At 38.8% G+C, this 106887-nt stretch overlaps 1 protein-coding gene across 4 annotated transcripts; it reads left to right on the forward strand.

Annotated features, from left to right (window-relative positions):
* Positions 1-2413: 2413 nt before the first annotated feature.
* On the forward strand, positions 2414-100956 carry PIP5K1B (phosphatidylinositol-4-phosphate 5-kinase type 1 beta). Of its 4 annotated transcripts, XM_067315350.1 has the most exons (15): positions 2414-2483; positions 26145-26226; positions 28323-28391; positions 41499-41629; positions 51822-51939; positions 55588-55740; positions 57784-58083; positions 70279-70490; positions 73200-73283; positions 73392-73440; positions 73978-74062; positions 79102-79257; positions 80009-80153; positions 94568-94685; positions 100297-100956. In XM_067315350.1, the coding sequence occupies exons 2-15, from the start codon at positions 26224-26226 to the stop codon at positions 100297-100299; spliced, it is 1626 nt and encodes a 541-aa protein (XP_067171451.1). In that variant the 5' UTR covers positions 2414-2483; positions 26145-26223; the 3' UTR covers positions 100300-100956. The 4 variants fall into 4 exon arrangements, with proteins under 4 accessions (XP_067171451.1, XP_067171453.1, XP_067171454.1 ...); XM_067315352.1 differs by lacking the exon at positions 41499-41629 and having other exon boundaries at positions 28310-28391; XM_067315353.1 differs by lacking the exon at positions 41499-41629.
* Positions 100957-106887: the final 5931 nt, after the last annotated feature.

Raw genomic sequence — 106887 nt, forward strand, 5'->3', positions numbered from 1 at the left:
CTTCTGCCCTGAGGTGGATTACCAAAACACCCAAGTGCTTTATTTCTGAAATATGCACTGCAGCAATTATGATAAAAATCACTTTAAAACTTTTTTTAATGTACAACATTATGTCAGCTGTTACTCCAGTTGATTCTTACCTATGTACAGCTGCATCCCTATGTGCTTAATGCCAGACTAACTTTATGATCAGAAAGTCCTTAGAGGTCAGTGGAAGACTGTAAGGTCAGGCAATTCATTAGCCTTTGCAAAAAGGGGGACATTCCTCTCTTTTTGGTGGGGAGGGGCTTGAGGAAGAGTTCAAATCTAAAATCAGAGTGTTTAATCTGACATTATCTAGTTTATTCATACACTGTACATACAGATATTACAGAACTTTAATTTAAAATTAATTTATGTAGCTAACATATACAATCTGAAATTCCCTCTATTTTCTACACTTACTTGCCTGTGCAGGCTTGTTTTCTTTAATGTCCACTCTTTGTTCCTGTCAGGATAGCATCATCAGCTCTAGCAAATGTTAAAGCATACTTGTAGATTGCCACTGGCATTTTAGCCTCCTTATTTTGTACAGACAATTTCAGCTGCCTTCAACTGAAGTTAGGTGTGTAATAACAGACTGTGGTATGAAGTCATTTATAAGTAAAAACTATTTTTGTCGCAGCATGACATTAGTAGAACAAGAAGTGAGAATTTTGATCTAATGACAGGGACAATTACTTAAGTTTCTTTCAGGATTGAACTTGTTTGTTGAAGTGCAAACATTTTTCTCAGTTTGCCACATTATAATAGTGTGCTAAAGCACCACATGTGATATGAAACCTGTTAGAAACATGAATGTTTTCATGAAGTAAGTGTGAAGAGAGGATAAGTAAGTACAAACAGTGAAAAATATGAGACTTCAAAAATAAGACATTTGCAATGATAACTACAGGCATTAGTGATGGAAGGGAGACCCTCTGATGAGAATTTACTGACTGCTTGGGTTAAAATTTTGTTGCAGTAGCAATCACACTAAATATTTCAATGTTTGTCCAGAGTGCTTATTTAGTATTGTTTATCTTATGTTCTTGTGCAGAAGCTAGTTGAAATGGTGGGGACTATTACTGTCATTAGAGGCAGCAAAGCTGAGGCCTGAAAGAGTTGGGAGCTGACAACTGTAGACTTTGATTTGGTGTTTTGAACTTCTGCTAATTGAAACAAGTAGCAGTTGTTGACTTAAGTAGATGGAGGGATCAGTCTGTCTTTGGGACCTCAGAAATATTTATTGTGTGTGTATGTGTATATATATATTTTTTTTCATTCTGTGAATTTGTTGCTTCCATCTTCCAACTGGAGATGATGTTTACTATGTGTTTCCTAAACTCTAAGAAATATGGTAGTATCTGCAAAGTGGGAATGGTAGTATGGTGATAATATATTGGAGGTGGGATTTGCAGGAATGTCCCCAAATTTGGAAGGGAGAGTAATCTAATCCTTCGATGCTTTTCTCATAACTTCTTTCAGATTTGCTGGTTATTGTCTTGCCTATCACCATTAAATATAAAGTTACAAACACAAACATTATAAAGTAGAATTGATGCAACTTTGCACTTTACTCGATGGATCCTAACAATGTATTTCATGCCATATATTCTATTAGATGATGTTTTATTCATGCCTGTAAAGGAGGGGAATATATTTTATTCTGTCCTATCTGTTCTGTTGACTCATAGGATTATGTGAATGTCACTGAGAGTAGGACTCAGCCTTCACTGAATAGTTAGCATACCCAGCAGTGATGTCAGGAAGTTATAAGGTCATTCTCGCTCCTTCCATCTGTTCATTTATGTTGTATTCAAAAGTATAGAGCTTTTTGCAGTAGAAGTAGACATTGCAGTGAACTAAACCCTCAGAGTGAACTATCATTTCAGATGTGCGCAATGGCTATTAAATATAGAGGGAGAAAAATAATTCTATTTGTTTAGCTGATGGCAAATAATAAAGTGGGGTCACAACAGTAGCAAAAGCATGCTTGCAGGTGTTATCTGGACTCTGAAAAGAGATTTAAAATGCAAATCCTTCCTCTCGTTTTAAGTATTGCATTTATAGATACCAACTCCTTTTGCAGTAAGAGAGTCAGATAGGTAAGCCAGTTAATAAGCTGCTGACTGCATGAACAAGGATACTGGTTAACTTGTGCTTATTCTCTGCTTAGACATTCCTGATGTTGCAAGTACTGCCACCAGGTTTCCAGCTTCTCCTGTCGCAGCTGCTTCAGGGTCCTCCCCTGCTGATGATTTAGGATGAGAAAGTAACCAATGGCAATCTTGTCCTGTTCTCCTCTGCTAGGTGTCTCACCAGAGACAGCATAGAAAGTGATGTTGCCCTGTCCAAGGTCCTTCTCATTTGAATGTGGGATAAAGTAGCCAAAACACTTGAACCCCGTCTTGGAAGACCCTCCTCTTCCCTGTTCTTTCTGACCTTGACTAGTCACTGCTGAGGTTAGTGATCCTTCTTTAATGTGCTTTATGTCATTAGAATTTCCTCTAATGGATTTTAGGGGGGATCATTTGTGCTTCCTGACAGTTTTTGAGGTTGGCCACTGGAGGCCCTCTGTACCAGTTCTGCTCAGTGTTCACCATAACATCTTCAAGCCCCATAGCTGTTGCAGTGGTAACTATAGTGTTACATATATGACACATGGTGTTTTGCTCCTCTAAATTGCTTTAAGTCTAAGCATTCAAACCTTTTCATAGGAATATATATGCATGGGATACTATACAGGTGGTACCATTTTTTGCTTCACTTTCATGTTATGTATGAGATTAAATACCCTCCACCATGTTGCATTCCACTAAGTTGATGCAAAAGATTATTAATGAGGTCTTCTGTATAAACCTGTGTACAGAGGCAAACTGTATTTCCAGAAATCTGGGTTTCACTGGACAGAGAAATTCCCAGTTCTGCTCAGCCAAAATAGAATTGATTTGGACATGCTCTGTGAATGTGATTAGCACAGCATCTCCCATACCTCTTTTTGACAAGATCTTCATTTCCTGGAGGAAGTGACCCCTATCTAGAGAACGAAACTTTCCTACCACGCACAAAGGAGGCGTGATAATTCTACCATGGGCAAGACCCTCTGCATTCTTGCAAAGATAGAACAGAAAATTTTCCTTTTGTACAGGAATACAGTGTAAGAATGCCAGTCATCAATACCAAGTTCAGGTAAACAATGCATTATACAAATGCAGCACAAAGTCACTTGTCTCTTTAGTTGCTATGCTAAAGATTTGGAGGTTTGAAAAGACAGAGGTAATTTAGTTTTAGTACTGTGTTGCAGTGCCACACAATAAAATTATAGATGAATTAAAATATAGCGTAAAACTAAGTTTATACCAGTTCCTTCTTACAAAAAGCCACAGAATTCCAATATCAGTTATGATGTTGGAGAGACAACCTTGTTATTCACTAATTTATGATTCATATTATATAACATGATTTTTACAAATGCAATCAGTTTCTTTGTTCTTTGTTTTTCAAAGATTGTAAGAATGTGTTCTTGTATTTTTTACGTAACAAAACAATGATAGTTTCCTGATGTATGAAGAGCATGCTAATATTTAAACAATAACTTTTCAATAAAAGAATCAATCTCCTTAGTATGAAGGAGTTATATGGGAAGAAATTATTTTCTGATGTTATGTTCTGTTGAGGATGTTTTGTAATTTCTCATTTTAATATTAGTGTTTGTATTGTATAACCCTGCATGTGTGTGTGCATCTGTGTATATATATATACATATTATACAAACATAAATATACACACAAGTATATTTGTACATATTTATATTTCCATATACACAGCATATTGAAGTATACATATATATAAATATGTATGTGTAACTTATTTATGCATGTATAAAAAAAAATTTTTCAGCTTACTTCTGAAAGGCCTTTCTGGGGTCAGGTAGGGTTTATGCTTTGTGTGTTTCCTTTCAGGCTAATATGCCTACATATCGTTTAACTGTGTACTTTTACTAAGATAAAAAGCATGTACTGTTTTCCTGTGTTTTCAAAAGTCTGCTCTAAATAGCATCATCCTTAGAGGAATCACAGTCAAGAGTTTTTCTAGTGAAATGGAAGTGATGACGGTAAGTTTGTGAATGCTTTTGGTATATTTTTTTCTGTCTTGAACTGTGTACTGGTGAAGAAAGAAGGGCTGTTGAAGAAGTCACTTCAAGTGATATTTTCTTTTGAAACGAGAGGATGGTTAAGCTGGATGGTATTCTTTCCAACCTTATTCTGACCATGTAAACATTTGAATGAGTTTTACATGATTTAGTAGTTTTGCATGTGGAAACTTTACAGGTTGCTTAGGTCTTAGCTATAGGCGTCGTTCACAGGGGTCACCGTCTCTTGCTACTTGTCCCACTACTAGAAGGAAATCTGGAGGATATTTGGTATGGTGTGTAGGATCTTGAAGCTAAAACAGAAGCGAGAGCTTGCTGTGAGCAGCTAGTTAGTTGGAGCTCTTGCGTATTCCTTGTGCAACCAAGGTACTGGAATCAAAAATGCTGTCTCAAGTCCAACTGTTGAACCACTAAGCAGAGCTTTGCTGTGCTACCAGGAAACTAATATGTATTCTCTTGTGGTGTGTTCTCAGCTATCAAGTAATCTAGGCAAAAGTGTACCCTAGGCACTTGCAAACATTGGCGTTTAAGCCAAAAGAGTTAGTGCTGGGGCAGAAAGAGTTAAGATGGGAAATATTTCCCTGCTGTCTTTCTAGTCAAGTGTAAACCATGGAGAAAAAGTAGTATACCCCCTTATAACATTTGCACACATGCATAACTGTGCTACCTATTTGTGCTACCTATTCATACTACCTTTGGTAGGTGACCAGGAGAAGGGCTAGAAGCTGCTGCACTCCTGTTTGCGAAAACCTAGAGCAACATGTTTCCTGCTGACATGTGATGAAGATTTCTTTTTCATATAAGTTTAGAAAGCAGAAGGTGACTCCCTGTCAGGGAGTCTAATCTTGGGTCTTCTCTTTGGGTGGTGAAAATTTACCAGACGTTCATATTCTACATCAAGTCCATGTTGCTTTACCAGCCACAACTTTTCTGAAGTGGGATACTTCTAGTTCCTGAATTGATGTATGGATACGTGGGTGGTTTTTCTGTGTTCTTATAAAGTCTGCCTGCCCCCTCCCTCCTACCAGCAAAGGAGTTGAAGCAATAAGCTTGTTTGTTGCTCTGATCTGAAAATGGTATTGCCCAGTATGCTGGAGAAGACTGGCAGTTTCTCTTTGCCTTACCTGCAAAGTTAGGCAGTGTATCAGTTTAAGGAAAAGCTGAAGCAAACTGTAAGGCTGAGGAGAACTGTTACCTAGAATGACAAGATGCTTTATTTTCAGTAAAGCTTGCTTTCATCCCACTCCTCTCTAACCCTCCCCCTCTTCATCCAGCCCCCAACGCAGACAGACTGCAAATAGATATTTATCTGGTATGCGTAGGATTCTGTCAGTGAGCAGTGATATATGAAATCGGGGGGAAAAAAAGATCCTTGTTCCTTGATACTGTTGCAGGCAGCGTATTTAACTCCTGAAATCATTAGAATAAGTGTAGTTAAAACTGTCAAAATACACTGTTTTCTTACAAGATTGTAAGAAATAGAGCTTCTTTTGTCAGTTTAATTTTCTTATACACTTACTGCTGGCCCTCTCTTGTAAAAAGTGGTACAGGTTAGTCCTGTCTGGACCTACAGTGTATTACAGATGCAGTCTACAGGGCTATGTTTTGGGTTGGTTTTGTTTTGTTTTTCCCGGTAAATAAGCTGTTCCAAACAGTTTGCTCACTCATGCAAATGGTCTGATAATAATGAGTTTTAGCACTGGGACATCTTTGTGGAGGAGAGAGAGTATCTGATTAAAATGGGTGGAAAAAAGAGATTCCATTTTTCCGATCCCTTTTCGGGACCCCGTGTGGTTTCCATGACTCTTCTGCTCTGTAGGAGGTTGCGTCCGCGAGGCCCCTGCCTGCTCTATATCTACCTCCCTGAGCACCTAGAACAATGGACCTCCTTCTCTTGTCTTGTGTATTCCTTCAAGTTTTCCTTATTTTCTTGAGACTTGCATAATATACTTGTGTGGCGTGACATTTTACAGAGTCCTTGGTGATCTGGCTCCTGTACTAGGCTTGAATTGTCAGGGAAAAAGGTTAATTATACAAGGAAGTATATTTTTAATGTATATGTAATCATATAAAAGTAACTTTTTAGTGGCATCATGAAGTCTGAATTTTGTCAGTCAGACTATAAAACATTGATTTGGTGGTATTTAACTATGTTCATAATTATTAGTGAAAGAAATTAAACAGAGATGTATCTATGTATGTACCAGCAAAATGATATATGGAGAGAAGAAATAACAGAAGCCTGTGGAAAGTTCACAATGTCAAACTTTGCATCTTTCTTTTTAATGGGCATCTTGATGAAACGCAAGTATTCTTACTGTTGTTCAAGGCAGTCTATAGTTAGCTACAAAATGGTATTGTAACATTACTTTTTATTGTAAAGGAAACTTGAGAACTATTTTCTCCCCATATTTACAATTTAGGCCTGATTCTAATTGCCAGGTTGTTAGTGTTGTTCCCCCCCACACACACACACACACACACTATTTTTTGTGAATTTAAGCATTTTTTTATGCCATAAACTATAACCTTTCTTCTTTCCTGAAATGGATTTTTTAGGTGAATATTTTTATTACAGCTCATTCTAAGATCTAAATGAGTCTTAAATCTGAATGAATTTTAAAATCACACTTACAACTAAAGGTTAAAAGTCCTGTTCCACATGAGATGCAGTTTCTTTGCTGTCACTAGGGTCAAGTAAAATCAAATTAAAAGTACATGTTTAGCAAAATTTATTCTGAAAAACATTCAAAGTGGCTTGATCTCTCTGGAGGGTGAAGGTATTTACAAGCATCTCCTTAAACTTTGGTTGCTGAGGCTCATGCCCAGTCAAAATTATGTTAGAAATAAGGAGATAATTTGAACATTGTAGGACTCTTCAATTACTTGTCTCACTCTTTTGAGTTGACTTCAAGTTCAGGCCTATTGCAGAACTCCTTAAAATGGGAAACTAGATGAATTGTATCCTGTATTTAATGCATGCTTTTTTTCACTTAGAAGAAAGCAATGCATTTAATATGCATTTGATCCTTTATGCATATACAAAATAAATAAAGCTTCTCTTCTGTAGCACTCACCTTTTAAACTCCATAACTTGAAAGTCAGCGTGCTGCTCTCCATCTACATCTGCTGTGGCCTACTGCATGAGGAGCGGCGCTAACCCAGCTGAACCTCACATCCTAAGAATTGATAGGGCAGAAGGGGATATCTGAAAACTCAGAACAGGCAGGGGGGAGGGGATGACTAATAAGGCATTTATTCTCAAGCTTACCAGCAGAGTTGACAAACATACAGTAGGGGGAAAAAATGGTTTCTGGTATTATTTTTGAATCCATGCCATATTACACAATTGTTCACAGGAGTCTGCAAGGAGTGAAATCACAGCTCTGCCAAAGTCCAGTCCAGAACAAGGTGGCTACATCTGCTGCCCTGTGAGTGAATTCAGTGACTTCAAACTGTTTGCAATGCACTCAAATTTTGGCAGTGTGGCACTACTCCCAAAGCAAAATCAGAATAGGCAATAGCAGTAATAATGTTATTTTAAAATCTTTAAAATAACAGCTCATCCTTGCAGCTCTGTGGCTAGGACATAATTTCCTTTTCTGAGGTGAGGAAAAAGAAAAGTGGCAAAAGCACTGGCATGCTAAAGTCTGCAACAGAAATATGGTTTTGGACAATCTGTGCTTTCATGGTCGGAGTTATCTGTTTGTCCTGTGTGTTCTGGTTATTGGTTCTCTCTGACTAAAATACAGAATTTTTTCCCATAAGAGATGAACCTGCTTCTTATCTGAAGATTTGAGTGTTGATGGCAGCATAACATTTGAGAATTTCTCAGTAAATGGAGGTTTCATATGTAAGCCAGTCTTTACCCTTACAACTAATGAAAGTATGCATGTTTCCTTTTAGACAGCTTTGAACTGTGGGTTTCTTTTTTGTTTTTTCCTTGTTAAGTCTTGCTGTTCCTATTCTATGAGGATGCTTCTGCAACTGCTGTGGTAAAGATGACATCTTTGTTCACTTTATGACTTTTTAAAAAAATACATTTTTTTAACACAGTGCCTGAATCTGCAAACGGTTAAGCATAGGAATAATTTTACTCTCATAGTCTTATGAGTAAAATGTGGATAAAATTGCTGGCTCCCTTACCTTTGTTTGTCTCATTTTGTGATTTCTCACATGCAAACAATGTGTCTAGGTGAAGTAATCCAAACTAAGGCTAATGCAGGAAGTGAGGGGAGACACATTTCTTCAGAAATGACTTGAAAGATTGCACACCTTATTTTTGAGCCACCTCTTGTGATACTTAACCTTGTTCCTACGTGTTTTCTAAACTTTGTCCAGAAAAACATCTCAAGGGAATGGGCACTGGCTGTTCATTCACCTCGGTCAGTCTTGGTGTTATCATTGCATTTTTGCAAATATTACAGGCCCATGGAAATAATGTGGTACAGTGCCAAGAGATAGGAGGAAGCTATATTTGGACAAGTACACAGCAACAAAGTTGGAGTGTAAGAATGTAGTGGTGAAACTTGCTGATAGAAGATCATGCATACTGCAGCATCCAAGCCAATCAACATGGCATTGATTTAATGAGCTGCAAAGGCAGTTCTTGGTCTCATATCTCACATCTGACATTGATAAAATGGTGCCTTCTACAAAAAGCTTAGTCGGAATGAATTTATGAACTATCTTGAAGTTCAGAAATGTTAAAGAATTTCATTTGGCCCACAGTGTTGGAGGGGGCAGGGACAAAGTTGTGTTCTATCTTTTTTTCCATAATTATCAAATACAGGTTTGTCTGGTAAGAATCATAAGTTAGCTGCAAAAGGGGCAGGGGGGAACTAAAATGAATGTGTTTCAAACTAAACCAGAGCATTAATACAGTCTAGTGGTGGAATTTTGAGACTATTGCCTTAAACGTGGGTCATCAGTCATCTTCAAGTTAGAAATTGTCTAGTAGGAGTGGGGCTCAGCTGAAATGGTAAGTTAGTCTGAATCTTTTTTGAATAGGAAAGAGCACTCTGAAATATCACCTTTTAACAATATCCATGGGCTTATGAAGGAACAAGCCTGATGAATGATATACTTATCGCTAGAAGTTATGCGATCATATCCAGGATGAAACACTGTGAGAGAAATTCAGGCTTCTACATGGCATCCTTTCCTGTGGGATGGAGGAACACAGGCTTCAAGCACGTCATGTTGAATGTGGTGATTCACAGCTGGGGCCTTGCAGCAGAGCAGAGTGTAAGTGAGGTCTCTGCAAAAATGCAAGAGGTGCGCTCCTGCAGCAGCAATAAACTGGTATAATAAAATTTGCACAAGAAAGCATTTCTTAAAATGAAGAAGGAAAATGTGGCCATGCGATGTAAATGTAGGTATATTGCAATAGTGATATCATGTATTTCTATCTGTAGTTAAACTTCTATGTGAGTTAGAAAAATACTATGCATACAACCCTTCTGTTCTCTGTTCTCTTTAATCTGTGATCGGATTTGCATAGCATAGTGTTAGAGGAAAAGGAGTGTGTGACATGCCTAGATGTCTATGATAAAAATTTTATGTTATCAAAAGCACATTGCAGAGGTAACTTCAATTTTTTTGAGTCTTTTTCTGGTTTATTGTGGTTGTGCTTCTCATCTTTGTGAGGCTAGTTTTGGCCTGTCCTAACAGAGATAGGAAAGGGGCTGAAACACTTGTCTTTTTTTTCATAAGTGTGGTGTAACACAGGATTTTGCAAAACAAATACTGGTTCAAGCAGGTCAGTTTCTCATCTCACTCCTTTGACAGCTTCCTTTAGCTCAAAGGTTCCTTTTGAACCAAATTATCACTCTCAGAGAACGTGCAAGCTCTTTCCTGCATGCAAATGTTATTTTCCGCTACAGAATAGCATGCACTTAGACTTTCATTTCTCTCTGTTTTACCTGTTAAGGCAGCATTTGGAAGACCATCACAAATGTGAACAGTAATACAACTTTAGTTGTTTGACAGGCTTTTAAAACATGATTTACCAACCTCTCTAGTTCAAGACCCATATATTTGCAATAACAATGAAGGATGATGTTTCCAAATGTTGACACAATACGTTGAGTACGTATTGCAAAACAGAGCAATAATATTAAGAGACAGGAACAGTTTTAAAATCCTAACATACTGCTGTTTGAATAATGTAGAAGGTAAGCTCCTTAAAACCATTGCAATACTTTGTTTAATGGCTTTAGAAGAAGTACCTAAAATCTTGCTGAATTCTTCAATATAATTGTTTGCTTTTTGCAAGTTACATCTGTTTATTAATCTATAGAACTGTTCTTTCCTTCTACTCTGTTTTCCTGGTATCAGAATTCTTTGTATGATTGCTTATGGCTTAGCCAAAATTATTCGTGCAGGTAATAGCTTAGATTGATCTATCTGCAAATATTCCTCTACTTGATGTGTTCCTCAGTGAGATGCTTTGATCTTTGCAGTGACTCACAGATTTTTATTTATTTTTTTTAAAGAAGTGGCAGTAAGAAGGGATAAAGTGGTTATCTTCAAGCCAGTGGTACTCAAGTGCCTATTGAAAGAAGATCAGGCCTTGAAAAGGTCGTGAGTTAATAGAGTCATAACTTTTCAAGAGGCTTGTAGGATCTTGATTTTTCTGTTTTGGCTGTTTAGAATTGCAACCATTTTCAAAACTGCAACCATTTTTCATAATGGTACTGTGCCCATTATGAGATGTATGTAAAAATCCTATTTAAGAGTTTGGCAGCACAAAGTTGTGTACCAGTGTGCACTGTTAAGGCTCATAAACATCATGTCTCACACAGGTATTTCACTGAATGTGAAAGCTAAATTTCTCTGTGTAATTCATAGTGCACCTAACAATAGCTAGTCACAAATCCCTGAATGCAATGCAGCCAAGGAGGGCCGGTCCTTTTTTCCTGCAGTAGCTGGATGCACGCAGAAGTGATTCGGTATTGTGTGCTGCTGGGGTCTGCTGACCCACAACGGGCCTCTGCAGGAGCCGGTTCTGACTTTCTGCGCAGGCCTCTCCAGTGGTCCTCTGCAGATAATGCTTCTCACAGCCTTTCTGCAGCTCAGGAGCAAGTCAGAGAGGTTGCCCCTGCGGCTAAAATCTGCTGAGCATTGGGGTTGGTTGGTTTGTCTTATTCCACCTCCTTAATCCTGGCAAAGACATTAAGTCATTTTATACAGGTAGTAATCACCTGACAACAGTCAAATGAGGTAGGATTGAGTATCTGAAGCCTTTTTTGTGACATACATATGTATACATATCTGTGCTTTACTGTGGACTGACCTTTCTGCTTATTGGCACAAAAATACTTGCGTCATCCTGGGGATAAAAATCAGATTTTGTTTTCATTGCACTCTTCCCTACAACAAAACTGTATGCTGTCAGACATATAGCAACTTTGAGTATCATTATTTCCTATTAAAAGTTAATGGCACAGCATGTCTTTTTTCTAATAGATCAAAGGAGGGAGCATTTCCCATCCGTATTTTTCTCTTCACTGCCACATGTTTTCCTTCTCCTTTGGCCCCCTTCTCCTTCATCCATCTCTTTCCTTCCCATTCTTCCTTTCCTTGAAGTTCAGCAGGCCACAGTCTCTTGCCAAGTCTGCCCCTGCCCTGCTTTCCTGGTTTTCTTTTTCCTTGTCCCAGGTTGCTCTCTGGCTTCACTTGCTTCAGTGTTCACACCCCTTCCTGTCTCTTCTGTGCTTGGAGGACTTCAAAGTGAAACCAAGTCCGCTCCTCAGCTAGTTTTACTTTGCATCCTGCTGTGAGCGCATAAACACAGCAAAGGAAATGAGCAAGTGAAGGCTAACACAGAGGGCAGGGTTTCCATAGGCGTGGTTGCTTTCCGAGCACAGAAGGGTGGACGCCCTCCCGGTGTAAGGTAGCTGTCACGCACTTTTACAACCCCTTGAAGGATTCCTCCTCCATCAGCTCTCAGAAGCTGTGTTTGTGACATGGAGTACCTGTGCCACTGCAAACGCAGCGGTTCGGAGGGAACTCCTTCCCAAACTGTGCTTCACCCCTGAGGGTACCAGTGGTTGCCATCAGCTGCTGGGTTAAGGCTCTGTGTCTTTGTCCTGTATAGCCTCCCTTAGCATGGACACAGCAACTCCTTCTTCAACTGAGGTGCAACCTTGGTGCTACGTTTCTAAACCGGTGCTTTCTGCTGAAAGCCATTTGCTATGAGGGGATATGGGACTAGTGTCCCCATTTTCCTGGCTTTTGTGCAGGACCAGTGCCAGTCATTGCTGATGAGCAGCAGCTGGTTTTGCATGGTGCAGCACCTTCAGTCTGGCCTTGTGAGGCATCCTACAACATCTCGCTCTCTCCCTCTCCCTGTCTTCCACTCCCCAGCACACGCACTGGGCAGAGCACTTCAGCCAAAGTCTTGGCCAATCATTTCCTTAACCTAGTTGCCTTTTCTTACACACATTGAGATAATTCTGTGCTCTGCAAGAGAACTGTCCCCACCACCACCACAATTTTTATACCTTCTACCGCCCCTGCTTCTGCAATGAGGAGACCATAGGGGCCATTTCTGCCTTTTTGGGGGTCCATACTTGTTGCTAAAGTGGTGAGAAAGGGTAATAAAATAGGGTAGTTGGTTCATTCTTATTTTTTCTGGTCTTTAGGAACTAGTTCAGGGCTGCAGTACTATTCAATAATGCTCTTATAATGGGATCATACTACAAGCAAACTCAAGTCCATTTTTTTTATTTGCTGTAAAGTAAAGCATAGCTAGCCAGTCCAAAATATTAATGAGTATTCCTTTTCACTTACATAACTAATCATCAGGCTTCTTCCTGGTAGAGGACACAAAAATGAGGGGTTTATAAGATAATAAGAGCACACTGCTAACTGCAACTATTGAAAGGCAATCTTATATAAATACATTTAATGCACGCATGCTGTTCATCATGCATATTTATATCTTCTTGGACTAAAAAAATGACGAACAATTCAATAGCCAGTTCAATACTGTGCTGAAAAAGATATGGTTATGTAATTAGACATTGTTGCTGATCCATGTAGGGTAAGGCCTATCAGAAAGTGGAGTATCATGTACTTTAAATCTTAAGAGCCCTCTGTTCCTATGAAGAACCTCTACACTTAATTCATCTTTTTTTTAACATTGGTTTATGGAAACTATAAATGAGTCAATTCATAGCCAGTGTCTATATTTTACCTTGTTGGGGTGGTGTTCTCTTTTTAGCTAATGATTCATGAAAAGGGAGTGCATTAAGCAGAAATGGACTGAGTTCTGTTAGTGTGATGAACAAATTTTCTCTTCCTAAATGCTGAAAATTGTATTTTTACCTTTGAAAACTGTGGTGGGGATCACTAACTGAGTTACAGATAATGCTGCATGCCCTTTCTAACCTAGTCATAAAGATGCATTGAGAGATGCAGATAGTCTTTCAGAGGGCTTCTGTGTAGAGTGAACAGATTCTCATCCAGACCTCTTAAGCAGCTGGGGACCTCTTTTGTTTGCAGGAAAACTCGCAGTCATTTTCCTTTGGAAAAGCTGACAGGTTCTGATCTGTCCTGCTGAAGATCCAGCAGTGCCAGGCGGCATGTCCTCCTGCAGAGTGCTCACCCACTGCTTGCACTTGTGGCTGCAGGAGAAGTCACCTTTTTGTGATAAGTCCCACTCATTATGTTCACTCATTATGTTCACTATCTTCCATGTAATACTTAAAAGTGATTTATGTGCAGATGTATCCTTTGATAGCAGTGACAACCTATGGTTTTGAATCTTCCAGTAGCATTTCCTGGTAGGCTGCAAAGAATGGCCAGCTAGCCACTTGCAAAGATCTTTGGGGGGGAGAAGAAAGTGGTGGTATTTTTTACATATTGTTTATGAATTTGAGTTATCTGCATACAGGAATGTTAGTACTGGTGCAATGCTACAGAGTATGAGCTGCATCTGAAAATCAGTGGGGAGGTTGGGAATTGGCAAAAATATTTAATAATAACTTCATTTTACTTTTTTCCTGCCACAAATGTTCAGGGACAGGTTTTTTAATTTGGTTTGGCAAGTGAAAGCCTGTTGGAAAGCAATTCCAGTATATCAAGTGGTTTTAAAAGACTTAAAAGTTATTTTCAAATAAACATTTTTTTATCACCATTAAAAATTCTGTGTCTAGGTTTCTGTACCTTAAAATAGCTGCTTACATATTTTTTCCCAGTGTATACCTCATGTTTCTTAATGTCAGTAGGATGCATATGTACCCTGATGCATAACTGCTTCTTAAAGTACATTACAAGTTTATTTGTAATTTCAGACAAGAATTAAACTCAGTGCATTGTCTAACTGCCACCAGGGAAAAAAAGTAGTCAGTTGCTTGTTCTGATCTGCCCACGTAAGTCTGACTCAGAGAGAACCAAAGTGTACAGTTCCTGCTAAATACAGTAGTATCCTTTACATTTAAAGCAGCTACATAGAGAATGGCATAAATTTTTAAAATATTAGCAGTCATTCTGGTGTAGTTCATGCTGTAGTTTGACTCCAGTAGCTGAAAATTTGCTGCCTTTGTTCTATGGTAACTAGACAGCAGCCATGAAAAATAGCAGCTATTTCCTTACATGCTGAGCAGATCTTTCCTTAACTGTTCTTGTTTTTAAATCATTCTTGTCTGATGCAGATTCTGAAATCATTTTTCCCTCCTTGAAGTTTTCTCTGTAGTTTAAAAAGAAACATTTTAGAGGAGTCATTTGAACAAGGAGGACTGTAGCTTTTTTACTTTATGAACCATTTCATAAAATTGGATAAGCCTCTCCCTTTCTATGACTTTATATGTGCGTGTATTAGGAAAGGTCTTTGAGCAGCTTTGCTCTATGGGAAACCAAGACTTGCTAATCTAGTCAAAGGATTTTATTGATGTAGGATTTGTTCTCTGCTGAGAATGGCGCAAGAGTTTGTTACTATTTTCCAAGAATAAAGCCAACTTTCTGTTAAATTCTGACTGAAGTGGTGGGATCAAGGAAAGCTTCTACTAATTGCAGTCTTAACTTTCCTGAGGAAAAATATCTCTTTTTAAAAAAAATTAGTCATAATAACTTTTATTCAATATACTACCCTCATTAAAGAGTCTCTCACCTGAATTTAGACATGACTTTCAAATTTGGTGCTTACATCAGTCTTCTATATCCATTCCTGAGTGACCTGATTTTTCAGGTAGGCTAAGCACCTGAAAGACAAGTCACTGCTTAAATATACGTTTGGGAGCCTAACCTTCAACATCTGTTTCTAAAGATCTTTTCCCTAAATTTAATTTTGAGCTTACTTCTGGTGCTCTTGCCCAGCCTATTTGGGAGTGAGAGTAATTCTTGTGTGTGTGTGTTTCTCAGTATTCCTCCCCAGTTTGGTCACAAGTGCACTCACAACTATGAGGTTGTAGGAGAGATGTAAGGGATTGAAACAACTGAGACAAAGGATCTCTTGTTCAGTATGGACCAAAGTTCTGACATGTTGCATCACCTTCTTCATCCTCTTCCATATTTCTGCTTGATGTCAGGGTAGTCCATAAAGAAACTATGGTTGCATTTATAAGCAGTTCCATTATGATTAATTTTTGGTAGGTTATTTTTTTTATTCCAATTTAATTGCTTGGATGAGTTCTTCTGGAGTCAGAGAAGTGTTAGTGCTGGAACAAAAGAGGAGGCAAATGCGTGTCTGGAAGGCAGGATCACAACAGCACCAACTTAGATCAACCGAAATTGTCACAGTCTACAGCAAAAGCTGTATGTGGTGATACTATGAAAGATAGGAGGGATCATGACAGGGTATCCAGACTTGTCCCTTCCTTCAAAACAGGGCCAACTACATTTGAAACATTTGTCTAATCTGTCCTAAAAATCTACAGTATTAGGGTTCACAATTCTTCAAAACAGTCTGTCCCAGCATTCAAGTATCTTTTACACCTGTATGGTAAGGCCCTCTAATGAAGACAAAAGTGGGATTTCAAAGACTCAAATTTCTTAGGTAAAGGCTACATCACAACTGGCTGCTGAAAAGCTAAGCTTAACTAGCGTTCAGTGGAGGCTGTATGTATAAAAGTTATAGGATCCAGGGGGGGAAAAAGGCATAGATGACTTGAAGATCATGCTAATCCACTCTAGCTTTGAGGCTGTTGTTTTGGCAACATGATTTTCTTCTACAGACTTTAATATGATTGATTATAGGCTCATGCCGTAACGGGCTGAATACTTCCCAGTTGATTGTGACTTAGAAATTGCCAGTAACATATGGACAACGGGTAAACAAATTGTGCTATATGCTTTGGTGCATATTAATTTTTTTGACTGCAGCTGTTCTATGTCTCATGTGTCTAAAAAGTCTTTTTTGGGAATGTTCTTGCTAGTTCAGCAAATTATATCATCTTTCTTCATTATGCACTTTTGCTGTAAAGTTTGCCCAGACATTTTGAGTTGGTTAGAAGAAAAATATAGTATAGTTGTGCTTCTGTTGAAATAGAAAAAGATGGGTGAGTAGAGAAGACTAAGTTGTCAAAACAGAGTATTACAACTATTTTGAAGTTCTTAATGTTTCATACAAGTTTCCCATCCTAGTAATTGTTTTGCTGGTTGTGAGTGCAAGATTGTTCCTTCCTTCATTTTATGAATTTGAGGATAATCACTTTATCTCTCTTCAGTCTTTTTTCTTTGTAATTTAGACTGAATTCCAGTCCGCTGAATTCCAGCGGTTGTTACCGCTTGATGATCACAAGCTTGTCCCTGTATTTCCTGAAGTACTAGATTCAAAACTGGACACAAGTGCTCCAGCTGAGGCCTTGCTTAATGCTTCAGAGCAGCTTCACCTTGACCGTCTTTTCCAGCTAGTTTTTGAGTGCTATGTGAGATGTTGCTGAAAGCTTTACTGAGGCCTCGTTACTACCTCCAGTGCAGATCCCCTAGCCATTCCACATGCTGACTGGCTAGATGAAGAAAAACAGCTTTGTTGGACTGGACTTGCTCTCATCTAATCCATGTGTTTCTTACCTATCAACTTATCTTCTATCTGTCAATAGCAAGAATACGTACAAGCTGTAGCCCACAACTTGTAAACTGAAGTTAGGTTGAATTGTCACAGTTTTCTAGGTTGTTCTCGTCCATATTAAAGGTGGGCATGGTGCTTGTCCTTCTCTTTCTTCTGAGACGTTATATTCTGGAAGATCCTAAGTGAGCCCTTGGGGGCAATTTCTAATGTCTCAGGGTGCTTCAGCTTCTGCTTTGAAATTCCCATGGTGTCACTAGCCTGAGTACTTGTCTTATTACAGCTGCTGATCATTTGAAGCAACTCCAGTCCCTTATTGTGAACTTTGGAGCAAAGGTGTACTGTGTGTTTGAAATCCAGACATTACTGCTGGCTGACTCTCCATATCTGTACTATGGAGTACCTTTTCCTTTGTCTAAAAGAATATTTTCTTGCTAATTGTTTTCACATGTGGCTCTCTGCATCTTATTCTGTGCTTTTTTTCTCTTGTTCCTATATGTTCACTCTATGCTTTTTATACTTATCCTAAGCTATTTGACCTATTTCCCATTTTTTGTATGATTCTTTCTGGAGCTTTAGGTCACTAAGATCCTGGTTTAATCAAATTCCTTTCTCCAAGCACGTTGAGTTTGATTGCACCTCTCTCTTTCCTTTAGAAAGCAACACTTACCTTAAGCTCCTTTTCCTCCTATGTGAGACTTCATTCCCATTGGATCTTACCTACCAATTATCTAAGTGCTTCTGCTTGCCTGGCTTTCCCTCCAAAAATCATGATTGCTGTCTGTCATGTGATCCTTGTCATTCAGTTTTCCATGTACTGTCAGAGTCAAATGTAGAAAAAATTTCCCTCTGTTTTTCTCACTTGCCTAACCAACAATTTTTCCTAACACGCTGCAGCAATTTGTTGGACATTATGCATTGCGTGGTAATGTTATCTTGAAGTCCTATGTCTGGTATGTGTTAGCAGCATTAGGACCACTGTCAGGTCATGTGGAACTGAGCTGTACTTCTGGATATGAGATGTCTTCTACTCTTGCCCTTCCTTATAATGCCACAGCAACTTCTGTTTTCTTCTATTGTATAGTTTCATACAGCATGCAGGCATTTCCGTCTCTCATTTCTTTCAAAGAAGATCACAACCCCATCTTACACTTTTTATTCATTTGTTAACTCCTGTAGGCTTTACAGAAAGACTGCTGGTCTCTTAAAAGCTACTCTTGTTGACACATGAAATCGCAATTTTGAAACTAAAAGAATGAGCTAGAAATTCTCCTTTGGCCTTGTACAAATGTGGCTTTCTACTTTGTGTGCTTTTCAGTCTCTTACCAAAAAAAAAAAAAAAAAAGAAATTAATGAGGCCTTTTCATTTTATAAAAGGAGGTCCTGTTAGCAATTTCCACAAAGTACACAGTGTGACGTCAGTAATGTTGGGGATCAAATGTTTGTTCTTACTGGTTGCCAGTCTAGGACCAGTGATCTGGAAAAGTCCCATAGTTGTTAGGAGGACTGGTGTGCATGTATGCTTCCTACAGGACTTTCAAGTTATCTGTAAAACGCAGAATTTCAAAAATACACAAATTACAAATGGAAAGGGATGTATTTTGCCAGAGGAGCACAGTGTGCTGTGTTTCCATGAATTTGTAAACTTTGCTTCCTCTAATGAAAAAGCAGCTTTATTTCCATTGTAGAAAGCAAGTATCTGTCTGAAAAAAATCACAGCTGTTATTTTCAAAACAAAGTATGTGATTGTTGTGTACATACAGAAAATAATATGTAGCTGTAACTTGTGATACTTCTGTGGCTGTTTCTGTGACTTGCATATTATAGTTGTAGGTTAGTCTGTTTCACATCAGAGAGCAGCCTAAAGCACTAATGGCAATTCCTCAAACGGGACAGAACTTTTGTAAGTATTTCTAAACTTGGATGGAGGTGATATTTGCTGATGTTCTTTTATCTTTTATGTGCTTTTCCTTTCTGAAGGCTAAAAAAGAAAAATAGATGATCTGATACTTCTTGCTGTAAATCAAAGCATTAAAATGTAAACATGTATAGTTTTGAAGTATACATTACTCCCTCTGATAAATTAATTCTCAAATTCAGTTTGCAAACTAAGAAAAGACTGTTCCCCCTATTACTGCCTTTTTTAGTTTCATTCGTTTAGTTTCGATTCAAATGCTGTACTGTCTCCCTGAGAGCAGGGATCTTTGAAGGAATCAAACAGCATCCGAATTGTAGCACTGTACTTAGTTTAGTTACTGAGAACCTAAAAGATCTGGCAAGACACAGAAACCAGTATGAGTTTTTAAGCTAAGCAAGTGAAGGCGATATGAATGGCTGAAATGGTTTAAAGGAGGTGAACAGTCTGGCAGCTTCATGATGCCTGTGCTTGTGCTTTCATTTGTATAGTTCAGAATTAGCCTTTGTGCTTTCCTATCATTACTATGAAGACAGAACTATCAGGAAAAAAAAGCTCTTTTTCATTTTGTTTCAGACTTGAATTTCATTACTATTAGTATACTATTTGCAATTTGCGTGTCCCTCTAACTTCTGAAGCAAAATAGAAAAAGTAATTAGAAAGATTAGCAGGCTAGTAGGACCTTGAAACTGGCCAAAATGAGCTGGGCTGTAGGGATGTCTTAGGAATAATTCATTTTTTGCTGGGCGCAACAAGCTATACAATTTCTCATCTGTACTTTTTTTAACTCAGTGAAGCTGTTATGTTTGAAATTGTATCCTAATATTAGTTATTGAAAACTGGAAAAGGTTGGTCTTGCTGATAGAAGAACCTTCACAATTCTCTCATGAATTCCACCCAGCGGGTTTGACTTTCAGTCACACTTTCAACCTCCATAATCAGCTTGGGAAAAAGAAAAAAAAAGAGGAGGTGGGGGGAGCTTGCCAAGATAACAGGCCTAACCGCTCTTTACAATTCATACAACGCTTTTGCTGCCAGATTTTTAGCAGGATAGATCAGTGGTGCCTCCTATGCAGTAAAAAGCTTCTACTGTTGGTGTTTGGAAAGAGGCAGTGCTTCCAGAGGGATTCCTCCAGCGCTTCTGGAAGCGTCATATGGCAGTATACCTTAGAGGTGTAGTGGACTAACCGTTGTGGAGGAATCTCAACAAACCAACCATTGCTGAGGAAGTTGTTGAGTTTTAAGATTCTCAGACTGAAGCTCTGAAACTGAAAATTCATGAAGGGGGGTAAAAAAAATTGTTTTTCCAGAACTTCTAATGGTTGTCCTGTCCATTGCAATACATAAGCATTTACTTCGTTCTCAGAATATGCTGGCCTGAAATGTTTAGGTTTTACTGCTTGAGTATATCAGGTATGTGGACATATGGGTGACCTTAGATGGCTACATGGTTTCTGCTGTCAAAAATTGAATCCATTTCACAAACTAGTGTCTGGGATACTTACAAAAAAAACCAAAAAACCTGAACTGTATATTTATTTTCATATAATTAAGTGGTCAAATAAATTACTTCAGTTTTTACTTAAGGTCTATATGACTATCCTGATATGAGATTTTTAGAGCAGGGATTAATTTGTGATGATGGAGAAAGCTGTAGGATGTTTCTTGTATTGCCTTCTTTTTTGCTCTGTGCACTACACCAAATTATACCTCCTTTTGCTTGTTTACATCTGCTTATGGTGCACTGCCTAGCATCGCTCACAGGTTCTTGTGTGCTCTGAATCTGCTCAGCCACCTCACAATGGAGTCAATTAAATCTTTCAGATCATAGCCAACAGCGTTAAAGCATAGTGAAATACTCTGTAAAGAAGCTAAAATGTAATTTCTGTCTGGGAATATTATTAGTTTTGAAAAGTTCTAACAATTTAGGTCAGACTCTTTCCTTTATGTTAGAAATTCAGCTACCTTCTGAGTTTTCTTTAATTAATGCAAAAAAACCCTCTGAGGGCCCTTCTTCAGTTCCTGTTCCCAGAGACACCCAGAAGTATGCTGATATTTTTAACTTGGATTTCCTATGGAAACAAGATGTATGCAGGCAAGTTTTGTGTGTGTTAGAGGATGTTTTTTGTGTCCTGAGTCTCTTCCGTTGCAAATCTTCTAAATAGTCCTACTATTCAAATTTTCCTGGAGAGGGAAAAGGAAATCCATTGACCAGTGTCAGCGAAATTTGACAGTAGCCTGGGATTCCGGCAAATTTAATGGAAAAAATAGGCAATTAAAGATGACCTCTAATTGGGAAAACTGTTACTGATGGTAATTCCATATTAGGTGGCAGAAAATCCACACGAGAGGGAGATTATAAATAAATCGTATGTGAGAAAAGTTTGTTCAGTGCCTAAGAAGAAGTGAGCTCTAGTCTTGACCTCCCTAAAACCCAAATAGGCAGGAAAGCTAGCTTCAATAGTGCCTTTGCTCTTGGAACTGCTCTTCTATACTTTGTGGCATGAGAATATGGTCATCCTATTAGTCATTTCTTTGAAAATCCTTTTGTCCAGGAACCGTTATCTCTTTAATCTTCCATGTTGTGACAATGATTCTTAGTGGATGTCTATCACTGTAGCAGAGAGGTAATAAATTAAAAAGCTGATGGAATTTGCATCTCCAAAGCATGTTGTCTGATTGATGAACCTTACCTTGGGAGAGTTTGGTAAAGGAGGAGAAATTAAGGGTAAAAAAAGGTTTTGAAAGGAGGAAATGTGATATGAGGAAGCAGGAGTGTAATGTGATGCTGTTTACCCTGTTTGCTTGGGGAGGTGAGAAGAACAATAGAATCCAACGAATGCTTTCAGGGTGGGAGTGATTATTTGAGATAAGGATTTAGAAAAAAAAGTATTTTTTTCATTATTGAATAAGTGTTGTTGGATTTCTTCCATTGTGGAGCATTTTTGGTTTGGAAGTTTCTTGCCTTTCTACATCACAGCATAATAATGATTTCCAGCTTTACATTGGAGCTGAAGTCTGGCAGTTTGACTCTGTCCCTCAAGAGGCGTGGTGGAAGTGTATCACCAGATGGATCTTTTTAGTCTTTTTAGTGAATTGAGGAACTGGCTCTCTACAACTACTACCACAAGAAAAAGCATGACTGAGCAAATTTTACTAGTAAAAGTGAGTTTTGCAACAAGTGATTTTCATTGTGATTTGCAACAAGTGATTTTCATAAAAGATGCTGCTTTAAAGTCACAGTAACAGAGGAAATGACAAAGGCTACCAAAGACTACCAAAGAGTTTAATTGTGACAATGATGACTCTTTATTGGAAGACATTACAAATTGTGCTTTGTAATTAGAAGTGCTGTTTGTGACATTTTTGCAAGTAGTTCTGACAAGCTATCTTTGTCAAGAATTCAATCTTTGGTTGAAAACTTCCAGTTGTTTAGGGCAGATACTAGTATGATCATCTCCATTTGTGGCTGGTGCTAACTTAGTAAGTTTGATATGAATTTAATATGAAATTATATATGCTTTTCCAGGGACTCAGCTGCTCCATTTCTGGTATTTTATATCTTCCTAGAGAAAGAGAGCTTTATGAGTGGCTGTCTTTAATAAATATCTTGCCTAAAATGCACAGAAGTGTGAGAACCAGATTTCAGGATTAATTCCAGAATTTTATGTGCCATCCTAATGCATTCATTAGAAAAATTAGAAAAAAGCATGCAAAATCTGTCTGCACCAGTCTATGGGTATTTATATCTTACCAGACACAAAGAAGCATAATTGTTTCTTGTATTCTCCTTTACCTCTCCCTGTGCTCACCAGGAAATTTAAAGGGTCATTTTGTTTTGCTACTTGTTTATTTTTTACTCCTCATATTTAAAATGATAGATGAAAAGACGGGAATACCTTTTCACTCAAATGAGGTTTCCCTTTCTGAGTGTACTAGTGCAGAAAACTGCTAGCAGTACACCTGAGATGATGTGTCTCACAAAAGCTAGGAGAAAAATGTACGTCGTAACTATTAGCCAGGACGTGGTAGCAACTGCAGTGAGAAACTACCTTTGGAAAATTTGGAATGTGATTCCTAAGCAGTGTATTTTGTGTGTGTGTTTGGAGAAAAAAAAAAAAAAACTTTAAAAATGATCAGAAGATACTGAGAAGTGTGTTCTTCAAACAGAAAAATGTTTTCTTGATAGCAGAAAGAAAGCAGAACTAAATTTCGGTTGGCTGAATTTCCAGATGAGGCCCATAAGAATGTACTGTAGTGTTTGTCATAGATGTCTGCTTTTGTTGAAGTTGGTGGGAATTCTGATGTTCACAGGAAATTGAGCTCAAAGACCATTAAAGTAATAGTAGTAGTTCCTGTTCCTGTAAGTTGTAATTCAGAAATTAAGGTTATGTAAAAATAGGTAATTACTTATAAGTTGGCAATATGAATGCCTTCTGCTTTCAGTAGAAGATGAATTTCTAAAGTGTAACAAATATGAAATTACAAATTCAAGGAAAAGAGAGTAGCTGGACAGGAAGCTCACATTTGCTTGCTGTCATGGTAAATGTCATACTCATTTTGCTCTCAAGAGTCCAGCTGTATGGTGGGTGAAGCAGACCTGCAGCTTGAGTGAAGCTGGAAGTGTAGATTCAACACTTCAGTGAGCAACTAAATCATAATACATATATTCTCATTTAAAGTAGTTGTAGTTTTGTTTTGTTTTAATCTGCGCTTAAGACAACGTATACTGACACTTGGAATTCAAGGCTTTAGACTTGTGCCTTAGGAACTAAACATGTCACACTAGCTTTGGCTGCAGATTAGACCCAAGACCAGGTCGCTGATTCTGCAAGAGGATTCTGGAAAAATGTTCTTTAGAGTTTTACAGCACTTTGATGTTTCTCTTTATTATCACCAGCTGGGATCTGTCCCTGAGAAGCTAAACAAGAGGTCTTTTTAGCCCAGTCTTTCATTGAATGCCTATAGTGTTTTGAAGATGTTTTCCTCCCCCAGGTCCCAATCTTACTTTGTCGGGAGCCTGTCCTTTGTCAGACATATGCAGACATCCAACGCTGTAGCTAAGGTGGTTTCCCTGCACTGTAATAAAATAAATAGTCATAGCTTACCCTGGAAATAGGTTCCAAGTCTCTAAGTTCTGACTTACCTCTGCACTATAAACCTTTACAGAACTGAAACGGTAGCCCTTAATACGCATGCTATAAAGCACATGAGGAGGCACGCTGTACCATTTCGGTAGCTGCAGAGTAGAGGGAGAATACAAGAAATTATCTGCACGGAATATGGGAAGGTTGTCAAAGTGAAGGTCTTGAAAGATGTTTAACACAGCTGCGGTTAAATCAGTGCTGTGTATGCTGTTTCTCAAAAGGCTATGAACTGAAATTTTGCTATTCCTAGATGCCTCTAGGAAATAGTGAAATAAACTGGCTTGTATAGGAGAAGTTTACCTTCTTCATGGTGTGTTAATTTGTGTATTCAGTAGTTACTGCAGTTGGGATCTAACCGTCTTCCTCATGTTGGCAACATTGCAGGGGCCTATTTTCACATGAATGAGGTGTTCTTGAATAATTTATCTATATAGGGATAAACAGGCTTTTATTCCACATCTGGCATTGATGTTTCTTCAGCTAACATATTACTGAAAGGAAGTTTCTATGCTGCCTTCATATTTGGCCTTTGCTGAGTATAACCATATCTTAGGAGATTTGGGGAGTAGCAGAAAATATTACTGTATCTAGGTTCATTTGGGGTAGGGCAAGGGGAGGAAGGGAATAATTTGGGTTATCTTGGAAGAGCTTTCCCAAGGGGTCAGTCTAATTAAGCAGTCTTTGTACTACTGGTGATTAAATTGAAATATAGATCCTTTTTTCTAAGAAAGTGGTCTTAACCAGAGTGCCTGATGGCTGTGTTCTTGTACTGATAGTTACAAACCTGGGTTAGTGTTAACTAGTGATATAAAATGTGTGAATATAGACGGGTTAGATAAGTTGTACTCAATTTAAAAATTTTTTTAAACAGACTCATTGTCTTTAGTAGAAGTTTGAAGTGCAGGATGATGGAAATACATATTCAAGTAATGGAATTATTAATTAAGATATATTAATTGCTTGAAGGCTACAATGAAGAATATAGCTAGCTGAAGTAGGGGAAATACTGTTTTGAAATCTATAAAAAGACTTTTGAGTGGTGTTATGGATACTTTTCTGATTACTGGAAAGTTAAACTAAGTGAAGGAAGCATTTTTTTTGTTTTTTGGGTTTTTTATCAATTTTTAGTTAGGTACAAGATGCCATCTTTACTGATTAAAAGACAGATGAGATCTGTTTTCTTCCAGTGTAGCTGAGAAATGAAATGGAAGACTGACTGTATCGATATAGCTTAAAGATGATGTGGAAGATGGGGGGAAGAGCTGATTCCAAAGAGCTATAAAATAATATCTGAATATTTAATATTGTCATGTGTGTAGTCAACCCATTTTAACTAGTTAATACCTCACCTTAAGAAGATCACTCGCAAAAATTATACTGTGTAGAAACTACTGTTACAGAAGACTTCCAAAATGAGTTTGTTATCTAAAACTAATCAGTGCTCAGTCCTCCAGATGCTCACTTCTGTTGCTCATCTCTCTTACTTAGATGGAATTAGAAATATGGGCTGTTCCCAGTGAGTGGGGATTATAAGTTTTAGTATTTTTTAACTCTTCATAGAAGAGCTTGTGTAATTACATGATGCTGCAGGGCATGTATGTCTATTGCTCCATATAAATGTTGTATAGTAGGGTTGTTAGTGCTGCAGTAGTGAAATATCTAGCGTAAAGGCAAATTAGATTGAGCTGATTTTATCCTGTGTAACACTGCTCGTTTCTAAGTATGTTAAATGACCTGCTAGTAACCAAGATATTTGAGAATGCTCTTGAACAGCATCACTTCTAGCTGGATTGTTGCCTGCCTGGGCCAAGAAATAGTATTAAAAGGAATTCTAAAGCTATTCTGTGAGATATAAATCTATGATGGTATAATGATAACAGACTTTTTTTTTATTAGGTCCTGGAAAATATTAACAGCACCAGTGAATGGATTGACCATAGCTCTCAGCTCCAGATGACTTGCCCTGTAGTTCAGAATGGTATGTACACTTCCATTATGAAACTGTTGGCAAAATCTAGCATGATTTTTAGAACACATCTGACCCCAGTGATCTCTAATTTAGTTATTTATTCTTGATCTATTGTTGCTTCACAGCAATGGTAAGATGTAATGTCAAATACCTCCTTGCAACTTTGAGGATACAGTGCATTAAGGGAGCAAAAGGCTTTGTGCCATTGAGACATGCTGCTGAAAATCTGGCTTACAAACACAAGCCTTATGCTTCTGCCCATCACTGCAGCTTCTAGCTCATCTTACAGGATCTACAGGGGAGCAGGTTTTCACTGCTGTGTGTAAGTCTGCCTGCATAGCTACAAACTGGTGCGGGAAGAAGCAGAGGATCATGTTGAGGCGATACTGTCCTTTAGTCTGCTTGGAAAATCCCTTCCAAACGCATCCTTATGAGTGCTGGTGTTGCGGACATGTAAGGTGCTGGTACAGTGGTTCAGTAGAGGAGGACAGAGGATAATTTGCATCTCTTAGGTATTTGCTTTTTTTTAAAAAGGTGTTTGAAGAAATGCTGTCTTGGAAAAGTGGAATTTCAAAGACTGCATGACTATGATCAACTTAATATTTTCATGGAAACTGTAAAGTGACCAAACAATATGAACGAAAAAGGAAAACACATATTTTCTTTGTAGGAGGACTGTATTGTTGACATAACTTAAAAGAATAAGAGGACATAGAAAATAAAATTTCACTGAGTTCCAGTAAATGTTGCATCTAATCAGTTTACCAAACTTTACCTTTCTTGGATAGCAGTGTGTCTAGGAGCTCCTGTTTTTGCTTGCCACTGTACAGCATCTAATAAAAAGACATTGCGCTTCCCTAAAGAGTTTGCAGGTCAAGTAATTTAGAAGCTAAGAAAAGTTCTTTAAAATATGGTTTAAATATGGACAGTGACAGAGGTGGTTTGAAAGTCGATGAAGTAGCCATAAAGAAAATGTGGTGAGAAATGTTAACTTGACCTTTACCTTGTTACTGACAATCTTTGCAGTAGTTTTCCTTTAATAATCCACAAGTGTGTTGGCAGAACAGTAATCGAATTCACTAACGGAGCTAACAGGGCAGATATTGCATGCGCTGCAAAGAGCCCGGCACAGTGACTGCCGGTCGGTGGGAGAGGAACGTGCTGATGGCAGCAATAGTGGCCACTCCTGACCCTGCCTCCGCGAAGGAGGTGGGGAGACACCGGCAGACCTAGTGCTTGGGCTGCTGCTCCTGGTAGCTGATAACCCGCTGATGGGGGAAGCAGCAGCTGCTGCATCTTGGGGTAGGTCTAGGTGGTGATGGCAGCAGGGCTGGGAGAGGTCAGATGAGACAGGAGCGCACACGGCTGGATGGTGAGGAGGTACCTTAGGGCATCAGCTTCTGGGGAAGTGAGGGTTTGCATTGGGGGAGGGCTGTACAGCAGATGTCAGGTGTAGGATCAGTGCTCATAGCAAAAATCTTTACCTTTCTGGTAAAGAAGAGGTGAAACTGGAGGTGTGGTTCCTTCTGAATGTGTTGGTGGCCTGCACAGGGCTGGGATATTGGTGCTGATGACATAAGCCAACAAAGTCTGGGGCCCCAAACTAGAGTTGAGATGTTATACAGAAGTGGATAAAGGTAGTAGAGCAGGAATTATCAGGAACAAAGAATGTGTATGTGCTTGAAAATATGTTGCTTGCTCAAAGAAATAAATGTGTAAAATATTCTAAAATACATAATGGCTGAATTAACAATGAGTTCAGTGAGTCAGATAAGTGAATTTCGGATACAGTAGAATAGGACATGTCAGTGCAGTTGTAAATTGCCCCGACAAAGAGGGGAACAGCTTACTTTAATAATAATGATAATAATAAAAATACTATCTTCAGCTGCTCTTGACATTGTTTTAATTAAGTGACCTAAAAAAGAAGAAAACTAAGGATAACTTCATTGGAAGAGTATCACCATGAAGTGTGACTGATCTTGGTGACTTGCTGTTCTCTGAAGTATCTGAATTTAGCAAAAAATGTTTAATAAATTGTATATGCTGAACACTTACTTTTCTAAAGTAAATACTTTGTTTGTAACCTAAGCTTGTGTTGTTAGATGTCGTCTGTTATTGAAAATGGAGATGCTTCTGCCAGAAAGCCAAATGAAGAGAAAACATATAAAAAGGTAAGTAAAACCTGTAAACTTTTTTCTACATCTTTTTCCCTTCACATTGGATGATTGAAACATACTGTAAGTGAAAGGTACTTCAGAACTGACTAAATACAAAAATGAACAAAAGATATGCCATGATTCAACTGAAAGTATTTTATTCCTCCTGTGAAATCATAAGACATTTCTGCAGGGCTGACTAATTGAAAGCTAGTTCAATACAACTTCTTTATAATATGCACTCTTGCTACGTTGTGGAAAATGCTTCGCTCCTAGCAACAGAGATATCTCTGGGCATAAACTCATCAGTGTCATTCTGACACAGTTGTCAGAAATCCAGTACAGTAAGTTCTCAGATGCTTTGCATGTTTATACCATGTTTCTGGACTACAAAATTACCCTATACCCTCCTCAGTACTTTGTCAGAGATGCACGGTGTGTGCGTGCTTTTTTAGTTTGTTTTTTCTTTAAGAAATATTGTTTAGTAGATAACATTAAATGTAGTAACAGATTTTCCAGGAGCAACATTATTTAGGTCCACCTAGCAGTGGAGATACCACCAGGGAGATACACGCATGCATATACACGAGCACACACCATCTCACAGAAGAGGTGATTTTTTTCTGTAATAATACAAGATGCTCCCACAGTATATAATAGGTTAAGGTTTTTCGTTTCTGAGTGTTGTCTACAGCACTGCTGGTGAAGTCAAGGAGAATAATAAACTACTTCTTTTCCCACCCCTTTTGTTGACCGCCATGTTGTCAGCATCTGGGTTGCCTTAAAGTTACAGCTGCTTTTCTCAGAAATGACTTTAAAATATTGAAGTCAAAATTGTTCTTGAAATATGGTACCAGAAAGGAACAAAGCTCAGTGTCTGGGGTAGACACACATATGGTTTTATATTGCTAGGCTAGATGAGACAAATCCGGGTAGTCCCTCCCCAGGTGAGCTTCCATTCCCCTGGTCACCCTACGTGCCCTTCTCTGTTCCTGTCCTACTCTTAAATTCACAATATTCCAAAGGAAGCCTTGTAAAGATGTCTTACTGTGGCACCAAATCTTTTGTATCTTTGCTAGGCTTTGTCAGAGACGTATTTCCAGTAATCGCAGCCACATCAGGCTGGGAGTTCAGTCAGCTTGTGATCACCTCCAGATTCTGTGCTTTCCCCTGAGCTTCCAGTTTTCTCTGCTTGTACTAGCCTAGTGATTTTAATTCCTTTTCATATACTCACATCCCCAGGTGTTCTCTGTTTGAGATTCTGTATAGGAGATGCCCCATAGCATAGTGTTAACAGCAAATTTTGTCATTAAGCTCCTGCTTTTTCTGCCAATATTGTTAATTAAAAAGAAAATTCATCAAGTTTGGCTCCATGATTTATCCATGAAGAACTTTACTGGCGGCATGCATTTGCCTGATGCTTTCCATTTTAACAAGGTATCTCCTCTGAAGCCAAGCACCTTACATACCTTGCAGTTTCTGTTAATTCACACCTTCTCTAGATTTCCCAGGTAACATTGTTTCACATTTTTTTACTGAAGTCCAGACAAGCCAGCTGCATTTGTCTAGAAAGTTGGTTATGAGGTGAACTTGGCATGACCTGTGTTTAACAGAGGCATTTTGTAGCATTTCCCATTTAATTCTAGGTCTTGGTAATTTTCTCTAGAAGATCTTTCTTACTTAGTCTTGTTCACACTTAAGATCAGACCCATGTATCTATCTCTTGTTGCTTACGATCACTTTTCTTCCCTGTTTGACGCAGGTATTGCAGTTACATTTCTCCAGTCATGTATTATTGCACTTTGGTGTTTTGGCTGGAAAATACTTGCAGCTCTGTCCTGTGACTTCCTGTGTCACTTCCTTGAGAAGCCTGGGATGGGGAAGAGCTTGTTTCCTCAGCTGATGCTTGTTCAGCTCCTGGGGCAGTTCCTGTTCCCATCCCACCATGCCCTTGATCCCAGTGGAAACACTTAGGCAAGATACTCGGGTAGTTCAGGAGCCAGTCTGTACTTGCTAACCCACCCTCATTGCTCAGAGGGCTCACTTCCCCTTTTTTGTCTTTATTTATACATAATAGAAATGAAGAAGCTTGTGCTATTCATCCTATAACAGGCAAAGGACAGTATCTTACCTTGACGTGTGCCAGTTCTGGCTTTATTTCTGCTGTGACCTCTGATGTGTAGCTCAAGGGCAGTGACATACCAGTTGCTTGTTAAGGTGGAACAGAGTGAGCTCGCAGAGGAGTGTGTGACATGGCACCTGTGACAGCAGTATATATCTTGGTGACCTGCAGTATTTCTGCCAGTCCTGTGTGGCTCTGAAGAGGTGCGCTGGCTGCTCTGGTAGCCAAAGAAATTGTGTCCCGAGGTACGAGCATGGGAGGGTTCAACAGAGCAGTGCTGTAACTGGGGGCAGAACGAGCAATTGACATGTTCTTCAGAAACATACACATTAGAAATGTTTTGTAACTTCATATTTTATGTGGATAATGCAAGGGATGTCTCGTGTTAATATGAGGAGATAATCTTCCTGAAATACCCTGACAGTTTCAGTCTCTCTTCTAAAGCAGAGAGCTTAGCAAAGGCAGAGTGAACGCCATCCTCCCATCTCCTGTTGTGGGATCTGCTGGTGCTGTGGTGGGACTCGGTAACAGTAACCCTGTCTTGAGCAAGGTTGTAACTCAATGTTAAGGGTGGCACCCCTAGGCTGTGTGGTTTGGTCTTAACTTTAAAATCCTTTTTTGGGGCTCTTTCTCATCTCTCAGAGCAGATGCACCGAAGTGCCTCTTCAGCCTCTTTGTCTCAGCAACTGCAAAGGGGCTTGCCGATTAGGAATCCGAAGTAGCTTTGTAACAAAAATTACATGATATTCAGATGCATGCTGGAATGTCTATAATGCCAAAACTAAAATTAAATTTCTGGGGTGAGTAATGCACTGGTACTGTCCTGCTGAAGGGTTAAATTTTCCTCATGCCTGAGGAAAAAATACCAAAGCATTCCTCAAACTCTGATTTAAAAAACAAAATAATAGCTTGTGTCTCAAATAATTTTGCATTTTGCTTAATTATATGTTGTGTCCAGTCATCTCCCATAATAACATGTAGAGGTTATGTTTGTGCAGTGTTAGTCATATGTATAAAGTACATACAAAAGGGGAAAGTGATGCATGGGAAATACATCTGTTTGTGTTGTCAAATCCAACGACCCATAAGACAAAACGAAGAGATATAAATGTCTTGGCTTCAGAAACATTTTCCATGTGCCAGGTCTGGTGAGAAATAAGCCTACTAATCTGTATATATTAAATAATATACTGTAAGTTGCTTGATCTGAAAATATAAATATCTCTTAATAAGAACTGTGAACAGTAAGGGAAACCTGGAGGAAAATTAGAGAAAATAATTGCAAATACTTGATACTTTTGTTTAGATCTATTTTATGTAAATATGAAAAATTAATATTTTATCCTGGAGATAAAAGTGGTTTTATGGAGTATAAACAAAACTGCTTGCCTTAGTGCAATACAGTCTGTCCCATTGATACAGAAATGAATGATGGCTTACTAAAACCCATTTTCATCAAAGAACAAATGATTTCTAACGGCTAGGTGAGGAAAAACATTCTTCTGCTGGGCCATGCAGAAAAACTTCACTTTCTTTTTCTCTTGGATCACTCGCCCTTCTCATTTCTAAAGACTGTGGAGCAGATGCTGTCGGTATAGCTCTGAGCAGCAGCTGAACTGACATGGTTGAGGTGGAAGGGAGTAGGCTATGCAGCTGCAGTTGCAGCAATTGAGTGCCATGTTGCTAGATGCAGCAGCTGGGGGATGAGGGGGAGACAAAGACCCCTTAATCCACTCCCTTTTCTGTTGTTTCCTTCTCATTTTGTAATTTCGTACTTTGCATTCTGTTTGCACTGCCAGGGTGTGCACTACTGAGGGTGTTGTTCTCATTTAGTGCACCTCGTCTCTGAGGACTGCTTAGTGGGGATAAATTAGTTTGTAGCTCTCTGTCAAGAGGAGGCACTTGAATTGTTCACTGCTGAAAATGGGTGCTCCTCAAAATGTGGTTTCCTTCAAAATGTCCTTTCTGTGTGTATGCATCGGTGTACTTTGGCCTGCTGTAATTCTTTACGTCGTCGTTTGGCCTTGACAGAGCTCGCAGAGGGATCACTTGCCCATGCATCCTGCAGGAAAAAGAATTTTGTTTATAATGGAAAAGTTTTGTTTCAGACCTATGGTATCTTTGCTGTGCATTACCAGTACATTCCAAACAAGCACTGAATTTATGTAGATAAGTAGTTAGAAAGGAGATTTTCTCCCCGAGATTCTCAGACTTCATCCAGGGTAAGGCTTCCTGGAATAATAAGTATTCTGTAGGCCTATCAGTTATATTCCTGGGACTCTTAAATTCTTCAGATATTTTCTTTATGGTTTTGTTCAGCTCTGCTAAAACAGAGGTTGGTAATGTCTTAGTTCATTGAATCAGTTTTTCTTCAATTTTTTACGATATTCATATTTTGGTGCACTTTCATGGCAGAGGAAAACCAGACTTGCCAGCTGCATGAATATGAATGTTTGGGAGCTCCAAGAAAATGTCTTGGGTTGCTAGAAGCTTGTGAGAGGCCTTATGCAAGGACTACTAGAACATCCTCAGATGCTGTACACTTTCTGAAATGCATAACTAAGCCAAGGCAGTGGCACAATTTCTGTATTGAATCATTTTTATCGATTGACCTGTAATATTTTTGATTTTTCCTGCCACTGCAATCTTACACAAACGTTCTGCTAGCTTTTAATTGTATGATATTACTTAGTCAAGGTGTCCTTGAGAGATGATGGAACACAACTTTCTGTGACATTTTTGCTTTAGAAAACCACAGCTTTTCCTTGAATATCTTCACTCTAAAATGGTGTTATTTAAAGTCGGTCTATAGGGCTCTTCAATGTGGTCCTTCACTACAAGTATTTTAATCTCTAAGACCCCTGCTGTTTTTTTCTCAGTACCTGTAAATTTCATGAAGTTTCTGAGCTTCCAAAGAGTGTAGATACCATTTGAAAAATTTCAATCACTCTAATCAAAGAATTTGGCTAATGGAACAAAAGCTTCATAGATATATGTGCAATGCAGCTTTTAAGGTACAGGACTCAAATAACTTTTGAGATCAAAGAGATTTGAAATTTTGCAAAATGTGGCCAGCTCTTTGAGTCGTGTCATTCCCTTCCCCCCCCCCACCCCCCCAAGAGAGAAATTGAGGGGAAAAAGAGAAGCTCTGGATACTTCCTCCATTTGATGCTTGAAATTCTAAGCGAAGGACCTTGACAACACAATGCAGTCACCAGACTATAACTCCTCTTGAATATCCGTCACAGTCTGGTCACTCAAATATGGAGGATACAATAGCCACTTCTTTTAATTTCCTCCTAATATTTTGCAACCTTTGTTTGTGAGAATCATTATAGTTGCACCTGACTCTGATTAGCACATGCAGCTTTTGCATTGTGATGTCCTCAGACCACATGGTAGCCCCTAATTCTGCTTCCTGGTAAACCAGACTTCGGTAGGATCCTGGCAATTAATACTGCGATGGTGGCAAGACTGAGGCATAGATAGGTCTGTTGGACCACTTTAAGCATATAGAAGAAAGTCGCACCAGAACGCAAAGCAAATAGACATAGTGGTTGTGTTGTGGAAATCTGCTGCTAGATTATCAAAATCTTTGCTTGTAGATTAAAGTCTGCCACGTACGTATACAATTAGACTGTGTCTCATTGTTACATAGCCTGCGGTGGTTCTGCTTAGCATACTACAAGCGCTTTACATAAGCTACTCAAAATTGCATATTGTAAGTGTGAGTCACTTTGCCGAGGAGCAAATGGAACTTACCTGAATAAGGGAAATCAGCTACCTGCTGCTAAACTTAAACGTGCATGAGCAGTACTGCTACATCACTGTTTGCATTGGCTTATGCCCTGTGTCTGATGTCTGCAGATAGGGTGCTTACTCTCACAGACTCTGAAATTTCCCTGATGGAGTTTGTGCTCCACTGAGACCTGCTTTCAGTGGCAGACTTTGCTTTTATTTCTGCAAAGACATTGAAATGAGTGGCTTTTATGGCTTTGCTTGGAGCAATGGCTACTGCCAAACTTACAGGGATCAAGTTATTTTTCAGAGAGAGATAGAGCCAAAAACCAAAGCATACCAAAGCCAGAAAAGCATACAATCTAGTCTTTATGTTCTAATAGAAGTGCTATTGATATGTGTAATAGCACAGCCAACGCTGTAGAGCAGCATGCATGACTCTAGGATGCAGTGAAAAGGAATAGCCCAAGAACATGGCATAGACCTGTATAATGAATACCTTTCTGCAAGAGGAGACATACCTTGGATATTTCTGCTGACCTTTAACCTCTGCTGCTGCCTCTCCACCTTTGCTGCTGACCCTTACTTTTCTCAATCTATGGCACTTCCCCTAATTACAATACCCTGTGAAAATAGATACATGTCTTTCTGCTGCTTTTGAGTAATAGTTTGCCTTATTATAACACAAATGTTGGGATAGCCTTTTCATCTGGAGGTCACAGCTGCTGCCTGTGAAGCAGACTAGCAGCACCAAGTAACTTTGTTTTGTGGGAAGGAGGAGCAACTTAGAAATAGCCGTTCACTCCTGAGCGTCGGGATCCAGAGGCGAGAGTGGTGGGCGGAGGTTGAGCCCCACAAAGCGTGGCCTGCAGCAGCAGGGTGAGCGACCGGCAGGGAGAGGCACTGTGAAGTGCAGGAGTAGTGAAGGAGTACTGTGGCTGGAGTGACCCATAGATACCAGTTGTAGAGAAACAGTAAGACTGGTTCAGCCACTGGGGGTATCTAGTGGCTCTGTTTTTATCTCCTTGTCTGTATTTGGTATGAAAGGAAACTAATTGCTCAAACGGGTCAGCTGCAGAGAGCATGCTGAGGTGGGGAAGCCACCTCCAGAAGTTTCAGTTAAAGCAACTGCAAGAAGTGTTTGCTCAATGGGACTGTTAGCACCACACAGAGCTCTAGAGGAAAAAAAAAAAAAAAAAAAAAAAAAAAAAAAAAAACTAGGCAAGAACTGCACATGCATCACGCATCTAATTGGAACCGCTTACTGTTCAGAAAGAGCTCCCTTTAAATGTAGCTTGAAGAGGAAATACTGTTTTTCGGCAGGCACTCTCCTCAGGTGGTTTGGCTTAAGGGTTTACAAAATTTATAGAGGCTTAGTTTCTTTTCAGGAGTCTGGAAAAGATAAACTGTGTTTGCATGGGAGTGGTAGTGTGTGTGGATTCCTGGTACTTACGATAACCTGTATAACTGAAGAACAAATGCTTGCTTGTAGTAGAAAATTCTTAGGACAAGAATGTGACTCAAATCAATCCAAACCCATGTTACTTGAATCATTTTTGATTAAATGAACCCCTGTGGATTTCATTTTTTTTAAATTCAGTGAGAATTCTGCCTGTAGGAAGGCTGCTATATACAAGATACTTACACTGGTTCCTTTCTCAAGTATCATTGTGTAGTGGTTATGCCGATGACCTCAAAAAGCATGTGTATTGAAATTTTTAAAGTGTGTACCATGTGTCTTAATTTAAATCATGAGTAAAGGAAAATCTTTCTTCAGGAATTCTTCCCATGCTGCCAACCTCAGGTTGGGGTAATACAGTTTAGCAGAAGCTCTTTACACTACTCGCTTTGGTTTCAGGTTATCTTAACAGATTTACAGTCATCTTTGTGCAAGTGTATTTATATAGATAATGTTAAAGAATCATAGTTTGTTCAAGCTCTAGGATCCGAACGATGAAGAGGGGAGTGATCACTTCTATCAGCTAAACTTTCCCACCGACTGAGGAAGATGAGTATTACCTGGCATTTTGTCAGGTAGGAGAGCTGTGAAGCAGATAACCAGTTCATTGATTAAGTGTGACCAAGCAGCGGCACGGGCTGGTGAGTGAAGTAAGAGCAGTCCTCTCCACAGGCAGCAGTAGAGACAAATGAACTAACCGCAGCTGTTTTGCAGTAAGCATGGCTGCCGGTCAGCATACATCAGGGATGGTTTCTCCTCAGATGCCATCTGCTCCCCATCTCTTACACAGAGCTGTGATAATAAGTGATCCCCACCATTTCATTAGGCTGATTTCAAACCTGGACTGTTTTACTGATGTTGTTTGTGTGACAGTAGTTCAGAGGGTGGAAGAAAGCAAATATTACCTGGACTTCACAGACTGATAATGAAGTGGAGTTTCTGAGGCAAAGAAGGTTTTTTGTTTTTTGTTTTTTTTTCTTCATTGCTTTATAGCACATGCAATAAGCCAGGTGTCTGCTGGAAGAGTTACTGTCTTTGCCCCAGAAAGTTTATAAGCTAAGTTTCAGTTGCAATAAAATGAGTGATAAACAGGGAGGAGAGATAAACAAGGGCAAGGTTTACACCCATGCAGTCATGCAGCGAGTTTCAGCCTTGTGTTCTCTAGGTTGGCCACCTTTAAAGAAGGCAAGAATGTAGAGCTGAATTTTGCAGGAGTTGCCTGTGGGCATTACATAAAGCCTTAGCGAAGAGTAGTTGTGAGATAAAAGAAGAGTGGGAAAATAACTTTGTGAATGAGAATACTTCTGTAGAATATATAAATAAAACTAAATGAAGCCTATGTCCAACACTGTTCCTCTTAGTTTATGGTTTGTTTGTTTGTTCTAAAGGAATCGTTTTCTATCAGTCCCATAAAATTATGGGAAACATGCAAGAAAACTTGTTTAAAACAATAAACCTATTTGCCATATCTCAAGTATTTGTGTACTGTGTGCCCAGAACCAATCCCTTACCATCAAATCAATGCTTAGTTAGGTTTGCCAGCCATTTACATGAGAGCAGCAATGACCTTCACACTCTAATGGAAATAATTATTTGGCAATGTAATGTACTTTCTGGTAACTATAGTAACTACATTTTGTCATCCCTGTTTTTTTCCGCTTTTGTTAAGGACAGTCCTTTTGATAACCCTTTTGTTAAGTTCCAATCCTTTCCATAACCCTGTAGCTAACTTTCACGGTTGTTAAATAGCTTCATCTCAATTGGATTTGTTAGCTGGATGCAAACTGCCTTCACGTATGTTATGTGTCTGCTTAACACCTTTCTCATATAAATATATGAAAATAAAAAAATTGAATTTTACAGAACGAGCCTGAAATAGGATGCCTGCAGGCAACATAATGTTAAAATCTTACTTATTACATTCATGGGATCATGTGCAAACTTAAATCCTTTCAAATTGGATATTAAGTTCTCATTTATTTTATTACTGTGACATAGGTTGCAAGTCAGCTAGTTACAGGATTTCAGCTTGGAGTGAGATAGAGAAAACAGAATCATCTGCAGAGAACAGGACAGCAAGACGGACTTCTGACTGGAATCAAAAATGTGGGCACACTAGAAGTGTAGTTACTTAAAAGTAATGGATTACAGTGAAGGAATTTTATAGTTTGAGAGGAAAATAACAAAGGGATCCCAGTATATCCTACTATTGTCACTGTTTTTACAACTTGCTAGTCTGTTTGCTGGAGCACTGGAACACATTCCCAGCACACGTCTTCATGAAACGAGCACACGTCTTCATGAAACGCAGCTCTTGTCCCTATACTGATCTGTTCCCATTAAATGGGCCACTAGTTGTAGGTGGAAGTGTCCCTACCTGCTTTGAAATATTGACACCCCAGGAAAATGCATGGAGGAAGGATGTTAGGACAGAATTATGGGAAATGGGCAGTGCCTCAGTGCTTGTGGCTGCAAGAACTGTAATTTACATTATAGTTACTGATATGGTTACAGATTCATGCTTTCCTTCTCAGTATCTACCTAAGGTACAGTTTAACCTGGTTTGGGGGATAGGTGAGAGTCTTACTTTTCTCTTCTGAAATAACTTCTGTTGAAAACCAGAGCGCGGAGAAACTGTACCTGATTCTGGTTGTGGCTTGGAGGGTAAATCCAGGGGTCCCTCTGTCAAATCAAGAATGTATGTGGCCGTATGACACAAAGCACTGACCTGGCATAAATTCATTGTCCGTTGAGCTATGTTCAGAAGATGACTACACATGAGGTTAGAATAGGTAGGCTTTTCACCAGTTCAGATTTCTCTTGTCTTCCTGCAGCCAGTAAAAGGACAACCATAAACCGAACAAAGTTTGTTTTTATGCTGTGAGGATGCAGTTTTTGCAGTCAGTTGGTATGCAGGTATTACTGCTCTTGTGTGTTAGGGAATTAACCCAGCTGAGAACTCTCAGCTGTATCTACTCTGGAAGCTGCAGGACAGCAGGAAGAGTGGTGGCGCATGGCTGATCCTGGGCTGATGCACTTGGATCCACAGTATTAGAGCCACTGAAAGATGAAGTCTAGTCTGAAAGCAGACTGGCAACAGTTTTATGGGTTTCTGTCTTCATTAGCTGTACAAAACCCACCAGTGCATCTGTGCAGTAAATTGTAATACCCTAATCAGGAAAAGGAAGACAGAGCTTTTTTCTTTGTTGTGCCGTTCTCTGTAGCAAACACAGCTGTTGTCACAACATACACCATTTGTTAAAAATCCAATTACGTCCATGGTGTAAAATGCATGAATTGAAGTTGTTAATTCTGCTGCTTATCCTTTCATTTCTTAGAGCTTCAGAAGGTGTTGATACTAGGTTAGTTGATCCTAGAGTCACTGTGCGGTTATGGTTGATAGATGGGCCCAGGGCCTTTTTCTGAACCTCTGCATGAGACTAACATGAAGAAAAATTGATTTCTGTCTCTGAAAGGGAGAAATCTTGGCACAAAAGATTGCTGAATTTTATTGCTTGCTCTACAGCAGTAGCGTATTGAAGTGGAATTGAAAGATATAATGGGCTTAGGTTTGAAACTAGACTTTGCTGCCTGGGCATGCAGTAAGAGGTGTCTGAGTAAGGAAAAATACATGGAGGGAGTGGAATTTTTCCACTAACATTTGGAAATGCTGACTTCCAAGAAATATATTTTTGTAGTAATAAAAAGAATGAGTCAAGAACATCATTTCCCCTAAGGCTTGAGGGGCAGCTGTTTTATCTTCTTGGATTCTGTTCCCAATCACAAAATAAAATAAAATAAAAAATAAACCTAGAAAGTGTTTGCACTGAGAGATTCCAAGGTTTGTTTTGTTTTCATTTTAAGGCTTGTGAAAATAAAAGCTTGTCATTTGCTAAAGGAATATTGGGTAACTACCCTTTGTGGGGAATGTTAACTCAGAACAATGATTCACGAACAGTGGGCTTTGGGTCAGCAATTGCCTGCAGCATGCTGTATCTGCTATCGGCTTTTTTTTAAAAAGACTCACAATATCCTGACTGGTTTCATAACATTGCTTTTCTGTTAAAGCCATTGCTGTGATTGCTACAGAAATGATGAGTGATTACTAATGGCAATTTGCTTGTGTGCTCCTGAATGGGAGTGGAAATTAACAAAATCTTCTAGGTAAGATCTGTACCGTACTGCTAGAAAGCCTTACCTTCTGCCCTCCAAAGGCTGTATGTATTCTTTTGAATTTGCAGAAATCCTACAGAAATTATGTACCTGAAAAGTGATCCAGAGTTGTTCTCTTGAAATCACATTACCAGTTTACCTGCTGTTTTCTTGCATGGCTTGTCATCTCTCATTAATAAAAGGCAAATACTGTGTTATCTGCTGCTTTTTCAGCCCTTACCCTCTCTCTAGCAGTGAACAAGATGGGTGTCCAGCTATGAACCAGAAGCTCTGTTTGTATGTGTATTGGTTTGATCAAAGTTGCATAATTATTGTTTTTGCTGGGCATTAATCATTCATGAATAGAGGCCTTTCAAGGAAAGGAAAATGTGAATCTTCTTACCACACAAGCCAGATCTTTTTAATAATCAAAGTAGCGCTCTAAGAATTGCTGCGTTGTTTGTTCCCACCAAATCGCCTCTTCTGAACTGTTATGCAAGTGCTGCTGGTTTTGCAGCCTTAATTATTTAAGAATCACACATCTCTCTTTTCTCTTCTAAAAATAAGCAGTCACTATAGCATATGCTGTTCTGAGAACTAAAATAAGAGTAATTTTGTACACTCGAACCCTTGCTTATGTAATTCCCAGTCACTTCTGAAAATGTTTTTTGTTCAAGTGCTCCAGTAGCTCTGACTATGGAGCTTTTCGTGCTCTTCGCGGAGGTAATCTCTTGTTTGTTTGGTAGGTGAGAAGTAAAATCTGAAAATAGACACCAAAATTGTATCTTCAAAGTAGTGATAACCTGCCTTATTAAGGGAATGTGTTCCTTTCCTGTTAGTCTTCTTTCTCCTTCCCAATGGTCTGTTTTATTCACCGGTTCCGTCTTTTCTTAAGAATTCCTTTCCTGAGTAATTTCTTATTTTGACCTAGTCCTACCATTGTTATCCAACAAGCAGGATTGTCTATTCAGCATGAGAGTTTCAGAGTTGGGCTCAATTTATGTACCAACAGCACCAGTCACAACCCTTCTTTCCCCTCCAAGTGCTGTTCTTTACATTGAACTGGCTTAAGTTCTTCACTCTATCTACACAGGTCTCTTTTCTTCCGTCATCACTTTTGTTTCTTTCTGGGCTCTTCCCAGTAGATGCACCTGTTGCTTGAAAGCAGAATTTAGCAAATATATTTGTATCCAAGTATCTTTTAAATATGTGCTTAAAAGATAGTCAATATTGCAATCAGTTATACCTCTGCATGCATATATAATCCTCTAGAATTTCAGTGCTTTTGCCATAAGATAATGCATGCTGTTTCAAAACTACTCAAGGGGTTTGAATGCCTAGTTAAAATGGAAGTGTCCAAGTTAGAATCTGATGTCTAAATTCTTTGGGTAATTTGAAAATTCTCAGTCTATACAATCAGAAATTTGATTTTTATAGCTTTTGCTACATCATAGTATTTCTTCAAATCATTCAGCTGTAAAGCAGTCATCTTTGTTTAAAAGTTCTCTTCTGCTCTCCAAGTCTAGGAGATAAAAGATAGCTAGGAATTGTTCTTATGAAAATGATTAGGAGTTTAGTATAAAATGTTACTGATAAAGAACAGAAATCTGTTTGTAGCAAACTGATGCTTGAATTCTTATTTTCTATGCAGACTGCATCCTCAGCTATTAAAGGTGCTATCCAGCTGGGAATAGGATACACTGTAGGAAACCTTACATCAAAACCAGACAGAGATGTCCTTATGCAAGACTTCTATGTAGTGGAAAGTGTCTTTCTACCCAGGTAAGGACAAGCCCATTCAATTTATTTTCTAGAAGAATTTCTTAATGAAAGTCTAAGTGGATATTTTACATAAGGATTTTTCTTCCCATTCTGACAAAATCAGATTAGAGTAAGCTTGTTTTAGGAGAACCTGAAAATTATCCTGTCTTCGTATTGTCTTTGAAAATGAAGATAGCGAATTTGAGGCTTACTACAACTAGAGAAGGAAAATAATTGTGATGTTTTCATTTACCTGAGCAGTTACTACAATTGAAAGGAATTCATGGATCTATATGCAAACAAGAATTGTCTACAACATTCACATGCATGATTTTATCTCTAAAAAATTAGAATACTTACCATTTTGTTGAGGTGTTATCAAAATTCATGAAAACTCAAGTCCTGCAGCGTGAAGAGTAATATAAGAACTTATGTTTAGGCATAAAATCTTAGTCAAGATTTCAGCCTGTGAGAGGGTCAACTCTCAGGAGCTGAATACAGTTTTTGCACTGTTACTGCCTTGCATTTGGCCACCTCAGTTTGTAGCATTGCCAAGTTGATGGGATAGAATTTGTAATATAGTTCTCTTGATCTGAGAAATCAAGGTCATACTCCTATTTTGGGTTCAAAACCTGATGTACAATGCCATGTAACTTTTCCAAGTTGTGCCACATGGCAGGAATGGACAAAGAAGGTAGGGGGAAAATATATTTTTAAAACAGGATTACTTATTCTGTTCAGTATTGACTGGGTTCTTGGAAGTTCTGAGTACCAGTAGTACCCATCATTTTCTTAAGGGCATGCTATGTATGTGGCATTCCTGAATGTGGGTATGCTTTCTGTCAATATTTTGAAAGTTTGGTCCATGTGCAGCTTGAATGTTACTTCATAAAGCCCTTTCTAATAATTTACAATCCTTAGAAATTACTGATACCACTAAAGCAAGAAGTTAAACTGACAATGTACAAAATGCTTGAACGTCATCAGGAGAGATCAACTTTGAAGTAAATTTGCTCAATTCAGCTCCTGATTTCCTCTGATCTGAGACAGTCTTTAAAGAGAAGAAAATATATTTCTTACATGAAATTTAGCTTTTACATGACATTCTGTAATGGAATTCATAGTAATGGAGGATATTGGTATCTTATGTTCTGGTGTTAAATATAGGTTTATACCCAATTTCTGTAGTCTTTCTGTTGGGTATTAGCAACCCTGTTGGGGATTTAAATATAAAATTATTAATCAAGCGCATATGTTTTCTTACATTGTAATCTCAGTGTTTGGTTTAAAAAATCGAAATTGCAAATGAGAAATTACAACATTTACATATCCTGTTACTAAGCTGTAATTGTTCTGAAAAATGGGGGGAGACACCATATTTGGAGAAGTGTGTAACTGACTGATAGCTGTGCCTGCTTCTGTAGTCCTTTGGCTGGGCTACCAGCTTCTGTTGTTCTTGAAACGAAATGAAATGTACATACTACAACTGTATTAATTAGTAGCATGGTTTTGGGAAAAAATCTAATCTCTATCTTTTTTAAACATATTTTTAAAGGAACAAGTAAAATAAGAGTTTGTAGTGCATAGCATCACATGCCATCTCTCCTATGAAACTTATGTGCATGTTCACTTAGAAATAAAATTTCCCTGTTTGGTGTTGCTGTTAAGGGTGAACTGAGAGAGATCCCTTCTGGCTTAGAAAGGGAACAAGGGCAGAAGGAATCTCCTGTTTATATTAACATGTAATTTATTATAAAAGCTTTAGTAGGACCTTTCTGAACAGTTTCCCAAAGCAAAGCATGAGGAAAATGATACAAATTAAAGTAATGGCCAGGGCAGCAAATGATCTGACTTCATTTCTTGTATAGCTATCTAGTAAGCAAGAGTACATAATAAAGAGAGTCATCTTGACTGCAACAAAGAGTCTCTCTATAAAGAGCACTTGCTGATAACATTCTCTGTACAACTCAAGATTGGCCATCCATCTCAGTCTCTTAAAAAAACAACCACAGCACTTCCATTTCTTACACTGATGTACAGAAATTTCAAAGCCCTACTCTTGTCTTGATGTAAATGCATGTTCATCTGACTAAAATGATATCAATCCAAGATGGAATAATTAGCATAAATGGTAATAATTTAGGATTGCGCATAGTGATATAGGCTTTTTTACTGCTGACTGATGGTGTTGGGATGTTGAGTCTTTCACAACAGTGTTATGATGGGACACTCCTGAGTTATATCTGCAGGTAGCTTCATTACCTTAGGTGGAGGTAAAAAGAAAAAGTCAAGGTTGCTTGTCCTTTCAGGATGCAGCTGAGCTTTAAAGCTGTAATCCAGTTTAGGGAAAACGAGATGAACCTCTTCTAGCTGCTCTTTTCTTCTTCTTCTTCTTCTTCTTTTTTCTGTTTTTTCTTTCTCCATTTGACTGCTCTGGTTGAAAGAAATTAGTTGAACAGTTACCCCAGCAGATTCAGGGGCTGACCTCCAGCTGGGAGGTGATGAGCACCCAGGAGCAAGTGGTGGTGAGTAATCTTTTCACCCAATAGCTGCAGCTGGAAGGGAACCTGGCACTGCAACCAGTGTGGTGGTGAAAGTACTCACTTAACAAGCAAGAAACTACATTTTTCCATAAGCTTTCAGTACACACAATTTAGCTGCAGCCCCAAGCTGGGTATTAACTGAACCTCCGCTTGCTGTGGCCAGTTCAGAGCAGTCTTGACTCTTTGCAAGCTGCCCTGCTCTGCTCCCATGTTTTCCCTGCTGCCCCCTTGACACATCCAGGTCTAACGGGTGTGATAAGGGCAGTGAGATGAGAAGACAGTTGTTTTGCAGAGTCATAAGCATGTCTGCTGTTTTGACAGCAACATGAGCACTGCTTTAGTGGCACTTATAAAATAGACCTGAGCTACTAGAAATGCAGCGAAACAGCAGCTTGCATTCCAGCAAGGAACATAATATATCTGTGTCCTTTTACTTCTAGGGGGAAAAAAAAAAGAAATAGGGTTTTGCAAATTTAATCAGGAACCAAAAAGAAATAGCCTCTGCCTATCTCTCAAACCCTGAAGTAAACTTAGTCCCATCTGTACCTCAGCTTTGGTAACCATAGCAAAATACTTTCAGCAGCGTTCAAAATTCATGAAGGAGGGAGACGTTGGCAGTGGAAAAGATAGTTTAAAGCTGAACATAATTGGCCTGCTTATGGTGGGTTACTGTTGCAATTCAGGAATAACTCTATGGATTGCAAAGTTAAGTATAGCCAGAGTTAGTTTGTAACAGGCTTAAACTGGATAAGAGTTTAGCCCAGATTAGATGTTTGCTTTAGAAAGTGACTTTCAATAAAATACAGATATCTTTCCACAGCGAGTGGACTTGAATTGCAGAGCTGCTTGCTTCCACTTGTACATTCTGGCAGTGAAAGGGGTGGAAACGTGCCTTTGTTATTTTCTATTTCACGCTGCAGCATTCCCTTCTTTCCTTTCTCTTAGGACTGCCCAGAAGGAGTTTATAACAATTTGCCTTTGGGAACTAACTGGGCTGTTATGAGGGGTTGCTATAAAAGAATTCATTTAGAACTAGAGTCCAGATAGAGTTTAAGTGGCAGCATGCAAATGTGCCCTTGTACAGGGGAGGAAAAAAAAAAGAAAAAGAAAAATGCGGTCTGCACTGACCCAGTTGATTTTGATGATATCAGGCACAAAGTGCCAGCCTAACATCTTGAACAGTGTGAAACTGCTTGGGAAACTGCTACAAATAGCCTCTCTTCTGGCTATTAAACACTGCTTTGAAAATCCAACAAAGGAGCTGCTTATCTGGTGCTGGTACTTTGCAGCAATAGTGATGGCGAAGGCCGCAGGGCCGGGCGGGAAAGCTCTTGTGCAGCCTGCCCACGCCGCCTCTCCTGACCTGCACCTCGGGGCGGTGCAGGTTGCTCCTCTTCCTGCACCACTCAGCACCCTGGCTTCCTTGGACCTGTTTCTTGAGGGTCACATATTGTCCCCAAATTGCTTGTTTTTGCAGTGTGGGTACGGTAGTAGTTTGACAGCTGTCTAGTCCAGGTTTGGAGCTAGCGCCAGGTAACGTGGCCGTGGCTGAGCAGGCTGGATGCGGAGCCGATGCACCTGGGTTGGGCTCGTGTTGGTCGCGCTGGCTTGCGCGGGCTGGCAGGAGTCGGGAGCACGGGTGGTATGCTCAGCTCTCCTCTCAGACACGTAGGTGCATTTTTTACGGTGATGCCTCACAGGCCGAATGGGAGCTATTCCCTTCTGCCTGGGCTGACCTGGGCTAGTCAGCAGCACGTAGCTTCAGAAATAGGGAGCATTTGGGGCAAGGCAGTGCATTTCCAGCTCCCTCCGTTTGCGCTTTCTCAGGCAGGGGCTTCTGCCCAGCACTGCTGCGAGCTTGACCTTTCTGCAGCCAGCTGTTAATCGGTCTCGTGCATTTCCCCTGCTAATATGCTTCATGTTCAGGATCTCGACCCTGAATGTTGAGAACGTTTGCTGAGGTCTCTAATTAAACTGGTAAGTTTGTTAGAAGCTGTTTACCTGTAGGCACCCTGCAGCTACAATCATCTGTAAAATGGACCAGTCAAGTACAAATTGCTTTCTTCTGAAGTCCTGCTAAGGAAAGATTATTCAGTGCTTTCTGCTGCTTAATGTCAACAGCCTAATATTGTCTTAAGATAGCATTTGGGTGAAAGCCCAAATGAGTAGGCAAAACTACTGAGAAAATTATAAGCTTGGACATATTTTAAGGAATCTGGGCCTTAGCCTACGTTTAAGACTGAAATGTACTGTTTTCTGATACATTTCTGAGGAATGATTTAGAAAAACAGGAAAACTGACATTTGCCCTTGGAAATGTCTTTGCACCAAACCTGTGCTATAGGTTACTAGCGTCCCTGTAATTAAAAAATATATATATACAGTACTCAATGGTGTGTGTGAACAATGCTCAAATGTTCATGCTAAAACTTACTTATGCTGTACTTTGTATCACAGTGTTTGTTTCCAGTTGCACAGTTTTGCAAGACAGCTAAGAAAGTGGCCTGAAGCCTTAGATAAAGCGCTGCTCTGTTTTGGAGCTTCATTTCCAGAGATGTGCAAGATGACTCAAGTTCATGGCACACTTTTTAGGGCTTGTGAGTAGAGTGACAGCTCAACTAGGACAAAGTCATTTCTGTTTGCTAAACAAACAGTATTTGGAAGGGAAATATTTGTGGCAACAAAAGCAAAGACATGCTTGTTATGGACTATTGATCTTAGCCACTTTACTTAGTATCAAATTCTTGGTAAACCTGGGAAACCTGGATACTTGTGTGGATATTTAGACATACTTATCTGTTTTTAAAATGTTCTGAGATCCCTGCGTTAATGGTATCTCCAGTTGTTTGTTAAATAGTCATATTTAACAAGACCACAAGAAAATATGTCTGTGTATTCAGCTGTTACACTGTGACTGTCTTGATTTGTTTTGAAGATATTTACTAACACAATTGTATTCTAAAGCTGCCTTTACATGGGACTTCTTAGCGTAGCATACAGTAATCAAAAGTGCAGAAGAACATACAGTGAAAAATAAGGATATTACCGCTGGATTTTATCCCACAAACTAAAATAGCAGCTATTTGTACAGATAGCCATGATACCTACTTCCATTATGTGGAAAACAATTGCTTTACTGAAATAATATGTAGGAGATGAATATGCAAATGCAGAACCTGAACTACATCAGCACTGGTCTGTTTATGTTTTTAATGCATATGATTTGTGGAGTTTAAACACATTTTAATGCATTGTAGATTAGTAGCTTTTTCCAAGAATAATGAAACTGAGGCTGAATACCATTTGTTAGTTTTTAAAATTGAGAGCATTTAATTTTGGATGTTTTATTTTGATTTTCAGAAGACTAAAAAGAGAGTAGGTTCCACATGAGAGAACTGAGGTATTCCCTTCTTTTTTTCTCCCTCCCTCTTCACTCTTTTTATCTTGCGTATGAGGGGAGGTAATATTTGGTCCCAAGAGTGCAGTATGACCGTTTATTTTGTCAAAAGTAGGTTTCACCAGAGCCTGTTAACATTGCCCTGTGAGGCAGGCTTGCTCCCCAAGAGATGCAGCCAGCCTTTCCTGCCCATTCAGATAGGCAGGCTATCTCCCCAGCACTCCCACAGCGTGAGGCCACAGAAAAGCAAGGCTGCCAAGAAGCATATTGTGGTGCCCTGTTTAGCAATACTTTCGCAAGCCATGGGCTTAACCTTTAAAAATATATTTATGTTGGTTCGTTTTTAGTTTGATATTGCACCACTTACACTCTAAATCATTCCTCAGCATTTACTGGAGGACAGTGCTAAGATGCAGATACTGTCATTTTAGGTGCTTTTGGTTTTAAAAAAAATTTTTTAAGTATTAAATGCAAACTCACATGATAAGATTAATCTTTCTTTTCTGTACTACCTGTCTTTTGCTTTTGTGTAGTCTTACAGCTAAGATTATTAAAACACCTTGTAAATTATGTTTCCTTCGTAATCTTTCCAAAGCCTAAATTATTTTTCATACCTCATATACAGAGATGTGGTTTACTGAAGGTCACAGGAGTCAAAGCTAACAGTAAAAGTCAGTTGTTTTTGTGCTAGACTTGTGCTCTAAACTGAGAGAAAATTTATGAGATTGCCTCCTTTCTTTGTAGAGTGCACTTCTCTCTTATATGTCCAAAGCTCAGTTGTGCAGATTAAGCTTTTCTTCAACAAATGGCAGGTATTTTTCTTGATCAACTGCAAAGACTTAATCCTTCTCAGAAAACTCCCTTGCCTGGTTAGAAGTTGTTATCCAGAGTGCTTTGCACATGTACTTTAATCCAGCCAGAATGAAATGCACTTGTAAAATGCACCAAAAAAGAGTGAGGAGAAAGCAGAAAATCAATCCTCTTGGAAGCTGACAGTGTGTGGGTGGAGAACTATATGTTTTATTTTTTGAGAGAAGTTATATGAATTTTCTTATCTTAGAATTACAATCCTTAAGTAGTGCTAATGTGTCTACCTCTAGGCCACTTTTGCCAGAACACTGTGTGTGGCATCCTCAGCTACTGAAAGTGATTTTGGGGTAGCTCCAGGACACACAGTAAGTAACTTCATGTCTAAGCAAGATACAGGTGTACACCAGGGTTCAGTACGGTGGAAGCTGCTCTTTCTAGGTGAGAGCAAGGACATGCCCAGCCATGAGGAATTTGAAGGGGTTCCTTTACTGTAGGAAACTACTTATACCTGGGTGCTTTTCCTGTTAAAAATAACAACAGCAAAACACTTGGTGACTTTTTTCCAGAAAGGTAACCAGGGAATCTTGAATTTGCGTCAAGCTTGGTTCTGGCATCACAGAAGAACTTACTATTTTGATCCTATAAGCTATTCTATTAGGCAACAAAGCTGAAACTAATCAATATAATTAATAGAAACAACAGGATATGATAAAAAGCTCTGCAGACCCTTGATAAAAAGGGACTTTTGAAAACCATATTACAGAGAGTAAGGGAGCTTGTCTGTACAGTGAAATTGACTATCATAGCTGTAACAAAGTAAGTTCATCTGCTCTAAGTGCATGGAATTGCTTTCCCTGTAGACATCATCCTAAAATTACTGTTTTGCCATTATTCTCTGATAAATTTCCCTTCATTATGGATTAATGTCCACCTGCAGAGCTAGTCAGAACAATTTATTTCACTGTTGATCAATTTCCTCCCCACACATTTCAGAAATGGCTTGGGCCCTTGATATTATCATAGAAAGGCTCCTGTCTTCGTTTCAACTCTAGGGAAGTTTCCACAATGGTACATGTTCTGGTGTACTTGGGACATGTAATGTATTCACTATCACACTTTCACAAAAGAAGCTGTTGAGTTATGACTGGAAGAGGCAGATTTATAAAGCTATGTAGGAACCAAAAGGAGGCTGTGTGGGTTTTTGTGTGGTTGGTTTTAATAAAGTTTAGGTGATTAGTCTTCCCTGACAATGATGCCGTGCTTCAGCAGAAAATACTCTGTTCTGTTCTTCTCTGCATCTTATAATGATTAAATGTGTTTACAGTTACGGCCCAAGTTCCTGGTATAGATATATATACATTATCCTGGCTATTGAGTTGTTTGAAGAATGCAACCTAGAGATATTATGCAATCCTTGTACTGCCCAAAAATTCAGTGAGTACCATATCCAACTGTATAAAATTTAATGTCAAACAAGATGGGCAACATTCTGAACAACTGAAAAGAAGACTGTATAAGAAAAAACAACAGACAATCTTAACTGGAAGGGAAAGCTGCCATGTTCAACCTGGTAGCCTACTGATTTCCTTTTTTTATTAAAAGATGGAATGACAGAATACATGTGGATTTGATTTTAATACCTTAGAGTTGTGATAGTTTGTGCTATAAAGCATGCAGAAGAGTTCATTAGAACTAGGCAGGCTCCGTTAGCTGTTAACCGTATGGATTAGCACTCAGGAAAACAGTGTTTGGCCAGCCAAAAGTGTCTTTTGGTTTATGATTTCTAGCCAAATATGAGGTCACTTTTTTCCTCCTTTGATTTACTCTTCAGGAGTCTTAAGTGTGTGTGTTCTGGAACCTCAGAAATCTTGTTCTCCAGCTCCCGCTGTCTGATTAGCAGCAGTTCAGCTCTGTTGGGTTTTGGTGGGGTGAATGCTGTGGTAGCTTGGTGGATGGGATGAAATTCGTCCATCAGATTGTTACCGACCTTCACCTTCCACTGGTAAGACAAGCATTAATTGCTCAGGATTGAAGCTCTTGAATATATTCATAGACTTAATTTAGTCTTTGTAGGAATGTTGCTTAGGGTTCATTGCTTCTGTATTTGTATGATTTTTTTCTAGCTTTTTTTCTTTTTTATATTCTGTGGATGTTCCCACTGCCAAGCATAGAAGTACATATTGAATGACTGAAGAATTTAAATAGGGTAAGGTAGTATTGGAAGAGCTGCCTTTGGCCACTGTGTCCAGTCCTCTGCATTTTATACTCAACTCTATCACTGCATTCACAGACTGGGCAAACTTAGTCTTTCTGCTGTTCTTGCTTGCGTTGAAATCAGAGCCTAGAACTTTATTTCTATGCTTAGAGGCCTTCTTTTAATTTCCAGCATAAATATATCCACAGGCAGTTTTTATGTATTTGTTCTTCTGCCAGCATTTTCCTACCAGCATTTTCCTTTGGCAGTCATTTCAACACTTGTTTTACAACTGCAGCCTAGAAACACAGCGAAAGAGGATAAATATAAAATAAGGAGAAGAACTAAACAGGCTACATTCTTCTAGTCTCCTCCTTTAAGATGGGCTGTCTTCTAGACTGGTCACCCAGTTTCAGTCTGTTTCTTGAGCATACCTGCTCTCGCTTTTCCAAATTCCCAGCAAAGTCTATAACCTGTGTTTCTATTTAACCAGCTGAGCATGTAAGCTAGTGCTGGTTTGAACTGTGGTGGAGTAAAACATGTGATGTGACAGGCAAACAAGCAGAAATCTACAGTTAGGGTCAGCAAAGCCAAAGCGACTTTCCAATTCTGGCCTGTACTCACAACGAGGAGCGAGATACCGTAAGTGTAATTAGCCTGCTAAGGAGAATAATGCTCAGGGTGCAGTTTCGTAGGAAAGGCGAAGCCAGTCGAAGCTTGCTGGTGCTAAAAAAAAAAATGTGGTCCTGATTACTTTCCCCTGCTCTGGTCACTCAGCACAACAAGGGGGGCAGAACTACCTCCAGTATCTGACAGACTCCCCTGCAAACCCATTCAAGTCACCAAACTAGTGTAAAACTGTATTTTGCTGGATTAACTTCCTAACTCTTTGCAGGAGCTCACATGAAATAGGGGAGTGACCCTTTCCATGTCGGTAAGCTATTGGACTGGCTTACGTTCAAGGGATGTCAATAGTTGTAGCATTAGTTTAAACATAACCTTTATGCAAGTGGATATGAGTGGTGAAAACAGTCATATATTTTATCCTTTCCTTAAAGGAGGGAGAAGGGAACTTGCTGGAAGTGTTCTGTCTCCCACAGCCATTTCTGTTACATTGATTAATGGTGATGCCAAGGTTTGTCTGAATTTCTGACCCTTGTCTCAAGGGGCTGGTGGTTGAGTTAGACATCTTTAAAGTAAACTAACTGCAAGAAGGCAGCTGCTGAAAATTGCTCAGTAATAACTGGGTTTGATTTATTTTTGTTTTCAGTGAAGGGAGCAGTCTCACCCCTGCTCATCATTACCCTGACTTCAGATTTAAGACGTATGCACCTCTTGCCTTCCGCTATTTCAGAGAACTTTTTGGTATCAAGCCTGATGATTACTTGGTAAGAACTTGCATTTTTCCTTTGAGTTACAAATAATTGTAATGGAAATAATAGTTTCATAGCAACAGAGGAAGATGCTTTAATGATGCTCGAGGAGATAGTAAATTTTATGTGGAGAGGTTTATAACTAGTGAATATTTTTAGCATTTGACAAAAATTTGTAATTCTTCAGCTTTGAGATGATTCCTGTAAAAATGTGGCATATAAATTGACTAGAGGAACTTGAGTGTTACTGCTTATTCAGGCCATTGTTTCTACAGAAGTTATAACTAGTTTTAAGTACCTGTGTGAATTTTACTGATTCAGTTCTAACAGAGTGCTTTTTTGTTATTTGCTTTATTTACTCCCTCCATTAAAAAGAGATTTGCCTGCAAACATTCCCCCCTGCAGTCTTGAGAAGAGTTGGGGGACCTAGGAAAGAAGCATTTTACAAATTATCTTGTTTGTTCTCCTTACTCAAGTATTGGTTCTTCTCAACATACAAGTGCTTACTTGAGAGAAAGGTGATGAATTTGCCCTTGGCACAAGAGTAGGCTTTACTTGGTGGAACCGCTTTGTGCACTGCCAGAGAAAAGGATCCACCATTTTACGTCTCCTGTAGTTCTGCTTTTGGAAGGAAGCGTGGAAGTTAAGAGCTGGATTGTTTTCTGGATGACTGGTTCATCTCATGCCAGTCCACCCCACAAATCAGAGTCCCAGTACAATTTAGCTATTTGGTGCTTCAAAAGCTTATTGATAACTTCCTTCAATGTGTTTTTAGATATTTCTGTGTTATTAATGATAACTGAGCTTCTTCAAAGACTGAAGAATTTGTATGAGTATGAAGTAAAAACAGATTTAAACTGAAATATAACTTAATTGACTTCTGGTTTTTTTGAGTGCATTATAAACTTCTTTCCTTCTTGGACAATGAGCCTAAAAACAAAACTTAGCTGGTTTTGCCTTTGTTGAACATTGATGTCTAACTTCTATTCTGTGGTTACTATGTATGGATATTGTATTACTAGCACTCAGGGCAAAATTTTTATTTCGAAACAAATGGTTCCTTTGAATTATAGATGTTAGTTGCAATGAAATGCTCTTGGGTTGGTGTTTTGTAAAGGTGTCCTTATGTAATATGTTGTTTTTTGTATTTCCTTTTATGGACCTGTGGAGAGAGATAGAATTTGGGATATGTTGTCAGCCGCTGAAAAATGCGTACTTCCTAAAGTAAAGCAATTGAGACATGCAACTTCTCTTCCATCGTAAGACGCATTTGCAGCAGTGTAAAAAAAAGATTATATACAGACTTTGTTTGCTATTGTTAGAGATTGGTGTCATTCAGCTCAAATACAAGATGACTAATCCCTGACAAAAATTCCCAGTAAAGGTAACTTGTTGCAGATTCTTCTTCCCCTCTCCCCAGCTAAACCCACTAGCATAGCAATGCCTTTCCAATGAAAGGGAGCTGCTCTGTCAGAAGAGCTAAAAGTGGAGCAAGTATATGTTTCGGTGGACAAAAGCTGAATGAATCTAGGGGCGTACTTTTTATTTCCAACTTGGCACGCATTTAGGGCAGCTGTTGAGAAACTGCAGGAAGTATTTTTCATTATTGGTGAGACAATAGAATGGAGCTTTCTCTAAATTATTGTGGGGACAGAGTGTCTGGAGCAACGTGTCTGGGACACTTCTTCCCCGGTTGCAGCAGCTTCCTCTTCCCCTAGGTTAAAGGGAGGCTGGGTGCAGTACTCTTTCCAGAGTTAAGAGTTGAGCAACTTTAAGACTGAGCTCAACAACTTTTCCTGTATATACGAAAGTGGATTTCCTTCAATGGATAGGTAGCTTTGTGAAATAAAGTTGGAATTTCAGTGGGGTTTTTTGTTGTTGTTGTAATTGATACGTTCCTTCGTTAGGGTTATACTTAATCTGCAAGGAAGTTAAGAACCTATTTCTGTTGTTTCTGACTCTAAATGGGCATCATGTTATAAGCAGAGCAGGTCACAACTGGCCACTTGTGGTCCAGAGGGAGATGTGACCAGAGGGATCTGGTGATCAAAAAGTAAAACTAGTTTTAGTTTGGAACCTTCTTTTCCTATTGGTTATGACCAAAATACCTAATTAAAATTATGCTTCCAATATCACATGAAGGGAGTCTGGCTGAATAGTCCCTCTTGTTTATATAGAATCTGGATCTGCCACTGTCTGTCATGCAGTGGTCATAATTATAGTTCAATATCCAGAACAATGCCCTTCTGTGTAACAATATGCCAACTGATTATCCAGCTATCCAGACTGAAGAGAAAGGGAAGGGAAGGAAAGGAAAGGAAAGGGAGGAAAAATTGCAGCAAGCAAGCGCAGTTTTACCCTGTTTGCGATGACTGAGCCCACGTACAGCCTCACCTTTTCCAAGAAGGCTGAGCAGTAGTACACTGTAGGATTGATCAGGATGACAAAAGTAAATGCATTTGAACATCTTATAGAATTACATAGTCACTGAAGACCTTACAGAGTGCTAGCATTTTGCACAGAAAGTTCTTGATCATAAAGTAATTAATTGTTTGGGATTTGGATTTTTTATTTTTTTTACTTTTCTGTTTTGTTTTTTAAAAAATCTCCAGCCAAAATTAAGCAGGCTGCTGTTTAGCAGCACTTTGTGGTAGGCTTTATTTTACAGAAATGAACATATTCATTCTGTTTTCTTATATCAATTTTCTTTGCTATCACCACCTTCTGAAATCACTGGCGAGACTCCAGTTAAAGTTAATAAAAGCCACTTTCAGCAAATAAAAGCATTTTTCTTGTGGAATTGCTCAATTCAGTCTCAGGCACTGACCCAATAATCCAGATATTTGTTGCTGAAACAGTTATTCCTTCTGTTGCAAGAACACCAGAAGACATACTGCTCTGCTAAGAATAATTCCCTGGTCCTTATGCTATTCATAGGTCAGGTCTTGTGTAGTTTTGTTTCTTTCAAAGACTCAGTTTTCAGTGTGTGGGACTGTACACTAGATTTGCAATTGTGGAAAAGATGTTAATATTAAACAGAGGAAAAGAGGTTGTGAACAGGAGTTTTATATTAGTATGTTTTAATCAAGCTCTTGAGTTTAATAGAAACACTTTTCCATGTTGTTGGATTTAATGTATCTCCTCTGTTTAGTTTGAATGGAGCACGAAGTGTGAATTAATGAAGGCTTAATAAATGTGTATAAGTGTACATAAGTGTATGAGACCAGTGTGTCCTACCAGTAAAGAGTACTAACTGTTATCTTTTTCCTCCTAAACATGATGGTAGATATTGTTGCCTGCCTGTGGAAGAGGGAACCTGTCTAAGCATGTAAAATAATGGTCTTCCAAAACCCATTTTTTTCTATTTACTGATACTTGTTTTTCTGTTTTAAGCCAACAAGTTATTAGAAAACTACTTTAGAATTATACCAAGGTTATTACTGTAAAGGTTTCAATCCCAATTGCACAGAAGAGGACTTGTACGCTTGTGTATAGTTAGAAATCTGTACTCCCAGTTCATTTGTCTAACATGTTCCTCCAGTACTTGTTTCATAAACGGCTGTGAAATTTGTGCCCACCTCCACCTGCAATTCTTTGTGTTAAACCTCTGATTCCAATAACATTTGCATTGGCCGTGAATTCCCCTTTTTCTCTCTCTTCCAGTATTCAATCTGCAGTGAGCCTTTAATTGAATTATCCAATCCAGGTGCCAGTGGGTCCCTCTTTTTTGTAACTAGTGATGACGAATTCATCATCAAAACAGTTCAACACAAAGAGGCTGAGTTTCTTCAGAAGCTGTTACCAGGTTATTATATGGTAAGTAACTGAAGTTTTTTTTTCAGCTTCATAAATTATAACCTGTATTTTTCCTGTTTCACATTTCACTTTTGAACATTTGGCTTCACTTGTTGTATTCTAGTCTTTCAGTGACTTCATCCATATTTTTCATAATATTTTTGACAGTTTTTACCATTTGTGCAACTTTGTACCCCCACATCCATCAAAATGAATATAGATCAAGCATAAAATTTTAGATAACCGTTATTCTTTTAGCATTCAAGATGAAGCTGAATATCATCTTCTGACTTGATACCAATCTTTATTTCTAATAAGTTAGTAATAAAAAAATTCAAATTTCTAATTCAACTTTTTTCTCCATTTTGTGTTTGTCTATCCTTTTGCATTTCACTCAGAGTGGACAAAGAAACTAGACCGGTCAGTTTCACTTTGTTTCTGGACTACTTCTAATCTCCATTTCTCATGTATTAAATCAAAGATATATTAAAAATACTTTTATCCTTTTGACTTGTTCAAAAGTTATTTTTAAGTAGAGCTTTTTGAGGACTAATGCTGAGTTGGTTGTATTGCTTTAATGTGTGTCAGTCATCAGAAAGGGGGGGAAAGACCATTGATCCAAAGTAAATAGAACTAAATTTTCTTTTTTAACAAAAGCCACATAACAAAAGCCATTTGAACAGAGACTTGTCTATGTGGTATACAGGACTTTGGAGTATTAGACCTGTTAGGCCTGATTTCCTGCTGTGCTCTCTTAAGTAAACATTAGAAAAGTTGCTTGTATTAAAAATGAGGAGTATTGCCAGTATTACACTAATGTAACTTGGATTCAATGCTTGTTTTAAAAAATTTCATGCACTGACAGCATCAAAAAGAATAACAGGGGCAGGTACTGTTTTTTATTGTTCTTTGTTATTGTGATAATCAGCTCAGAGTAGGTTTGAGTTGACTGTTATTCCAAGTAAACATAAGGCCAATTTGCCTTCAACGTTATTCTCATTGTTACTATATGCAAAGGTTTACAAAATGTAAAGTATAATCACTCTGTTTCTTATGAAAGTACTTTCTTCCATAGTTGTATGTTGTGACTTAGTAATCATGTAAGACTTAAAATAAGTTTTCCACTTCTTGCTTTTCTGTGACAAAAACAGAATGGCTGTGTTCAAAAGGAGGATTTTTGCTGTCACCTCTCTATCCTGTCCTAGTTATTTCTTTTTTTTTGCCTGTTGTGGAATTTGGAATATTTCACACCTTTCCATTCTGATGGTCAGTGTGATTCTGTTATGACCTCAGACTCGTGCGGAGACAACCTGGTCATTTGGCACTAACCCTTGTAGTGAAAAGCCTCATGGAGACAGGGGGTCTGTTTTTCAGAAGCCGAGCCAAGGTAATGAGAATTACATTTGACCTAAGCTGCTTCCAGCAGGTGAAATGAGAAGGGTGTTTGAATCAAAATAAGCAAACTAATTCTTCAGGAAGTTTCTAGACTTGGTCCAGTCTGCTCTTTCATGGGACACAGAAAAGAGAAACCTGGTAAAGATGCAGTTACTGCTCTGCTGTTGGCCTATATAAGTCCCCCACAAAAAGACAGTGCAAACCTTTGGTGTACAAGAACCAGATATTCAATAGCATTTGTCAGAACTATGCATGGCGAGGAGTATGATCATGGCAGGAGCTTAAAGTACATGTAGAATGACACTCCATGCCTAAAAGCAATATATGATGGTAGCAGCAACCTATTGCTTTTCCTGCTGGACCTGTATTTACCCTTCATGCTGGAAAGACAGCCTGAGTTTTGTGACCCTCTGAGCTTCACGCTTGGTTTGCTCCATGGCAGTTTTTTCACTTCCTCAGTTTCTCTTCAGTATAGTCTCTTCCCTATGGTTGTGCCAGCTTTCTGGAATACAGATCCCCAAAGAAAAGCAATTGGTCAAAGAAGCTATGTAGAATAGGAGAACATGAGCTGTATTCTTGCTGTTAATTCCCTTTGGCCTACAAATCATTTTCTTAAGCATGAAAGTTTATTTAAAATAAGCATATTTAATAATATCTGTTTTGTTCTAGAATCTGAACCAGAATCCAAGGACTCTCCTACCCAAATTTTATGGGCTGTACTGCGTTCAGTCAGGAGGCATTAATATTAGAATTGTTGTAATGAACAATGTTTTGCCACGAGTCTTGAGAATGCATTTCACGTATGACTTGAAAGGCTCCACATACAAACGGAGGGCATCAAGAAAAGAGAGGGAGAAGTCCAACCCTACATTCAAAGACTTGGATTTCTTGCAAGACATGCATGAAGCGTTGTATTTTGACTCTGAAACTCACAGCGCACTAATGAAAACACTACAGCGGGATTGTCGAGTGAGTAAAATTTAATGGCTGTTTAGACTTTTGTATTCACACTTGTTCTAGATTTACTTCAGCAAAACAGGGAGCAGGACATGGCTCTGTATATTGCTTAACCTCTGAATCCTTTTCATGCAATTTAATTTGGAAAAACTACAGATGTCAAAGCACTGGTGAAGTGTACTTTAGTTAAGCTGTTGAGATCTCAGTTCCATTTGTGGAAATAAAGATTCACCTAGGTAAGTAGTTTAGTACAGGGGTGTTTTTTATTCTTGTTTTCTCTTAATTTTGAAGACTTTCATCAAATTTTTCTGAAGCATAGCAAACAGGCCTGTTGTACTGTTGTTATGCATGATAAAGTGTCTGTACATCTGCAGGCTTAGTATTGCTTTGGTAAGTCCAACTCTTCGTAAATTAACAGGAGCTGGCAAGCTGTATGGGAGGGGGTCCTGTGGCAGCAGGCACAAGTTTAGTTCTGAAGTAAAGTCATTTCTTCCTAATCTGAAAGATAAAGTACTTGATTTGCGCATAAACTTTTCAAGGGAAGAGAGAATGGCTGCCATTGTTCTTTGAGAGGACCTTGGATGAAATCAGTGCCTCATTGCAGGCAGGCAGAACTGTGAAATAGATTTTTTTCTTCTTCCCTGTAACAGAAGTAAGAGAATATAAAGAAGGGAAAAAAGGAGAATTATCCAGGTCTCTGAGAGGTTCACAAGATCCGCAGAGGGTGCAGAAAGAAAAGACTGGATTTGTCTGAGGGAATCCTAAGGGTTTGATAATAAAACAGCAGAACGGGTAGGGTGAGCTCATCACATAAAGGGGCATCCTGGACATCAGAGTGCGTTGTCCGCCGCCACCTGTGGCGCAAGATGGAAAGCCTTGTTATATTGCGCATGAATGGTACTTTTTGTTTAATTGGCACAGAAGTCCGCAACGCCTGGCGCTCGGTTCACGAAGCCGAGTGATCTAACGTTCAGCTGCGTATGCGGCGCGGGAGGCTCATCTGACGCCCGGCATTGTTCTCTCTGCCGCCTCGTCTCTCGCAGCAGCGTTTCCTGAGCTCCGGCCGCGTGTGATAAGCAGCGGGCATCAGCCCGTCGCATCTGGGGGTCCGAGTGCCCTTCTGTGCCTCCCCGCCGCTTCTCAAAGGTTGCTGGCCCAGGCAAAGCTCGGAGGGATCCATTGTACAGAAAATGGTAAACAGAATCAAAAAGAGGGAGCCGGGCTGAAAAGCAGACAGCACAAGAGTCAATCATTTAATTGTTATGCATTAAAGGGATTCTTGCTGGTTCTTTGTTTGAAAGCTTGGGTAAGCCCTTGGCATATGTTATTTGAGTGCTTTTTCAATGTTTTTACTGTTTAATCTTAAATTAACAACTCTAAAGTTAGTCTGGGGTTCTTAGAGGCACAGCTAAATTTTACTGTTGTTAAAGGAAAAGAAGAAAATTACCTTTAAATTTTCAGCTTATAATTTTTTTAAAGTATATGTAAAATGTAAAACTACCATTTATCTTCTATTTGAGTAAGCCTTATCCTCAATAGTAGAACAAAGGTAGCAGACACTGTTATCTTTCACGTGTTTGAATGTGTTCAAAAAAATCAGATTGGGTCTGAGTATGTCTTTCACAAGTTTACAAATGCTGACAAGATCAGTGTCCTGCCCTTATAGGAAAAGGACACAAGTTTTGCTACTGCTTTTTTCTGGCCATGTGCTGTTCGGATCACTGCTTGACATGAGTAATAACTGGCTTAACTTAGACTTTAGTTTTAAAATTTATCTGTCCTTTTCGTTATGCTTTGAAGTGAGAAAGTTACTGTACATGCTGGAACTAAAAATTCATTAAAGAGAAGAAATTATTAATCCTGCCAATATTTTGGGACAAAGTCATTCTGAGCTGCATCACTTAAATTTGGGTTATATTTTCATTTATAATTTTTACAGTCAGGATCAGTAAGCAATGCTTTTTTTTTCCTGTTTTGTTTTTGTTTTTGTTTTTTTATGTAAACAGATTCTAGGAAACCACTGACTGTTCTTCTGTGTCTGTTCCCATGTGGACATACCCACGCTTCATGAAACCTTGGCCTAATCTCTTGAAATAAGTGCAGCACCTCTCTTTCAGTAATGTATACATTAGTGCAGAAAGGTTATAAAATATCTACAACTTTTTGTTGTACTTGTTGTAGACAGAAACCTCAGTTTTGTCAACCAAATGCTTATCTGAGAATGAGAGCTGCATTTTAATAATAAGAGCTGGGTAGGCTAAGCGCAGAGGTGTGGCAGACCTTGCTGGTGATAGCAGAGAAGGCAGTGAGGACCTCAGCTTCATCTGTGACCACTGCTACTAAATCACCTGCCCCATCCAGCAGTGGGCTCACATTTTCCTTGTTCAGTCTTTTACTGCTAATGTAGCCATGGAAGGTGGTCTTGCTGCCCTTGACATCCTTTGCAAGTCTCAGCTCCAGCTGAGTTTTGCCTTTCCGGGTACCACGCCGACATGTCCAGGCAGTGTTTCTAATTTCCTCCTTTGTAGCCTGTCCTTCCTTCCCCCTCCTGTCTGCTGCCTTTTTGCATTAGGGCTGTGCCGTGACTTGCCTGCTTCATCAAGCTGACCTCCTGATGCATCTCCTGAATTTGCTGAGTATTGAGATGGACTGTTTTTGTGCTTGAGAAGCTCTCCTTAAAGGCTACCGGCTTTCCTGAGCTCCTCTGCTCTCTGAAGCTGTCTCTCATGGGATCCCATCTACTGGGTCCCTGATAAGCCGAAATCTGCTCTCCTACAGTCTGTGGTCTGAGCTCTGCTACTCTCCTGCCTCCCTCTCTCCCCTCAGGATCCTGACCTCCATTATTTCATGGTTGCTAATGTCAACATATGTCCACACTGAGAAATGACTGCAGAGCCAAGCGGTATTAAGGATGAGGTCAAGCATCATATTTTCATTACAGCTTAAATAGTCAAAAGGGAGGAAAGAGTGCTGACTCCTCAGCAATGTAAACCTGAAGCAGTATATGTAGCCAGCAGGACTCTTGTTGGGATTGTGTAGAAACTGTTTTCCCTACAAGAGAGTTCTTCAGTATATTCGCAAATAAAAGACTTGTCTTTTTTTTTGCTTTTTGCTTTTGGAGTAAACTGAAGCAAACTTCATTGTAGTTTATATTCTAAAGAAAATAGTTTTTATTTTAAAAATTATTTTCTAACATAATTTCTGAAAAATCTCAAAAAGAATGAAGTTAAAAGTGTAGCATTTAAAAGTTATGTGTTACTGAGCTAAAAATAAGGAAAATGTGCTGCAGATTGTGACCATTGTGCTCTGCTCAGTGCTTGTCTGGCACAATATTTCAGTTTCATCAGTATTTCATGCTCAACTATTTCATGCCATTCAGTACCATATTCCAACCCCTCTATGTACTAGTGGTGCCTAAGTCCCTTATAATCATGCTATTTCCATTCCTTATGTTGAGATCACTTGGTATGTCCGAAGTACTCTATAGCTAAAATGTAAAAGAACAAGGATATTATTTCAGAATAGAAAAACTAATTCCTTTACAGTTAAAAACTGTTTCTTCCCTATCCTTTTTGTCCAGTGTCACCCCTTTCCCTTTCTCGGGGAAAGGTTGCCTGGCTCCTGCCTGGTAGCGCAGCTCCAGCCGCGGTGGGCCCTCCTGGAGCATCCATTCTCGTATACCGTCCTCTCCCTGCAGCTCCAGTGGGGAATTAATCGCCTATAGTTAGGTGGATGGAGCTGAGGGGCTCGTGGTTGTCTGTTGCAGGGTGGTCCCTTCAGTAGCTGCTCTGAGTCCTCCATTTTGGTGCACACAACTGAAAACTGAACTGGCTTTCAAATTCCAAAATATCACTGAAACGTGTCACAGGTATCCTTTTGCTCCCAGTGTGCGCTATCGTAGTTGCTTGAGGGAAAAGACAAGTAAATAGTACTAATATGAAAATTTTCATCTGAATGTAGTTCCTACAAATCTTTGTTCTGAAGCCTTTCTCACTTCAGGATGCTCTAATTTGTAAAGCCATTGTGGTTTTATTGCATATAATGGTAAATGCTGAGAGCATTGGAAGGTGCAGTTTCAATAACTCTGATTTAAACATCTAAATTTCATTGTTAATAATCATGCTGTTAACTACTGTGATCGTATACAGTTACAAATTATTAAAGAACAGAGCAGATTTTCCGATTTCAAAAAAAAAATTACACTTCTATGAATATTAACAAACTGGTTTTTTTTGTCTAGGAGACCAAGATTTTAAAAGCTTTGTATCACTTAAGCACATGCTGAGTAAACACAAAGTCATTAAAGGCATTGAAGACAGTTTAAAGTGCATTTGGGAATTTTTATTTTTTTTAAAGGTGGAGAAATTGAATTCAAAGTCAAGCTTACCTGCTGGTGTGTTTTTTATGAACAGTTAATCTTGCAGAAATTATTTATGTGTGGAAGAATACTGACACAGGGTTAAAGGGCAGGCTATGAGAGTAATTGATGTATTAGGTACAAATAACATTAGCGCAACTCAATTTTTATATGAGAAAGGCTAAAAGTGAATTAATAGTAGTATTTTATTCTTATAGGTGATATGGAAGCCAAGGAAAGCTAGGCATCCGTTATTACTTACTTGATCTTTACTGGAGCTCCTAAGCAATGCTGTAAATGCAAGTTACCTCTGTTCTGGGCATAAGCCATAGGGGCAGGCACCAGTCTGGTCTCTGGGACAGGGAGTTGGTAGTCCAAACACACACGTAACAAAGGTTGTCTTGGAGAGTACCTTGGTAAGCAAAGGTAGAGTCTTAGGGAAGGACTTGCCAAACATTACTATAGGAAGGCTATATCAGAACATCTCATCAGAATATAGCCCAGTGCTTTAATTATGAAAGCACCCTTAATATCTTCCCTGTAGTCCTTTTAAGTGCAGAAGAGGTAAAAACACTAACTGTTCATCAAAAGGAAAAAAGGAAATCCATTTTAGATCTGACAGTGTTGTGACTATACAGAGAGATAATCTTTTCAAGTGCAAGACCTTCAGGCCTTACAAACTGTCTCTCATCAATTTACTTAACAAAGAGTGTTAATATAGCTTTAACAAAGAAATTTGAATTCTGGGATAATAGAGTTAATCACAGGACCTTGTGTTTGTAAATCCTTTTTTCACACACTCAAACAGATACAGCATATTCTTGAATGTTAGCTAGTCACATGCAGGAGGTTTGGGTATTTTGTTGAAAATAGCCTTGTTCTGTTTCTCCCTTCCCATCTGCTGCTGAATCCAAGAGAGAAACAAACGGAAAGGGCCGAGAGGAGGGATGCACGTGGCTCTACACACTCGCCCTGCAGTGGACTCTAGCAACCGGGAAAATGTAAAAGACTCCCACGTCTTGCTCCTCTCGCTCTTTACTTTGCTGTTCATGTCTGCTTAGCAAGGTGTTGGCCTGAACACACTGAGCTAGCTTTTTTGTCGGTCAGTGCTCAGCTCCTGGTATTTGTCCTGTCTCCCGTGTAACACTTTTTGAAGTATATAAATACCTGCAATGGGGGGGGGGGGGAATGATGCAAAGTGAACAATATCCATTTATTCTGAGATTTGGAATAGAATTCTACAGAGACATTGCAAACACATGGTAGTCTAAAAACCGAAGTTACAATTTTTTCCCTACTTCTACTTAGATCAGAAGTAAACCGGAGTTTATAATAAGAGTGCTAGTGGTCTTCATTTGTTACTTAAGGATAACATTTTTTCTTAATGAAGCATACTTAATAGTTGACCAGCAACTCAAAACTTTTACTTCTCGGTTAACTTAGTGACCTTGATCCTGTTAAGAAGGCTACCTGTCACATTTAAAATTACATTTAGCAAATACTGTTTTTGCATGAATAGTCCGCTGTTAAAAATAAGTAATTTTGTCTTGTGTTAAGTAATTAGATATTGTGTTTCAATAGGAAGAGGGTTTTTTTGGTTTTGATTTTTTTTTTTTTTTCCAAATTGCCAATAGCAGTGCTAATGACATAGGAACAGGCAAAGCATTTCTGGGAGATGTTGCATGTTTTATGGTTTCTCACTGAGGATGTCTCATCCCAATTCATAGGTGTGGCAGCAGGGGAAATAAGTTTCTTTTTCTCTCTGTGAATATGGTGATGTCTAAGAAGTGAATTCAAATTGTCTTTAGTCTTTCCTTCTTCATCCCTTTCCTTAAGACATGTCTTACTGCAGGTGAGGAAACCCAAGCCTTTCCTGACGTGTGAAGATTGACTCAGTTTGATTTCTTATGTGGCAGAACATTTAATTTGTCGTTGTATCTTTGATTCTTAAAAGTAGGATAATAATTAGATGCCTTGCAACACTCTTATGAGGCATCATTTAGCTATGTCTCAACAATATCAGGAGGATTAAAGTTTGTGAATACCATTTTTGCTTGATGTTCAGAGCAGGGGTTCAAGTAATTTTTTCTTCTTCCTCGTTGCCTAAGACTTTTCTAGACTTGAGGGACAAAGTGCATTACTGCTAAGATTTTTTGTTAGGATTGGAAACCAAACAACTGAGTTCTATTTTTGAATTATGGGATTTCCCTTCTAATAATTTCAGTGGAAATTGAGCCAATTTATTTCAAAGATATGCTCCATCAGCATAATTTTTATTTAGTTTGATGCAACACTATTATGGTTTCAGTTTTGTTTTTTCCTTTTCTAACATTCAGTAGCAATGCTTGGAAATGATCCTACTGTTGGAACTAGCAAAGCAAAAAGGAGCATTTTGTTAGGTGTGCTCTCTATATTTGTAAGAATTTTATGCAAGTTTTGAGAAATATTCTAAACACAAGTGCATGGTTAATATTTTTCATTGCAAATTAACAACAGAACAATTAATCTGTTGACGTCTATATTTTAAAATATCTCTTACAGAAGCAATGACAGTTAATCCAGTTGTGGTCATGTGTCTTTGAAGAACAGGGCAATCATTTCATACTATTTTTACTAGCAAGAATTGATTTCCTTGTTACATTCTGCATTTTTCCTTTATTACATTAGCAAAGAACACTGTGGACTTCTCTAAGGAAATTATATTTTAAGTGTGGTATTGATGGCCTGACTTGAGTCTATAAGAACAAGGAAATTCAGAGTTGAGGACAAAGAAGGTCACTTCTCAGAGAAGTTTCAGGTCCAGGTATTATTTTCATCACTTTGGTTTTAACCAGTTGCTGCAAAAATCTGAAGCTTTGTGGTGTGAATACACTTCTGTGTTGTACTGAACCAATGGGCATAGAGACCTGGTATGGTCAAACTTATCCACAGGATTTTTCAAAACCCTTAATAATGTTTTTTGTTTCTTTTTTCCACATTATGTAGGTTATTCTTTAACTCGGATCATTCAGTGATTCGTTTTACAGAATATCCTTACAAACAGTGGTGTGGGCACAACTTGAAGGAGTGCTGAACTGCAGCATTGGGCAGACCTAATAGATGGCATGGCGTGGAGGTGACAGAGGTACTGGTTTTAGGTGAAGGGTCTCTGCAGAAAAGCTAGTTTGAGGAGAGTGGATATGGATCTACACTGCAGAACTCTTGTGTCTCTATATGTTACAACTCATGCAGCATCCACTGAAATCCAAAATTTCTCTTTACTTCTACTTCGAAAATCAGAAGCCAGACTGTAATTTTTTGGAGCATTAGTTAACAGTAAGTTGCCAGAATTCTGTTGAAATCAGAAATGACAGCCTGCATGTTTTGCGGGGGGCTGGGGATTTATTTTCTTGGGGTAGACTGTTTCTAAATCAAGATCCATCATCAGTCATATGATGTTTATTTGCTAAATCAGGCTTGTATTTTAAGAAGTGCTTATTTTGTGATATACTGTTTTAGTTTGTGTTCTTATAAATTTCCTTATTTTGGAGCTTGATTATTGATTCACTGTAAAATTCATCTTGTTTTGCTTCTGTTAGTTGCTATGTCCCCTTCCTAAAATGTTTTTAGAGGAAATGTCTTCTTGCACGGCTATCCTGTTAAGTTTTTGTATTTCATAAACTTGTGAAATTAGCTTTTGTTGAGTAATGCATTCCTTGATTACATTATGAAAATGACCTGCTGACTCGTTGCTTTTCATGGTTAGCAACGTGAATGTAGATTTCACTTGCAGACAGTACACAGCTTGTGCTGCATCTAAAATAAAGATGAAGTCCCATGGCAGAAATACTTCTTTTGTTCTATTAGTCACTGGCTGAGGTAGTTCAGTGTAACCATGTCTAAGATGATTCACAGGATACTTTAACATCTGACTAGCTCCAAGAAAAGAGAAAATCTGATCAAAGGAGTTTCCATGTTCAAAACAACATATTTTGTGATGCCATTTTATTGTTTTTTTGTATGGTGTGAGAGCAAAGTAGAGTCAAAGACAAGAAGGGAGTAAGAGAGGCTTTGCACCTGGAAATTGTCAGGGCAGCTAAAGCGAGCCCTGTAGGTAGTACATGCTGACTGTGTGATAACACTGTGTTCACAAAATATGTATTGCTAGGAAAAAATTACATATGCAAATACTAATAAGAAGAGCAATTTAATGCAGAGTTAATGAACTGAACATTCATTTGTCTGTTAATGTTAAATACTGCGCTTAATCATGCAGTCTACTAACGAACAAAAATATTCTTGCTGAAAACTTCCAGTGTCGTCATGCTAGCAAGGTGCATTTTGGAGTAGTTACATGAATAAAGATTGAATTTCTCTCACTTTAACTACACAAGGTATGCATTTCTGGGAGTAATGTCAACATCTAGCAAGCCCACAGGGCTGACATTAGGTGTTTTGCAAGGCTGCCTTATTTTGCTATGAATGAATGCCATTATAGTACCATATAGTACCCTTATTGAGGGTTTTCCCTTCATAAGATTAGGATCTCATTTTGCTACCTTTATAACAAAGTTGCTGCTGCTCCCCAAAAGCAGTTCCATCTAAAATCAGCAGAACTGATTGCAAGAAACCCTTGACAAAAGAAAAGGCTTAGACCTTTGTGTGTTTTCTCTACATGTACATAGCTTGATGTGCTGCATCATGTAACTTTCTTTGGGGAACCAGATAACATTTTGCACACAGATTTGTAAAAATTAATTTACACATTCAAAAATATCATAATTTGGCATTTTTAACTGTTAATAGCGATATAAAGGTGAGAACTCTTCAATTTTCTTCAGCTGGAAATCCCATCGACTGAAGTGAAAGTTCTGTCTTTGTACAGACTGAAGAATTTTCACAAAATAAGTTTTTGCTCAACACTGATGTTTTGAGGTTCTTTTTCTGTTTTTTCTAGTTAATTATTTCCTTACCAGCTTTTTCCTTAGAAATGAACAAGGGCTTGTAATATAGCTTAGATCTGCCAAAAGATATGTATTTGCATTAGGAGTGGCTGTTTTGATTATCAAATTATTAAAGGGAGGAAATCAGAAATGTATATCAAAGCAGTCAGCAGGTGGGGTGAGGGCCAAATCATGTTAGAGTATCCTCAAAGTACGTTGCAGAATAGACAATCCTGCCTCTGAACAGGACCAAGAATAGGATGTCTGGGGGATGAGGTGGGCGGTTATATGCTGCGTGCTGCTTGTAGGAATATGTGCTGTAATTAATCCATTGGAGGTGTGGGTGTTTCAACTTCATAATGCACCGGAATAACAAAATAGCTACTTGTTTTTTATGATGCTTTTCAGTGATCTCAGAACAAAGTCATAAATAGGCAAAGAAATTTTTAGTCCACTGTTTAGTCTAAGTAGTGTGCGTTTAAGTGACAGTGGTGAATTGATGTAGCCAGAAAGCTGAATTTTGACACAGAGGAGGTCCCTGTGCAAGAACCAGCACATTATATCCAAGAGCCTTCCAAGAGGCTACATCCAATCCTGAATGTAGGTTATGTAATTAGCACATAAAATCATAATATATCCAATTCAAAAGGGGATAAAGAGTAGGCTGAGTACAAAACTGTCAGAGGCCAAGCTATTATTTTATAATTGTAAAATAAAAGTGGTAGTGCTTTTTCCAAGCCTGATCAGCAGGTGAAATCTGGCTTTGCATAAACAAGTTATTGACTGTACTACTGAAGTAAGTATTTTTAAGAGGATGAACTGTATTACATCTTTTCAGTGTACCCAGCATCTACTTTCAATATGTGGTTGCGCACATCCAGTTGTTACGTATTTTAACAGCTGTGTCATTTTTTTCAGAAATTTTGAATAAAAGTTGGTTGTATTTATTCAGCAAATAGGAGAATTCTAGAGAATGTATTTGTGACCCAGTGTGTCTGTACCTTTATATCTGTTAGCTGTGCTATTTTTGCAAATCGTGATCATCATAAAACGGGAAGTTATTAGGCAGGAGCGTTCCCACACAATGAGTAATAATATTGCATTATCTTGTCATGTGGTAATCTAGAATATGTTTTTTGGTTGTGTCCTGAAACCCTGTATAAGTCCCATTATCAAAGGATGCAATGGGGTACTGATAAACATATATAGCAGCTGTTTTCCAGGTCCATTTGTAACTAGCTTGTCTCTGTAGGATTATTCTGAGCAAGATCAAACTTAGTTTCTTCTAGTCTCTGTCTTTTTTTTTTTTTTTTTTTAATCTCTGGAAATCAGGATGATTCTATGTCTTTCTGCACCTAGTTTACAGTGTGTAAGGCTATCTTTCATTCATCAAGGTTTCCGTACTAAAAGGGGTACTAAGAGTAATCCGCCATGTTCCTCATGGAAGATAAATGCCAAAAGTGAATTCAGGAAATTCAGGAAAACATGTGCAGGAAAAGGCAACAGCTTGAAAACAATTCGGCTGTATTGTACATTTGGCTTCTACTTACTACAATGAGTACATAAGGAGTGCAGATGAAGTAGACTAGATCTTTCCTACCTCTTTGCTTATATTCTTGGACATAGACAGTAGTTAAAATCCTCTGTTGAGGAGGGATGTTAAGCCCCCCTAGGGGACTTTCTTTTCCTCCTAATACAAATTCACAAACCATTAGACCCTTTCCTGGTAATTGCCAACAAATCTCATTTTGGATTTGCAAAATGTGCATTAGAGTTCACAAGTAAGCTTGGTGTTTCATGTAAAATATGCTTGGATTGTCTTCATCAACCTGGCATACCCGAAGTTACTGCTCTTTATTTGTTGTCCCTGCAGAATTGGTTTTTGTTCTTGTTCAGGTAAAAAGATGTAGTACTTCTTGATTCAGTGCCAAGAATTACACCATTGTCAGTAGGGCAGTGTGTGCCAAAACATGTCACTGCTGAGCTGCATGAGGTAAAGGAGGGTGCATCGCCCGACATATTATTCTTGGTTGTTACTAATTTTTCTCCCTCCACTTAGTGCTGCTGTCATGCAAGATATTTAATACAGTGGCTGTCTGCTAGCATTTTGGCTATATCATTAAATGTGATTACGGCTTGTTTTAGTTTGCCTGTTTACATATTGACTTGAACAATTTCTTCTTTTAACGGAAGTACACCAGAATTCGTAATGGTGTAAGTGACCAGAATCCCATGAGTATACATGTGAGGAAAGGGAACCTGCTACTGTCAGAGGCCAAGTGATTAGCAGAGCTAGGAGAGAAGGTTGGTTGAAAAGCTACGTTTTAGACAAAAAACTGCCTTTGCGGTTTAGATGGGCCCTATTTAGCCTATTAAGGAAAGATGGAAGAGTTATGTATCCAAATCCCATTAGCTGTTAATGATTAGGTCGTAACAAATGCTCTTTTTGACATCTGAAAATTCTCCAAGGATGTTTTCTTAATTATAAACAGGTGGAAGGAGAGAGTAGTTTTTCAGTGTAGGTAAAAATGCTAAGTAAAGAACATGCTTTAGAGGTGACTTTTGAAAATCTTTACAGTACATAAGTACATAGCAAATAAGCAATTAATAGGTCCTCTATAAATAAAAAGAATTGCTGACTAGACAGATCTTTCTTAACTATGAAGTATGCTAGGTCTCATTTCAGCTATGCATCTTCTTTTCCCCACTTGTAAAAAATGTATTGAGATAATTAGTTTCTTAGCACTTCAACTTGTAGGGGGTAGTAGAAAAAAAAAAATTAATTACCATTTTGCTAATTTTCCTCATGAGAGAAACTTCTGGTTTTAAGGCTTGTTTTTTCCTAGGTTCTCAAGATGCTGCTGTGTAGTTGATACTGTATGTAGTCTTTTTTCTGTTTCAGTACAACCAGTTCTTCTTTACTGATAGGTATTAGAAAGCTTTAAGATCATGGATTATAGTCTGCTACTGGGAATCCACATACTGGACAGTAATATGAAAGAAAAAGACGGGGAGAGTTCCCAGAGCACATCTGATGCAAAACGTCCTGGAGGGCAGAAAGTTCTCTATTCTACAGCCATGGAGTCTATACAGGGCCCTGGCAAGTCTGGGGACTCAGTCGTCACAGAGGCAACAAATACGTGAGTGCCATAACCCCCTCTTAAAGCTACTATTAAAGTTTGTACATTCCTTCTCTTCAGTCCTGTGCCATTTTATATTAAGTCTGATATTGGCAAACCATACAAGAGTATACAGCATTTCGGACCTGAAAGATTAAGCCAAATAGTGCTTGTTTGTGTTTTGTAACGTTTTCAAATCTGCACCATTCAGCTTTGCTGGAGACCAGGAAATAAAAAAGTTGATTAGTTGATTGATCGTCTTTAAAGATACAATAGCAAATCTGGTTAGTTCAAAATGACTTATATAGGCACAAGTGTATTCACTTATAAATGAGTTGTTATGAGACAACCATTGCGCAAGTTCCATGTATAATCTAATTTTAACTGGAAGCAGCCTCATAAGCCATGAGCAAAAACTATTTGTTAACATTGAAATGAATATTTCTGCAGGGGTTCTTTTCATCTCAGAGTATTACACTCAATACATAGAACTGTATCATCAGCCACTGAAGTACAGTCATAACCATAATGGGTATTTCAGGATATTTCCTGAATTTAAAAACTGCTGCTTTTTTCTTATTTTTCTGTCTAACAGAAATTGCAGTAGAAATTTGGGTATATAGACCATAGTTCTACTGTTCCCTTTGATATACATTCAGTGTTGTCATTACGATCACCATTCTCATTCTGTATAATTAGTCCTTGATTATAAGGACTAAGAAGGATTTAACTTCACATTAAAAGGATTTACTCTTTTCCTGGTTCTCAAGGGAGCTCTCTGGATAAATACCATTAATGATAAAGAATCATGTGCTTAAACCTTCAGCAAACGAGTGAGTGAATGATCATGCTTAGTATTTATAGAGTTTCCAGCTGTTCAGAGCCCTAGAATATAAATTTAGACAAAAGAGCTGAATTTTGCCCATTTTGTTCAGTATTACTCTTGTTCACACAGAAGATGGTGAGAGTTAATACTAAATTAATGCTCTAATACGGTATCAGGAGTGTTGTGCTGGCAGGTTTCTTTTACTAAAGCTAAAGCTGGTTGCAGAGGTGATCCAAAAGAGTCCCAGTGGTGATATGCATTGTACCCTTCGTAAGCGTCCACATCACTTGGCGCAATGTGACGTTTCCCCAATCTCCAGCAGTGCAGTACCGCTGCCAAAAGCATGTCGTAGCACCTCAGTCCTTCCCTGGCTCCTTGCACTGTGTCCTGTCTTGTGTTGACATAACTGGTAGTGCAACAGACTGCCCTGAGGGAGGTGTCAGTTAAAATGAACCTAAGTCTTAATAATAAAAATAAATAAATAAGTAAATTGAAGCCAGGTCACTTTCCTGCCTTGGTTCATTGAATGGGCATGCAAGCATAAAGATGGGAATGGATACCCTATGGCCAGGGCTGCTGCTTCTCCTGGGTTGTGTTTATTGTTTAAACTACAGCATGACTTCCATGAAAAGTTGATAGATATTAGTTTTCTAAACCATTTAACTCTTCTGTGTACTTGAGGAGTTAATTGAGCTGGAGTTCATGGTAACAGGGCTTTACAAACAGTCTAACTCTACTTGTTCTTACTCAGTCTCCTTTGTGCCTAGAATAGAAATAAATAACAATAAAGTTAAAAAAAAATTTTTTTGAGGAGATGGTAATTTCTGTCAGGGGAGGAAGTATCTATGCTTCAGTGGCAGAATGAGTAATTTGGGTAAACATTATTAACAAATGATTTTGAGTTCCTTCAACAAGAGAGAAATTACAGAACTGTAAATTGTTTATTAATTATCACACTTCAGAAACAACCAACAAAGGTGGAAAACAATGCTTGTTTTGTATGTTTCTTTTTCTGAAGCACAAAGCAAATGTGAGTTGTTTGGGAATTTCATTGTGGGAGTTAGGATTTTTTTTTCTGCTGAGGAGTGGACTCTCAACTCTGTTTTTGCTAGCAGCCTCAAGTGAGTATTGCTTGTGTTTCAAACTGATAGAAAAGGTACAGAAGTATGGCATGTGTTGCTTCTTCAATCTTTTCTTCTTCTGGTTTTGTAATGGGTACATGAAGGTCAACAGAAGCTAACAGAAGTAAACTAGATTTTAATCTCTGGTGCTTAAAACAACTGGACATCTTTTTGGGGGGTTGGAGTGGGAGGAGAAGGTCTCAGGATGAACAACCTGTGCTTGAAGGTCATGCCAAGTAAATATTCTGAACCAAGCAGGAATCTGGGCAATCAGGTTTCCCAGCTTGATATTGTTACTCTTCCTGTCAGTAATCTGTCTGCATAGAAGTCTTAGAAATACATGTGTACATTTTTAGTGAAAAATATGCAAAACCCAACTTTTTCAGACTTGGAGTTATGGAAAGGCTCTCTACAGTTTTATTATACAAATGATCAATAAAGGGACAAGATTATTCTTTAGCTAGGCAAAAATTTTTGTTATCATTTAATAATGAACTGATTTAAATTTTTCCCATTTTCAGATCATCTAAATATTTGTAATTCCATCTAAAAGTTATCCCAAAATATTCCTTGCTTATAGCAGTTATTTACCACTCTATCCCACATACTTCAGGTTTATCATTTAAAATCAGTTGTGTGTTAAGTGACCCACATTCAGCTGACTTTACAGTGTGGCACCTAGTGCTTATTTGTTTGGCTTTGTAAGTAGGTGCAGTTCATCTGCTAGGTGATAATCAAAGATGTATTAAAGGATAATTTTGCAATGTTTTTTGTTTCCATCAGAATGGGAGGTATTCCAGCTAAAAGCCATAAAGGGGAAAAGTTGCTTCTATTTATGGGCATTATTGATATTCTGCAGTCTTATAGGTAAGTGACACTTGTATTTCAAGTTTTTATTGCAATCAGCTATTCTGATATTACTTACAAATATGGAAACTTTATAGGGCAGTTCTGATTTTATTTTTATATTCTTAGGTTAATGAAGAAGTTGGAACATTCCTGGAAAGCTCTTGTTTATGATGGGGTAAGTAGATTATTTTTAGTTGTTGATATTTTAGATAATGGAACTTTGACTTCCACTGACCAGAAAAGGGTAAGCTCTGATATTTTTGTAATCTGCACATCACTATGGCAGCTAGGCTGGTGCCATAATTTTTTTTAGGTACATTTACTGAAACATACTCTAATTGTATTTGTTGATCTTTCAAGAAGTAAATAAAACGATCAAATTATCCTCATTGAAACAGGACAATAGCCATTTAGCAGAACACTGATGAATCTGCAGTTAAAAAATGTACACAAAAAAGGTTTTTTCAAATGCTAGAAAGGTTTTGTAGAATGAGGCTATGTAATTCAAAACACATAATTTCATAAATTAAATAATTTAACTTAATAGTTCTTGAAGAGTTAACCTTTAAAAGTGAAAAAGCTTTTGGGTCTTGTTTTTGAGTATGCCTGAAATGCATGATACAGTTTGCCTGAGATGTCTGGCTTTTTTCTCAACAATTTAATTTGGATTTTCCTATGGAGAATGTGATTGAGACCTTTTTAAATCTTGCAGGACAGTGTTTCAGTTCACAGACCAAGTTTTTATGCTGACAGATTTTTGAAGTTTATGAGTACAAGAGTTTTCAAAAAAGTTCAAGGTAAGAAAGTTGTCATTGTTGCTCCTCTAGGTAATACAATAATCATTACTTTATAACACTACTTTCTTGGTAGTAGAAAGCCATTTCTCCAGGATCCTGTGGCACTTTACAAAAATTATCAGCAGGTGAGTTTCTTCATTGGAGCCAGTGGGATTGCACCCTAATTGTAGACTTATGGGGAATTATTTGCTATGTATCTCTTGTCACACCAAGGGCATCTAAAGGCTGTACAGATTCCCTTCTTTTACCATTGATACAAAGATAAATTCAATGAGCTAATTAAGTGTCCAGTCCTGTATCTGTTATCCGTAGGAATACCCCCATTGACTTGATTTGTTTTATTTGCATAAGTAAAGATTGTTTGCCTACCAACTTTAGCATGTTCGAAAGGACAGGCATTGCCTCCATTGGTATGGATTTCTTCTGTGCTTTATCAGGGAAAAAATAGAAAGTTGAATGTCATCAAAATCTTCCATGTTTGTGACTATCACCTGTTTCTACTTTTCCTCTACATTTCTCCTTTCCTTAATCTTTTAATTCATTCTCAAGGGTAAGATACATATCATTATTAGCTACTTAGAAGAGTGTCAAAAAAAAAATCACTGTAATTGGACATTATCACTGAGAGTTGTCCAAAGAATTAAACTTAATAAATCTTTCAGTAATAATTTAACTATTAATTATTGCCACTTCTGTGAAATAAAATGAATTGATTTATAAAACTTAAAATAGATTCTGAAACACTCTTATAGCATTGGGGAAGGAGAGGAAAGTAATTCTAGGCAGGTGTCTTCTTCCTGAATCTTCCCCAAAGGTCACAGGTTAAACTGTGAAGGTATTTAGTATTAGAGTAAAATAAATAACACTGCAGTAGCTACCTTCCATGTAGGCATATGGAGTTAGATTTCAGGAAAAGTACTAAACAAATAGCTGTTGCATTTTGAGACCTGATTCCAAATTGAAAAGAGCAAATGGATACTGTTGTAGTCCCGTGGCTTTGCCAGAGTGAGCAGGACAGATCTTTTCTCCTAACTTGTGCCAAGCTATTAAGCAAAACAAAAGAATTTGTAAGTGTTAAGTGATTTATTTTCAGACTTGCTGCATTAAGCCTGCCTTTCAAAAACAACAGGGAAAAATCAGCTATCAAGCAAAAGTATATATATTGAACATAATTTCATATGTTCATAGCTACCTTGATTGTGCCTACCTGAACGTACAATTTTCTATTGTCACTGAAGGAGAAACTTGGGTATGTGTACAGCTTTCTTGGGGCATCATAGTTGAATAGCACAATGCAGTGTAATCTTGACCTTCCAGTGTTATGGGTTTTCCAGTAGTATAGTAATAGCCTTATCTTGATACAAAGATTAGTTCATGAATTTTTTATTTAAAAAATTCTAAAAAGAACTTGAAGCCAATTAAAAGCAAAAGAGTAGTTCTGGATTTTTGACAGAACAACACATTTGCTAAAGGAGGCAAAAACAATGTGGAAACCAAATGTGTTAACCCTCAGTTTGCACCAAGAACCATACTTCTGTTATCTTGTATATTATGCAAAATGAAAGATGTTATATATAGCCGCACATGAGTTACATGAGACCCCAGAATAGGTTGGAAAGTATCAATCTTTGCTTTTGTTCTTATCTGTCCAAATACCTAAGAATAGCTTAACGCTGTTTGCAGATTAAAGGACAGGATCTTGATTGGGTTTTTTGTTTGTTTGTTTTCCAAAGGCTATACTAAATTCTACTTAGAGGTTTTTGCTATCTTATAATTATGGAAGCATTAGAAAAATTGCAGATCTCTTTGGAATCCTTGACATTCTCATGCAAAGTCAAAATTTGGTAGATCTAGAAGTCCCACTTTCTTGATACTGTCTTGTTTTGTTTTGTAGTATTATATTTGGGTTGATTAACCTCTTCACTTGCAGCTGCATCCTGGGAATGATTTAGGATTACGTAACACTGAAACCATTCCTAGTATAATCACTAATTCATTGTTAGGGCAAGAGCTTAACTGGTAAAATCAAACTGTAGAGATTCAACTTATTACAGGCTTCTTCCATCAAAATTTCAGCTCAGGTTATACTTTTATTAAAACTTCTACCACTGAAATTCTGTATTTTTCAGACTGTACTTGACTATGTTACTCTGCGTTTTGTCTAAAGATAGTATCACCACTTTCTGAAGAGCAGTATCCAACTGTGCTTTGAAAGATCCCAATTGTTTGGAGTGAAATTCTGTGACCCTGTCCATGAAAAATGTCAGAGACATGACAGGTTAGAACAACATATGTGATTAGGTCTAAAAGAGCAAGAAAGAAGAGGGAAAACTGTGATACCTAAGTAGAACAAGCAATTAGAGGAGTAGGTGATAAGTAATGAAGTACTTAATGAAATTTCTAAATAGGATGAATAAGAACAGGGGTAGATTGAAAGAAGAAGGCTGAGAGTAGCCCAACTTAAAAAAAAAAAAAAAAAAAAAAAAAAAAGGAAATTAGATCTGTTAGGGAGAGTGGGAGAATCTTTAAAAGAGAAAGAGGAAAAATGGAATTAACCCTAATTAGTGATTCCATATATGTATAATGACAGCTAGTCAGGGAGCTATGACTTTTGGAGAGTCTTAGAAATGTTTATGAATTAATGGATAATTCCTCTACGAATTGGTCATGCTAGTGAAAGGAAATTTGGCCTAAAACACCACAGGTGCAGCGGAAAATGGTGGTGACCTCTGCAATGCCTTCAGTGTGTGTGCCACAAGGAAGGCTGTAGGGAAGAGGATGAATATACCAGTGAGGCAAAGGGGAGTGGTTGGGGTTCACTGTGTCCTAGGCTGCTCTGTGGGGAAAGCTGCTCTGATTATCTGAGCAATCTTCAGTTTTTTCAACAGTTATGGCACTAATTATAAAATCTTAATATAAAAGATACAGACCAGTTAGTTTATGTAATATGCATCCATATTAAAGGTGCTGACATTACACTTTTTAGTTTTTTGTAAGCAAAGGTACATTTCTGACAATCATCCTCTAGCAAATTGTTCTGTGAGTTTCACGGCTTTTTATGAAGTGCAGTTCTTGACAAATATACATGAATTGACTGGTTAGAACTATGTAACTGATAGAGGAACGTATACTCTAAAATGGATGCTAGTTAGCAATATGATAATCATATCTTTTGTAACTATATTTGGTTTAGATATCGAAGCCGAAATGTTCAATGGAAATTATCTAGAGTGAGAAAGATGTCAAATGAGATTTAAAGGAAAAGGAAGATGACAACAAATACTAGCACAAACTATCAACTTACTTAACTCAGCACTAACATCTTAGGGAAAAGTTAAACCATGTAGTGTCTAGGCTTATAATTAGAATTAACACTTTGGGGCACAACATGGTGATTAATATCTAAATAAAAGGAACTGAATTAATATGATAAAATAGTGAGGCAAAATTCAGCTGAAAGGGAGGAGGAGTCTCCTGAGACTGAGATATCTTAAGCCACAGAAAAATGGTATTTTCCCAGAGAAGCAGTGGGAGCTCCTTTGTCTAAGTGAATACTTGCAGGCATTTCCTGGAGCTCTTCTGCACTGATAGAGGGCAAGAAAAAGAGAACTGAATACTCGGATCTGTAGGATGAGATATTACTCTTGCAGCTGTATATGTTTCCTGAGCTTTTGAGTCTTTTTTTTTTCCCTCAGTTCTTTCTACTTTTGACTGCTAGTTTGATGTCAGCACAAGATGCAACTCTTTCTGTAGTTTAAAACCACAGTGTACAATAAAGAATGTTATGCCTAATTTTCTCTCTGAACTTAATTTGTCTGTCTCATTTTTCCAGACTATTGACCTGTTTTAATATCCCACTGTTATTGATCTGCTCTGCATACAAGACTATTAATCTACTTTTGTATGGATTAATAGTTCAAAATCATTATCATTCTTTTGAAAAATAAAGAAGTAGGAGTGTTCCTGTCTTCAGGAACATTGCTTTTAAACTTTGAGTCCGACATTTCAGTTTGAACTCTTAAGCTTTGTTCTGAATGTATGCTTTTCCCTTAAAGCACAGAAAAAGCCTCCATAAATAACAATAAAAATGTAATAAGCAAATTCAGCCTTAGAGGCCAGTTCAACACCTATCTACTACATCATTTTTTAACAATATCACGGAGGTGTGCATCTGAATCTCTTCTTCCAAGTATATGCCAGTTTTTAGCCAGCTGCTCGTGATGCTTTTAATTTGCATTTTGCAATAGAGCACAATGTCAACTGTTGAGGTCTATCTGGTAACATTGCAGTCAGTGCTTAGGGGTTAGCACTCAGCAATTAAAAACAGTGCATGAGGTAGCTGGCATCCCTTTGGGAGAAGAACTATAAACTAGGGGTCATAGATCAGTAGCAGTAACAATGGTCACACTGGTGTTTCACCCAAGATGCCACTGTACATAGACAGACCCCAGTAAGAATTATAAAGGAGGCCTGAGTATATTATACCTGAGTATAAGCCATCAACATTTTCAAAGTGTTTATTTTACCCAAAGGTGATGTTTGACATGTGCCACTGAACTGGAAATCCTGTGATAGCACATACATCATTATATAGCAGTAGTCCACAGCTCAAGAAAATGATCTTAACCTGTCAGAACACTGCAAAACATCTTTCAGTTTTCCTATCTTCTGTTTTTCTTTCTATACCACTCTGTCTCTGACTACATGGGCTAATATTCCATGGGAGATTTGTAACTTAATAATGTCAAAATTGATTGACTGACCTGATGTTTTGTCGTATGAACATTTTAAAAAAAAATCAAGAAAATACAAAAATACTTTATTTACAGCTGAGACACTGATGCCAGTGGCTCTAGTTTTAAGCTAATATTTGATAAATGTGTTTATATCTGATGTGTTCTTAGTCTGTATTCAGAAACTCTAGCTTTATAGTTAGCTCCCTTTTCTATTCCATTTAAAAATGGTATATCCTGTGAAAGATGATAGGATGAAATCATTCAGCAGCTGTGCTCATTGCCTGCTTTCATTTGGTGATGCAGCTTTAAAGACTTCTCCTTCCAAGAAACGGTGCAATTCCATCGCAGCTCTAAAGGCAGCTTCACAAGAGATAGTGTGTGCAGTCAGCCAAGAGTGGAAGGATGAAAAGCACGGCATCCTTACTGAAGGGCAGAGCTATTCCAGCCTTGATGAGGAAGGTAATGTCCTTGGAATCAATAAGCCTAAATGATTTTTTTAAAGAAATTTAGGATAAGCCCTGAATAAAAGGCTTCCAATCTGGCTGATCTTTTAAAACTTCTGAGTGGGGTTATTGTTGGTTACTAGTGCTGGAGTGAGTTGTTACTCTGGCATGGCAGAATGGGCCTCCAGGAGCAAGAGGCACTCAGAATCAAGGTTACAAAATGGTCTTAATCCTCTCCTTGTTTTCAGGAGATCCTAAAATAGTTTGTGCAATGCAGGTAATGGATTATGGTCAGAGCCAGTGCTACTCTTTTCTCTGCCTTCTGAACAAACATGTGATGCGAAGTGCTATGAAGCTCAGTTTGTCGTTCCCAGAGTCTTTGGAAGCAGTGCGGACTCAGCCCCTTTCAGAGTTTCTCTGCAGCCGGGCTCAAATAAGAACCAACCACCTAATCCCCCTGAAAACCAGGCCCCAGGAGTGTGAGACCAGTCCTGATACTTGTAGAATTCACCAGATATTCGTACCACTATTTAAGATATGCCCTTGCTTTGCTCTGTATGCTGCTAAATATACTGCCTAGCAGCTGAGATTTGCCCAGTAATGAGAAACAGTGGGAGCATGTGCACATGAATATTACAACCTCATCAATTCAAAGATGTTAAGAAGCTTCAGGAAAACTGTTGAGAGAACTGTGTGACTCCATAAAGATCCTTGGATCCATTTTGAAATGAAGTTGTTAATACTCTTCTTTATTTTTGCCTGTGCAGTGCTAAGTTCGCGGCACCGGCCGGATCTAGTGCCAAGTACTCCGTCACTGTTTGAAGCAGCTTCCTTGGCAACTACAATTTCTTCTTCCTCCTTGAATGTAGATGAGCACTGTCAACGTGATGAAACTATGCTCTTCTCTAGCAGGTAAAGGCTGTATATGTGGCAGAGGACTCCCCACCAGCACCCTTCTGCTAAGAGACTGACAACTTGCATGGTGGCTATGCGAAAGTGAAAGCGGGAGGGAGAGTGTCTCTGTAGCTCCATGTTGAGTATCTCTAGTGAAGGAAGGGTGACATAAGCCCATAAGATTTGGTACCTATTTTGCATTGTCGTCACAAAATAAAATGCATGAACACAGTGTAGATGTTACGGTATGCTTTGAAATTTTTATTATGTTCCAAAACTAAATTGAACGTTAAAGTTTTCTCACTTTAGTCTGTGCTACAAACCAAGCTACACTAAGATCAGGGTAGGAAATACCTGTTGCCACTTGTCTGCACCGTAAAAAAGCTACAGAACAAACAGAACTAAAGTTTTACATAGCTTTGTGTTAGGAGAAAGGAGCTACTTTCAAGTTGATCTTTGTTTTGAATGTGCGGAGCTGAATGGTTCTTTTGACATGACTGTTCTCTCAAGCAAATATCTGCAAACCTTCCCCAGTGGCTGTGATTGCAGTCTGTCTATTCTTAACCTGGGAAGGATAAAAATGGGAGAGAGTTGGGGAAGGTTGTGCAGACACGAGCGAGCGAGCTTGGGTGTGTTGAGTTGTATCTGAATGCGTTATAACCACGTCTACCCAACACCATGCCCAAGCTAGTAAGTCTTGTTGGTCTTGATAGTCTGTGTGCACCTGGGCTCTACCTGGTAAGCCTGAAAGGAAGCGTGCGGTGCTGCGTTGTGTGGTCTTGCCTGCATGGGTATCTCTTTGCCATATGTCAAATCAGAGGATAACCATTTCTTTATACGTTTTGTCGGGGGGGGGGGGGTTAACTGTTGGGAATTCAAGTATCTTGAATTTCAGTATTTTGAATCCAGCGCTACACACTCTCTATCTACATTTGACAAGCAGGCTTATCTATGCGCTGAGATATAGATCTTTGCTTTAAACTCTGTTATCCAAAAAGATTGAGTTAGTTTACAAACATTGATGGGGCAGTAGGATTTTTTTCTCCCTATTAAAATTTGTCCAATTGCGTTTTATAAGAAGTAATATGACGTGCAGGGTTACTTGATCAAAGTGATATGTGCAGCTTGCTTCTTCAGTAAGTTGAAATAAGCCTTGCTGATGGAGCATCTTCCGCTGGCCTTTGTTTTGCTATAAAAATTTGAAAAGAGGTATGGTTTATGGTGTAACAAAACTGAAGTTTTAGTTACAGACCACCATGAATTGTCCAAAAAATGCCTCATACAAACCTTAAGAAATAAAATTGCTAATTAGTAAATGCTAGTAGAAAAAGAGCTCCTTCCATTCAGCTTTTGTCAGTCTTGTCCAATTTATGACAGTACAGCTGTAATATTTCATGGTCTAGCGCCAAATTTAACCTTTGCTAAAAATAAGGTAATAGAGTACTATCTTTTTATGTTTTCTGTAAGCCTCAAGTAAAATGCCACAACTACTTTGCATTAGTATTGGTCAGAAAAGGAAAATTGCATGGTTGACTGGATAAACAGTTCAGATTTACTGCCAATAAAATCTTTCAAATACTCTTTATCCTCTACAAGTTACTTGTATGAAAAAACTATGAGTAGGTCCATGTTTTTTTCCTGTAGAGGTATTCAAAAATCATTCTAAAATAAAACAAGTTTTTAGTAGATCTATACTTCGAGTGCATATTTAAACTTACTAATGTCCAGATATGTCTCAGTCAATAAAAAAAAAAAAAAAGCGCTGCCTGTTTTCAGTTATGCAATTACCTTACGCATCATTTTGTTATAAAATGAGAATGGAGCTGTAGGGTCTGCAGCCCAGGTTTGCATGCAGGACCCTGGTCAGCAAGTGCCCCTCACGTGGCAGGCCTTGCAGCAGTACCAGCAGACGTGCAGGTCTCTCCATCTCCTGTGTCAAAACACAAGATCTTGCCCAGGAGCCAGGAGAGCTGCCGCAGGGGCTGGTGACTCAGCCCTCGTGTCCAACATCCTTCCTGGCCTTGCTCTAACCTTTTCAGCCAAGTTCCCTAGGGCTTGGAGGCTAATTTTCTTCTCTCTACCAAGCTCTGGTTTGTGTCACAGTCTAAGCATGTCGGATTCGCAAAGATTAGCTTCCCTGTCATAGCGAAAGGGCTTTCTATTAGGCTCTAAGAGAGCTGCTAAGTTTCCACAAGATGATTCTGGGCGCTTGCAGCTTCATCCCCAGCCCTGCTTTCTGCAGCAGTGCAGCGAGGTCCTTCCTTCCTGATAGCACTAAGTAATATATACAGCTTAAATTGTACGTGTGCTTTTGTGGTACACATGAGGAACTTCAGTCTTACCATAAAAAAAGCTGCCAGGGAATAAATAAATAAAGTGAATACCCCACTGTGACCAATTGAGTGGTAGATGCCTTGTATTTCTCTTACTGGAGTTTTGCTTTTGAGCATTACAAAATGCTATGATGCAGGACCCATCACTGTGTAGTTTCTCTCTGATAAATGGCAAGCCTAGAACAGGCTTTTACACAAAGCCTGAATTAATGACTTGTCTACAAATGTGAGCTTGCTTTCAGTCTTTAAATATGTAATGGACTATGAAGTTCTACTTGAAGTTAATTGAATTATAGCTTGGCATCCTCTTTGTCAGTTTTTTTCCCCACTCCTTCAGAGTATCCTGGCATAAAGTAGAGAATACAAGAACTTCCTTGTAACCAGTCAGAAATCTGTGTTTTATGGTAATGAAGGGAGATAATCCTGCATGCCGTATCTCTGCAGCTGCTTGACTCCCATTAATGCTAATGAGCAGTAGGCACTCCTGTCAGTGAGAAGACAGATGCTGTTATTTGCCTGGTTAAAAAGAGAGTAGTAATACATTTGACTACCTTGAGGCACACACTGTGTTTTTTATGAAAAAGGAGCTCAGCACCATGTCTGCTTGAGGGTGCACACCACTCCCGTGGTAGAAGTGAGGAACATGCGGTGCCGGGGCCGGGGCAGCCCTGATTCGGGGGCCGCGGGGCTGCCGCGAGCGTGGTGGAGCAGGGGCGACCTGCTGAGCTGCAGCCTGCTCCGGAGGGTGCAGGTCATCCTGACGTGGTGCAGGCAGGAGCTAGCGTAACCCCTTGGTAGGTGACGCAGAGCAGCTTTTAGGGACTTAGCTTAAAGCAAAAAAGGGAGGCTGAGCAGCAGGTCACGGACACATAACTAACCGGGAGCATTTCTGCAGGTTGCCAGGTGATTATATAGGACTGTGGGTTGTTTGGGGGGTTTTTGTGTTTGTTTTTTAACCAAGTTCTTCAGTCTTTGAAAAGCTGGAGGAAACTTGAGATGTTAGCGAGGCAGTGTGAAGAGGAAGTGGCAAAAGTGAATGAAGGGGTATGGAGCAGGGGAAAATGGCCATATTTTTCAGCACGAACGGAGCTTTATTTACAAAAGGGAAATAAAAAGGAAAAAGCGGACAAACATCATGCAATGTGTATTATTCAGTAAACATTGGCTTACTTGTCTGTCGAGTGACGTCTGGCTTCTGTGTTTTATAAAGCTGTTTCTCAGTTAAGTGGTTGTGTCATAAGCAACGTCAAGTATTCGTTTAGTAAGAAAATAAAATTAACAAGGTATTGCTTATATTAACTTTCAAAGATTTCCATTCCTCCTCAAGTAGGGTTACATTTGGTGCAGAGCTACTTTAGTACTCAAAAAGTCCATTTCATGCTAGAATATATGTTCAATTTTGAGTCCAAATACACTTCTTTAAGAGATCTGCTTGGCATCACAACATGGCATAACATATGCTTGGCATAACTTGGGCATCACAACACTTAATGTGTTATATCAAACATTATTTTTGTAGCAGAAATGACAGGGTTTTTTTTCCTACAGGTAAAGGTTTCATAATGAGTACTGATGAATTATATTAAAAATGATGAATTGGAACGTCCCGAGCAGTATGAATGATGTGTCAGTTAACAGTGCTTTACAATTGCAAAGAGCTGAAGGAGGTTATTGTCTTCAGAGGTGCTTCCTAAAATGTTTTGAACAGGAGTTGAGGATACAATAGAAAGTGTCCTTCCAAGATATCTTTTGGGAAGGTCTCGTAGCTTCCAGTCACAAACCCAAATAGTATCCCGTGGTGCGTTAGGGGGTACTTCGCATCTCTGCCTGTAGAGCTCTGCTGATAACCTGCGGTGCAGTGGGAGAATAACGTGACAAGGATTGCTGCATCCTCCTGCTGTGTTTAAGCACGGGAAAATGATCTGTATAAAATCTAATTCTTGTTTCTCTTTACCAGTATTTTGTACCTTTTTTTTGAATGAGGTATGTGTAGAATTTCCCCTTTCCCTTTCTTCTTTTTTGCTGCCTTTCTGTATATTTTTCAATTGTTTTATTTCCTTCTCTCTTCATTGCTGCTTTCCTGTGTGTTTTCCAGTTTTTCTTTTTTTTCTTTTTCTTACCTCTTCATTGCTGCTGTTCAGTGCAAACCAATTGAAATTTTAGATGACTTGAGGGATTGTTTTTTTTTTCCTCTTACACAATCAAAATTTCCTGAAACTTCCATGCTTTGAACTGAAATATCCTGTGACTTGTCATCTTATCAAATATCCTTTTCGAAGACAGCTCAGAAAATACAAATCTTCTGCTGTTTTTCCAGTGGAAGGGAATTGTGGGTATTAGTGGGTATTAGTTTTTCTGTTGTGAGAAATATCTAACCATACCTTTCGTCAGTCTGGTTTTGTAGGTAAGCAGATTTCTGTGTTACATTTAAATGTTCTGTCTGTCCACCCATCCCCCTTCAACTTCTGGAGCTGTTGGACAGATTTGGCTGAATTTAGTTCAAAGAGAACTAATTTCATGCAAGCTTCATGAAAATAAGCAACCAGGTAGAGGAAAAAGGATAAATAAATGCTCTGATGCTAGAAACGGGTGCACTGAGACGCTGGGGAATCCCCATGGGAAAGAAAATTTGACTAGGATAGAAGGATTATGTAATGAATGGCTCAAAGAGAACCAAGTTTTCTTAGTTTTGCTGTGATGGAATGACTTCTGTTTGTTGTTTTTTTTTCATTTTTTTTCTTTAAGAGCTGAGATAAAATAGTCTGCTGTAGCAAGATGGGAGCAACAACACAGCTGAGAGTAAGCTCCTCTGCCCCTCATTGTGGTTGATCATTATTGAGAGGGAGAAAGTAACTGTAAAAATTGTTTTTTCGCTTGCTTTTTCTTTTCTTTCCATTTTCAGTTTAAAAATTAAGTATGAGAACCCAGTGCACTGTTGAAATTGCACAAAAGCTCCTTTGCAGTAATGAGTTCTTTCTAATAATTTGTGTATATACAGTATTCTGTTATTCTCTCCTGTTGTCTCCCCAGCCCAGTTTGTCTTTTAACGCGCTAGCAAAAGTCTGCATTAAAACTGAATGATGAGCAATACAGCTATGAAGGATCTGCTGCAGGAATTTGAACTTTCAATTACTGGCTGCTTGACAGAATAACTCTGTTGCATCAAGTGTTGTTGGGTTTTTTGGGGGTGCAAAAGTTGCATGGAACTGTTTAAGTTACTAATTTGAGAAAAGGCTATAGTTTGTTAGCATCATTAATGTGCTGGTCAAAGTTATATTTTGTCTTATCTGCAGAGCTTTGTACACTTTAAACTGCTTGCACTGTCATTCTATTTTTTTTCCCTAGTATGGGATTACAGCTACAGTACTTAATAATACATATCTAGATACTGAGGCACAAAGTGTAAAAGTTTTCATGGGGACTTAAATCAAAAATTTACCTGTTTATCCATTATGTTCCACTGGAACAATACGGTGACAGGGTTAATGGAGCAAGAAACTTAGCAGAAAAGTAGATTGAAAACCACTGCTTTAAAGAGCAGAACACTGCTACCCACAGTTCTGAAGAAGCATCAAAAAAGTATTGTTGGACAAAAGACTAATATAAATTTCATTTAGTCTTACAATTTATTAATTTCTTAACCACGTTAGAAGAATTTAGCTGGCATTAGAAGAACAACACTAGCCAAATGAACAGAATTCCCCCCTTTACAGTGAAATTGAAAGCTAGTATTTGAGTTTATTGTAGTTGTTTTATGAAGTATTTGTTGAAACAGAAGAGAGAATCTGTCTCACACGTTTAAATACTTGTCCTGGACATATACCAAAATCCAAAATTTCAGTCTCTGGCTTCAAAGGCAAAGTATAAAGCAAATATTACTGATGGATGCCTATGCCTTTTCTAAGTCATGTCTAAATTTCCAGTATTTTATACCTCGGACATATACCTGGTAAGATGGACTCTCTCTTGCAAAGTTTATAGTCGTAAGAAAGATTAATCTGAAATGTGCTTTGCGCAATAGCTTTTCATTGACATCTGGATTGTATTATGAGTTACTTTCATAGCTAGAGGAATATTGAGTAATGCTGGAACCCAGTTTAAATGGTTAAGAAGCAGCCCTTTTTGCTGGTACCAAGGGACTGATGAGGCATCTAGATTTCCTGAGAAAGAAATGCAGTTCTTTCTCCATTTAAAGTGTTCTGAACCACTTGCACTTAATCTTTTAGTTGGTAAGACTTCATTAGATGATGCTTAATAATGTATGAGTCTGGAAAAAATTAATGTTGCTTTGTTATAAGAATTAATTTAAATAGTCTATATGATTATATTACTGCTCTACTGAACTGTTATTTAAGCATGTGAAGCTACTCATAATGGATTCTTTTACATAGTCTCTTTGTGTAGGTGTTTATGTTCAATATTAAATACCATAGCAAGTGAGAATTCAGAGCAGGAGCAGACGGGCATTAATCTCAGCCAAACAAGGAGGACTGGCTGATTCTCAGGAGTAAACTGTTTGGTAAACTGCTTGCCCACTGATATTATGAGGCACGTGTATGAATCAAACACTAGAAACTATAAATAGAAATGATCAGTGTCTGTGACAAAACTTGGGACTTAATGTTCTGCCATAGAATATTTGTCCTTATTGGAGATCCTGAATAACAAGATTTAGCTGCAAAGCCTGGCAAGAAAGTAGCAACAGAGATGCGTGGTGGTGATGCGTGGTGTTCAGAAGACATGACAGTAGTATTTCCATAATGAAAATTTATAAAATGAGCAAATCTGTGGTAAAGCAGAGATTGTGTCACTTGAGGGGATAACTGCTGACTTGAAAGGCAAAGGTTAGTGTCCCTCACAGTGGAGATAGGACCAAGGAAAGAACAAGGGACACCCATGTGAATGCAAGTTCCTTGGTGCATTTTGAGCAATTAATCCAGTGTGGAGTTCTGTAATCTGCTTTACTGGACTATTCAATTCCCACTGTTCCTACCCCAGCCTAATGGATATATATCTGGATATAGAAAAGGTACCAAATTTTAACAGAAAACTATCCTTTTTAAAATAGCCTGTGTGATTACATAGACCATATTTCCTGTTATAAAAGTTGATCCTGTCAAAACACCTCTGGAAACAGTACTGGCAGATCTTCAGGACTTATAATTAATAGGTGAGATAGCAAATGTAATATATCTCAGTAAATAAATACAGTACCCTGTTTGCATCATATGTTTAATTTACTTTTTATAGCTCAAAGGTAATCTCCAGCAAGGAGGTTCTTAGAGGTAGTCTACAATGAAAAGATATACTGGAAGTGGATGCATTATCTAAAGTTTCTGATAAAATTCGGGTGAATAACAAGAAGTTTCACCCCCTATTTTTGAGTCTTTCCTTCTCTATAATGCTATATAGGTAGGCAGTCTCATGACAGAGTGAGAAAACATTTTTTCTGTTCCAGAGTTCACCAATTTTATGACTTGGATTCTAAGACTGCAAAGACCTACAGTGATGTTCACTCATCTTGGTAGGGTGCTTTGCCCATGAATGGAAACTACTATGTAACTGCAAGGATAATTTCTGTAACCATTTCTTAAGGTGTAGAAATAAACTAGTGCTGTGGGAAAGAGTCTGTATTCTCTCACAGGGAAAAGTCTTTTCTTCTTATCTTAAAAGTATCGAACCTAAGCGTGTTCTTCTCCACACAGTCCAATTGTGGGACCCTTTTCCTGTCAAAATTTTCACAAGGTGGCTTACCAATTCAGAACAATAGAAAACATTTTTTAAAAAAAAAAAAGATGTTCTGTTTGCAGTAGGCCCGTGTAGGTCTGAGGTTCTTCCAGCATTTGTGATATTACTGGACTTTACTGTGGGGTAATTGGCATTAGCAATTGTTAGGTAACAAGAGTTGGCAGCACTATAAATGATTATTATCTCAAGAATATGTCCTTCACCAGCAAGTGAATATGACTCTTTTTTACAGACTTTTTTTTCCTGCCTAGCTCACTGTTAAAAGTGCAAAAACAACACTACCTGAAAACCTTCCCATAAGTTGCACAGAATTGCACCATCATAAACTGTACAATATTGCCTCGTATTTAGTTCTCTGCAGTATCTTGAAGCAGACTACAGCGTCATAAGCCAGTCTGCAGCATTATCATAAACTTCTGTCAACTAGCATCAGTTTAAACCGTGAGATGTCAGTTTCCTGTTTCTTAATTTGGTGGTCCTTCATGTGTCCTTTGTTCCATGTGCTGCATGAACAGAGTCGCATCCCTTGTTGTTGTAGTCTGAACAGAGAGAGCTAGGTTTTGTTTCTCTCCAGTACATTTTAAAAGCAACCCCTTAGGTTGCTGTGAGCTTTGTTGGGAAGATCTCTGCATGTATACTGAAGTAGGAATGCCTCCATCTGTGCTTACTGAGTTAGGCAGATCTGATCTGCTTACAGTACTTTTTGTTGGAATTTGTTTTAATGGAGATCTAGAAAAAGCATGTGGGTGTTTCTCTCCATGATAAATTAAGCTTTAGAATGATTTAGCCAAATGTTTCAAGGAACAGTTTGATTGTTGAAGAGAAAACCTAAAAGAGGTTTGGGGGTTTTGCGGGGTTTGGGTGTTTCCATGGGTGTTTTTGTGGATTTTTTTTGGTTTTGGGGGAAGAGAGAGAGTATATTTTAAAACTGTTGCTCAGTTAAATACAGAGATATACCTGTGAAACTCCAGTGGTAATAGTAGTTATTTAACATATAAGCAAATGTTACCAGGTGTGAATTTCTCCCTCTGCCTGCTGCTTTTTGTCTTCCATACTCATCCTTATGAGTCTCAATTCATGACCTTGATTTCTTCTGGTGAGGAGGATCCAGTACAGCTTCCTGGAAGAGACTCCATGTGTGGATTCCTCCCAGAGCTGATACATGTTGAGTCGTGCTGCCCAGTGGATTTGGCTGTGCTTGCTCAGGATTTTGTAATCCTGATAAAGTATGATTGTTTGCACTGTCTCTCTTCAACTAAACATGTATGTCAGGCCAGACATACCTGTCAAAAATGACAGGTCTTATGATTTTAATTGGCAACTGCAAAGAAGTATAGGTTTGTTCACCTCCATGAAATTAATGTGCTTATTGTGATGTTTACTGATGTATAAGCCTGCAGCTAGCTTGAGTAGCACTGACTCTCACTGCCAGACCCCTTTCCTTGAAAGACAGCAGCAGCATTTAGAGGGTCAGCCATACATACTGTTTTTTCAGGTCTGTAGTTTGATGCTTTTCATCATCATTAGTAAAATACTACTGACAGCAGAGTTTTACTATGTTTGACCTACCTTTTGTTCCAGCAGCATATGGTATTTATAAACTGAAATGCAAGATTGGTTTTTGGAGGTGATTTGATATTCCTACATTATGAAAATGTTAGACTAATTAAATCATTTAGTTAAACAGGTCCATAAATACCTACTCACATTGATATGGAGCCAGGATAGACTGTCTGCAACAGTTGGTGTCGTATTATGGTTTAGAACAATAGTTTTACTGCCCATTTACCTTGCAAGACACTTTTCTGACTAACTCTCTAAACAGAGACTTTTGAAGATCAAAATTCATGATGCAATAAACTGTAATTTTTTCAAAAGCTTATATAGCAGTGTTCAAACTCATTGGACGTTGCAAACACGCAGCTATTTAGGGGGTAAATATTTTGTGGGATGTGCTACAGTAAAGCATATTTGACGTCCAGCTCAAAGTCTGTTTTTATTATAATTCTTAAAAGCAGGGGAGACTGAGTGGCTCTGTTCTAATTTATGGTTGCTGCATTACATTATTTTGTCCTACCTGAAAGAAGCTGGTAGTTTTGCTCAGTTCTGATGAGATCCGGTCTTCGCAGTGGAGGGGGAAAAAAAAAAGCCCAAACTTCAGCTTTGGTCAGTTGTCACTAACTGGTTTCTGGCATTCTTCAAAGGTTGTATATTGACTTAGCAAGGAGATCAAATAGTCCTACCTGTCTTGCAAGCAGACTTGCAAGTAGATGCATGTGTCTTTGTGATGTGACTTTATTTTCCCATAAGTAAAATAGAATTCTTCAGTTTCTAAACTGTCACCGGTCATGCTTTTCAGTGACTAGTTACAGTTCAATATGAATAAAATATGGTGAAGGACAGAAATAGCAATTAAAATTTAGGAAGGCTTGGAGGATTCCAGGTGGCTTTGGTGAGGTTTGTGTGTGTTTGTTTCAAGATAGTCCTGCCAGGTTACATTAGTTTCTTGACAAAGTGTAGTTTTTTTTCCTTGATTCTTTAGCAAGTTAATGGGATCTTCCACATCAAATCCTTTGATTCAAATATGTAAGAATTGTATTCTACAAATCTACAGAAGATTAGTCTAATTTGATTGATCCTACTGAGGAACTTTTGCCCAACACTCCATGTTTTGTATTTGTAAATTGTAATTTCTAAGTATGTTTAGCTTTTTGGATGAGGTTCTTTTGCATATTATGTCCAGGAGAGCATTTTAGAAGGACCTTGGAAAATGAAGATTTTATTTTATTTTCTACTCAAGAGAGGAAAAAATGAACCTATTTTCTGACTAAATGTGTTGGAGTGTGCCGATTTGGAAAGAGTCGGAGAATGGCTTTTCTCCTCACTTCAGCATAAGGACAGTAAATATAGTGCTTCTCAAAATAGGATATACATTCACACTAAAGATGAGACTTTTAACAAGATTTTGCATTTTCCTATGCAAAGGGGGAAAAGCAACAAGCTTTTTTTCTAAGTGAATCTTCATGTGTTTCATAGTCACCTAACCAACTGGATGGTGTCATTACAAGGTAATTTCAGTAAACAGGATGATTGTGGTATTCTGACATGAAAATGATTCCTAACTGAGAAGCCTTGTTGACAACAGACTGTATTTTTTGTTTCTGTTTGGAGGATATCTCTGTGTACGCTTGCTGCAAACTGGCAGTGTTTCTAAGGTGTTATTACAGTATTACACATAAACAGTATACTGCAGCTTAATGTGTGGCAGAGTTCAGCTCTTGGCAAAAGTGTTTGCTTTCATTCTAACACGAGCATGGGTTCCAGATGCAAATTAATGTGGCAGTGACTCAGAATTTCCTATTTCTCCTTTATACGCTTTAGATATTAGCTTCCCCAAATGCACAGTCCATGTTCTTTTGCCTTTTCCAGTCTTTATTTACAAACCCATTTATTTTGCCTTAAAATAAAACACAAACTTCTTAGGTTTAAAAGTAGATGTTCTACCTGTTCCAACTTCCAGCTTTGTAAAGAAATTAGTTGCATTTCCTATATACAATTAAGATTTTTCTTACAGAATCGTAAGTTTCTGTAAGTTTCTGGTTATTGAACTTCCAGAGGTTTTCAGAGGTATATGCAGCAGTTTTCCTGTACTTCTCCTTTTAGTAAACAATTCTTCATGTAGAAGATGTCTCCCTTACTTGTAGGGATGAGCTCTAATTATTAAGTGTGAAAGTCACAGCAGTAAGGAGATTGCTACTTGGAAATAAATTGTGAGGGATTTGACTGTAAGAAAAATGTGGACTGACATCTTTGGTGTGTTTGTGTTGCTTTGGTCTCCTCTTTCATGCCTACATTTGTTCAAGAAACTTAAGTTCCTGATGGTTTTCTGTCTGTAAGATTACTCTATCTTTGTACTTCCTTCCACCCCTTTTCTTTCTTTTCTTTCTGTATATTAATATCTAGATTTCTTTCTATACATTCTCTGTATATTCTATTATATGTTTTTATATATTAAGTCTCTTTTTTTTTACTCTGCCTGAAAAGTTCACTACTAAATAACCAAATCAAGGCATTAATAGTAGCTTCTCTTTGGTTTTTCTTTTCATGTTGTTTTTGTTTCTGTCTCCATTTGCTGCCTGGCTCTGTAGTTGGTTTTGGTAACATTGAGACCCTCCATGACATTGCTTACTATAGTTAGAGGCATACTCCAAAGCAGAGATAGCATAGTCCTTATTGCATGTTATAGATAAAAACAGTGCCTTAACAACCTCAAGTCTGAGCAGTGGACTCACATTGCTACTGTTGACTAACCAGGACAGGACATGAAGCAACAAAGATTATAATTTAACAAACTAGGAGCGAAAGGAGATAAGTGCCTAATGAGGAAAAAGCAGACAAAGGAGGAAGAAAAGCAAGTACCACAGTAAGCCACTGAATTAAACTGAGATAATAAGAGAAGTAGGCCTTGGCATTCTGATACATGAAGAATGTATAATAAAATGCCACGGATGTGAATTGCAGAATCCTCACCTGGTGAGAATACAGGTTCCAGAGGTTTTCTAAAACTGGAAATAGTTCAAAATAGAGCAGCATGAGGTGGCAGTGATGTGGCCTAATAAGTATAGGAAGGGATTAAATATTTTGATTATTTTCATTTAAACATAACATAATGCTGGAACAAAAGCTGGGTATACACAGCAGCCTGCCTAGGTTTGCTCTATCATTAGTCATGCAAAGCACAGTCTTTCAGAACAAAGGGTTGACATTTGGGCTTTGCATTTTTTTTATAGCAGTAATAGCTACTCACTGCATATTCATCCTCTGTCGTGTGTTTTTCATATATGGGTCTTTTCACGTACTGAGGCCTGAGCTGCACATCGTAAGTGATTAAAATTTTGCAAGCAAAAGTGAATTTTGTTCCATTTTTTCCCTCTTTTGCCAAGAGTAGTATCTTTCATGCCAGTGTTCGTTTTGTGGGAGATGATAAAACATAGTCAACATTTGGGAAGCACTTCTAGTATTATTTTGTCAAACAGCCCATTTTTTCCTTACCACTTGCCCCCTTCTCTTAAGTGAAGCATTGGCAGAAAAGTGATATGTCTGAAATGTTGCTTAACAGAATTCAAATGGAGGGTGCGAGAAGACTGCCAGTACGCCAGTGGGAGTTGGATCACTCTTGGGATAAAAGAAACAGTCATGCTATTGAAAAGATGATTAATATGCTATATGATGAAAGCAACGCTGTAATGTAGTAAATGTAATGCTGTGCACCTAATACTAGTGTGACATGACGGTGACTGATAATTCATTATTTTGTTGAGCATTTGAATTTGATTTCTATTTTGGATGCTCATTTTGCCCACTTTGAAACTATACCCAATCTGAAATATAACTAAACCATGAAGCCCTCCAAAGGGAGGGGGGGGATTAACTCTCCTTTTTTCATTTATGAACTGTGACCATGTTTTGATATACTGTTATGATGCAGAATTGTTTGCTTTTAACCTTGTGTGTAAACAGGGAGAACACTTAAAAATATGGCTCTGTGAAACAGACTGTTGGATTTTCAGGGCAGCCTGAAGTCAGTTTCTGGTAACTAGTGAAGATAATTGATAGTGGGCACCTAACTCCCGTAAAGGTCCTTTGAGAGTTTCAGCTTTGTGGTTCCAAGCATGTTTGCAAAACAAAACAAGATTCCTGTGCAGATAGATGCATTTGCAGTTACGCGTGCTTTCTCTGTAGCAGTGAGTAAAAATCACATCAATGAATGAAATGATACAGTACACCTGTTTTGCAAGTGCTGCTGCTTTGCGCAGCTGTACTAATTACATTATACTCTTCTCCCACCTTCTTGGACTCCAGATACTTTCTCTTCTGAACAGCTGACTGCAAGTGATCCCCTCTAGGCATGAGAAAGTCCAATGATACTGTGCTTGAATAGTGCTCTTTTTTTTTTTAAACTATTTTAAAATTTAACATGCCACCAAAATTTATACCACTGTAATGTAGAACCTAGCATCTTTTGAAACTAATGAAATTATTCCACATTTACTGTGGTGTAGTTTTGTTCTTCCGATGAACATTAGAGTTCAGAAATAGTATTCCTTCTTGATGAGAATTTTACTTAATGCAAGTAAATCAATAGAAACTGTGGTTTGTGTACATTAGTGAAATGAGCCCCCCATTATCTAGCCATGAATTGTCAACACATTTATAGTTGCCCATTTACTTTTCCTCCTTCCACCTACTATTTAAAGCATTTGAGAGAGCCATAGCTGAGTTCTAAAACACATTTCTGAGTTCTTTGCAACTGGTATTTTTTGTTGACTGTATTCTCCATTCTGTTTCTAGTAAAGGGCTGCCTTCAAGTTCAACATTCACTTTAGAAGACAGTGCCATCTACTTGACTTCAGAACAGAGCACACTGGAAACGGAAAACGATAATGCTTCAGTTTTGGACGTCTATTTAGTAAGTTTTCAAACTGATTTTGGTGGGCTTTTTTTTCCCCAGCAGTAACTTTGATCCAGGCTCAGCAAGAAACTTAAGTATATGCAGAACTTCAAGAACCAAAGGTTTATTTAGATATTCCTTAAACGGCATATGCTTAAGTATCTTGCCAAACCGCATCCTACAAGAATCTAAGTGATTATTAAGTACTGTGTTTTGGAAGTATTCCAACATTACTTTCAGCTCTTCTATGACAGTAGCTTTTTTTTTCTATTATTTATTTACGATGCATATAGGAGGAGAAAAAAACAATTTTTTTCCTCTTTGTGTTGAAGGTTGTACAATGAAGAAAGTAAATTTTCCCAGAGAGGAGAGTGTTTACATTAATGTTTTTGAAGCCAATGAATAATTTAAGTACAGCTGAATATGAAGTACATTAATGGCTCTCAGCTGTGTATCCAGTCGTGGTGGCAAGAATATGACTAAAAATGCACCTTTTTTTTGTTGTTGTTTTGGTTCCTACTGATCAGTTTATCTGACTACTGAAAGATAAGCTCAGGCCCACATCTTTGGTTGTCTTTGTATCACCCATGGTGGTGTTTTAATAATTCTCCCAGTGTATACAGCTCTTGTTCCATGGATGTAAAGGCATTAGGCACCCAACTGTGGTTGCATTTGAATGCAGTTTTGTGCATCTAACTTTTGGGACCCTTTTGAAAAATCTCAGCATAAAGATAGGAGGAAGGCATGTTAAGCTTCGCTTTTTTTCTGAAGTTTGTTTTCCTAAAGCACAAATTAAACAAGCCTGATTATCCTATTACCTCTTCTATTCTTAAAGAAATGTCAATGATTTTTGTGGAAAGAATTACATTGGAGAGAAGAGGGGAAAAAGGAAGGTCTGTTCATTAGGTTTCTAACGAATGTTTCATAAAGGCATGGTTGTTTTCTTTTTAGATAAGGCTCATTGCATTCTTTGTTCTCCTGACCTGTAGAGCTTCCTCATTTTGTCTAATGAGATCCAGGATATATCACGTTTGTGTTTGATCCCCGTGCTGTTCTACTTGTAGGCAGTATCTCTGATCTTTTTTTCTTTCAGACAGCAGTGTTTGAGTATATACAGTACCCGCTTAGTAGCTACTAATTTAATAGTCCAACTCACACAGGGGAGGAGTTGTCTTTCCAACCTCCGCTGAAATAACAGTAGCAAGCAGCCAGTGGTCAGTTAGATATAAAACTGACTTAGTTAACTGTGACCTCGAGTAGCCCATTAAACTAGCCTACTTCTGTAGGACTTGTATTAGTCGGGCTTGCTGCTAGTAAGATGTTGACATGAATAGTCTGTAAAGAGACACACAAAGCCTGAAACGGTATGGGAAATGGATAGGCAAAGAGCAATTACATGCATCTTATCTTCTTGCCTTCCAGTCTACACAGAAACAACTTCTTGTTGAAGATTTTTGCTTTATTAAATAAAAATGTGGTTACCACTAGTACTGCTCAACACTGTGAAGTGCTCTCTTGAAATCCTGTCCATATGAGGTTCAGTGCGATGGTGATCCTTTAGTTAGTTTGGGGCTGGTAATGCATTCATTATTCTTATATCTGGGAGAGTGCAGAAGGTATATATTCCACTGAGTTCTGTATCAACAGAAAAATAAATAAACCCTACTCTAGAGGTATGTAAACACCCAGTGTTTATTCCCCTCAGCAAAGGTCTGGAAGAATAAATAGGTCTTAAGTGGAGAAATTATACATTCTCTTTTGTCCTAGCAGCACCCTTTCCCTGCGACCCAAACCTGACCTGCAGTCCTAGGGTCAAAGTAGCAGCCTGCGCCTCGAGCGTGTGCCTGGGCAATGGCTGGCCATTTCAAGGAAACTGGATGTTGTGGCTAAGCACATGTTACTTAGGTGGCAAAACCAGCTTGAGAAATTACCTACCCCTAACTTATTGGTCCTGTCCCCCCATGCTATACTGCGACCTCCTTGACTATGTCAAGATAGCTGTGGGTGTAAGCTGTAAAGTTAATCGCATATACCCCTGTGTAACTATGCTGAGGTGTGTGCGGAAGGAAGAGGAGTAGGATACTATTTTGTGCACTAACCTTTTACTTCCAAAAGCCTCCCCATATCCTGCAGCATAACTGGGAACAGTCCAGCTGGGAGGTCTGAGACGGAGAGATCAGCGATGTGTGTCATCAGCTGGATTCACTGCTGCTGAGGCAGGAGGCAGCTTTATTTTTGTGGAGGCTGATAATTAAATGCAGATAGGAAGGCAAAGATGCATGTTTTCATAAACATTAGGACAAAGTCAGTCGCTCTTAATAAATCTGTCTCAAAAATATAGCAAATCAGCTGTGATTACATTAGCTAATTCAGCCTTGGTTGAAAATGTTACCAGATACATTTTGACCTTTTAAGAGCATCAGGGGAAAAATGTAGCTTTAAATGTCATTCCCAAGTTCTCCTCTAAGCTCATAGTTAATAATCCTTATCTGTGTTTCTATTGCAAGGCAAGCTGCTGTAGTTTTATCTGTTAGATATTATAATGAATAATATCTCTAACATGCTTTCAGTCAGTTCACTGATCCTTTTCTGTCTTTGCCTCTTGCTTTGATATGCTAAAGTTCTTGAACAACTTTTCATCCCACAGTAAATTAAGAGCTGTGGTCTTTTCATCTCATGAATGAATAAAATATTGTAATAAAATGACCTTGTCTTAACTTACTATTAAAAAAAAAACTTCTAAATGGCATTTGGCTGAACAGTGTTGTGTACAAATTCAGACAGTCAAGTAAGGTGGGGGGACAGAGACTGTAAAAATGAAATTCTTCTCGTAGGTGTTGTACTTCTTGTACTGGTGTTGTTGGGTGATATGTTAGGAAACCCTATGTAGACCCACACCCTGCAGCTGATGTCAAAACTGACATTCATGTCTGAATTTACTTGGTAGCAGCAAGAATTTTGTTGCAGGACAGGTACAGAGACGTCTTGAGTTTCCAGCTTAAAGGCTGGTCTGGGAAGTCCTCAGTTCTGAACAAAGAGGGGGTTCAGCAAACCAGCATTTCCTGCACCTGTCACTCTGAACAGTACTGTTATGAACATCATCAGATCCAAGTTTACTTTAAAATACCATTGGCTAATTTTCTGTTAAATGTTTTAGACCGGATACTAAATTAAGAAATCTAGCTTTCATTAATAAAACATGACTATATTCCACACTGAGCAGTAAGTATAAAGCAATCTAAGTTCTTTCCAAATTTTCTAGCACTGTAAGAAATGTAGTGAGAAATAATTACTGAATATTCTAGTTGCAATTAATTATAATCATTTTAGTTAAAAATTGCAGAAAGATAGATGCAGATATATAAAATAATTTGAAATGTGAAATGTTACTCTCTAGAGAGCTAAAACATTAAAGGGTTCTTCTTTTATGAAAATGCAAAGCAGATGTTTAACATAAAGATGCTGTTTAAGATAGACAGAAGGTATCATTGTACATAGTGATAAACCAGTAACAGGGGAACTGAGTCAGAAATACTGTTAACAGTTTTGTATTTTCCATTTTGCTGTAGAAATCCACAAAACAATAATCCCCTCCTTCTGGAAATAAACTTAGTCTTTTTCAAAATCCCTTGAAGCCCTATTTATTGGTGTTAGTTCAAGCAGCTGCAGCTGGTGAATAAGTAGAAAAGCATTAAATGCCAGCAAATGCTGTTGAACACAAACACTTCAGAAGTTCACTTCACGAACACAATCCTTCGGAAGTTTCTTTAGAGAGATCAGCAAGTGCAATAAATTCCCCAGAGCTGCGTGCAGTGTTACTAAGGGCTGGTCCCTAAAAGGGAAGATCTTAAAAGTAGTCATTGCATGTAGAAAGTAGAAATGACTTGAAGTCCCCATGTTCCTTCTGTTCTACAATGAAGTTTCAACTTTTTTGAGCTTTCTATCCCTGAAAGAGCAGCAAGTGCAATTATGAACTGTGTTTTGTCTGCCTACTTCTGAAATGACTTATTGATAGGAAGGCAGCTGTCATATTATTTTGACAAACTACACTGTCAGTAAAATCAGAGTAGTGAGGTTTAAGTATTAGACTAATTGGTTCAGAATAAGTAAGTCTGATTTCCTTTATACTTACTATGTGTAAGTGCAGAGCATGCCTGTAAATAGCATGGTGACAAACTCTGAAGTTTGCTCTGTTGTGATGCTATGCATGTTAAATCAGCTGATAGTAAATACAGGATTTTGCTTACCTACTTACCTACAGCTTTTCTTTAATAAACTATTGTATATTAAACTATAAACTATAATGGAAGTTCGGTGGTACAGAAATAGTTAGGTGGAAACAATGTTGCGCTCTTTTGTTGGAGGAAAGGTACACAAAATTTGTTTATCATTTAGAAATCCCTACCATTGAAAATTTGATTGCAAAGGATTGATAAGGGCTTTGGTAAAATATAAGACAGGAATAACTGTAGTGATGAGCAAGGCCCACATATTCAGCATCTGGTTAGTGTAACTATGATTTGTGTCAGATGAATTGTGTAGATAACACTATTACATGCAGAATTACTCCTTATGGTTTTATGGCTAAATGCCAGTTTTATTATAGGATTTTAAAGTCTTAAAACATAGCTGGAGATTAATTTTGTATCTTAAAACTGCTGTAGGTACATAGATAGTAGATTAACAGTATTGTTATAAATTGCTATAAATTACCTCTTTAGAAACAATCAAAACTACATAGATTTCATGAAGTTTGGCAGGCAACCAAACCTTAAATCTTTAAAATGTCCATCACAGTTATGTGCACATGCTGGGTCCAATAAAGCACTCTTTCTTCAAAGCAGAATTTTGTTTACTTAAGGCTGAAAACACTACATAAGGCTTAGGAGAAAACCTAGTAGTTTTGTGAAATAGCTTCATGTAGTGAGGTAACCACATCTTTCCTCTGTTATTTGTTTTATCCCTGTATCCATCCATTCTCCCAGGATCTTAAAAAGGCCTAATTCTCTCCTAGATATGAAGGCATGGTATAAGGTGAAATAACTACCCAACGCTTGAATGTAGTTTGGCACAGAGAAGTGTTTTTGTTGAAGTTTTAGGAAGCAATATACGAGCAGCATCAGTCTCTTGTGCATCAAAATCAGATACTGCAATTATGTGCTTGATTAGACTAAAATGTAATATTTCAGATTACCATTAATACATTAGCTGAGTTAGCCACGTGTTAAAACGCCAGCATATATTGTCACTAAACTATAAGTTTTGGTGCCCCTAGCTTTTAATGCACTGTATGAGGAAATTAATTTTCTCAGAAACAAACCCTTGAAAAGAGAAGTAGAGCCTGAAAAAAGTCAAGTAGTAGAGCAAGTCTAAATCCATCATATAACCCCAGACCATATAACCAGTGCAAGACATCCCAGACATTGATCATGGGATTGCATCCTGTAGTGTCGTTTGCCCATTCTGTATCATTTTGGCCCTGATTTCTAAGGCCAAACTCAGTCTTTATCAAAAAAACTCTCTCTTGCATCAAAGTAACCCCAGCTGTTGTGCAGTGGAAATTGTTCAGAGGATCTTGTCCTGCACATTAAAATGTCAACCCTTTTGCTTGTTATTTCTGTATTTCCAGTAATAATACATGAATAAAACTACAATGGACAAGAAGTGACCACAGTTGATGAACAGCAATCTCTGTACTCCTGATTTAAAAAGGATGAATTTGCTGAGCCTACTAGACAAAGAGTAATAATCAACTGAACTTATCTCTAAGAAACGTCAGGATCTTTGAAGCATGGAAAAGTTGGCCAGAATTGGCCAATGTGACATGAAACATTCCACACTCCGCTATCATGTGCTGTCGCTTGCTGAACTGTGAAGAACTGTCTGTTAGAGCTGCTTTCTAGTATCCTGCCAATCACCTTTTTTGGACTTGAAAGTGGTATTTTCTTATTGACTTTCTGGTGACTTCATTTGCATGCATTCTGTAACTATGCACAAGCAAAGTGTATTATCTGCTTTACCTATTTAAAAATCAGCACAGTGGTGAGTAAAATTAACTTCATTTGTTTTCACCCTTCAGTTCTAATCACTTAAGTCCCTGTTGGTGGAAATTGGAATTGATTACATGCAAGGGTTAAGGTAAGTCTCTGCACATACTATATGAAAATGAGCCTCCAAAGCTATTTTCACTGTTGGTGAAAAGAAGATAAAGTTGTTATTTATAACAAGGCCTTATGTTGTGTACATATATTGTCTATGAAATATTTTTGATTTTAGTTTATTGCTTGTAAAAGAGAAACTATATAATTTATTTAGTAAATACTACTGTAAACTATAGTTTTATTGACAAATAAAATATTTTGTTCCCAGGACTCTGACAAGTATCAACTTTGTGATTCATACAAAATGTACTGTTCTGGTATTTCTGTACTTTCAAGAAACTGTCTTTAAGAGATGGGCCAACCCATTGTACAACACAGCATCTGTCTTGACCTTCTACCAGCTCTTCAATGAAGAGGAGAATCTTTAAGCTACAGTGGGAAAGGCAAAGGAATGTACTCAGTAGACACTGCATGACAACAACGTTTCAGGATTTTTGGTATGGGCAATCATTTTAAGACAAATAGAAACCGGTCTGGTTTTCTTAATTCCCCTAACAGCAAGGACATGATGACAAGCACCAATGACCCCCAGTTCAAGATTTCACACTTTGATGCAGCAGTGTATTTAAAAAGTAAACAGTTGTCACTTTGAAGTATGTGAAAGCTACTAGGAATAATACTTCTTCTAGAAGTAAGTGCTAGCACACCTGATGGTTTGGCAAAAATTTGGCACTTTAATTAACCAAATAACCAAAATTTGGCACTTTGATTCCCAGAATTATGCCTTATACCTCTCTCTAGAATTTCTCATTTAAGGTTTCTTTTCTCTTACCGTGTTGTGATCATATACCCCTGACAAGGAAGGGGGCTATTATGCTCAGAACAGAAAAGGGGAGGGTTAAGTGATTCTTCTTCCGAGTATGTAGAGTCTTTGGCTGAACCAAGAAACTATGTCTCATGACTGTCCCTTTCCAAGTTTTACAATGAGATTGCTTAATCTCAGCAAGATAATTCTTCTGCAGCATTCGCCCTGGAAATGCAGAGACCAATCTGTATGCTCTGCAAGCAAAACAATTTTATACTTGCACATAAGTGTCTGCTCCTTCATGCACAGTGTAAGGCATGTTTAAAATCTGTTTCTATGTAAAGTAAATATTTCTGATTAGTCTGATTAAGGGGAAAAAAAAGTTTAATCTGGTGCTTAAACTAAGAACTTTAAACTCCAAAAGCAAGTGTATACTAAGTTGATTCACAGAATCACAGAATCACAGAATGGTTGAGGTTGGAAGGGACCTCTGGAGATCATCTAGTCCAACCCCCTGCTCAAGCAGGGTCACCTAGAGCACATTGCACAGGATCACGTCCAGGCGGGTTTTGAATATCTCCAGAAATAGAGACTCCACAACCTCTCTGGGCAACCTGTTCCAGTACTCTGTCACCCTCACAGTGAAGAAGTTTTTCCTCATGTTCAGATGGAAGTGTCTGTGTTTCAGTTTGTGCCCGTTGCCTCGCGTCCTGTCACTGGGCACCACTGAAAAGAGTCTGGCCCCATCCTCTCAACTCTCTCCCTTCAGATACTTGTACACATTGATAAGATCTCCTCTCAGCCTTCTCTTCTCCAAGCTAAACAGGCCCAGCTCTCTCAGCCTTTCCTCATAAGAGAGATGCTCCAGTCCCCTAATCATCTTGGTAGCCCTTCGCTGGACTTGCTCCAGTAGTGCCACATCCCTCTTGTACTGGGGAGCCCAGAACTGGACGCAGTACTCTAGATGTGGCCTCACCAGGGCTGAGTAGAGGGGGAGGATCACCTCCCTCGACCTGCTGGCAACACTCTTCCTGATGCAGCCCAGGATACCATTGGCCTTCTTGGCCACAAGGGCACATTGCTGCCTCATGCTTAACTTGGTGTCCACCAGCACTTCCAGGTCCTTCTCGGCAGAGCTGCTTTCCAGCAGGTCAGCCCCCAACCTGTACTGGTGCCTGGGGTTATTCCTCCCTAGGTGCAGGACCCTGCACTTGCCTTTGCTGAACTTCATGAGGTTCCTCTCCGCCCACCTCTCCAGCCTGTCCAGGTCTCTCTGAATGGCAGCACAGGTCTCCACTGTATCAGCCACTCCTCCCAGTTTTGTATCGTCGGCAAACTTGCTGAGGGTGCACTCTGTGCCTTCATCCAGGTCACTGATGAAGAAGTTGAACAAGACTGGACCCAGGACTGACCCCTGGGGGACACCGCTAGCTACAGGCCTCCAACTAGACTCTGCACTGCTGATCACAACCCTCTGAGCTCTGCCATTCAGCCAATTCTCAATCCACCTCACTGTCCGCTCATCTAACCCACACTTCCTGAGCTTGTCTATGAGGATGTTATGGGAGACAGTGTCAAAAGCCTTGTTGAAGTCAAGGGAGACAACATCCACTGCTCTCCCCTCATCTACCCAGGCAGTCATGCCATCAGAGAAGGCTATCAGATTGGTTAGGCATGATTTCCCCTTGGTGAAGCCATGCTGACTACTCCTGATCACCTTCTTTTCCTCCACGTTTGGAGATGGCCTCCAGGATGAGCTGCTCCATCACCTTTCCAGGGATGGAGGTGAGGCTGACTGGCCTGTAGTTCCCTGGGTCCTCCTTCTTGCCCTTTTTGAAGACTGGGGTGACATTGGCTTTCTTCCAGTCCTCAGGCACCTCTCCTGTCCTCCATGACCTTTCAAAGATGATGGAGAGTGGCTTAGCAACAACATCCGCCAGCTCTCTCATCACTCATGGGTGCATCCCGTTGGGGCCCGTGGATCTGTGGGTGTCAAGTTTGCTTAAATGATCTCTAACCCGATCCTTCTCGACCAAGGAAAAGTCTTCCTTTCTCCAGACTTTCTCTTTTGCCTCCAGGGTCTGGGGTTCCTGAGGGCTGGCCTGAGCAGTAAAGACTGAAGCAAAGGCAGCATTCAGTAACTCTGCCTTCTCTGCATCCTTTGTCACCAGGGCACCTACCCCATTCAGCAAAGGTCCCACATTTTCCCTCATCTTCTTCTTGCTACTGATGTATTTGAAGAAGCCCTTCTTGTTGTCCTTGGCATCTCTTGCCAAATTTAATTCCAAACGGGCCTTAGCCTTCCTTGTCACATCCCTGCATACTCTGACAAGGTTCCTATATTCCTCCCAAGTGGCCTGTCCCCCTTTCCACTTTCTGTATACTTCATTCTGTTTGAGTTTTGCCAGGAGCTCCTTGCTCATCCATGCAGGTCTCCTGCCTCCTTTGCTTGTCTTCCTACTCATAGGGATGCTCCAATCTTGAGCTTAGAGGAAGTGATGCTTGAATATTAACCAGCTCTCTTGGACCCCCCTCTTCCTTCTAGGGCCGTAACCCATGGGATTCCTCCAAGTAGGTCCCTGAAGCGGCCAAAGTTTGCACTCCTGAAGTCAAGGGTTGTGATCCTACTTAGTGCCCTGCCTCCTCCTTGCAAGATCCTGAACACCATCTCATGGTCACTGCAGCCAAGGCAGCCCCCGACCTTCACATCTTCCACCAGTCCTTCTTTGTTTGTTAGTACGAGGTCCAGCAGCACACCTCTGCTTGTTGGCTCCTCCACCACCTGTGTCAAGAAGTTGTCACCAATGCTCTGCAGGAACCTCCAGGACTGTTTGTGCCTAGCTGTGTTGTCTTTCCAGCAGGTATCAGGGTGGTTGAAGTCCCCCATGAGAACCAGGGCCTGGGATTGTGAGGCTACTTCCAGTTGTCTGTAGAAGGCCTCATCGACTTCCTCTTCCTGATCAGGTGGCCTGTAGTGTCACCCATGCTAGCCTGCCCTTTCATCCTTACCCATAAGCTCTCGACTTGCTCTTCATCCACCCCTAGGCACAGCTCAATACATTCCAGTTGCTCTCACATAAAGAGTAACTCCACCACCTCGCTTTCCTGGCCTGTCTTTCCTAAAAAGCACATAGCCATCCATGACAGCACTCCAGTCATGCGAGCTATCCCACCATGTCTCTGTAATGGCAATGAGATCATGGCCCTGTGACCGCACACAGATCTCTAGTTCTTCCTGTTTGTTCCCCAAGCTGCGTGCATTGGTGTACAGGCATTTCAGGGAGGTGATCGAGCATGCAGGTTTTCCAGGAGAGATACAAGAGGATCCTCCATAGCCACATCCCATGCGCACTTCCCTGGCTGCATTCACCTGCTGGAGGCGTCCTGACTTGAGCCGTGTTTTGCCAACTACCCTGTCACTATAACTCTCTCCTTCCCCCATCTTTCCTAGTTTAAAGCCCTCCTTAGCAGGTTGGCCAGCCTGTTGGCAAAGACACGCGTGCTCCGCTTAGTGAGGTGGATCCCTTCTCTCCCAAGCAGTTGTCGATCTTCAAACAGGGTCCCATGGTCATAGAAACCAAAACCCTGTTGCCAACACCAGCGGCGCAGACAGTGGTTAACCTGGAAAGTCCGTCTCCTCCTCCTCTCATCCATCCTCCTCACTGGCAGGATTGAGGAGAAGATGACCTGGGCTCCCAGACCCTTGACCACCATCCCCAGAGGTCTGAAATCCTGTTTGATGATTTCCAGTTTGCCCTTGGTGTCATTAGTGTCCACATGGAAGAGCAGCAGTGGGTAATAGTCCAAAGCGTGGACAAGCCTTGGCAGTGTTTCTATGACAACCTGTGCACGAGCCCCTGGCAGGGCACAAACCTCTCTAGACAAGAGGTCAGGTCGGCAGTTATTTTCCAGTTATCTAGCAGACTGTGGTATCCAAATTGTTTATGCTTAGCAAGAATCCAGATGACGAAAAACTTAAGTCTGACCATTCTGTCCAAAAACAGAGTGTCTATACTAAATGTTTCAGAGAATGAACCATCCTTTGTGTACAGTCCTTTTAAAAATGTCATTTATAAATGAAAACAGTCCTTTAATACTTGCTAAAGGAAATCCTCTGTAGATTATGGAGCCTAGTGGTAAAGCCACCTCTGAAGCATGTCCACTTATTAATTTCTTTTTATCAGTATGTGTTTCTACTGAGAGGGAAGAGTGACTACAGCTGAGCAATGTTAATGACCAATAACTTGGCACTCCTTCCCTTGTGCATGAAACAGTGCAAAATTCAAACAGCCAAGAGGACAGAAGGCCTGTAAGGATGTGTACGTTTCATGCCCGAATGCAGTTTCTCTTTAGTTTGCATCGGTAGTGGCTCTTTGAGGATTTAAAGACGTTCAAACACATCTCTGAGCTGGTAAGGGAATGCTTGTCAAGTAAAAATAAAATGCATGCAGAAGGCATGGGTACAAATAATCAACCCCCTGGGATATTAAAGTGATATATTGGTATATTTCTCTAGACCTAAACAGATGGAACTCACCACAGGGAGCAAAACATGAAGAATTAGGTCATAGGCATGCAGATGATCAGTGTGCAAAACTCAGGCCCTCTGAGCTGTCTGGAAGATAAAAGCACAGGTTGATGCCCACTTAGAGATATATAGGGAATAACTCTAAATCTGGTTCTATCTGACCCTGTAACTTAATACTGTGGCATTCAGAGGGAGAGTTTTGCCTTCAGCAATAGCTTGTAATAGTCTTCCTTTTTTAAAAAAAAAAAAAAAAAAGTATGTCCTTCTACTAGAATTCAACATTTAGAAAATACTAATTCCTATCCCAAAACATGTTTTCTTGTTGATTTTTCTTATACTTCAGGCAACTTAATTTCATATAAGTCAATGCTATTTGCCCCAAAGCACTGAAGGATAGTGATAAAAAGCAGTCTGTGGTGCCCTCTGCCTATTCCACATGGAAGCTGTTTGCTGACTCATTTTGCGATGGTGCATGTACAGAAAGATATCAGCTCTTTCCAGACTGAAAGTATAGGACCTGACCCTGCAGCTGCTCTCCATCTGGAATTCTTGCTGCTTGGCAGTTATCTTGAGCAAGCACAAGAAGATACCGGTACCAAAGCGCTGTGGTATGGACAACATTCACCTAAGGGACAACGATCAGGACAAAAAACATTAAGAAATAATTGTTAAAATTGCTGTCCCTTACGCCTTTTGGAAGTGGTGGGAGCAAATCTCTTTGCCAGTGCTGTCTTGTGAAGTTCATTAACATTGTTTACAGAAAAATCACTATGAAACTACCCAGAA

Source organism: Apteryx mantelli, chromosome Z (assembly GCF_036417845.1).
Source record: "Apteryx mantelli isolate bAptMan1 chromosome Z, bAptMan1.hap1, whole genome shotgun sequence".
Lineage (NCBI taxonomy): Eukaryota > Metazoa > Chordata > Aves > Apterygiformes > Apterygidae > Apteryx > Apteryx mantelli.

What these genes read in the sequence shown, in the direction of transcription:
- PIP5K1B (XM_067315350.1), top strand. An exon ending in GATATTCTGCAGTCTTATAG is followed by an intron (nt 73,284 to 73,391) that starts GTAAGTGACACT and finishes TTATATTCTTAG; the next exon opens with GTTAATGAAGAAGTTGGAAC. An exon ending in TTCCAGCCTTGATGAGGAAG is followed by an intron (nt 79,258 to 80,008) that starts GTAATGTCCTTG and finishes TTGCCTGTGCAG; the next exon opens with TGCTAAGTTCGCGGCACCGG.